The 144,179-nt window shown below is 38.8% G+C and overlaps 8 protein-coding genes, 4 long non-coding RNA genes and 1 pseudogene across 20 annotated transcripts; 7 read left to right on the forward strand and 6 right to left on the reverse strand.

Moving 5' to 3' along the window:
- Positions 1-6,533: 6,533 nt before the first annotated feature.
- On the reverse strand, positions 6,534-11,841 carry LOC121798738 (probable galactinol--sucrose galactosyltransferase 2). Its single transcript, XM_042197882.1, has 13 exons — positions 11,602-11,841; positions 10,488-10,710; positions 9,866-10,104; positions 9,453-9,543; positions 9,305-9,353; positions 9,105-9,196; positions 8,903-9,013; positions 8,473-8,595; positions 7,760-8,312; positions 7,618-7,685; positions 7,395-7,529; positions 7,017-7,323; positions 6,534-6,925 (listed from the first exon to the last, which is right to left on the reverse strand). The coding sequence occupies exons 2-13, from the start codon at positions 10,676-10,678 to the stop codon at positions 6,647-6,649; spliced, it is 2,238 nt and encodes a 745-aa protein (XP_042053816.1). The 5' UTR covers positions 10,679-10,710; positions 11,602-11,841; the 3' UTR covers positions 6,534-6,646.
- A 24,555-nt stretch (positions 11,842-36,396) lies between these two features.
- On the forward strand, positions 36,397-37,288 carry LOC121800510. Of its 2 annotated transcripts, none has more exons than XR_006050521.1 (3): positions 36,397-36,492; positions 36,700-36,870; positions 36,955-37,288. It is a non-coding gene; the product is annotated as an uncharacterized LOC121800510 (long non-coding RNA). The 2 variants fall into 2 exon arrangements; XR_006050522.1 differs by having other exon boundaries at positions 36,409-36,523.
- An 11,179-nt stretch (positions 37,289-48,467) lies between these two features.
- Positions 48,468-60,112, reverse strand: LOC121798742 (calcium-dependent protein kinase 32-like). 5 transcript variants are annotated; one of them, XM_042197889.1, is made up of 16 exons: positions 59,630-60,112; positions 58,888-59,010; positions 58,738-58,806; positions 55,568-55,685; positions 55,320-55,404; positions 55,134-55,216; positions 54,540-54,711; positions 54,214-54,413; positions 50,663-51,233; positions 50,166-50,289; positions 49,941-50,084; positions 49,663-49,815; positions 49,466-49,581; positions 49,222-49,389; positions 48,887-49,117; positions 48,468-48,798 (listed from the first exon to the last, which is right to left on the reverse strand). In XM_042197889.1, exons 9-16 carry the CDS (start codon positions 51,155-51,157, stop codon positions 48,643-48,645), a joined length of 1,587 nt encoding a protein of 528 aa, XP_042053823.1. In that variant the 5' UTR covers positions 51,158-51,233; positions 54,214-54,413; positions 54,540-54,711; positions 55,134-55,216; positions 55,320-55,404; positions 55,568-55,685; positions 58,738-58,806; positions 58,888-59,010; positions 59,630-60,112; the 3' UTR covers positions 48,468-48,642. The 5 variants fall into 5 exon arrangements, 4 of the variants coding, with proteins under 4 accessions (XP_042053823.1, XP_042053822.1, XP_042053824.1 ...); XM_042197888.1 differs by having other exon boundaries at positions 55,534-55,685; XM_042197890.1 differs by lacking the exon at positions 55,568-55,685.
- A 2,242-nt stretch (positions 60,113-62,354) lies between these two features.
- On the reverse strand, positions 62,355-67,210 carry LOC121800478. The gene is made up of 2 exons (XR_006050515.1): positions 67,074-67,210; positions 62,355-62,767 (listed from the first exon to the last, which is right to left on the reverse strand). It is a non-coding gene; the product is annotated as an uncharacterized LOC121800478 (long non-coding RNA).
- On the forward strand, positions 65,109-68,308 carry LOC121800477 (RING-H2 finger protein ATL79-like). Its single transcript, XM_042200047.1, has 2 exons — positions 65,109-67,633; positions 68,024-68,308. Exon 1 carries the CDS (start codon positions 67,061-67,063, stop codon positions 67,607-67,609), a length of 549 nt encoding a protein of 182 aa, XP_042055981.1. The 5' UTR covers positions 65,109-67,060; the 3' UTR covers positions 67,610-67,633; positions 68,024-68,308.
- Positions 68,309-78,187: 9,879 nt separating this feature from the next.
- Positions 78,188-83,008, forward strand: LOC121799249. 3 transcript variants are annotated; one of them, XR_006050225.1, is made up of 3 exons: positions 78,226-78,523; positions 80,817-82,493; positions 82,573-83,008. It is a non-coding gene; the product is annotated as an uncharacterized LOC121799249 (long non-coding RNA). The 3 variants fall into 3 exon arrangements; XR_006050226.1 differs by having other exon boundaries at positions 78,188-78,523; positions 80,792-83,008; XR_006050224.1 differs by having other exon boundaries at positions 78,188-78,523; positions 80,817-83,008.
- Positions 83,009-83,804: 796 nt separating this feature from the next.
- Positions 83,805-87,388, forward strand: LOC121798745 (probable glycosyltransferase STELLO1). Its single transcript, XM_042197894.1, has 4 exons — positions 83,805-84,557; positions 84,841-86,080; positions 86,432-86,558; positions 86,648-87,388. The coding sequence occupies exons 1-4, from the start codon at positions 84,101-84,103 to the stop codon at positions 87,113-87,115; spliced, it is 2,292 nt and encodes a 763-aa protein (XP_042053828.1). The 5' UTR covers positions 83,805-84,100; the 3' UTR covers positions 87,116-87,388.
- Positions 87,389-87,440: 52 nt separating this feature from the next.
- On the reverse strand, positions 87,441-92,471 carry LOC121798743 (magnesium-chelatase subunit ChlH, chloroplastic-like). The gene is made up of 4 exons (XM_042197892.1): positions 90,718-92,471; positions 88,640-90,442; positions 88,084-88,560; positions 87,441-87,996 (listed from the first exon to the last, which is right to left on the reverse strand). Exons 1-4 carry the CDS (start codon positions 92,197-92,199, stop codon positions 87,619-87,621), a joined length of 4,140 nt encoding a protein of 1,379 aa, XP_042053826.1. The 5' UTR covers positions 92,200-92,471; the 3' UTR covers positions 87,441-87,618.
- Positions 92,472-93,296: 825 nt separating this feature from the next.
- LOC121799564 (protein N-terminal glutamine amidohydrolase-like) lies at positions 93,297-95,457 on the reverse strand. Its single transcript, XM_042198971.1, has 6 exons — positions 95,320-95,457; positions 94,818-94,923; positions 94,624-94,701; positions 94,367-94,497; positions 93,953-94,077; positions 93,297-93,624 (listed from the first exon to the last, which is right to left on the reverse strand). Exons 1-6 carry the CDS (start codon positions 95,412-95,414, stop codon positions 93,464-93,466), a joined length of 696 nt encoding a protein of 231 aa, XP_042054905.1. The 5' UTR covers positions 95,415-95,457; the 3' UTR covers positions 93,297-93,463.
- Positions 95,458-95,539: 82 nt separating this feature from the next.
- On the forward strand, positions 95,540-96,872 carry LOC121799563 (annotated as a pseudogene).
- A 5,189-nt stretch (positions 96,873-102,061) lies between these two features.
- LOC121800523 lies at positions 102,062-103,272 on the forward strand. The gene is made up of 2 exons (XR_006050527.1): positions 102,062-102,191; positions 103,041-103,272. It is a non-coding gene; the product is annotated as an uncharacterized LOC121800523 (long non-coding RNA).
- Positions 103,273-110,583: 7,311 nt separating this feature from the next.
- On the forward strand, positions 110,584-120,737 carry LOC121798746 (villin-3-like). 2 transcript variants are annotated; one of them, XM_042197896.1, is made up of 23 exons: positions 110,584-110,743; positions 112,852-112,955; positions 113,092-113,191; positions 113,304-113,372; positions 113,454-113,690; positions 113,825-114,002; positions 114,092-114,224; positions 114,647-114,806; positions 114,883-115,033; positions 115,110-115,210; positions 115,286-115,444; positions 115,680-115,748; positions 115,824-115,892; positions 115,993-116,130; positions 116,550-116,678; positions 117,866-118,013; positions 118,129-118,139; positions 118,227-118,367; positions 118,442-118,567; positions 119,218-119,283; positions 119,514-119,781; positions 119,871-120,106; positions 120,186-120,737. In XM_042197896.1, exons 2-23 carry the CDS (start codon positions 112,900-112,902, stop codon positions 120,297-120,299), a joined length of 2,859 nt encoding a protein of 952 aa, XP_042053830.1. In that variant the 5' UTR covers positions 110,584-110,743; positions 112,852-112,899; the 3' UTR covers positions 120,300-120,737. The 2 variants fall into 2 exon arrangements, with proteins under 2 accessions (XP_042053830.1, XP_042053829.1); XM_042197895.1 differs by having other exon boundaries at positions 110,585-110,743; positions 119,865-120,106.
- Positions 120,738-127,188: 6,451 nt separating this feature from the next.
- On the reverse strand, positions 127,189-128,777 carry LOC121797649. The gene has a single exon (XM_042196286.1). It carries the CDS (start codon positions 128,612-128,614, stop codon positions 127,277-127,279), a length of 1,338 nt encoding a protein of 445 aa, XP_042052220.1. The 5' UTR covers positions 128,615-128,777; the 3' UTR covers positions 127,189-127,276.
- Positions 128,778-144,179: the final 15,402 nt, after the last annotated feature.

A 144,179-nucleotide genomic window follows, 5' to 3' on the forward strand; every position in this document is an offset into this window, starting at 1 on the left:
GTCGGGCTGCTCGAACTCGTGCGAGCCGCTTCCGCTGCTGTAGTCCCCGGCAAGGTTGTGCCTTGTACGCTTCGGCCCAGGACCTGTGTTGACCTCTTGAGCCGGGTGATTCATCGTCTCGACCGTGCATTTTTAGAGAGTGAAAGTGTAGAGAGTGAATGTAGGGATTGTGTGAAAATTGTGAAAAATAAGGGAGGCAGAGTTGTATTTATAGAGGTAAATTTTTTAAAAAAAATAAAAATCGTCGAAATACACAGCAGCCGCGCCGCTCGCCGCTCGCTATGGGAGGCGCGGCTATAGCCGCGGCGGACAGGGGAGCAGCCGCGTCCTCGCCCCCCCGTCGCCTATCCGTCGTCCGCCGCACCCTGCCCCAAAATCGTCGTCTGCCCCGTGGGCGGACACCTCCGCCACTATGGAACGCCCCGAGCTAGCCGCGCCTAACCATTGTGGTTACTCTAACTGAGCTATTCTTTTACACACCATATTTAAGAAATTAATATATTAAAATATAAAATTAAGAAATAAAATAAGAGAGTAAAAGTAAAAGAGAAAAAATATATGAAAGATGAAAAAGTTATTGGAGAGAAAAAAATGATTTAATTATCTTGAAACTGTTGAGAAGAGGAACTTTGAGTTCCTAGAAATATTAGAGTCACAAGATATTGGAATAGACAATGTAGAGTTTCAAAGAATATAGCATTAATAGTGTTATAGTTCCAATTGCTTAAGTTCCTAGGAGCATTTACTTTTCTATTCCTATAAATAGGAATGTACATTATATCACAAATCATTCAACTCAATACAACCTCTTGTCTTCTATTACTTTCCTCTCTAAATATGATGCATGTACCATTTGACATGGTATCAGAGCAGGTTAGGACTCAGATTAGGTATCATCACAGTCCATGATACCTTTCTCGGCCATCTTGTTCTTTTCTTTTATTTACCTTTCCACATCTTAAACCTGCGCAAGTAGCGTACAATGTCAGAAGAAAATATCTTAACCGAAACCACAAACACAGCCATGGCCGACGAATTTTCCCGGCAATTCGCCAATTTCATGCGCAATAGTTTTGCGATGAACTATTGAATGGGGGAAAAAGTCCACCAGAAATTGTTGTCGTGTCATACAAAATTGACACACAGCCCCTCGACATCGGGGGAAACAAATTGAATGGAGAAAATTACGCCCTTTGGTCCGTGCTCATGAAGACGGCGATAAGCGGTTGGTGAATGGCCTCTCACGTTACCGGAGTACCTCCTCCCCCAACGCGAACCGATCCAGCCTTCGAACAGTGGCAACAAGCCGACCACTGTGTTTTCACATGGCTAATTCAGAACATCGAGTCTCGACTGGTTAGTCGAATCTCACAACATCCGACAGCTAAGCACATCTGGGATGCTTTGGCTGTCACGTACGAGAGCGGAGGAGATAAAATTTAGGTGTATGATCTCCAGTTTAAAGCAAGCACACTGAGACAAGAGAGTAGTTCATTAGATGAGATATGGATCAGATTGCAAGAAATCTAGATCTCGATTGACCAAAAGCAGAAGAACCGAAGGAAATACCAAGAAGATATGGAGATTCACGATAAATTCATACAAGATCAGAGAGTGTGTCAATTTTTTCTATGCAATTGATAGTAAATGTGAATCAACCAAGTGAGAAATCCTGAAATTAGATCCACTTCCCTCAGTAGACTTCGCATATAATCTCGTCCATCAGGAGGAGACGCGCCTCCAAGTGCTACAGCCGGCGAACAACAATGGAGCAGTCACCACCGATAGTATCGGGACGGGTCTCGTCGTCCGTGGGTGGCAGAACAACACCGGCGGGTCTCGGGGTGGAGGACGCGGCGGCAATGGCATAAATCGACGGAGTGATGAAGAAGACAAGTCCAAATTAGTTTACTCCCACTGCAAATGGAAAAAACACACAAATGATTCATGCTTTGAGCTCATCGGCTATCCAGATTAGTGGGAAGAGAAACAGACAAGCCACCACCACCACCACCGCCGCGAGCACCCTGGAACCGCGGCGGGCACGCTGCCGTAATGGTCGGAGGAGGTGGAGGAGTCGCTGCCCATGTCGGTCAGGGAGCTGCACCGATCGGCGCCACTATCCAGCTGGCTAGCAAGGTCGGCGACGCTGCTATCCAGTCGGCGAGCATCACAGGGGCGGCGAATTTCGTCGGCGGAGGGAGTGTAGGCATTATCCATAACTAGAGTGATGAGTTATTGGGAGAAGAAGGAGGGGTGGCGCATCACGGTACATGTAAAATAGGGTTTGGGGGCTCTTTAATTAAAGACCCCCTAGTTTTTCAAAAATATCAAAATATATCCCAAAGTTTTCAATATATCCCAAAGTTTTCAAAAATGGCAGAATATACCCACCAAAATATTCAGCCACAATTAGCCCCTAAATCTCCTAAAAATTCCATAAATGCCCAGATTTTGTTGCAAAATAAATTTCAGCCCCTCGAGAAGCTTGGTTTTGCGTGTTCAGTGTCCAATAGTCATGAAAAAAATGATAAATGAATATTTGACTGTGAGGCAACCGATACAATAACATATGATGCCTCAGACCTCACTGATCTTTAGAAACTTTAGAAATCTCATATCCAGACTGCCAATGGAGAATTTACGGTAGTTGAGGGGGTCGGGACTGTCAACATATCACCCACTCTGCAATTATCAAATTGTCTCTATATCCCTTCGATGTCTCATAAACTTTTATCCATCAGTCATATCACTAAGGAGTTGAATTGTACATTACTAATGCAACCACAATTTTTTCTACTATAGGATATCCAAACCGGGGAGATAATTGGGCATGGCACTGAACGCGATGGACTCTACTACGTGGATGAGATAGCTCAAAAAGGACTGCCATGTTAACTCACGGGCCAGCCGAACAGAAAGCTTGGCTTTGGCATCGGCGTTTGGGACATCATTCTATCGATTACTTAAAAATGTTATTTCCGAATATTATTCCTAAGCATGACATGTATTGCGAAATTTGTTTTCTTTCCAAAAGCCATCGAAATTCTTATCCTTTAAATCAAACCCGGGTTGAATCCTTGTTTTCTTTGGTACACTCTGATGTTTGGGGGCCCGCACCAATTATTGGGGGGCAAGGTCTTAGATAATGTTTATTGTTTGTAGATGATTGCACTCACATGACTTGGGTATATTTCATGAAACATAAATCTGAAGTCTTTTCACACTTTACCCACTTTTATAATCTCATCCAAACTCAGTTTCAAAAAACCATTCAGATTCTTCGGTCAGATAATGGGGGGGTGGGGGTTTCGTAAATTCAAGTATGAAGCAATTCTTCCAAGAAAAAGGTCTTATACACCAAACTACTTGTCCTTATACTCCAGAGCAAAACGGTGTAGCCGAAAGAAAAAACCGATCTCTCTTTGAAATGACTCGTTCCATGCTTATAGAGTCAAAAGCCCCAGAACATTTTTGGCCCGATGATATTGCCACCTCAGCATACCTCTTAAACCGACTGCCCACAAGTATCCTTAAACACCAAACTCCTCTACAAGTCCTATCTACCCTCACTAAAATTCCTCCACCATTGACTCTCGAACCTCGTGTCTTTGGATGCTCTGTGTTTGTCCACATCCCTAAACACGAAAGAACCAAATTATCCCCATGTGCTATTAAATGTGTTTTTGTAGGATATGGGGTAAATCAAAAGGGGTATAGGTGATTTGATCCAAAATCCAACAACATGTTCACTACAATGAACTGTAATTTCCTTGAAACCGAGTATTTCTTTACCCACCTTAGCGGTCAGGGGGAGAATAATATTCAAAGTAACAGTAGTACAGACCCGCTAAGTTAAATCTCAGTGCCAATGCCAACGCCAAGCAATCCTGAGGTGGACCTAGCAGAGAAAGCAGTAAGCAATTCTGCTAAGCAAGTCTCTGATGTGGTAGAATCTATTGTGGAAGGTGACATCACTTCAAATATTTCTCCGTTAATGTTATCCAAAAAATGTAAGTACTCTTGTGGATACAGATAATTGTTTGGCTAACATTGTAAGTGCAGAAAAAAATTCAATTGAGGCTGAAGAAAGGGAAGTCGAGGAAGTCGAGGTCGAAGGAGTTGACCCTGACACTGGGAGATACATACTTCCACCAAGGCCAAACATGGGAGTTCCACCCAAAAGGTATACACCAGAAAGGATTGAAAGGAAAATGCGTTACTCTATTGTGAACCTAGCCAAAGGCCATTTGTCAGAGATGGCTCGGGCTTTCGAGAATGCACTATATGAGGAAGAAGAAATACCACAGACATGGTAAGAAGCTATGCAACACAAACATTGGAGGGAGACAATGAAAAAAGAGATTGATGCACTAATTCGAAACCACACATGGGAGAAATGTGCTCTACCAGGAGGGAAACGACCAGTTGGTTGTCGATGGGTCTTCACTATCAAAAGAAGACCTGATGGCTCGATAGAAAGGTACAAGGCGCGACAAGGGCTATACTCAGACATATGGAGTAGACTATTCTGAGACCTTCTCTCCAGTAGCCAAGATGAACACTGTTCGAGTATTGCTATCTGTTGTTGCTAATAGGGACTGGCCATTACATCAGTTTGATGTGACGAATGCCTTCTTGAATGGTGAGTTGAAGAAGGAAGAAGAAGTCTACATGGAGGCACCTCCAGGTTTTGCAACAGATTTTAAAGCAAGTGAAGAGTGCCGATTGAGGAAGACCTTGTATGGATTAAAGCAATCTCCAAGAGTATGGTTTGGGAAGTTTGTTGGGGCAATGATTAGCTATGGATATACACAGAGCAATTCAGACCATACTCTATTTCTGAAGAAGCGAGGTGATAAGATTACATGTTTAATCATATATGTTGATGATATGATTATTACAGGTAACGACCTAGAAGAGATTGAGGATTTAAAGAAGAATCTATTTCAGGAATTTGAGATGAAGGACTTGGGGAATCTCAAGTATTTTTTTGGGATTGAAGTGATAAGGTGATTTTTTTTGCGACAAGGGAAGTATATCTTGGACATCCTAGCAGAGACTGGCCTACAGGAAAGTAAACCAACAGACACTCCTATGGTAGTTAATCATGGATTACAAATCAGAGAAGGAGCCAAGTTGACTGATCGTAATCGGTATCAGTGACTAGTCAGAAAACTCATATATCTCTCGCACACTAGGCCAGATATTGCTTATGCAGTTGGGGTTGTAAGTCAGTTCATGCATAAGCCGCAGACGAATCATATGGAGGCAGCACTTAGGATTTGTCAGTATTTGAAGGAAACTCCAGGACATGGAGTGTTGTTCGCAAAAAATGGACATCTTGAGATTCACGGTTATATAGATGCTGACTGGGCAGGAAACCCGAATGATAGGAAGTCTACAGCAGGCTACTTTACCTTTGTTGGAGGTAACTTGGTAACGTGGAGAAGCAAGAAGCAGAAGATGGTAGCTCTTTCGAGTGCTGAAGCAGAATTTCGTGGGATCAAAAGTGGGTTGACTGAGATATTATGGCTAAGGAGGTTGATGAAAGAGATTAATTTCTCTCATAGCATGTGCAAGTTGTACTGTGATAACAAAGCTGCTATAAACATCTCACAAAATTCAGTTCAACATGATCGAACTAAACATGTGGAGGTAGACAGACACTTCATCAAAGAAAACATTGAGAAAGGGATTGTTGAGCTTCCTTTTGTTCGCTCAGAGAATCAGCTTGCTGACATACTGACAAAGACAGTTAATTCAAAGAGCTTTGAAGACGTGCTTTCCAAATTAAGTATTGGAGACCCCACCACTCAATTTAACGGGGAGTGTTGAGAAGAGGAAGTTTGAGTTCCTAGAAATATTTGAGTCACAAGATATTGGAATAGACAATGTAGGGTTTCAAGGAATATAACATTAATAATATCATAGTTCCAATTGTTTAAGTTCCTAGGAGCATTTACTTTTCTATTCCTATAAATAGGAATGTACATTGTATCACAAATCATTCAACTCAATACAACCTCTTGTCTTCTATGACTTTCCTCTCTAAATATGATGCATGTACCATTTAACAGAAACAATCCCAAAGGAATACGATTTAATTATCTTGGGAAGGAAGGAAGTACTATTACTTTTTTTTAAAAATTAAATTATTATATTTGTAATTTAATATAATTAGCACAATGTAAATATATACTAGAGAAATAAAAAAAACTGGTGGATCATGTAAATCTAGCTAATTTGTGGATGGAATATTGCGAGTAGCGTAACCATTATATCCATTAATAAAATTTATGTCATAATTGTATTACAATATTCTTTGTGGTCATTATCAACATATTATGATGAAAATTAAATTTTTGTTTCAAAATACTTTCAGCGTCTGCATCTGTAAATTGCGGTTGTAATGTTGATCACTGTGGAAAATTTGATCCTGTTTGATCGTCAATGTCATTTTGTTGGCAATGGCTGCAGCGTGGAAGATGCATTGAAATAAAGGAGAAAGAGGAGGAGTAGCTTTGTGTGAATGAAACCGCAAAGAAAGATGCATACATTAGTGAGATAATTGGCACAACAACACATTGCACTTATTCCTATAGAGTTACAATCTTAAGAAAACACTCGGTAGACCCACCCTCCCTCAGTATTGGATCTCAATAGCCCATCTGTACATTTCCTCCACTGGCACTGGGATCGACAGACTCACCAGCCCGGTGCCGCATTCATAGTCGAATCCAGTCTCACTGCCGCCCACAATGCACTTCAATGGCCTCTCGGAAGAGTAGATGCCTAAACGACCACATCCCCTCACTTTGAGTGTGACGGTGCTACCAGAGATGTCGCACTGCTCCACAGCGCCACCACTGTTGAACATGTCGAGCAAGCCAATTGGCGCCATGGAAATGCCTGATGTGATCTTCTGCTTTATGAGATTATTTAAAATAGGTTAGTTTTATCATTATGTAATGATGCATATAGTATATATGATCTCTTGTATGACAAAAGCTGACCTTGAGAGGGCATATGTGGTAAAGTTCGTATTCAAGAACCTTGAGCGTGACTGGTAGGGATGCGCCTTTAGGCAGGCGGACTACCTCGCCAGATTTATGCGCATACACAATGGCATCACCGTTCCAATCTGCTCCAGCAAGTTGGCCTATCCCATTAACGTCCATAGCTTGAACGGAGCCAGTGAGTGTGCCAGGGGAGGCATCATGAATGCGCGTCTTCTTCTCTATCTTGCACCACCCTGCACCTTGGCAATTGAAGACGCCAACTACTCCAGAACACTTGTTTGCATTCCAGATTTTGAGCAAGCTGCCATGGTGCTAGGCATTAGTTCCCCTTAAAAGAGAGGGTACAAAATGGAAATTTCGAGTCTCACAAACCTTGTCCCGTCTCTGGCAGGATCAACAAAGAGGCAGTCTACTGTTGGGCGTCCAGGAAGCTGTGCACGAAGAACTGATCCGTCAGGAAGAACCAGCTTTTTCAAGAGCTCAAAGTTGTGGTTACCGGGCTTGTCACTGTGTCGAAGAACAGGATGAGATATCACTAAACTAAATACTAGTGTAAACCCAAGTCAGATTAAGAGTGGAGAAATAGCAGGATTACCTCACATATATTGAGCATCCTCCTATAGCTCTAGCTGCAGCATGATAGTCAGCAGCAGGGTGCAGGCTCTGCAATAGCAGGAAAAAGTCAGTATTTTTTCCATGCAATATGTTAGTGAACAAGGTGCAAGAGAAATACTCACGTGAAACATATCCCAATCAGGCTGCATGAATTCCCCTAAGAAAATGGTGTTATAAGCTACTGAAGAAATGTGGATGGTGTGAGAAGCAGGATCACGAGGGTAGTAATCGTCAGAAGCTCTGACGACAGCAGTCTGTCTGGCGCTGTAAATTCCATCAGTGTTGTGGCACATGCAAGAGATGCATCCATTATCAGCAAAGTTGCGAGCAATGGAAGCTTCGAGGGCTTGATGGTAGCTACGAGTGAGAGAAACTCTGCCTCCATGGCCAGCTCCGAGAGTCTCAATGATGTTCTGCACATCAACTTTAACTCCATCTACTCCACAGGAAGCTAAATAGGCGTGAAGCTCGTTGTAGAAATTGAACACTTTCTTAGGAGGGACAAGGCCCAACCCATGCACAGCAAGACTATCCATGACAATGTCTGGTTGGTTCCCCATCACACCGGGAGATTGCACAGGATATGCCAAAGCAGTGTCATAGTGTTCCAGCCCCGGACCTGCAGGCTGCACTCCACCCCAGTAACCCGCAAGAGCATGCCAGACATAGACGAACCTGTAGTACAAGTAACAGAAAATTTACATTTATTCCACAGCTCATAAGTTAATTCTAAGAGTTCCTAATCCACTAGCAAATCTTAATTACCCATAACGACAATACGACATAGAAACATAACTACATATCTGCAGTAGAAAGACCAAGTTCAAGAACTTACTTGACATTGTGCTGTTCCTTGGCATCTTGCACAACATGTTTCAGACCTGAGTCATGTTCTTCAGTTTTTCCATTCTTTTGGAACTTTGCATTCTCTTTGATTCCTGTTAGCCGGTTCGCAAACCTAAGAATACAGCAGTTACATATATAGGTTAGGCTATGTTCTATTGTAAAAAGTGATGATAATTGCTATCGTGGATGTTAAAGCCAGCTTACACAACCAAATTTCATTACAAACATCCGGTTGTATTAACTTTCCTAATGCAAGCTCAATGACATACCTGACTAATCTTATCAATTTGTAACACATTTAGAACAGCCATAAGATCCGGACAGACAACAGCAATGTGATTGTGTCTCTTAAACTATATCTGATATGTTATTGATATGAGTTAAAATCTACTGAGAATTTGAGTTAGCAGTTATCTTACTGAGCTCCTTCTTGTACAACACAATTGGCATCATTCTTCGCCTCATTGCCAATCTGCTGCCAACCATCGTCTATGATCAAAAAGCGTGGTGGTGTACCTCCCTTAGACAAGCTGCAAGATTAAATATGATTCAGCAACATACACAGATAACCAATTCTTTTCAATTGATACCACTAAGGTCCAAGAAATGCAGCAACTGTACCTCTCGAGCCCTTCTTCAACACCCTCAGCAGTGACATCAGTGTAAAACGCATCCCATGTGCACCATCCAAACCAGTCCAGGAAAGCAGGCAACTTCATGGAATCCCAAATGCATTTATAAGTAGTATTAGCATAAACTTGGATATTATGTCTTTGGACTAGTCATTAAACATTACATATACTAAGCATTAACATTTCTACCTTCTTCTTCTCTCGGTGATGAAATGTTTGCATATGTTTCTCAACAGCTCTGTTTGGTAAGGTACAAATTTTAATATCAGTGAAAACCCATGTCAATACAAATTCATAGTAGAAACTGGAAGTTTGCAAAGAAGAAACAATGTTTTACTTGACAGCCTGATCAATGACTTCAAAGGGATTGAGCCCAGCATGCATGTAAACAAGGTGAAGTCCTTGGTCTGTCTCAACCGAATTATCTCCTGCAACCAACGACATAAAAAACAAGGTCGTTCCTATTCTCGAACTGTTTTGTTCAGGGTCATTCCCCTTGAACCCAGTGAACTCCATTATTATATGCATTTGATGAAAGATTAAGCTGATTTTCTCCAACGTAGTGGTGTATGCCTTGGATAACAACCTCAGCCCATCCTACAGACCCTTATATCTCCATGTATGATGAATAGTCAACAAGCTTAAAGTAAATGGCATAGCAGAATTTATATGGCCGGCAGGACGAATACCATCAATGATTCAATATGTATATACTTAACCCAAATGCTTTTGGGTGCCATGAACACTCACCACTCTCAAGGCAGATCTCCAGCTCGCTCTTGTCGTTTCCTTGAAGTGCTGCTCGGAATTGGCCTTCAAGAATAGGCAGAAGAACAGTGTAGATAGTCGGGGCATCTTCTCCTTCACTACTGTCCTTACTCTCGATGAGCATGAACTGAGTCTCCAGTGGAATATCTTTCCCACACGTCCCCATTCTCTGGGTCATCCACCAGAGCTTGAAACGGAATAAGCACATGAAGCGCACGTCCCTGTTACAGGGGAATTTAGATGACCATCACAGTAGTGAAGTTATGATAAATCATTGGCACATAAATTTCCTAAAGGGAGTCTAACAATAACTAGTGTTTTTTTTTCTGTAATTAACTCACTCTTCAGTTAGTTTTCTGTAAACCACCGTGAAAGGTAAAAGCGATCTGTTTTTACCATTACATAAACTTATAAAGAATAACAATATCAAAATGATTATTTCCAGTTGTTCTAACAAGATTCAAAGAACCATCTCTTCTGAAATGGATTTGGACAGATTAAACATGCTTTCGCCCAACATAAGTCCCTTTTCATTATAAACCTAAAGAATAAAGATTAAGCACTGGTAGAAACAAATTATAATATGAGATAGTCTAGTGCTTACTCCAAGACACCAACTGGAAAGACATGGAGACATTTGCTGTGAGAAGCTGTGGCACCAATGAAAGCACCTGCGACAAGGCCTATACCAGATCCTGGGGTAAGCACAATGTTTTCAGGAACCCCAGTGAGTATGGTTTTCCCATGAACCACAAGGTTCCCGTCGTTGACAGAGATCTTGGGTGTAACCGTCATCTTTGCGTGTTTAAGGAGTACTTTAGAATTTACTGCGCATAAAGAAAGAACAAGAAATCTTAGATATTGATCCCCAGCATCATCAAGCAGATCACACAAAAGAATTTCCGAGACTCTGTAGTACTAATATCAACAAAATAAGTATTTGCAACAAGGCAGAAAAAGTTTGAAAGAATGATACTTGAATTTCAAAAAAGAAATAGCATCTTTGGACCAGCATACAATATAGAGATCTGTTAGATCCGATTTTCAACTTTTACGGGCGACTTAGAAAAAATTGTCTTTTGCCTTCTCCATCCTCTTTTTCTCTACTTTTTCCCCCAAGATACCAACACAAACAAAATTACTCGTGCTGATCAGGTACATCAAGCAAGTAAAAAATTGTACTGTAGTCACTTTGTGAAATCATTTTTGTGAATCAAAATATTTGTTGATGGGAGTTCCTAAGCAAATCAAAGGGAAACACAATGAACAGGCTAATAATCCAAGAGCAGAACGGTTGATACAAAATATCAAAAGAGGCTGAACGTACAAACAAGAAAACTATTTTTTAACTTTCCAAAAAATAAAAAATAGATAAAAGAACATGCAGATAAAGTCCGATGTCAGTAGCTGCGTGAAATCACCTCCAAATAAATCCAATTCTTCCGGCCATTTAAACTACAGCACAACACAATACAGACTTACTATCTAACTCATCCACAAATGCAACGAGGAATCATACATGGGAAGGCAGGTAATACAATTGCGTGACACAATTTCTAAAGAATTAGTGCTAAAATTCCGTGAAAAAACAGGTCTAAGAAAATAAAAGCAAAAAACAATTCCAAACTCGAGGATATTTTACTTTAAGCTTACTCCAAAAAACAAATCTGCAAACAAAGTAAAAGCAAAAGACAATTCCAACAAACACCAAATTATACCTTTTCAGTCTCCTTTAAGCCGCCTCCAAAAGCAGCTCCGACCAGATCAAATTATCGCCGTCGAAGATGCGTTTCTAGAGAGAGAGAGAGAGAGAGGGAGAGAGGAGATTCCGAAATAGGAAACACACTCCACTGCTCAGCAGAAGCGCATTCCAGTATGGAAGCAAACTTCACGCTAGAGATCACGGAGGGAAAGTGAAATGCAGGGGCACGGAAATGCTCAAACAATGTGGTGCGAGTTTGAAGAAGGAGCTAGCTCAGGTTTTTATAGCACATACAGCGTTAACGCTCGAACAATTTCGCCCGAGCTTGGCTAATCCAAAGGAGACACGTGTCGGATCAGTTCGGTGTTTAATTCAGTGTCATATCGAGTACAGTGTGGGGCAGGGGTATTTAAGTCATCTAATCAAGTAGCCGAGATTGGAGAATGGGAGAGTTGGTTGTGATTTACCACCAAAATATTTCCCAAAATTTCTTTCTGAGGAAATTGAAAAATGACTTTCAACAAGTGTACATAAAGTTTTTGTTTATTCCTGGCTTTTGATAAATAGGGGTACTAAAAGTGTTGATGGATTTTGTACCATTTAATTTATTAAATTTTGCAGTAGTTAAATATTCGCCATCTCTGGAATTCGCCCCCAGGTAAATTCCGTTTTTTTAATTTATTAAATCACATCTTACTATTAAGTGGAACATTTCATTTCAGCACGAGATTTTATGTAGTACTCCTTCGGTTCTAAGGAAGATGTCCTCTTTATGTGAAGTGGAAATAGTGAATAAAGTAAAGACTAAAAGTGTTTCCATTTTAGTAATGAATAATTTTGGTTGAGATAAACTAAAAAGGAAAATGAGTTATCTTCGATGGGACGGAGGGAATATTATTTTGTGAGTTAAGTATAAAGTAACAGAGTGATAAAAAAATAGAGAAAGTGATGTTTTCAATTTTAGAAATTTATTATTTAAAGTGGACATTCCAAAAAATAAAATGTGTCACTTAAAATGGGACGGGGGAGTACACCAACATCATTAATTTAGAGATAGATAATAAAAGCAGAAATCATTTAATAATATATTTTTTAAATTTATTTTTTAAAAGGGGTGCAACATGAGAACTTTCCAAGGGCCATCCATCGTAGTACTATTAATCATTATTTTGAAAGTTAATAGATAAAAATTAAGTATGTCCATGATTTACATTTATGGTATATTCTAAAATTTGGCCATTATATGCAGTTACCTTAATTTTGCTGATTTTGCGATTACCACAATTCATTCTCATTTGTTATTTCTTGTATCACAATAATGATAACATCATAAATCTACAACGAGAAAACTCTAATACTCTAATGAGTACGTTTGTAACTTTAGACTAATTGATCGTATAGTTATGATGACATAATTATAATATTATGATTATATTGTAATATTGTGATGAGTATGCGATAACTTTATGATAAATAGATTTTTCTAATAACATGACAAAAAAATACGTACCCCATATTTAATTCTGTAATGAGTAACATGAAGCTTGATGATAAACTTGGAATAATACGATGTTTGCATACATAAACTTCGATATGTTATTTATAGCTAATTAGTAGTACTAACGATGTTAAATTGTGATTGAAAAAACTACTAACATTGTGACAATCAAATAGTATTAAGGTGTGTTCCTGAATTGAGGGAGAATTAGGCACATATATAATTCCAATTCTAATATTTCTAAGAATTGAGGGAGAATTAGACATCTATAATTCAAGACTCCATTGTTTAGTGTATAAGATTTGATTTCAAATACGGCCCAAATAATAACCCAAATGCTGACTTTAACCTAATCAAATTATGGATTGACAAATTTAATCCCCAAATGATGAGTGAGAGAGAAGGTAATGAGGTGGAAAGGTGGGACAAATGTATAAAATCAAGCCAATTTCTTGGTGGAGAGTCCAATGCACAAACAAATCTTACCTATTGTCCAAGATGTTAATTCTTGCCCATTTCTTGGAACAGGGCGGGCTTGTGCCCTATTCTAAGGCTTCCTCCAATTAATTAGTGAAAGTTGAACAATCATAATTTCCCTAATTGAACAAAAAATTGCCTAATTTTTGAAAAGTGAAGACACCCTTATTATAATTTATTGTGATTTAATGGATGGGTATTTATCACCTATTCCCACCTTAATTACTTTTGCTATCTTATTAGTTAATTAATACGATTTTGATATTAGTAACCTTTGTGAAGTTCTTATATCTACGGATGATGCGATATTCTAGTAATCATAACCATAAAAAATTTGATGAAATTATTTTATATATGGATCGATATATAGCTTTTCAAATATTCTTATTCCATTTTATTATCATAATAAGTAGAGGAAGCTATAATCAGACGTGCGGCCAAATTGATTCCAAAAGTTGGAAGTCCGTGGTTGTGATTATTATTTGCCACTGCCAAATGAGATACTAATGGAGCACCTAATTTCTCATATATTCTTATATTCCATTTATAATTTGATTAGATCCATTGGAGTAATTTTTATGGGGATGAAAAGTTCGTATAAGTGCATGTGATACACAATTGTTGTTATCCACATAATTTTGGATTTAAATGTGATTCACCCGACATATCATCTTATTCTTCTATATTAGTTTGACATTTGTTATGCGTTATGTACTTTAATCCTCGGGAAAATTTAACTAGATGATAATGATGTGTCAGTTTTTATGTTTAATTTAAATCAATCATAAAGGACAAAAAAAAAATTCATGATACAGTGTAAAATATTATTTCGGTGATATTATATCAAAGTTCAAATACGTATGGAGATATTTAAATTATGAAAGATTCGACCTTCATCTCAGAAGTTAAAAAATAGCTTAATTAGCATAAATCATATCACTGATCACTAATAATAAGCCACGAGAAAAAATTCCCTAATACAGGCATACCAAATGGCATAATGAGTTAGTATGTCCAACAAATAGTTATTTGACAAGTATATAAAAGTCACAATGGCATAATGAGTTAGTATGTCCAACAAATAGTTATTTGACAAGTATATAAAAGTCACATTCCAAGTATACATAACTATACATGGAAACTAATGTATATAAATCCTAAACTCATTCATTATTTTAAAATATGGAAATTTCTCAATAAATTTTGAACCTTCCTTACATACTGTCAAGTGCATTTGAATCTTATAGGAATAATATATACGTACAATTATATATGCCTATGCTACTTTCTTTTTATATTTTTTGAATATTTAAATGCTACAAAAATATAAAAGTTTGAAATTAATTAATCATATTAAAAAAATTTAAGTGAATGGCCACACTTCTTTATTTATATACTATAATTTACATTTATTTACTATATAATTTATATATATATATATATAATAACTTTAAAAAAAGGTACATCATGAAATTCCAATTTAGTGACAATACAAGGATGAATTTTGTGTATTGCCATGAAACAATGCGTAGAAGGAAGTTCTTATACATATATACATGAAATTATATATAAAAACGTATATTCTACATAAATGATAAAGTTTGGCTATTAATTTAAATTTTGTTGATGTAGCATTATACTATTATTAATTATTTCTAGTTTTTTTTGTACTATTTTTTATAACATGTAAAAGTTATAACTGTACGTTTATATTTTTCCCGTTAAATACAATATGCATGTCACGACCGCCCATGCTAGGGGTGTTACAAACGAGGCGATCATGACCAAAGGACAAACATTTAAGAATAACATTTAAGGATTTCAGTTCATAAGAAAGACTCAATTAGCTTAAAAGAATTTTAGTTCAAAATATATATAGCAGCGGAATTAAGGTTTCAAAGAGAGTCAAGGATGACGCCTATGTATGAAGACACAACGCATCCAAATTCCCTATGCCGACTCAACATCCACCGCAACATCCCGCTCAACCTGCACATAGGGAAAACACATGCAGGGCTGAGTACTTGTTGTACTCAATGGGCTCATGCCGAAAACATTTTCATAAAAACAGTTATGTCATCCATACCAGTGATCTCGAGTTTTATGAAGTTAAGAAATATCACGAGAACACAAAAATATTTCAAAGTCTGGCCAGACAATCAATCTCCCCACTTTCTCATCAATCATTCAATCACATTCTCTTTCCATAGTGCGACGAAAGTGTGGCCACACTATTCGCCCACGAGACCGGCCGACTAGCAAGGACGGCTCACGATCCCATCTGTGTACACTAGCCTGATAGGGTTTGCGGCCCTACTCAGACCCGAATTCGTTTCATTCATAGCCCTATAGCCTAATGGAGCGCACTCACAAACTAGGCATCAGGCACAATCTCATCATCAAAACAAACATGGCATGAAATAACACTTTAAAACCACCCTTATTACTCCATAATCATACTTTTGAAAGCGTAAAAGAGTTTAGTAAAAGAAAGCCCACCTCGTTTGCTTAAACCATTCAATATCCATTTAAGGCAACCCTCGTTCCTCGAGCTCACGTATACTCAATCACCCTTGACAACGACAAAACAGATCAGCCTTTCGTAAACTTATATTATCATGCATGTCCTATCGTTCCTTTTATCATTCTCTTACCCATATATAAATCATGTATATCACTTATAACATAACAATATAGTCATCTTGTAAAGATAAAATTTGGCAGAACTGCGCAACCATTTTGTAAAAATCATTAAAAATTCACCCGACTTCCGTTGGGGCTAAAACTTTACCAAAATGCAGTAGACTCATCAAATAACTTCCAGTTTAAATTTCATATCAAAATACCCCCTTTTGGTCGGTCAATTCGGAAACGTAACCTACTGGTCGAGAAAACATTTTCTGGCAGAATTGCACAGTCAACTTCAAAAATTCACCAAAAATTCATCCTTCCTCATATGACGCTAAAATTTGGTCACGACACATTAGACACATTCAAGTTCACCCAGTTAAAATTTCACACCGAATCATATCATTTGGTCAGTCAAAACATTTATGCAACTCTCTGATCGGAATATAAAATTCTAGCAGCACTGCGCAGTTCATTTGAAAAATTCACCGTAAATTCATACGATGTCCAATAAGGCTGAAATTTTCACAAGACTCAGAAGACACTTAAAATTTTCATCTAGTTCAAGAATCACATCAAACGGAGGTCATTTGGTCGGTCAAACAGATTTCGAAACATTCTGGCCGAGAGCACACGTTACTGGCAGAATTGCGCAGTCGACTTCAAACATTTTTCAAAAATTCATTTTTCGACAAAAAGGGCTGAAATTTATACGAGACACAGAAATCACCTTGAAATTTACTCAGTAAAATTTTCGTATCAAAATTCGACCGTTTGGTCAGTCAAATACACGTCGGAATCCAATGTCCGAACACCACAAATTTCATACTCAAAATTTCGAAATTTGAGTTTCTTCCCCAATCATCCAAACAAAATTTTCTCATGCTTATAACACACAATCATGCTTGATAAGACTCTCTTAACATGTTTGCACATAAACTTAGATCATTTACCAAGGATTCAAATCAAACTTCACACAACTTAATCAACAATCGCATAACTATCAAAGTTCTCAAGCAAACTCACTTTCCCACCGATTAACTTTGCGATCTATGATTCCTACACCCTCTATATGCATGTAGGATTCAAGAATAAAGTTTCAATGAAGGAGATGAGAAGAAAATCTTAGTTATACCTTCTTGAATCAAGAAAAACGAACGGTAGAACAAACGTTGACACGATTCGTCCCTCTCCCTTCACCGCTGCCACCGCTGCCACGAATCCGCAGTCGCGGTCCGCAGCGCCGCCGTCCACCGTCGCCGCCTCCGGCGGCGCTCTCTCTCTCTTCTAACTCTCGGTTTTCCTTCTCTCGTTTTCTCTCTCTCGGATTTCTAAATTGACGTCAAAGAAATGAAATGAAAGGAGGTGCTATTTATAGAAAAAATTTATCATAAAAGACAAAAATTCACGTCTTTTCGTTTCGATGTGACGCGTAATTAATGTGGCGTTGAAAAACGTGCCTGATGTGACGCGATTCTTATCTAATTGGAAAACGTGCCTGATGTGACGCGATTCTTATCCAATTGGAAAACGTGTCTGATGTGACGCGGTTCTTATCCAACTTTTCGTCTCGATTTGTTGTCGAAAGTGTATTTGATACGTGGTTTATTCTTTCGTGTAGGTAACGATTTAGCGGGTCGTTACATTCTACCCACCTTAACAGAAATTTCGTCCCGAAATTTGATCGTCTTACATAAACAACTCGGGGTACTTTTCTTTAATTCCATCTTCTAACTCCCACGTGGCTTCCTTGGAACCATGGTGTTTCCAACACTTTCACGAATGCTATCGACTTGTTTCGCAACTCTTGTATCTTCCGATCTAGGATTGCCTCTGGCCTTTCCTCGTAGCTCATGTCGGGTTTTAGGATCACTTCTTCTTGACGAATCACATGCTTAGGGTCAAACACGTACTTGCGCAACTGCGACACTTGGAACATGTTGTGCACATTCCCAAACTGGGAGGTAACGCCAAACGATACGCTACAGGACCTACTTCATCGATAAACTCGTACGGTCCTACAAAGCGCGATTTCAACTTTCCCTTCATTCCAAACCTCACAACTTCTTTCGTCGGGGATACTTTCAAGAACACTTTGTCACCAACGTCGAATTTGATTTCCGTTCGACGCACGTCAGCATACGACTTCTGCCTATCTTGAGCTTCCTTGATCCTTGCGCGGATTTGATGCACAATTTCGGTCATTTCCTTTATAGCGTTGGGTCTTAACATCTTCCTCTCGCCAACTTCATCCATATATAGTGGGGATTGACACTTCCTGCCGTATAAAGCTTCATACGGAGCCATATCGATCGTCGCTTGGTAGCTATTGTTGTAGGCGAATTCAACCAACGGTAGAACAGTTTCCCAACTTTTCCCTCGATCTAAGACAACTGCTCGTAGTATATCCTCAAGCGTTTGAATCGTCCTCTCTGACTGTCCGTCCGATTGCAGTTGATAAGCAGTGCTGAAGTTTTGTTGTGTGCCCAATTCCCATTGCAAACTCATCCAAAACTTTGATGTGAACTTCGTATCGCGGTCGGACACAAAAGTCTTTGGCACTCCATGCAAACGTACAATCTCACTCACGTAGATCTTAGCTAATTTGTCCGATCCATAGGAAATCGTTAATCGGTAAGAAGTGCGCGCTTTTAGTCAGTCGATCGATAATCACCCAAATCGCAGTGTTGCCCTTTTGTGACTTTGGCAAACTCATCACGAAGTCCATGGCTATATGCTCCCACTTCCATTCGGGAATATCGAGTGGTTGCAACTTCTCATATGGCCGCTGGTGTAAGGCATTCACTTGTTGGCACGCTAGACATCGTTCAACATGTGACGCTACGTCTCCTTTCATCCCATTCCACCAAAAACGTTGCTTCAAATCTCCATACATCTTCGTACTTCCAGGGTGAGCAGTGTAAGGTGTGTCATATGCTTCACTCAAAATCTCATCTTTCAGTGCCTCGTCTTTCGGCACACATAATCGTCCATCGAACGTCAAAGCATTGTTCGCCTCTTCACGAAAATGGTCATGTTTCTCGGTTCTCACCTTCACACGTAATTCTTCCAACTTCTCATCACGTCGTTGGGCTTCTATGAGCTTGGTTCTCAAATCTGACTCAATCACTAGCGTCGCTATTCTTTCTCCTACTGTCTCGGGCGCTTTTACTATTTCCAACTGCATCTTATCGAACTCACGGATAAATGCTTCCTCCTGAGTTAGCAACAAAGCCAATTGAGGCTGGTCCTTCTTACTCAAAGCATTTGCCACTACGTTCGCCTTGCTCGGATGATAGTGAATACCACAGTCATAGTCTTTCACGACTTCTAACCCATGTCGTTGTCGCATATTTAGCTCCTTTTGCTCGAAGTACTTGAGACTCTTATGATCCGTATATATCTCGCATCTCACTTCATAGAGATGGTGTCTCCAAATTTTCAGTGCGTACACTACTGCTGCTAGTTCCAAATCATGGGTCGGAAAATTCAGCTCATTCGGTCTCAACTGTCGGGAAGCATATGCTATCACCTTCCCATCTTGCAGTAACACGCATCCAAGTCATACTTTTGATGTATCAGTAGAGACGGTGAAGTCCTTGTTGGCTGCCGGCACCGTTAGAACAAGTGATGTGGTCAACTTTTATTTCAATCGTTGGAAACTCGCCTCGCATTCCGGCGTCCAAACCTCTTTGATTCCTTTCTTCAACAATTGTGTCATTGGTCTCGCGATTTTAGAGAATCCCTCGATGAAGCATCGGTAGTATCCCACCAATCCCAAGAAACTACGGATTTCACTCGGCGTTTTCGGCGATTTCTAATTTTGTACAGCCTCAACCTTTGCGGGGTCTACTTGAATCCCATTTGCCGTCACGATATGACCAAGAAAGTTCACTCGAGTCAACTAAAATTCACACTTACTAAACTTGGCATAAAGTTTCTCCCTTCGTAACGTTTCCAACACAGTTTGCAGATGCCCTCCATGTTCCTCCTCATTCTTCGAGTATACTAAAACATTGTCGATGAAGACTAACACGAACTTGTCAAGGTACTCGTGGAAAACTCGGTTCATCAAGTCCATGAAGACGACCGGGGCGTTGGTCAGCCCAAATGGCATCACGACGAATTCATAATGGCCATAACGAGTGCGAAAAGCAGTCCTAGGTACATCCTCTCGTAGGACCTTTAGTTGATGATATCCCGACCTCAAGTCCTTTTTTGAAAATACTCCAGCTCCTCGAAGTTGGTCAAATAAGTCATCGATTCTTGGCAGTGGGTACTTATTCTTCAAGGTCAACTTGTTGAGCTCACGGTAGTCGATGCACATCCTCATCGTTCCATCCTTCTTCTTCACGAATGACACAGGCGCTCCTCACGGTGACACACTAGGTCAAATGAATCCCAAATCTAGTAATTCTTGCAACTGAATCTTCAACTATGCCAACTCTTTAGGGGCCATTCGGTATGGCGCCTTCGATACTGGCGCAGATCCTGGTTCCAAATCAATAGTGAACTCTAATTGTCTGTCGGTTGGCGGTCCAGGCAAAGCTTCTGGAAAACACATCAAGAAAATCTCGTACTACTGACACTTCTTCCACTCTCAATTCCTTCCTTTCCTCTCCGTTCAAGTACACAAGATACGCCGGACGCCCTTTCCTTATCATCATGGTTGCTCGCAATGCGGAGATTATAGAGGTTTGTCGATTTAAAGAAATCCCATACAAAAAAGTCGGCTCGTCGCCAGGGGTTTGAAAAGAAATTTGCCTCTAGCTGGTGTATCACTTTTACGCATGTCTGAGTATAGAAACTTATTCCCCCGTGTACATTCGAAAAGCTCAACCCCACCCTTTTCTCCAAGTCTAGTATCAAGAACTCGAAAATTGATCATGCAGTCTTACTTGGATATGAACTGAATTCAAAATTGTAGCAACACTGCTGAAGGTGTCTTAATCAGAAAGGTTGTAGAATTAATCAAGAAAACAAGAACAACACTTCTAGTTCGACTCTTTTAGATCTCATCACCAACTTGCAGAAATTGGTTCGAAAAAAAAATATAGCAGGGTCTAAGTTTCATTGATCTTGATCATGTTCATTCTGGAAATTAAGGTTTCAAATAAACTCATAAAGATTGAGACTTTACTTCTGACGAGAGCTCGAAAGAATATGAGATAGGCCTTGAAAACAGGATGAAACTGAATCAGGTCTCAAATTCCATAGTAGGCTGCCAATTAAGATATTTCAATTGTCAAATTAAATTTGCAAAATTTTGGCATCAATGAATGATGGTTCAAACATGTCATGACATGAGATGGTCAATCGTGTAAGGATTTAGAAGCATAGACAATTTCATGAGGTAGCATTGATCATGGTTCGACGACATCATGTTACTGAATAATGATGTCACATCAATGGATTCACAGGGTTGCAACCAACGTGAAGTGAACTTTTTTTTAGGAAGATCGGCTAAATCAACCACATTAAGGAAAAAGAGACACAATAGTCTTAACTTGGTGTTGCAGAAAGAAAATCATTGAGCATGAAACAATATGTGTAGTGAAACTGAGCGAAAAATTTCACTTCTGCAAGGAAGAACTTGCCGCATGCATAGTTACGAAATAAAAAGGTGTACAAAAGTTCCAAGAAGAATATTCCATCCTTTGAAGAAACATGTTTGGGAATGGGATCGTACTGAAGGTCATAACTGCAAACAACTTTTAGAAATGAAGTTCAAAGGCGGAAGTTCATAAATTCAAAATATTGTCCTTACGAAAGATGAATCAAAGAAGACTACTAATCAAGATGTCCAAAAATGACGAAGGCAAACACAAATTTTCAAGAACTGAAAGTGAGTCATGATTCGATATAGGAAAAGAAATAACGTGCAATAATTGCGAATTGTGAGTCAAACAAGGTCGTAAATAGACAAGGGCTCACCGTTAATTGAAAGATTCCAAAAAGAATTTCTTATAATCCAAGTAAGTACTGCTGATTAAAATCATTCATTCTAGCCACGAGGGTCACACTCTCTCGTTCATCTTTCTGAGGCCGAACATGGTAACATCGTTCTACGAAACTGCGGATTCCAAGTTGAGATTCATCGTGTCGTTACAACTAATAACAGTAGTCGAAAGCCATATCTTCATATATTCCTTGCACATGATAATCGTCATTTTCTTAAAACGTTGTAGTTATACTCGCGCTCTCAACATGATATAACGGTCGTTTTCACCGCATCGCCACTTTTGACCGAAGATCGGATTTATCTATTAGATCGCAGGTATGATCTCTACATCCGTTGTAGGATCATTTCGCATCTCTTCTTGCTTCGAACATTTTCTCGTTTGGAACATCTCTTCAATTTGCACTTCTTCTTTTCTTAAACTCTTTATCATATGCTACGTCCTTTCGCATTCTCCTTGTTCTCGTCATTCAGGGAAAAACGATTCTGAATTTGTAATCATTCGATAAAGTTCGAGTTCACACCACATATTTCCATTTGTCCTATCACTCGGAAAAGTGATCTTGCAGTTGTCAACAACTAACTTCGATATCATTTAATATAACATACTTCTTAGGCACTCTATGTTCGCATACAAAGTTCATAGCGTCATTCCAAGAAATAGAAAAAGTTTCATGGTCCACCGGTCTCCATCCTCTATCTCGATAATTTAGAAATTTCTCCCCACTTTCCATTCTCGTTCGTTTGCATCGCTCGGGAAAGCAATAGGTGAGTTTTCAATTTAGAACTACGGTCCGCGTGGTCAACTAGTCTACATCTTCGGCACTCTAAGTTCACGACACATTTCATCATCTCGTAGAGAACAAAATATCACAACAAGTACTATAACACACAACATTTTCACATATCAAAGCAAAACACTTTCACACTTCACATTATCATTCAAAACTTTTGAAATAAAATTTTCTTCAGACTCTCACACTTTCCTCTAAATTTTCACATTTCAATTTCAACTTTAGAGTAAAAGTTTTTTTTTGACTCAAAACTCAAAACATACTTTCACATCAACTTTCATCACTCGTATAAAACACTCCATAGAATAACGCTTCATACTTCGCACCCCATAACATATATAACATCACACTTCCATGGCTAAATTTTCCAATCGAAAAGGTTTTTTTTTTTTAAAACTTAATATTTTCCATTGATCAATTAATTTTTCCCAAAAGAAAGAACTAACATGTTTTCATTTAAAGTTTTTTTTTTTTCAACAACCTTCCACAACATAAACATTTTTTCTCAATCAAACTCCACTAGAACAACGAGCCATTAATGTTACAAAACATCATAACACATTTGTATTCCAAACAAAACACTCATGCACTTCACATATATGTTTGAAACAACATTCTTAAATTACTCATTTATTTTCTAAATTTTTTTTTTACATTCTCAAAACAACTCATCAACTTTCGTCCTTCATGTAAAACACTCCATCATCCTATGTTCACATGCTCACGTCGTAGTACTTTCACACATATAAAACATACTTAGTCATCATACTAGTTTTGCTCATGCTCCATATAATCACATCATAACAATATCATGATCAACATACTTCAATCACGTCGTAGTACTTTCACACATATAAAACATACTTATGTCAATCATGCACATACTTCACATATATAACACGTGCTTACATTTTCATGTCAATCGTACTCATATTCCACATAATCATATCATCAAAATTCATCTTCACGTATAACATTCATTCACATGCGTACACTTGCCAAAACATCCTCATCATATCATCATCAATTTCATACATCGATCTCACATTCTTTCAACAACTTAAAACATACCTCACTTTCTTTGGTTGAGCGTGATGCTTTGGATGTTGAGCCTTCGTGACACTTCCAGTTTAAGGTTTACTATTCTAGACTTAAGGTGAAAGAAGACTCTCGGACCAGAGCAAAAGAACGAAGCTCTGATACCACTCTGTCACGACCGCCCATGCTAGGGGTGTTACAAACGAGGCGATCGTGACCAAGGGACAAACATTTAAGAATAACATTTAAGGATTTCAGTTCATAAGAAAGACTCAATTAGCTTAAAAGAATTTTAGTTCAAAATATATATAGCAGCGGAATTAAGGTTTCAAAGAGAGTCAAGGATGACGCCTATGTATGAAGACACAACGCATCCAAATTCCCTATGCCGACTCAACATCCACCGCAACATCCCGCTCAACCTGCACATAGGGAAAACACATGCAGGGCTGAGTACTTGTTGTACTCAATGGGCTCATGCCGAAAACATTTTCATAAAACAGTTATGTCATCCATACCAGTGATCTCGAGTTTTATGAAGTTAAGAAATATCACGAGAACACAAAAATATTTCAAAGTCTGGCCAGACAATCAATCTCCCCACTTTCTCATCAATCATTCAATCACATTCTCTTTCCATAGTGCGACGAAAGTGTGGCCACACTATTCGCCCACGAGACCGGCCGACTAGCAAGGACGGCTCACGATCCCATCTGTGTACACTAGCCTGATAGGGTTTGCGGCCCTACTCAGACCCGAATTCGTTTCATTCATAGCCCTATAGCCTAATGGAGCGCACTCACAAACTAGGCATCAGGCACAATCTCATCATCAAAACAAACATGGCATGAAATAACACTTTAAACCACCCTTATTACACCATAATCATACTTTTGAAAGCGTAAAAGAGTTTAGTAAAAGAAAGCCCACCTCGTTTGCTTAAACCATTCAATATCCATTTAAGGCAACCCTCGTTCCTCGAGCTCACGTATACTCAATCACCCTTGACAACGACAAAACAGATCAGCCTTTCGTAAACTTATATTATCATGCATGTCCTATCGTTCCTTTTATCATTCTCTTACCCATATATAAATCATGTATATCACTTATAACATAACAATATAGTCATCTTGTAAAGATAAAAATTTGGCAGAACTGCGCAACCATTTTGTAAAAATCATTAAAAATTCACCCGACTTCCGTTGGGGCTAAAACTTTACCAAAATGCAGTAGACTCATCAAATAACTTCCAGTTTAAATTTCATATCAAAATACCCCCTTTTGGTCGGTCAATTCGGAAACGTAACCTACTGGTCGAGAAAACATTTTCTGGCAGAATTGCACAGTCAACTTCAAAAATTCACCAAAAATTCATCCTTCCTCATATGACGCTAAAATTTGGTCACGACACATTAGACACATTCAAGTTCACCCAGTTAAAATTTCACACCGAATCATATCATTTGGTCAGTCAAAACATTTATGCAACTCTCTGATCGGAATATAAAATTCTAGCAGCACTGCGCAGTTCATTTGAAAAATTCACCGTAAATTCATACGATGTCCAATAAGGCTGAAATTTTCACAAGACTCAGAAGACACTTAAAATTTTCATCTAGTTCAAGAATCACATCAAACGGAGGTCATTTGGTCGGTCAAACAGATTTCGAAACATTCTGGCCGAGAGCACACGTTACTGGCAGAATTGCGCAGTCGACTTCAAACATTTTTCAAAAATTCATTTTTCGACAAAAAGGGCTGAAATTTATACGAGACACAGAAATCACCTTGAAATTTACTCAGTAAAATTTTCGTATCAAAATTCGACCGTTTGGTCAGTCAAATACACGTCGGAATCCAATGTCCGAACACCACAAATTTCATACTCAAAATTTCGAAATTTGAGTTTCTTCCCCAATCATCCAAACAAAATTTTCTCATGCTTATAACACACAATCATGCTTGATAAGACTCTCTTAACATGTTTGCACATAAACTTAGATCATTTACCAAGGATTCAAATCAAACTTCACACAACTTAATCAACAATCGCATAACTATCAAAGTTCTCAAGCAAACTCACTTTCCCACCGATTAACTTTGCGATCTATGATTCCTACACCCTCTATATGCATGTAGGATTCAAGAATAAAGTTTCAATGAAGGAGATGAGAAGAAAATCTTAGTTATACCTTCTTGAATCAAGAAAAACGAACGGTAGAACAAACGTTGACACGATTCGTCCCTCTCCCTTCACCGCTGCCACCGCTGCCACGAATCCGCAGTCGCGGTCCGCAGCGCCGCCGTCCACCGTCGCCGCCTCCGGCGGCGCTCTCTCTCTCTTCTAACTCTCGGTTTTCCTTCTCTCGTTTTCTCTCTCTCGGATTTCTAAATTGACGTCAAAGAAATGAAATGAAAGGAGGTGCTATTTATAGAAAAAATTTATCATAAAAGACAAAAATTCACGTCTTTTCGTTTCGATGTGACGCGTAATTAATGTGGCGTTGAAAAACGTGCCTGATGTGACGCGATTCTTATCTAATTGGAAAACGTGCCTGATGTGACGCGATTCTTATCCAATTGGAAAACGTGTCTGATGTGACGCGGTTCTTATCCAACTTTTCGTCTCGATTTGTTGTCGAAAGTGTATTTGATACGTGGTTTATTCTTTCGTGTAGGTAACGATTTAGCGGGTCGTTACATTCTACCCACCTTAACAGAAATTTCGTCCCGAAATTTGATCGTCTTACATAAACAACTCGGGGTACTTTTCTTTAATTCCATCTTCTAACTCCCACGTGGCTTCCTTGGAACCATGGTGTTTCCAACACTTTCACGAATGCTATCGACTTGTTTCGCAACTCTTGTATCTTCCGATCTAGGATTGCCTCTGGCCTTTCCTCGTAGCTCATGTCGGGTTTTAGGATCACTTCTTCTTGACGAATCACATGCTTAGGGTCAAACACGTACTTGCGCAACTGCGACACTTGGAACATGTTGTGCACATTCCCAAACTGGGAGGTAACGCCAAACGATACGCTACAGGACCTACTTCATCGATAAACTCGTACGGTCCTACAAAGCGCGATTTCAACTTTCCCTTCATTCCAAACCTCACAACTTCTTTCGTCGGGGATACTTTCAAGAACACTTTGTCACCAACGTCGAATTTGATTTCCGTTCGACGCACGTCAGCATACGACTTCTGCCTATCTTGAGCTTCCTTGATCCTTGCGCGGATTTGATGCACAATTTCGGTCATTTCCTTTATAGCGTTGGGTCTTAACATCTTCCTCTCGCCAACTTCATCCATATATAGTGGGGATTGACACTTCCTGCCGTATAAAGCTTCATACGGAGCCATATCGATCGTCGCTTGGTAGCTATGTAGAGTTACATATAGTTGGAATATAACATTTTTAGATTTCCACTTGTCAAATATCTATTTGTTGGACATACCACCTCATTATGCCATTTGGTATGTTCGGACTATTGAATTTTTTCTCATAAGCCAACTTCTACTAATTAATTTTTAATTATCTTAAATTATGTCGTTATGGGTGAAAATAGAAGTTTAATTAGAAATAAAAATATTAAATTGAATAAAAAATTCATAGAGGGAGCAATGTTCAGTTCGAATATTTACTTCAATTTAATCAGACTTAACAATTAATATATTAAAAAAATCTTATTTTGACATAATTATATCTTCAGCCCAAATTTCTTATCCCAAACTAACTACTACTCCTACTCCTACTATCTTGCTATATCATGGAGTATTCATCAAACAAAATAAGCCCTAAAATATGGATTTTATTTAACGAAAAAGTGCCCCCAAAAAATGAAATAGATGTACACACATATCAACTAAATTTGTTCTCATTCGAAAAATCAAAATATGAACTTAAAATAAGCCTTAAAAAGTAGTAACAAATGTAATGGGAATATTTCAAATTTCCTGAAATAGGCAGAACATTATTAACATTTAATTTTCGTTTGATGCTATTTTTAGTAATTTCTTTACGGTTTTCAGTGAAATTATGTCAAATTATGCCATCACAACTTACCAAAGTTTGCCACAGTCATCACTTCGCCACGTCAGCTGACAATATAGGAAAACTCTAAATTAGGTGAGGTGACTCTCCATAGTAGTAACGCAATTCGGTAAGTAAGTTACTAGTACTAATTTACAATGTATTATTTGAAAATTAGTAAATAAAATATTTTCACCCCAAAATATTATAGTATTTACTTTATTAAAAATTTAAGTCTAATTAAATAGTACGACTGTAGTTTGTATAGGATTTAACTGAAGAAGGAACCAAAGAGTTGTGATTAAATTTTAAATCTCATATCCATTTAATATTGAATAGTACGTTGGGTAAACTCATAGCCATCTTAACTTATTAAAAGTCGGCATGATTTTTTTTTTAATTTGGTTTGACAATATGTGTGCCGGATCTGCCTTTGGTGAAATCCGACTAATCATGTTCGATCTTTCAACGGATGGCGGAAGTAACCTCAAAGTCGTCACAGTTTTGTGCTGCCAACTGCGCTAAGACTCGTTAGTGATTAATTTTTCTTTTGAAAAGTAAATATGTAGAGTTTAGAATAGTCAAATCATCTTTTGTCTTGAATATGTGGAGAAAATCACTCTCTTTTAATGTAAACGTTATTTGGTTAGAGTTAAAAGTTAAAACTCGTGTGGTCATGTTGGATTCCTTCCTTTTGCCTAAACGGCTAAAAGTCTACAATTAATTTAGATATTTGAACGTTTCCATTACTATGACAATTCCAATTTTAATCACCGCAAAGTAGTTGCACATCAGATTTTAATTTCTTAGTCTTGATTTTAGAATTAAGCCACAACAGACGAAATAATCTTTTTTCTACTTATCATCAATGTTAGTCACTGAGCAAAATTTTGCTCATGTCAGCTCTGCCGCTAAAAATAACTTTATAATTAATTATACTGATTGGTCGTCTGAACCGACAAATATGCCGCTAAAAATAAAATTATTAGCAACCTTAATTTTTAAGAATGACTTCAGTTACATTATTTGTCTACTTTAAGCATTATAGTTAAACATTTTCTTATTATTTTATTTGTACAAAGTTTTATGTGTATATATTTATATATCTTACTTACATTTTATGCAAATAATTAACAATAATATGCTTAAAAATAATAAAACTAAAATTACACAATTGAAATAAAAATTACTACAGTACTATATAATTAAAATTGCACACAATCCGGATCCTTCAACGTAGGATGTATGTAAGACATGCACGCAGAGACATGTGTATCGTTTGGTGTTAGAAATGCTCTTAAAAGCTTATATATATATATATATTGTCAAACAGGGGAGGCATCAAAATAGCTTGGAAAAACTATTCTTAACATTTTTGGAAATGATAGTAAATATTAAAAAAAAAACATTGTGATAATAGACTAATAGCACGGCGTTGAAAAGATGCTGCCTTGATTTTCGGATTATGATAATGCAAATTAATGATGAAAAGCTCGACATGAAGCAGTGGGGATTTGATTCCAGATGGTGCAACAGAACAGACGCTTGTAGTAATTGGATTAAGTGCGTCCTTATCAATCATTGTTGCTGCGGAAAGCACTGGTCGATATCTGTTTCATTAAACAAATCAATTTTGACCACTTTTCGCATTAATGGTGGTGTACCTGTGCTTAATATTGACACCGTGTGATTATCGGATTCTCAATTTTAGTTTAGTTGAAGATACAAAAGGACTACAATCTCTTAAAGAGCTATCTATCATCTTTCAAGGATTTAAGCTATACCTATACTGATAACTTAAGAAGAAAAGACTTATGCCTCGATTTGCTAATGATTTGAGTGAGAATTGATGGGGATGTCAGCATGCGATGAACAACAAGATTTATAAGGCAATGATCCAGAATGCTTGCTGCACTTTGAAGCTGACCACCTGTTGGTGAATGTTGTGATCTCATATTTGTTTTGTTATCATAATCCCAAAAAATGACAAATGTTATGGGAGCCTAGTTATGTTATGTTATGTTATAATAGCTTGGAGCATCTCTCAATGTCTCACCACCAATTTCCATGTGCTTTAGTTCATTTTTATGTTGTAAAAATTATATACAAATCAAGATTCTTTTATTTTAATTTGATTCCTCAGATTGAAGTTAATACTCCGTATAAAAAAGGAATAATATAAACCGAAACCTTTATATAATAATAACAATAATCTAGTTTATAATATAAAAGACAATAAATAAAGCACATGAAAATAATACTATCAATTGATTAAAAGTGATGAATATCATTGGATAAAGTTTGAAAGTTTTTTTTTTAAATTAAGATAAATGCAAATATGGCATATGCATAATGGGGAAAATGAGATATCTTGAGAGGTTGAATGATATTGTGCATGAAATGGGATGGGACCATGTGATCATGGAACACGCAGCAGTTGCAGTGGAGTCGCACATGGTACTATCGTCTTATGCGTCTGTTGTGGGACCCTGGCTTAAGAGTACAACTACCGGCTGCATGACAATTGGTCGGTCCACGAACACCCTGCCTTATTCTGTTCCAAATACAGATATCACTAGGTGCACAATTTATAACTAAGAGACTTGAGTCATTTTTTATGAATTCAAAATTGTTCCTTAAATCAAAATGTAGAATTTGGTAATCTTAATCACCCTTGTAATGTCAATTGTAACGTATCAAGTTTTGAATAACACAAGTAATTAAGGATTAAAGTTGTGTATAGATTGTTTGTTGTGAGTCAGTAATCTTCACGCAATGTTGATATTTTTTCTTGCTTATAATAAGCTAACTAGTCAAATCTATTCCAAACTAAACAATATTCCCTGCAAATTTGCGTAGTTTCACTTAGTTTAGATGCTAATTGATCAAAATGGATAACTCATGATAGATTTAAGAAGTACGGATTATGATAGTAGTTTAAGCATATAGCTTTATACTCCCTCCTCCGTCCCACTTTAGGAGTCTCAGTTTATCATTTTTGTGTGTCCCATTTTAGGAGTCCCGGTTGTAATATACTAATATTCCATAAGTGGTAATAGGTCTCATATTCCACTAACCTTTTTCATTCACATTTTATTATAAAACTAATATATAAAAGTAGGACTCACATTCCACTATTTTTTTTCACTAACTTCCTTTTACATTTTTTAAAACGTGTGCCGAATTCAAATGAGACTCCTAAAGTGAAACGGAAGGAGTAATATGCATTTTATGCGAATCAATTCGATTTGAAAAGGTTTAGTTTTTTATAGTAGTATAATTTCTTGAAAACTCTCTTCAAACACCAGGCTTCAACTCTACCAGCTATGCCCCTTTGCTGAGTAAGTTCACCCAATCCCAATTAAAGAAGTCTATCAAAATAATGAAGTCATTCCTTGTTAATAATATAAGCTCTTAATCATGATGCAGTTCCTGCAATAAACTTTGGCGAGGCAAAAAACGTGCCAAAAACTTTTTGTCTCCGAATGGCTTGAAGTTTGCACGGTGCTTGTAAATCGAGCTTAGAATCAAAGCCATCGCAACGATGGAATAACTTGAAATTCGCACGGTGCTTGCGAATCGAGCTTAGAAATCAAAGTCATCGCGACATCTTCGCGATGCTGAACGATGGATTTTGGCCATCTGACATCGTTTAGTTTAGGGGGCGAAAAAGATAATTTACTGTTATTTGAGGTTTATTTTTAATTTTCTAGTTTTCGTTTTATTTTCTTTTTAGTTTTTGGAGTTTTCTAAACGCTTATAAATAATGGATATCTTTGTTTTAACTGCGGGTATTATTTTCGTTTAACGGAATTATGGTTTCTATTATAATCTCTCAGTCCAGTTATTCTTATACTCTTTTGTGTCAAATCACTTAATCTTACGATTTTTTGAAATTTACATTATACCAATAGTATTATAACTTTTTTCTTATACTTTCATTATACCAATATTAGTATACGATCAATTAATTTTAGCGTTAAATATATGTGGACTTCATATATACTCGTTCTTTTTAGACTTTTAATATTTCAATAATTGTACTAATTGGACGCATATTCGCATATTTAATTCCACATAGACTCCCCAACGGAAAGGGGGAAAAGGGAAAAGCTGGCCAATGATTGAAGGCATCCAACTTGTTGCGAGTAAATTCATTTGAATGTTACAAAAAAAACCTTACATTTAGTGCTAAATTCTCCATCAATATATTATGATTTCTTTACTTTAAATAGTAAAGTGTGATAGCTATTGTCCTATTTTCTCAGCGTTGGCTGCAGTCCACAATTGTTAAATATTAAGTCATCGATACATATAAACGCTTGGATTTTGTAGCATCTATAATATTATTCTCACTTGCTTACGATTTGTGCATATCTTGACATTGGACATTTCAGCTTTTCTTTATTCCATTTTAATACATCCAGCAAGAACTGACAAATGCACACGACCTATTTACAAGTGTTGACAATATTTGAATTCATAACCATATAATTGTGCAATCGTAACATCATCGATTATATATGGTGCCACAACTTGGTGATCATTGGAAAATTTAGCTTAATTAAGAGGATGACAAAATAACATACAACATGAATACACAAAGGTGAGCAAATTATAAGAGCTAATAGCCACAAAAATACATCAACTATATTGATCAATTTAGGTGTTTAATACGAACTTTAATTAATTGTGGTGAAAAAATACACCAACTTTATACTTGTAGTAGTAAATAATCCACGAATTAAAGTTTGTGTATTTTTTTTACAACATAATAAGTCCGTCATATAAACTAGTACATCATTTAAGGACACTGTCCTAATACGCTACCTATGATTAAATTTGGGAGAAATAGAATATTGTGGGAAATTTACTAGTACAGTACAAGTTAAAAACTGATATTTTTTTCATCATATTTAAAGTTCATGATAAAAATTTGAATCGACTAGAAGCCTTGTGTAATTTTTGGCTGTTAGCCCAATTAATATTTTATAATAATCCAATCTTAAACTAGCTATATACTTATAGTTTATAAAATTACCAACACCTAGTTATTTTGGCCATAATTTTATTCATTATAAAATTACCAACACCTAGTTTATCTTATTATCTGATTCGATAAGCCTGAAATGCCATTTGAGTTTAGATATTAATTCTTAAGTCGTGTTCGTATTTTTTTATCTCGAGAAGTTATGCATGGATTTCGTGATTGAATCGTGATTTTCATAGCTTAAATCTTATGTATACAGTATTATATATCTAATCATGATTTCGCTCAATGCTTCACTCGTCGGTCTTCTCGAGAATTGGGAAATTGGAACACCATCTTCTAATCCTCGACTGTAGATGTCCCTTAAAAATAGACCAATTCTTTTTAAGGAATTTTTTTTCTCTTTAATGAAATGAGTCTCATTCCCCGCTAACAATACTCCAATAATTTTTTCTTTCTATCTTTCTCTTACTTTACCATTTGTTGTCTATTAGTTAGAATAGTTTAATCAGTGGAGGTATGTGATTTAAAGATAGATCACTACTAAAAGCAAAGTTTAGAGAGAGATTTGTGTAATTGAGTTGAATGTACATGAATTAATTTGTTAGATCGTCTAATCATGACCAACCCTCAACGCTTACATACCCTTCCAGAGCAAAACAATAAGAAAAAAGAAACAAAAAAACAAAATGGTGACCCATGCTTGAGAATGGGGTTTACATACAAATGGCGAAAATATGTCTTCCTCTTGTTGTATTATTGGGGGAGGTTGATGGGACTGGTTAACATCAAGTTCAGTTTTAGTTATGCCAATCTTATACCATGTGAAAATAAAAACTCATTTTTAATCTCAGAATTTAATTGTTTTATTATAGTTAAATTAATACTAATTCATTCCAACTGAAATTGCATAAAGTCCATGTTAGTTTCATTTTTATCATTATTTTTATTTTTATTATTATTAGTCCCCATATTCAATCACAGTTATAAGTCGCGTGTGGAATTACTGCAATATTTTAGCACATTTAACCGAAAAATATAAACACAAAATAAATTCGATACTGTACTACATGTCGAATCTTAATTATATTTGTATACTTTTTGATAAAATTAAATGCTACGATATTCCAAGGCTCGTACATACAAAATTTTTAATAAAGGTTAAGCTTTTTTTAATACAATTACAAATATTAATTTGTGTTTTCATTTATATCATTAACGTTTTAAAAAAGGTGTCTTCATTTTTGGCATCTTAGGAGATTCAAATCCAAGTGTCCTTCAAAAGAAAAATATTAAGATAGTCTGTCATCAATTTAAGAACGCTTTCTTTTGCGTTCTAAATAATTTTAAATTTTTTCAAAATTTTGCAACAAAAATTAGGTCACAATTTTTATATTTTAAAAGATAAGGTTCTTATATTGATCACATGGTGCGTTATATTGCTAACCTTTTAAGTTGCTAACTCTATTAACTCATCAGCGCAGTGTGTTAAAAATGTCAACACAATTTATTGAAATGTCAACAAAATTATGCGTTAACATTTTAATGTCATCGTTCTGATATTTTTAATACACTGCGTTGATAAGTTAGCAACTTAAGAAAGTTAGTAGCCAAAGATCACATATTATGTTTGCCGACATAAGATTTTCTTTGTCTGAGTTCAAACTTATGGTAGTAGCCAAAGAAACTATTATCATCACTTCTACAATAATTGATCTCATACTCTATAAATGTACACAATATACATATTGATGCGTGATTAATTTGATTGAGATAGTCTCTCTGTTAATTGTTACTTACTTTGATCATATACCCACAAGAAACTTTGTATTCTTTTCAATCAAGACATATTTGTTGTCACTATATATCTAAAAAGTTATAGGTTCTACTCCCTAAACAAGAACTCCTAGAATCGTCATAGACTAATTCTTATGGTTCTAAATTTGTATGCTATTGAGATATTAATGTGATATGGAGTATTATTCAAAAATTATATTTTTAGATTGGGGTAGGTTGGGTGAAATTTTAAATCCGGTGGTTTTAAGCTCTGGCCAAACTTTTAACCATTTCATATGAGATTATCTTTTCGGTCAAAATAGTAGTATATAGTGCCAATATTTTGTTCCAAATAACATAATTATTAATATGTCACTATGAATTTTAGATTCAAGTAATAATCTGTAAAATAATCTTTTTTTTACTTACATAGGAAAAACGTCCGGATTAATGAATCCGATTTGGAAAGGAAAAAAAGTTAACCTCGATTTCACACACCAGTAAAAAATCTATTTATACATAAATAAAAGTTAGGAGAATAATTTGTCACAATCTTTGATTGGTATACTATTACACAGCTGGGAAAGATATAAATTTGATCCCCATTAATTCTACTTCATGATGATGCCTCATGTGTAAAAAATTGCAAGGTTGAAAGATTGAAATATTGTGTATGATGATGGAAAATAGTTTGTTCTTTTATGTGCAAATTGACAGATGGAATATTGAATAAGTGCACAAGCATAAGTACACAATTCAAGATATAGACAAATAACTAATGATCATTTTCATCTATTATTTCACTCCACTTGTTGTAAATACAGTGGTGTTAGGCTCTCTTTCATGGAATAATACATTTTGTTATAATAAATGATTTTACGTGGACATATAATACAATGGAATAATAGAAATATGATATGAAATCGGAAATGAGTCAGATTTAGATGGTAGTCCCTTGGATCCTCTATCCTAATTTTTGGTGTGTCAATTGTAACTTCTTCTTCTTTCTTTTTAGTTCAATTTCACAATTGTGCAATAGGGTTTATTAAACCCCAATTATGATATATACATAATTTAATTCTAGCATTAATTTAATGGATTTCATTTCCCCATCACCAACTGCAAAAAGCAACATGTGACCCGAAGAATAGATGCATTTTTAGGATGGTTTGTGATTTGTGACAAACCATACCTATAATAAATCACTGTCTCAATCGTGACGCATGTAGACGGCTAAATAATATTTGTGGGACCAGAGTTATAATGTCACAACTCTTTTATTTGATAGCATAAATTTATTAGGGTTAACTACATATAACGTTTCTGTTTGTGAAACTGCATCTCCATAACAAAAAAAATATCTCCGGAAGACTCTAACCTTAAACATAATCACATATCTTGTACTTGTAGTCAATTTTCGGACCAAACTACCCAAATGCCTTGAAGGGCATTTCAGTCATATTACCCGCAACTTGCAGGCCTACTCTGCACACACATACACGACTTGCAGACATTACCGAGAGACTTTTGTCAAATCATAGTTGATATTTCCCAAGCTGTGTATTTCCCTCTATATTTTAAGGGTTTGAAATTCATTTCTCTTCACTCACAATTCTTCATCCATTCCTTTTCTTTCGTCTAATGAGTGTGCTCCCTACCATCGTATACTCAGTCGTTCATCCTATAGCTGAGTTTGACATCGCAATTTAGGTAACTTGCACTCTGACCGGTGACGGGTAAGGTGAATTTGGGTCAATTTTGCAGCTGAATTTGGATGGATTTTGCAGCTGAATTTGGTTGTATTCAATTTAGGATTTATGTCTGTTAGGCTGTGTCGTGCAATTTTTTGGGGATTTCATTTCACAAATAATGGTGTATAAGTTTTTAATATGTTTTGGGTTTTGATTTTCAATTCAGGTGCTTGTTGCAATGTCTTCTTCTAGTTCTCAATCGTTCGGGTCAAGTTTCAATTGTGATTGGCCTCGTCCACAGATTGTGAACTATAATCATGATCTTGAGGCTGAGCTAGTGATATCTAGGACGGCTGCTAATCCTGGTCGACGTTACTATCGTTGTCCAATATGGAAGGTATGGTATGGTAGAACCATAAAGAAAATGTTCCATTTAACTTTTACGGATACGAAATGTAATGATTTTGAATGAATTATGCAGGAAGATGATTGCAGATTCTTTCACTGGGTTGATGCGGGTCTTTCCCCAAGCCAAGACACTTACTTTCAAAAAATCAAGCTCGAACGAGATAAGTTTGAAGAATAACTCCGATGCAAAGAAATTATGGACAGTGTTCTTGAAGATAAATTGTGTATGAAAACTGAAGAATGTGAAGAGCTAAAGTTAAAATTGAGCTTGAAAACTGAAGAGTGCGTAGGTCTTAAGTTACAAATTGATAAAACCATCAAAATGTCCTGAAATATGAAGATTGCAATATTTTTGTTATGCATTGTAATTTTTCTCCTTATGTAATGTTAACTCTTTCCTTTAATCATTACCAGTACCGGAGTGTTAAAGTTGTTTGTTCAGTTCAGTCAATTATATATCACAATTTTGTTGACGTTTTAATAAATCACGAATGAAGTGCCAGGCCTTTTAATAAATCACGAATGAAGTACCAGACGTTTTAATAAATATCCTTATGATCCTAAAATACACAATTTTATTTTGTCGACCTTTTAACTAAAAATCACGAATGAAGTACCATATCGTTGTATGAAGTTACACATTACGTACAATCATTGTGATTGAAGTTGTCAAAATATACATGTCGACTTTTATAATCACGACTAAAGTACTACAGTTTGTGCGGAATAACACACGATGTACAAGGTTAAATTACCATACCCAAACTAGTTCAAAATAGCTGAATATCATATCATACGCAGTGCACAACGGTTCCGAACCGCCGGTTCCGGTTCATGAACCAGCGGTTCACGGTTCAATATACGCATGAACCGGAACCGGCCCGCCAAGGGTCCCGGCGGTTCCGGTTCCGGTTCAAAAACTGTCGGTTCACCAGGCGGTTCAAAACCGCTGGTTTTTGGCCTGAACCACCGGTTCCGGTTCATGAACCGGCGGTTCAACCGAAATTATAAAAAAAATATTTTTATTTATAAAAATTGATTTTTATATTTAAAATCAATTTTTAAAACAAATGAATACAAGAAATTCGTAATAGCCCATATATATTTGATGGGCTTGCGAATTTAAGAAACCATTCTTGGTTGTTTCTCTTTTATAGAGACATTCTTGAATGTTTTATGTTCCACTTTCGATGTGGGACAAACTCATTCTTAGTTGTTTCTCTTTTATAGAGATATCCTTGAATGTTTTATGTTCCACTTTCGATGTGGGACAAAATCATTCTTAGTTGTTTCTCTTTTATAGAGACATCCTTGAATGTTTTATGTTTCACTTTCGATGTAGGACAAAATCATTCTTGGATGTTTCCCTTTTATAGAGACATCCTTGTATGTTTTATGTTCCACTTTCGATGTGGGACAAAATCATTCTTGGTTGTTTCTCTTTTATAGAGACATCCTTGAATGTTTTATGTTCCACTTTCGATGTGGGACAAAATCATTCTTGGTTGTTTCTCTTTTATAGAGACATCCTTGAATGTTTTATGTTTCACTTTCGATGTAGGACAAAATCATTCTTGGATGTTTCTCTTTTATAGAGGCATCCTTGAATGTTTTATGTTTCACTTTTGATGTAGGACAAAATATATTGAAGTATTTTCTTTTATAACTACATGTTTAGAGCATTCATTCATCTTTTTCCAATGTGGGATACAAAACTTTCTTTTGTCTTTTATTTTTCTTCATGTTTTGTATAATATATATAAACAAAATTATTATTCAAATATATTCTTGATTGATAAAAATAATGAATTATTGAGAAATATGATTTGTATATAGAAAATATTTATTTGTATAATATTATTGGCTAGGTTTATACAATTTGTATAAGAATTATTCTTTTAATGTGTATAATATTATTTATTAGTTAACATATACATAAATTTATAAACATAAGCAAATCATTAATGATAAATAACTAATGAATAATAATTTATGTAATAATATTTGTTATTATTACATGAACTATTATGTCCAATATTAAGTATTGATATTTTATAAACATATACATAAATAACTAATGAAATAGAATAATTTGCTTTGACCATAAATACATAAATTTATTATAGAATAATATTGGACATAATAGTTTATAAATACATAAATAATATTGGACATACCGCATATATACAAAGAAAAAATATATATAGTGATTCCCACTACAATGATCATAAAAATCCAAATGATTGATGTTCAAAGCAAATTATTCTATTCATAGGAATCGGTTGGCCCTTGATTGGAAGATAAAATATCAATACTTAATAGGACATAATAGTTTATGTAATAATAACAAATATTATTACATAAACTATTATTCATTAGTTATTTATCATTAATGATTTGCTTATGTTTATAAATTTATGTTTATGTTAACTAATAAATAATATTATACACATTGACAGAATAATTCTAATACAAATTGTATAAACCTAACAATAATTATTATACAAATAAATATCTTCTATATACAAATCATATTTCTCAATAATTCTTTATTTTTATCAATCAATAATATATTTGAATAATAACTTTGTTTATATATATCATACAAAACATGAAGAAAAGTAGAAGACAAAAGAAAGTTTTGTATCCCACATTAGAAAAAGATGAATGAATGCTCTAAACATGTAGTTATAAAAGAAAGTACCTCAACATATTTTGTCCCACATCGAAAGTGGAACATAAAACATTCAAGGATGTCTATATAAAATAGAAACAACCAAGAATGAGTTTGTCCCACATCGAAAGTGGAACATAAAACATTCAAGGGTGTCTCTATAAAATAGAAACAACCAAGAATGAGTTTGTCCCACATCGAAAGTGGAACATAAAACATTCAAGGATGTCTCTATAAAAGAGAAACAACTAAGAATGATTTTGTCTCACGTCGAAAGTGGAATATAAAACATTCAAGGATGTCTCTATAAAAGAGAAACAACCAAGAATGATTTTGTCCCACATCGAAAGTGGAACATAAAACATTCAAGGATATCTCTATAAAAGAGAAACAACTAAGAATGAGTTTGTCACACATCGAAAGTGGAACATAAAACATTCAAGAATGTCTCTATAAAAGAGAAACAACCAAGAATGGTTTCATAAATTCGCAAGCCCATCAAATATATATGGGCTATTACGAATTTCTTGTATTCATTTGTTTGTAAAAATTGATTTTAAATATAAAAATCAATTTTAATAAATAATTTTTTTTAAAAAATTCGGTTGAACCGGTGGTTCAAACCGCCGAACCGCCGGTTCACGGTTCACAATTCGCCGACCCTGAACCGGCCCGTGTTAATCGGCAACCCTCCGGACGGTTCAAACCGCCTGTTCCGGTTCATGAACCGGCGGGCCCAAACCGGTGGTTAACCGCTGGGCCGGTTCGGTTTGTGCATGTCTACGCAGAGCATAGACTAGTTCATAATAACATACGCAATACCCCATTGATATAGCTAACATACAACTCATCAAAACCCATCAAAATATTGTCTGAATATTCATACATACACAAACCTTAGTCATAATAGCATAATGTTTGACAAAAAAAGGCTTGAAGCCCCATAATAGAAACCAATACCATTGTTTAGACTTATACATCACCCAATCTTCCTAATCTTCATCCATGCGATTACTCAATCCTGATCCCCGCGACGGCCACAGCGCTGCGGATTAGCCCTAGTCCGACGTGTGCTAGGTCTCGGAGCAGTTGGATTGGTCTACAACAAACAACAAAGCATTCAAATTAACGCCCAACAGGTAGGATATGAAATACATATATTGATTGATATTCAATACTACCTCTTGGTTTTGCCACTAGTTGGAAGCCTTGTCCCTATTCCGCCTCGTCCTCGAGGAGTTGGATTGGTCTGCCCTGTTGGACGCCCAACGGGTAGGGCTCATATATTGGTAGAGAATAGTACCTCTTGGTTTTGAGGCACGTTGGACGACTCTTCCCTGTTACCGGTATCCGAAGTAGGTGGGTCACTAGCCTATGACGAACTCTGACCAACTTCAGTACGAGCATCTATACGGGGATCATTGGTGCATGTTATCATGTTATGACCCTCTTGTCCGCACCGACGACATCTGAGTACAAAGGTTCGCCTTAGTGACTCAGCTTCATTCTCATGATGGCGAACCTGGGCCTCTTCGCGCTTGAGTTTCTTCGGTCGTCCATGCTGTCGCTTTGTCCTCGGGGGCGCCAATTCAAATCCAACTGCAGAAGTCATTGGCCAATTATCCATCTCATTGATTGGGTAGAGGACATTCTCGGACAGAAGCGACATTGTGGACCTTAAATAATAACGGGAGACGTAGTCCGATACATCATGCACATTCTTGTTGATTGTAGCGATAGCATGAGTGCACGGGATCCCAGTCTGCTGCCATGATCTACACGAGCATGTAAATTCACGCATGTTCACTACATACTGGGCAGACGGTCCCGACACTTGGTACGAATCCTCTCCGTTCCATGTTGATCTCCAAGAAGAAGCCCTCACGTACAACTTGTCCACAATCTCTTTGATAACGTGCGGCAGTGCGTGATCGTAGGTCTTGATCCACTGGCCTCTAATCTGAATCCTCTCCATCTGACTCGTCTAAATCTCCTCCAACATGGTGATAATGGCCAACTCTCGAGCAATTTCTATCTTCGAATTGAAGGTCTCAGAGATTTTGTTGAGGATAACATCACAACAAACATGCGATGAGAAATAAGCCTTCACCCATTTTTCTTTTGGAGCAACACCGAGTAGATATTGATGTGCTTGGGGATATATAATCCGCAATGCATCCATCCGCTATACTGCTCGTGGGTTGTACTCGAGGCAAGCTCCCACAACATTTCTTTAAAATTCTCCCTGATGAATCTCTTCTTGAAGTTGTTATATATGTGTTGAACGCAGAAACGATGCTCGCTCTATAGGAAATTCTCAAGAATGGCTTTTGCAAGACCCTACAAATGAAACACATCACAACACCCATTAGCACATCAACTTGTAAAATATCTCTAATCACAGTCGAAGTATTAATGTATAAGTCAAATCACAAACAAAGTATAATTATTTCAAAAATCACATTTGAAGTATACACGTTATACTGAAATCACAAATCACATACCTTTTCTTGATCAGACATGAAGACGTATCTAGGGGCATTGTCATGAAACTGAAGGTCCTCGGCTAGGTGGGATAGAAACCATTTCCATTGAGCGTAGCTCTCTACCTCAGTCACAGCTCACACGATAGGCCACCAATCGTTGTTAGGATCAATTCCAATGGTCGTCGTCAATTGGCCTCTATACATACCGCGCAGAAAACAAGCATCTAGGAAGATAATTGGATGGCAAAAACGCATCCAACCCTTTATCAAAGGCCCCAAGCAACAATAAAACCTTAAGAGCATCTCCAATAGCGGCGAGCGCACCGTCTAGCCGATTCTTGGCGCTCGCCGGTCCGCTCGCCGAACCATTGCAGCCGACGAGCGCCAAATCGGCGAGAAAAACGGTGAGCGCAAGCCGATTCCCGAGCGCTCGGCGATGCGCTCGCCGATCTCCTGGCCGCCATTGCAGGATCCAGATCGGCGAGTGGGATTTTTTAATAATTTTTTATTTAATTTTCGAAACACTATATATACGCGATTTGGACGTCATTTTCAGTTGCACCACTTGTTTTAACGAGTACTCTCTCTATCTTAATTTCTGTACAAGAGCAACAACGCGAAATTATTTGTTTAATAATTTTTTTAAATAATTTTTTAATTAATGTACTTTATAAAAAAAATTAATAATTTTTTTTGTTAATGTACTTTTTTTAATTAATGTACTTTTTAAAATTTTAATATTATTATTGAATTTTCCCGTATATGTGTCGTAAATTTAATTCCGTATTTTGTGTGATTGTTAATTATTTGTTTTTAATAATTTTGTTTATTATGGCTGGGCTATTGCTTGTCCAGTTGCTTGTCCTGATGATGTGGCAGGAGGAGTTTTAGTGCTAATGATGTGGCAGGAGGAGTTTGTGGCTGAGCTATGGCTGGGCTATTCTTATTGGAGATGCTCTAAGAATCTCAGGCCTACAGTGTCAGGATCCCTGAAATTCTCATAGTGTATGTGCACACTTGAATCAGGGTGTGTCCGTTCCAATTCATCTTTGTAGTAGAACAGCCTCCGGTATTGGAGTCCCGCCTTCCCAAAGATGCCTTCTAATGCGCTGTCTCTGGCCCGATATGCCTGTTAGGTTTAGTATACTAAAAAGCATGTTTCGAGCAAGTTCGCACAAGTTCGCGCGAATAGAATCTTGTTTGTATACGGAAAAACTCTACAATCCACTTTTAACCTGATTCAATATTATTACATTGTGTTTACTGGTGCGTTTATAAGATGTTTTATAAATATTTAAATGCATAAGAAGTAAACAAAGCCTAAGTCTTTTGCTTAGTAGACTGGTAGTGGGCGTCGTCCACTTTAAGGTAACTACAGTCGGTTCTATGCAATGCTTTGTAAAAGAAAAAGAAGAATTTCACAACCTAGATAGGCTTTGGCTACCTATCGCGAAAGGTTGCAATGTCAGTCCGATTATTTCTAAGCTATATTGAAATAAGATGACGTTGGTGTGGTATAGCACTGAATGGATCTAACAGCAAGACATGTCTTTATGCTATCTACTGAAAGACTATGTATTGATAAAATACTATTTCTTAATCTACATACGTTAGCATTGAGCATACGATCTTGATTATGCACTACTTTGACTTATAAAAATGTGCAGATTTTTCGCAACCCAATAATCCTGATATATTGGGTAGTGGTGATTAATATCTAGCGGTGCTAGGATTGCTATTATGTTGAATCGTGCGCGAGGTGAGTCTCGTTTCATAATGTCCTTAAGAGGAGCTTGAACAAGGTTTTATTATTCGGAAACTGGCCAGTTGGAATTTAATTATTCCATGAATAATAAATAAGTGTTTCTTGCTAAGTCCACTCTTGGAATTAATAAGATGTTAATTAATTAATGGACATTTATATCTTAACCGCGAGAAATAAATAAAATGGAAACCCGGATTACTTGTAATTTCAGATTTGGATGGGGAGGTCAATATTACTTCTGTAGTGGCTGCTCGTAATATTCCAATATAAGCTTGTATTAAATTGTAGGTTCAATTTAATAAGTAAAAATCTAATTGGGGGAGCCCATATCCAAAACCTTCCATAAATCCCTGAGTAGGCCCAATATGTAACTATTATAAATAGGAGAATAAAGGAGACAGAAAAGACAATTAATTGTGAGAGAGAAAATTTCGTCCCTCTCCTCTCTGCAGTAGGGGACGAAAATTTCAGCTCTCCTCCGTGAGTTTTTCAGCTCCTCCTCCGTGAGAAAACTCTGTCTTCTTTATTCAAGTCCTAGTGTTTCGATAAGATCTGCCCACACTGATATCGGAATACAGTTCAGGAACCAGTCAGAAGATTCGTGGTCTAGTATTGAAGATCATCGTGGAGAAGACGCGAGCAATCGATGAATCTTTGGAGAATCAAATCGGTAACTCTAAACCGTAGAATTCATGCTTTAGGATTTATATTCTTTAAGCATGAATTATTTGCGTTCTAGCATGCGATTCTGTGTTAACATGTGAATAGATTAATCCCATAATCTGTCAAATAGATCCTACGTCTGATTTATATATTTTGCACAAGTCTTCCGCTGTGCAAGGGGCTCCAAACCCCAACAATGCCTTCATCCTACCAACTTTCAGACCGAACTCCTCGTCCACACACTGCAGAATAGCTGCCAATGGAATGTGAGGATTGGCTTTGATTTTCTCCATCTAACGCTCAGCCAACCACTTGGCCGTGAGCCATTTCTGATCCAACACTTGCGAGCAAGTGTGAGTATGATCCCTCTGCATATTCACCACCACATAATCGGTATTGTTGTGAGTTTCGATCTTTCTTGCATACACATATAAATCGCATGCCTTGCCTTTACAAATGGCACGAAGTCTCTTTCCATCATTTTTGTTCACATGCACAAATCATCTCGTCATTATCGCGTACTGCCGCATGACCTTGTAGAAGAAATCTTGATCCTTAAAAATATCACCCGGCTTCCAAACTGGAAGCTCATTGGTCAGCTTGAACGGAGTGTACTTGATACCCATTCTCCGCAACCCCTCCAAATCCTCTAGATCTTGTAGCTCATCCACTGTTTCTTGCTCGCATAGTGGGTTTGTATCCGACGAGTTCCTTTTTTTCACAATAGGGGAATACTTTCGCCTTTTCTTGGACCCTCCGCTGCCTTCACCAGTCTGCTGTCCAGACCCCTGTGGTTCGGTCTCTGGCTCCGCACTCCACTACTGTCCTGCTTCCTGTTCCGGTTGTTGTTGCCGACATAACGACTGTTCATCTCGACACATGTTGGCCAACGAGATAAAATGACCGACCCCATCATCATCATCTTCAGTCGTATATCCCTCATTATAAAGATGAAATCCATCGGGAACATACTCGAAAGAAGGACAATAAACATCATCTTGGACAACTTGTTGGGGTACTTCTCCTACAGTTGGTGTGGGTTCTTCAGACGCTGCTTCAGTTGGAGCTGACTCTTGCACATGGGTGTCACCTTTGGACATGAACAGTTCATGGGTAATGTCCTCAACGATCGGAAAGAAATCATTGTCTACCCGTATGTCCGGCTATGGTTGACACCCATCGTCCATGACCGGTTGGTACACGTCTTCATCTACAAAAGCTCTTGCCCTGTCCGAATCTGGTTAGTGAACTACAGATTCAGATTCAGTTGCAGGTTCGTCAACGTGGACACTTGGACTAATCGGATTGGAACGGTCAACACATGAAGGTCTAGGCACATCCTACAATACACAAATGTACACAAAATCACAAACGATGTACTAAATCAATTATATAAATCACAACTCATTACCTCTGGTACGTGTGCATGAGAGTCTCCTCCTCCAAATTCTCCAACATCTCCTCTTCCAACTTCTGCTATAGATTCAAATTGTAGTACTGGTACATCCTACAATACACAAATGTACACAAAATCACAAATGGGGTACTAAATCAATTATGTAAATCACAACTCATTACCTCTGGTACGTGCGCATGGGAGTCTCCTCCTCCGACTTCTCCAACATCTCATCTTCCAACTTCTGCTATAGATTCAAATTGTGGTACTGGTACTGGTACCTGTCCAACTTCTCCAAGTTCTTGTACTGGTTCTGGTACTGCAGCTTCCCTAACTTCCGGCATAACTTCAACCTCAGACACAGACAATGCAGCTTCGAATAAAACTGTTGGTATTGCATCTCCAACTTCTGTCGTAGCTTCAACCTCAGAGATCGGGGCTTCGGATGGTACTGATTCGGATGCTACCTCTTCAAATGTTTTCTCCAAATTTTGTCGAGCTGCCTCCTCATCCCTCTTCCACTGAGCACGAGCATCTTCTAAACTGTTTGTAAGATATTGCTCGAACTCAACATCCCTATCATACCAGTCAATTATCAAATGCTTACTCCGGTCCCCTTGCAACTGATCCCCCTGCCTCCTCCTTTTGGGTTTTTGCTTTGCCACATTTGGCTCGGTTTCTTTAATCTCTTCAATAATGACTCCTGTGGGTTTCGACGCTTTGAATCTGTGAAGCTCTTGCGATTCATCTTTTTCAGTAAAGCGGCAACCCGGGTTATCTCCACAACGTAAATGTGAACTAGCTTTGTCGTAGTAGCCGCCACTTTGAGGAAATCCTTTAGATGTGTATCCTCAAGAATGGGCATCAAAGGGCTGCCTATTAAAACCCCCTCGCAGCCAAGACTGTACTTTGGATCACAATAATAGAACTCACATATCATCTTCCTATCATACTTCAACTTTAACACCATACTCGAGAGGTCTATGAGCTCGAATTGGTTTATGATACAGAAATCGAAGAATGTCAAATACCCACCAACATACTTTTTCTCCTCTTTGGTAAAGAAGAATGGACCACCATGATGGAAAACAACTGAAAACTTTTCAGGTTCTTCCCCTGTTAAGGAATACAACAATCGGACAAACAAAAATCAAACCAAAACATCCAAAAAAAATTCACTATAAAATCAATGTCGGAGCCCTAAATCACAAACTGAGGATTAAAAATCAATTTCTATCATTGAAAGCCAAATGTACGGATGGAATTAAAAACATAACTTACTATATTCATCTTCGGGGACGAAAAAATCCAGACGAGGATCTCGGATATCCCAAGTTTCTTCATCCACCTCGATTACCTCCGGTGCATGTCTCGGTGGTCGCCGTGGTGGCGGCGATGGCGGTGGTGTGGGTTCTTTTTTACGACGAGACGAATTTCACGATGACGATGCACCTGAGGATCCAGTGCGCTTCCGTTTGGCGCCATTCATGCAAGAGAGATTTTACAGAGGACCAGAGAGAATGAGTTTAGGCGGGGTGGGAGAGTGAAGAGAGAAAATAAAGTTTGTGAAATTTTTGAAATTTGATAAATAACAAATGGAGTATTGTATATGTGGCATGTATATGTGGTATATATTGTAGCATACAAACCGACTCCTTACGGCTGACGCACATACGTCAAATCTCGACAGGGGAACAGTAATTAGCAGTACATGCAGTGCAGCATGCAGGCCGCCACTGCAGATTTCCATTTGATATGACCATAATGCCCTTTTAGGGCTGAAGGGTCTTTTAGTCACAAAAAAACATGATATGTGATTATGCTTAAGGTTAGAGTCTTGTGATGATATTTGTTTTTTGTTAGGGACCTATAGTGTCACAAACGGAAACGTTAAGGACTTTTTATGTAGTTCACTCAATTTATTATACTAATCATTTAAAAACAATTTATTTTATTTACGCCGACCACAAATTATTTTATTTTGTGAACAATATTAGAAGGGAAAAGGTTATACTCCCCCCGTCCACGAAAAATAGAGCACATTTGTCATTTTTGGTTGTCCACGAAAAATAGAGCACATTTAAAAAGGAAAGTTTTCAACTTATCTCTTACTAATAATATGGACCTCACATTCCACTAACACTACTACTTCTCTCTTACTTTTTTTCCTTTTCTCTTACTTTACCAATTCTATATTAAAACTCGGGCCATTCACAATGTGTCCTATTTTTCGTGGACAGAGGGAGTATTTATTAATCAATTAAAGTACTAGGAGTATTAATCAAAGCCCATCACTATTTACCAGCATATTTTGGCCCATAATGATCCTTACTTATTCTAGTAGAAACTAAAAATCAATTTGCATCATTCATCTATCATGAAACAAAATTATAAAATTACAAAAAGCATTATCAGTGCAGAAACAGTATAATTTTATGAGCAACATTGTAAGAAGAAAAATTGCACCATCCATTTTAGTCGAGATTCATGGACTAAATAGATTTCTCATTCTTAATTTAAATATATTTTTTTTATCTCGCATTTTCATCCCAAGCGACTGACGAAATAATCTTGTATTCACGGAAGAGAGAAATAACGGAAAAACATAAAAAAAAAACCTTGTATATATTAACCGAATATTTTGTAATAATTACAACTCATATTTTCTTGAAACAAAATCAAAACCTAAACCAACACTAACAACCTATATTTTCTAGTCTTGACCAAAACCAAGAGGAATTCATACAAAAACCATGTCCACACCAGTTATCTTCCTCCTAGCTAGGGACATTGGTCATCTGAAGAGATCCATCTTTCATCAGCTTTTGGCTGAGGCTGTTGTACCGCTCTCTCGAGTACTGCCTAGACGCCTTCCTCCAGTCCGTCCCCGCCTTCATCATGGCCGCAAACTCCTCATAACTTATGCGCCCGTCCTGTTCAAACATTGTTTATACGCATACTTCACTTTGATGAGGCGAAACATTAGAAAACACAAGAAAGCAACGGAAAAAAAAAACGGACCTTATCTGTGTCTACATCTTGGATAATGGCATTGATGACTTCTTCACTCAACGCCTCTGCCTCATCTGTGAGGGAGTCCCTCAGTTCTTCGATCTCTATATAGCCAGTCTCGTTTTTGTCGAAGAACTCAAAGGCCTTGCGTAGATGATCATCACTGCCCATCTTCCTCAGGTGCACAGATATTGCCACAAACTCACCATAGTCGAGGAAACCATCCTTATCCACATCACCCTGCACAGATTGGGAACAAGGACGAATGTGAGGCGACCGTCTCATTAAAATCTAAAGCCAGAAACAATAGAGATGAAGAAGAGACTATGAACAGGAACACTTACAGCTTCCATGAGAAACTGAACGTCAGTTTCTGGAATATGATGGCCAAGCTTGTGGAGACCGGCTCTCAACTCGTTCATGTCTATTTTCCCCCTCTTGCTAGTGTCCATCATCTGGAATCCATCTTTGATTCCGGCCACTTCCTCCACGGACAAATGCTGAGCAATGACCTGCGTTTGGGAAAGAGACTTAGCAAACGCGTATGCAACACAACCAGCTAATGCAAGTCCAGAGACATGAAGTTACCCTTAAAGCTCTCTTCTTGAGCTTGTTCATAGTGGAGAATTGTTTCAGTCTAGCTCTTACAGTTTCACCCAGAGAAACATTAGGAGCACTTTTTGCATTCTGCAACCAAGGATGATCTGCAACGGAGCAGCTACATTCGTTAGAAGATAGCTGGAAGATGAGCAAGGGGTTTGCACAATGCACCAATTTTACATTACCTAGAACTTCCTGTGCTGTAGGCCGCTGTTTTGGGTCTGGGTTGAGCATCTTCTTGACCAGGTCCTTGGCTTTATCGGAGACCTTAGGCCAAGGATCCCGTTTGAATTTCACATCCGAACGAATGATTGCTTGAGCCACGCCTTGTTCAGTTTCTGCAGTTAGACGTAAATTTTATGTCAGCGAATTGCAGCAAATTATATCAGTCTAAATCAAACTAGTTAACAAAAACAATATATGTGAAAGTATCTATCTCGAGAGATTGGGCAAGCTAACTAACCGGCCCAAAAAGGCGGGAAACCACACAACAAGATGTAGAGGATGACACCAGCACTCCAGACATCTACTTCTGGACCATAGTTTCTCTTTAGAACCTCCGGAGCCATATAGTAAGGACTTCCCACGATCTCGTTGAATCTTTGTCCTGTACAATGTTGAAACAGATTAATATATAGGACTGGGAGATCCAACAATTGAAGGAAAGAAATAATGAGCATCTTGTTACCGGGACTGAAGAAGACTGAAAGTCCAAAATCAATGGCCTTAAGTGGTGCTGTTTCCTTCATGTTGGCGAACAAGAAGTTTTCGGGCTTGAGATCACGGTGCATAACCCCATGCTGATGGCAGACCTGCAAACGGAGAGATCAACCTTTAAGAATATATTTTCTTCTTGTTGCTTCACATCATGCATTTCACAATCCACACTTAAACCTATAGACATGGCATAATGCAACAAAGAGAAACCAAACTATATCATGGATTTCACAATCAACATTGAACTAATAACCAGTTGGAATCACATAATTATCAAACATTTTGAGCAGCAACTGAATTGAGTAAAATCTAGTTCAACAAAGATTCAATAATTGGGCACCAATCAAACAAGAGCAAGAACATTCCAAATCTTGATCTGTAAACCTAGAAATCATCATCCACCAAAGCAACCAAGATAAAACAAACACATAAACCTCATCACAACACAAATCAGATGAGACCCTTCACCTGAATAACTTCCACGATGGTCCGAGTCACGGCCGCAGCAGCCCTCTCCGTGTAATGCCCTCTAGCAACAATCCTATCAAAGAGCTCACCACCCTCACAGAGCTCCATAACCAAGTGCACAGCATGATCATCCTCATAGGCATCCTTCAAGCTGACAATGTTGGGATGGTTAGGCAGTTTCCTCATGATCTCAACCTCCCTCCTAACATCATCAATATCCACCTTAGTCCTCAGCTTCTGCTTGGAGATGGATTTGCAAGCGAATTTCTCCCCTGTCGCCTTGTCAGTGCACATGTATGTCACCCCAAACTCCCCCCGCCCGAGCTCGCGGCCGAGCTCATAAACCTCCTCCAGATTGTGCCCTGTTGGATTGCTCAGCACATAGGATTTGCGGCCACCATTTGGCACACCGTAATCCGTTGCAAAGGGATTTCTTTTATGCTTTCCGTTCAACTTCTCATCGGATGTTTGTGGTGTTGCACAACAATTTCCCATCGTTTTACTGAATCAAACCCTTTGCCTTTCTCTTTTTGGTTTTCGGCCAATGAGAACTCTTAGAATCAATGGATCTCTGATCAATCAACGCAGATAAGTCAAAAAGAGGATAAAGTTTCAATCTTTGACCAACCGGCGCTACAATATTTGAAAATTCTCACTTTTCTTGATCAATAAGCCAAAGATTGAAGATAAAGCAGAGGAGTTGTGACAATCAAGGTATCAAGGAATGATAAAAAAACGTAAAAATAGAATGGTTTGTTACTCAATAATATGATTGGAAACTCAAACAGCAAAAGGAAACAGATCCTTGAAGATTGAAAATTTTGAGTGGGAAACAAACACCCAGAGAAAGTGCAAGTTTTTTCGCAAGAAAAAAAGATGAAGGTTTGAAAGAAACAAATTTCTGCAATATGTTAGTACGATTTTAGGCTACTTTATCTAAGGATTTTGGGAGGAAATTTCTTGGAGGGAAAGGGGTTTGGGATTGAAGAAAATGTTGAAACAGAATATTTCGAGAGTCAACTGAATTGAAGACAAATTGTCCAAACAGAGCTCAAACTAACAAAATAACTATAACTATTCAAAGATATGGTAATGACCACTAAATTATGGCAATTACCATCTCAAGGAATATTATTTTGTTCTCCTCCTATTACTTTGATTGTCCACATGTTTCATAAAATTTTAGCATGATCTTTAAGATGACATTATAATCAATATTCTAAATTTAGAGAAATATTAGTAAAACTGTAATGATTTTTGTTATCTTACCCTATAAAACCTCTCTCTATTAATTCCTCAAAAGATAAATGAGGTGCAACATAGTAATCACAAACAATAATAAATTCGTAATTTAAATGCGGTTAAATAGGTGCCAGTAGGGCGACTTTCTAGAAGCCCACCATCCTTGCGCAAACTCATAAAATTAAAATCAGAGAAATCACATTTCTTACGAAAATAAATGTCATATCGCCCTCTCAAGTCCTTAGCCATAGGTTTGAATTTAATTGTTTTTTAACTTTTGGTCGGACAAGTCATAGATTGGGCTAGTATCATAGATTACAATTCAAAACGTAAATTAGATCCAATTATTCAATGTATTGTACATCATACAATACAAATTATAGTACTCCGTATTAACCCATTATGCAAACATGTACTCCTATTAATAGCAATTTTATTGTTACGGCCATTTATTTGACACATTCTAGAAAATATCATTCTAAAAATATTAAACTAATTTTTTTAAGCGTTGAATATAGTAAAATGACTCCTTCAAAATAATAATCAAATCATCCTTGCTGTCCTAAGAGAGGTACCTTGGTCAATCCGAATCATGTGATACACAAAAGTTTCTATTACAAAACAATCAATATTCTGAAATATTTGTATGCTTGTTACAGTATTTCATAAAACCTTCTAGATGGTGAAAGTCAATAGATTGTTTATTCACTATAAACTACTCTATCTCCGTTAATAAAAATGGTCATATTTTCCCATTATTTATTCCACTATAAATGGCTCAAATTCAAAAAAACAATTAGGATTCATTATTAATCAATCCATTAAACACTCGATCACTAATTACCCCATTTCATCTTCTACTAAAATTACTACATTTAAATAAAATATCATTTCACTATTTTCTGCTGTCAAAGAAACTTCTACAAATCATTATGTTAGTTGCTTAGACAAATAGTATTTTCTAATCAATAGATTGTTCAACGTGTGATTCGGTAGTTGGGACTTGGTGTACAAGTGCCAAACCAATGGATCAACCAATTCATAAAAATCACACACATGCATTACAATACGGGTCAATGTATAACATTGTAAATTCATAATTAGATTACATCAATCAAATAATTACACGTTGTCGAATTAATCCAACTGTCAAAGAATATTTTTGAAAAGAACTAAATAGCACTCCTTCGAGTTGTATTGTTTTTAGTTGATTCGTTTAATTTATGGCAATGAGCAACACTATTATTCAACGGACTTTACCCATTTTTCATGATTTTTTTTAATCCCAATACCATGTATTTACACTTTGATACATTTTCACACATATCATCTTTGTCTTCATCTTCAATAGTTTCCTTTCAATTTCTAACAATTAGAACAGTTCATTGACGAGGATGTTAACAATCTTATTACTTTGGTACATGGGAGAATTGAGAATCAACATACGTCAATACCCTGAGATGACAAGTATATGAATTATGCATTAAGATAAATAAATACAACATAAAAGAAAGATTTAAAAAATAAATAAAAAGATAATCCAAGAATAGATAATAGAAAAAGTGATGAGTTGTGAATGTTGTTTCTCAAATAAGGAATGAGGTAAAAGTATTGTGAGACTCATGAAAAATGAACGAAATGAACTATTTAAGGAATGTGATTAAAGACGACTTAACACTTTCAATATATCTTAGCTCGCACACGGTGTACCATGCATTAAACAAAGAACATGAGATACTTCAAAAAGAATAAAATGCCCTTTTCATGTGAATATTTAATAGTATTACAATTTGGAAGATTGGACTAGATACTAATTGGAAGGAACACGTTTTCTTCTTCATATTAATCGTCTCATTTTTTTAAGAAGCTTCTTCAAATTAGTGGCTAACAAATAAGGAATAGAATTTTCAGCTTTACAACCATTTTCTTGACCTTGAACATGTCTACATCTTTTTCATCTTGACTTGGAATATAAACCAAGAGTCTGGCATCTTAGACTATAGGAGTATATAGTTTTGAGACATTCCACCAAACACATGCAATCAAAATTAACAATAATTAGAACAAACATGAATTAACAGATAATTTGTTTCTTTTAAGCACTCAATCTCCTCAAATAATCCTAACAGTACAAGACAGAAACACTAAAATTATACAAGTAAAATTGACAGCTCTATACTGCTATTGCTATACATTTAATCCACCTTTACACACGATGAAGGTTAAAAAAAGATTGCCTACCTTGTTCAGACTAGAATTTCAACCCTCAAAGTATCAAGATCTTAGCTAGAAGGTGAGGGTAAACATACCAGGATGATAGTTGCATTCGCATACTGATGCGCATATTAGGCTAGCTCTCTTTCCTCATGACATTTTCAACGCAATTTCTTTGCCGTCTTAGGATTCTTGCTCATCTGGATGCTCGAGGGAGTGACTTCAACAAGTTCATCTTCTTGACTGTATTCTATGCAGTCGTCCAGACTGTATTCCATGGGCGAATCCAGAACAACTACGAGCACCAGCAATGGATTTAGAGTGCGTAATGGAATTTGTGCCTACTTGTATGATTGCATTCGTAACAAATGAAAGAGAATAAACAGGATAGATAATGCGAGAAGTAGTAGGTAGTTGTCACCTGTTTATTCTTTGTTGGAACGGACATTTGTGGCAGCTTTCTTCTTGCAGACATTCAAGGACAAAGCCCCCAGGCCTTAGTACACATCAACTCCTGGTCCAATGAACATCAGGCCTTGGTCTTGTGAACTTGCAAGAGCGTAGGTTGTACTTGTTCTATCCTCAAAAGCAACCTTAAGTTGAAGATTTCATTCAAGCAAGAAAAGAACCATGAGATAATGATGATTGAAAATTACCAAATAACCCAGATCACGGGTACTGATATCACCGGCCCAAGGACCATATTCGTCAACTATTGTGTTCAGAACTGCTGTGCCTCGAGTTACAGTAAGAATTGAATTTCTTATATTTCATGAAGGTCGTGCATTCTGACCTACTTAGAATACAGTCATTGGTTTTGAGTAGAAGACTAAGAAGAAATCATCTTCAAATCAAGATTCTTCCTCTTCACTAAGATTCCATAATTTATGTATGGGAGAGAATTTATTTCACATGCAACGAAAATCTATTTGGTTTGTCCGAAAGGCACGACGTTCACCAGAAGCAAGCGATTTTGACATGAAGAAAAAGCAAAGAAGAGGACACAGGTCAGTACCCAGTTCCTTGCATTGCATATTGATCATATGTCCACGCCGTCCACCATGAAGTTCCACTACGGCCCCTCTACGATAGCAATCTCTGCAGAAACCATCCATGCAAGACTCTCTCTTTAAAGTACGAGAAAAAAAGAAAATATTTGTATTCATTAGTATTTTTTAGCTCTTCTTGGTAATGGCATTACCTCAAAAGGTTCCAATAACTTGTCATTCACTCTTTTTTTGATAACCTTGGGTGGACCCACCATGAACTCGTACCCTTCTCCACGCCTGGTGAAATTACATATATATATATATATATATATATATATATATATATATATATATATATATATATATATGTATCAGAAATGCCTAAAAGATTTAAAACACTGATTGTGGTTTGGACCCAATTCTCACATGTTGTCTATCAATATTGTGATATGCAGAGTACCGTGCCAGCTGACATTGAACGTATCAGAAGTTTCACCGTCCTCAACTTTCATTGCCAAATTTCGCTCAAGTTCACAGTAGAGCCTGTCTCGTAGGTTTCTACTGGTGACATACTTCCCCTACAGTCCACCAAAAGAAGACATTTACCCTTAAATATATTTGTAAATACCGTTTCTTACTCATATCGGATACGTATCGCGTATCGGATACGTATCCGATACTGATACGCGACGGATACACCGACGATACGTATCCTGGGCGTATCCGCGAGGTGGGCCGTATTGGGCCGGGAAACCTCAGATTCGATACGTATCTTCGGTGGATACGGCCCAGTTTAAAGCCCATCTAAAGGAGCCCTGTTGAAAGGAGTATATAAGCAGCGGCTAATGTGTTGCCCTACCCCAGCTCGTCCCCACGCCCGACTCGCGCCTGCGCCGCCACTGCGACGACGACGACCCACGCCCGCGCGGCTGCAGCAAGGTTCTTGACATCGTTCTCTCCCTTCCCCTGTTAGAGCTTTCAATTTCAGCAGTATGGCATCTCCAAATCTGAGTGCTACTGCTGCTAGTTCTAGTGCTAGTTCTGCTGCTAGTTCTAGTGTTGGATCTGGGTCCAGACAAATAACTGATATCAGGGCTCCATTGTGGGATCATGTCACCATTCTAGAGAAGCCTAAACCTGGTGGAGGAAATATATTATGGAGATGCAACTATTGTCCATTTTCAAAAAGCACTAGCTATACAAGAGTTGAAGCTCATTTGCTGCAAAAATTAAGACACGGGATTAAGACATGTCCAAATGTTTCATTTGAAATGCTGAGTGACATGAGGAGGGAAGTGGAAAAGTGTAAGGAGCTATTGGAAAGATCAAAGGCACGCACTGTTTCTTTGCCTGTAGCTCCTTCAGACAACAGCAAGAGGACCAAGAGGGGGCCTGTTTCTCAATTGGAAAAATCATGGGCATTGCAAGACCGCAAGCACTTGGATGCTTTAATTGTTAGAGCAATGTTTTCTGGAGGGATTTCTTTCAACTTTCTGAGAAACCCATATTTTAGAGAAGCTTTTGCATTTGCTTGCAGCCGCAATTTGCCAAGTTACACAATACCTGGGTATAACAGGGCAAGGGAATCACTGCTCAAGCAAGAAAGAAGGCACATAGAGACTCTATTGGAGAGTACAAAGAGCACATGGCCAGAGAAAGGGTCACAATCTGCTCTGATGGTTGGTCAGATCCTCAGAGGAGGCCAATCATCAACTTCACCGCTGTTTCTGAGAAAGCACCAATGTTTTTGAGGGCTGACAATTGAGAAGGAGAATACAAGTCAAAAGAATTTATTGCTGAGAAGTTGAGGGCTATCATTGATGAAGTAGGTCGACAAAATGTGGTACAAATCATCACAGATAATGCTGCAAATTGCAAAGGTGCGGGTCTTTTAATTGAAGCTGAAAATGATCACATATTTTGGACACCTTGTGTAGTGCATACTCTCAACCTTGCTATGAAAAATATATGTGAACCTAAACTGCCAAGGACACCTACTGATGAGGATATGCAGGTTTGGAGTCAATTAGAATTTATAAACAATGTCAAAGTTGAGGCTACTATGATCAAGAATTTCATAATGAATCATGGCATGCGTCTTTCCATGTTTAATGAGTTCAGCCATTTGAAGTTGCTCTCTATTGCTGAAACAAGATTTGCATCGGTTGTGTGTATGCTAAAACGGTTTGTTGAGGTAAAAGCAGCTCTCCAACACATGGTGATTAGTGACAAATGGAGCATCTACAAAGAGGATGCTTCAACTGCCCAACATGTAAAGGAAAAAATACTAAGTGATGTCTGGTGGGGCAATGTAGAATACATTCTTAGGTTCACTAGTCCTATCTATGATATGATACGCTTTGCAGACACCGACACCCCGTGTCTTCACTTAATCTATGAGATGTGGGATTCAATGATTGAGAAAGTGAAGAAAGAAATATATTTGTATGAAGGGAAGGAACCAAATGAGGAGTCAGACCTCTACTCTGTTATTCATGATATATTGATTGCTAGGTGGACAAAAGGCAATAATCCACTTCATTGTTTGGCTCATTCACTCAATCCAAGGTAATATGCACTGTGCAATTAAAATTCAGATTCTTTGCTCTTCATTTTTTCATTTTAACTTCATGATCTAAATTGCTGCCAATTCCAGATTTTACAGCAACATGTGGCTTCAAGAAGGTGCTGGCCGACTACCCCCCCACAAGGACAAGGAAATATCACAAATGAGGATGACTTGCTTCAAGAAATTCTTTCGCATACCGCAAGAGTTGGCTGCAGTAAAGGAAGAATATGCAAGGTTTTCTAGTTGTTCAGAAGAATTCAATGACCCTGATTCTATACATGATAGATGGGCTGTTTCCCCAATGACATGGTGGACAAATCATGGACAATCTATCCCTCTTTTGATGAGTTTGGCCATGAAACTGCTCAGCCAACCGGCCTCTTCTTCTTGCTGTGAAAGAAATTGGAGCACATATAGCTTCATCCATAGTGTCAAGAGAAATGCCTTAACTCCTGAGCGGGCTGAAGATTTGGTCTTTGTGCACTCAAATCTGAGACATTTGTCAAGAAGAACTGATGCATACAAGAAAGGAGAGACAAGGATGTGGGATGTTGGGGGAGATTCTTTTGATTCCCTTAGTGGTGTAGGTCTTCTTGAAGTTGCTGACCTCTCCATTGATGAACCTGAGTTGCAGGCTGTATCATTTGGATTGGGTGATGCCGAGGATGAAGGTGTGGAGCTGGAGGAGACGGGGAATGAGGAAGAAGCTTGATGTTGATGGCTTGATGCTAGTTTGCTACTACCTTTTAATTATTTCCTAATTTAGAACCTGCTGCTATCATGTTATTTTGAGTGTAATAGACCTTTAATGTCTCTATGTTGAATTAGAATATCAATTTTGTAATTTATTATGCACTATTATTATTTATTAAAAAAAATAGTTAAAACGTATCCGCGTATTGGGTTGTTTGGGAAAGAGCCGTACCCGCGTATCCGTATCCGAAGGATACGGATACACGTATCCGTATCGGTGCCGCATAGCTCATAACTGTAGTAAATGTTCAGCCATATACCTCATGGCCCACGAATGATGAAATGTTGATTGAGAAAGCAATTCTCACCGAATGTTCTTCGACCTTAATGGAGGGCAATGGCTTCCCCGTGGTTTTGTCTGCAATCGTCTCCCCAGTCTGAATGTATATTAGCATTGTGAATTTATGAGAAGCAAAAAATAGGCATCATGTGTCAGAAAGAGGCAATACTGATCCTACCTGAATATCATCAATGGCGTAAACAGTACAAATGTCACCAGCCTCTACTAGTTGTGTAGTAACTCGTAAGAAGCTTTCACACTTAGTCAGACCAAACCTGCATTGATCTTCAGAGGTACAAATCTGAACAAAATATGGATTTATGTTACTAAGGTTTCATTAAATAACCGGAGCGAAGTAGTGCAATGCTCCATAATACATTTTGCAATCAAGTAAATTAAGAGAGAAACTAGAATCTTTTAAGCTTAACCGCACATCTATTCCTTTGCACAACATCAACATCCCAGCATCAAGCAGACAACCAATAGTACATATTCAATATTTGTAGCTTGAAAAGGGTAGAAATGCAAGCTATGTTACAACCACATCATTACCATTATACATTTGAGAAGTGTTGTGTAATAATAGCTGTTGTATCTAGGATTTCATTATTTATCATTTGTTATTTTAGGAGTAGATGTAACCCTAGCTTTCTGCTCCCTACATATATGAGAGTCTGCTCTACAGGAAGAAACACAACAATGCACAAGTGTAGAATTTGATGCTATACGGCTTCTATGTAACTCTAAGGCCCTTCTTGGTATGATGAAATGGAATATGATTCATACTTCCATTCCATTAATTAGAGAATGAAATGGAACTGCAAAGGAAGTATCATCTCATTCAGTCTAATTATGACATGATCTGGACGAGTAGAGAGGTATTAAGGAGCAAATGATTATAAGCAAAAGTAGTAGAGTACCTGTGGCAGGCTTCAGAAACAGAGCATTTCACACAAAAAATTGCCTTTTCAGCCAACAACGGCCACTAATAGAGTAGAGATTCGTTTTACAGAGTGGAAGCTCCTAGACGATACACACCAATTGCCATATCCATTGCTCTCTAAACCGGTGTGGATTTACGGAGAGAGACAAGAGGATGGGGCTATGGTGTGCGTGAAGGTCAAGCGAGAGCCTGTCATTCACAAACGCATCCGTCTTTAATAAAGGCGGTTTGTGAAGAACTAAGCTTAATTGGTATGGACAAATCACAAAGTTATTCAATTCAATTCAAGTATGGATGGAAAATAGCAAAGCATCACCGTCTTGATGGGAAATCATGGTTTTTTGGGATAATCTTGATTGATTGAGTAGAGAATTTGTTTGGCGAATCTGGTGATTGCTATAGATTGTTTTCTACAACTCCACTACCTAATTATGACTGTTTTTCTGCTAATTAGGTTAGAGTTTCAATTTTATTTTCCTGTTTTAGTCCCATTGCTTTGTTGGAAAAAGGAGAATTAAAAGTTAGTATCATACTATTTCAGTACATGTTTAGATGCATATTGGCCATCAGTGAACATATGAAGTTGGAATGAAACTCGACCTCTACTATTATTATATTTCAAGCTTGATTGAGTCATCATGTTGCAAGCTTGTTTGAATACTATAAAACTGGTTTCTTACTTGTTGATTCTGAGCATCGATGACATATTCTCAAGCTTGTTAGTCAAGTTCATCGAAAATGTGTTTGATTGTCAAGACCCTAATTTTCTTTTATTTGTAACAAATTAGTTGTCATTTCTTAAATTTTACTTGTGCATGAAAAATGACACGACTGGATTTCTTGTTTTTCAGCGTTCATAACTTGACATCGGTTTTCATTCATTATTTGGAGCACCAATCTATTGAACATTAAATTTGATCGAAATGCATATATTAAAGAAGCATCACGTATACATACATCCATCTCCCTTAATTTCAACACAAGCAGAGGAAGCTAGAAGATAATAGAGCAAAAGCAGAAGAAAAAATGCAGAATGAAAATGCAAAAGCACACAGAAAAGCAGAGGAAAGAAGAGCTTCTTCTGCTGAAGTCAATCAAGAAAGGCACCAAAGTAGCCAGAATTCATTCTTGAAATAGCTAACTTGATGAGGGCCCTCAGCCGTCAAGGACTCCTTCTGAAGCGGTGACAGCAGCACCCTGCACCTATATAGTAGTAGTACTATGTAATACTCCATGTAAAAATAGTTTGCATAGTACATGTCATAACTTGCATGTGGTAATAAACATGTTAAAGTAGGAAATTAAACCGCCTCAGTTTTGAACCTTAAACGGGTGTTTAAATCCTTTTTATTAGGTTTTAAAGAGATTTGATTGGTATGTTTTTTTTTTGTTGCCAAAAATTTCTCTAAATTTGCTCTTAGCTAGATGGTTGATTATCGGATTCAATACCACTTTTCACACTGTTTTGTAATTTCCACATACATTAGTAAACATCACATTAGTAAATTCCGACAAATTTCACGCCATTTTGAGTTTTTACCCTATACTAAAAAGGATGATTAGTCAAATGTGCGTTTGCAGATTTAAAATTGCAGTTTTTATATCTTATTCCATTATTTAGTAAGTACTATGAAAATATTAAGATTTACAATTGAATTATAATTCTAAATCTTCTAAATTCTATAATCTAAAATCTATATATTTGGAATTGCTATTATAAAATTGAGCATCTCTAAAACACACACGGTACACAAACACCGCAAAGCGCACATAACACACACACATCGCACACACAATACATAGACTGCCACTCAACACACACACTATATACACAATACACATGTTGCACACAACATGCACACGAACAAACCAAAAATATAAGTAGAAAATTAATATAGAGATACATCTATTCTGGATGGATGGGATGGGGGTAGTTTCTTATGAAATGGTAAATCTTCAATTGAGAGTATGTTGTTGAATGAAATCAGTGGCTGAGATTGCGATTATATTATATTGTTGTGATTCTTTAAGAGGATGAGGCAGTGAATGTACGAGCATTCATTCCTCTTCACCGGTCAACATAGACCGGAATACCCTTTTTCTGCTAAATTTCCCTTAAATAAATGATAGTAATACTTAGTAGTACTTTTTTATTTGTGTTATAATCATTGAAAAAATGGTTATATCACTTATCACAGTCCTCACCTAATCCATAGCCTCATCCTTAAATACCTCTCTCTCTGTTCAATTCCCTATCCTTGAGGGCATGCAAACTCATTTTTGTGAAGCAACCATAGTCATGAATTAATAAATAAATTGACGCAGGCTTTGGTCCCTTTCAGAGATTTGGATTGTCGTGGGATTGTAACAACACAATCTACCGGACTCATCATCCTTGTATCATCCTATTCCTATCTATATCTATATCTATATCTATATAATACTCACATAACCAATTGGATCAGATCAAAATTTCTCACAGGAGAAGGAAAAACAAGTGACAACTCAAATAATTAGAGAATATACATATATAATCGCAATCGCCAAAACAGAATCCATGCCACACAAAAAATCAAACTTTGTATAGTAGACAGAATGTTAGCACACCGAGTTTATTCTTATTTTAAAATTCTAATTTGACGTCTACATTTATTAAATACTACTAGTAGGAGTACTAATAAAAAAAACCAGCAAAAAGAAGATGATAGAATTTTCCCAACATTAAATGATGTTTGAACTCTAGTGCAAGTGAGAGATGATAATTCATTTTAATCATACAAAAATGAAGGGTGGAACACAATAATAGTTTAGCTGCAGCACTCTCTCTAATGTTCCAGAACTTCGCTCTATTATTTTTTCTTCATCTTTCCAAATAAAACACGCTCGCATACAAACTGCAATCGCCAAGCCACTCCGCCTATCATTCGAGCTTATAACATTTTAGTCACGATCCATTCTAGCACACCTTCATGAATGCTGTTTTCATTTAATTCTCGAGGGCAAAAGAAAGTGACCACTCTCCTCAGGCCATCCACAATAGAAATAGCTCAGCAATAGCTCAGTCATAGTCTAGCCACAAACTCCTCCTGCCACATCATCAACACTAAAAATCCTCCTGCCACATCATCAAAACAAGCAAATAGCTCAGCCATAGCCTAGCCACATCACTAGCCACATCACTAATAACAATTATATAAAAATGAAATAATTAACAATCACACAATATACAGAATTTAATTTACGAGACATATACGGGAAACATTAATAATACTATTAAAATTTTAAAAAGTACAATAATTTAAAAAAATTACAATAATTAAAAAAAAGTACAATAATTCACTCCTCGTCTCCGTCGGCGTCTCCTCCGTCGCTGTCGCCACCATCGCCTCCGCCTCTACTCCCGCCGGTCTCCCTCCGTGCCGCCTCCAAATCCTCCTACATGCTCAGGAGCAATGTTTGAAGCAAACTCTTCTCCACGGGGTCCACCGCCGCCCGCCATTCGACCATCGTCTTGACCATCTGATTGCGCGTTTGTTGACGCGCGAAAAATTTGAGATCTACTGTGGATTGGCTAAGGGAGGATGCCGACTGGACCTCCTGTGAACCCCGACTGCCCCTCTCGCCTCCCGTTGAGCCCGCTTGTGCCCAACCGGGCGAGTTCGGCGAGCGAACGAACGAGGGGTCGGGACCTCCTGGGCCGTCTCGGGGAAATCGTGGGAACCACCGCTGCTGCCGCTGAAATCACTGGTATAGTTCAGTCGTTGCTTCTTCGGCCCAGTGTTGTTAGGGTCGCGGGGCGCATCGGGTCGATGAGGTAAAAATTCAGGTCGCGGGTCGACGAGTCGACTGGGTCAAGAGACCCACAAATCTAGGCTAATTGTTTTGCCTTTTAATATTAAATAAAATAAATATATTGCTATAATGTTTATAATATATCAAATAATATAAATGTAGACGCAATTCATGTGAATAGAGATAAAGTGAAAAATAGAAATAATCAAAATATCAAAACAATTCATAAGTCATAACACAATAAATAATTGATACCATTGTCTGAAAATATCAAAACAAAGGAATATATGAAGGGTGGCAGCAAAAGATCTTTGAATTGTTTATTTGTTTAGGAGTGAAGAAGCCGAATTCTAAAGTGTAGAAAGTAGGTTTGAAAAGTTTGATGTGGTGCATGCATATATATAGAGAATTGTGATTCAGAGAGTCAGAAAACATGTGAGAGATTTGAGAAAATCAGAGATAGCATACGTTTAGGGCGACCCAGGCGACCCACTCGACCCAACGGCGACCCAGGCGACCCACTCGACCTAACGGCGACCCTGTATCTCGATCAACCCACCCATGTTGGGGCGGTGATGGTCTCTACCCAGGCGAGCCGAGCGACCCGAACTACATTTTGACAACACTGCTTCGGCCAGCCAGCGTCGACACCTACTCGGAACTTCTCGGAGTCGTTCAGCACAAGATAGCAGTTACTGTAGGTGAAGTCCTTATACAACCCGGGCTGGGGGAAGGCTTTCTCCGCTATTCTCCTGCAGTCTTCCTCTGTTTGGCCACTGCTCTGCATGCGGAGGGCGTTGGCGTACAAACCAGAAAATCGGGAGACGGCAGCCCTGATTCGGTCCCACCCCTTCCGGCAATCCTGCACGGTTGCGTCGCCTCCCCTCCGGGCAAAATCTCTAGTAGACTGCTGCTATCTTGCCCCATAAGTTGACGATCCTCTGGTTGTTAGAAACGAGAGGATCGTCGCAAACACTCACCCACGCCTTGGACAGCGCGACGTTCTCCGCATCCGTCCACCTTCGTACCGAGCCGTCGTCCTCACCCGGCTGCGACGACTCTCCGACCTTCTTCCCCTTGCCCTTCTTCTTTGGGGCGCCACGACCCTGCACTGCTCCCCCCGTTTGAATGGGATTATCCGGAAATCCGAGAATATCAAACCCCAACTCCTCTAAGGAAAAAGCATCAAATTGTGTAAGCTGCGCATCCGTTGGGGTCGATGTGTGCGAAGAAGCAGTCGAAAAATCAAAATTGGGGCTTTAAACGTCCCCCTCCCCCGGCGTCCCCTGCGTCGCCGGTACCCCCCTGTCGGGGGCTGCATCGTCGTCCCCTCTCCCCCCGGCATCATCTGCATCCTGGGCGCCCCCCCCCCCCCCCGCATCATCTGCATCCTGGGCGCCCCCCCCCCCCCCCCCCCCCCCCCCCCCCCCCCGCATCATCTACATACCGGGTTGCATCCCCGGTACCCCCTGCCATGCCGGCATACTCCCCCCAGCTGCCATCCCGGGCATCATCCCCTGCCACGGGTACATGTTGTAGTACCCTGGCATCGGACCCCATCCACCTCCCACGGGTACCGCGGGAGTTTGAGACCCGCTCGTCACTGGACTACCATCGTTGGTGTTCTCCATTTCTCGGTGTTGATCTTGTACAGAAATTAAGATAGAGAGAGTACTCGTTAAAACAAGTGGTGCGAATGAAAATGACGTGCAAACCGCGTATATATAGTATTTTGAAAATAATAAAAAATTTCGCTCGGCTGTGCGCTAGGCGATTCGGGCGCTGCAATAGCGCCAAGCGGATCGCCTAGCGCACCGCCTAGCGCCGCGAAACCGCCGAGTGCTCGGCGGTTTTTAATTCCGAAATCCGCTGGGCGGTTGCAGCGGACCGCCTAGCACCGGCGCTCGGCTAGGCGGTGCGCTAGGCGCAATTGCGGATGGCCTTAGCCTATTCTGGTTTTGTCTTAGCTCATCTCATTTGTCACCACTACCAAACGAACACGTCGCCCATTTTTTTCTATGATTGGACATAGATGCTACACATTGAAATACTTATGAGCATTTAGTATACTTACTATTTGCACATATAAAATAAACCATTTTTTAAGAAAAATAAATGATGAATAATGCAGTTGATAATTAAGTTTGACAGAGCATTTAACATCAATGCAACTATGCATAGAAAATTGCACATTATTCCCAATTTGCAGAATTATTCACCAGTTCTAAACATATAGTAGTACTAGTACTACAGAAAAATGATAAGCATTAGATGGAACAAATGTATAGGCCTAATTAGGATAAGAATTATCTTTGGCAATTCATAATTGCAAAATGTAAAGTGCAGTTTAATGATGATTAAAAGCAAGAAAAAGCACACTTGCTAATCATACACATAAATATCTTTCTTTGTTCCAATAAACCAAATCAACGGGCATTAAGAAAAGCACCCCACTCAACAAGGTTACAGTAAAAATAAAAAATAAAAAAATATCAGTGGATGGTTCTTGCATTCAGGGATTCCTAGGTTGAATCTGTTTCATGTTAGTAATTTATTCGTACCAGCTCCCATAAATCATGGATCAAGAAATTATGTTGACTGGTTAAAAAAAGGCAGACGGTGGTGCTATAAAAGCTTGTCTGGGGAGGAATCTGAGAAAAGGAAGCAAACCACAATTTTATTCTTCTTTTTACTGTTTTAGCAACACTTTCTCAAAGTGCGAGGATGGCCTGACCTGATTTCACCGCCCTGAATAATTTCTGAAATCTATGTAGTACAGTATATAATATTGTTGATTTGTACTCATATCTCAGGTCTCATTTAACAAAATTTAACCTACATGCCTACTTATGACACTTACTAAACAAATTCATGATCTTCACTTCCAAATAAGTTAGTACTACTAGTCTAGTTGTTAGCAAATGTTGTGATCAATACACCCCTTTCATATAACCTATCTTCCCACTTCACAGTCACCTAAAGATATATTTTTTTCTCTCATTCCCATCATCTCTTCATTGGGTGCAATCGATGTTTCACTAAAGAAACATACAATTACAAGCATAGAAAAGCATCGTATGGGATAGGCCAATGCCATCAAACATCATTTGAAGTAAAAGAAATTTGACTGCTGGACTACCCAAATCCACTACATACGTGGCACAACTATTATGCAAAAACCATCAACGCAAGTGAGATGACCCACCAAATTCAGCTACAAGACAGATAGCAGTTTATATAACACAGAAGCCTCTGCAGCAGCCACCTATCTTTGTTACCAATAAATTTAAGCTGCGTACTTAACTCTCTCTCTTTCTCTCTATTATTTTATTATCATCGTCATCTCATTCCCCAATTCTCCAGCACCCTCTTTTATCACCACACTCCTCTGCTTCACTCAAACCTTCCATAAACCTCTACTTCACCAAAAAATTCTAACATTTTCTTTTGCATCACTGCAAATCCCTAAGTTGTTGCTCAATATGCTGGTTTTATTTGGGGAGTTATAATAGCAGAGCTTTTTCATAGGGAAATTTAAGCACATTTTCAATCACTACTAAATTGAAGTATTGATAATTTTCAGAAAAAATAGAAATTGAGCTATTAAATCGAGAAGATGAGGAAGGTACCTTCTTTAGGAGCACGAGTAGCAACGGCGATGGCGGAATTCAATTCACACTTATCCCCACCACCATCTTTACCCGCCTCCAAGGTGGCAGCGGCGCCTGAATCGCATCCGGTGAGGTGCGACGCCCAAACATGCCCGTGGTGGCCGTACTCTAGCTCGAAGGATTTCAAGGCGAACACGGCGTTGATCATCGTGGTGCTCCTGTGCGCTCTGACCTGCGCGCTGGCGTTCAACGCCGGAATCCGCTACATCGTGCGGCTGCATTGCAGGCGGAGGCGGCGCGAGGAAGGCGAGATCGAGAAGGGGGAGGCGAGCGGGGTTCCAGTTCCAGGTCTGATTTACGCGGAGGGGATGAAGCTGGCAGGGGAGGAGACGGAGTGCATAATCTGTTTGGCGGATTTCGCGGTGGGGGAGAAGATCAGAGTTCTGGAAAAATGCAACCATGGATTCCACCTCAATTGCATTCAGAAATGGCTTATTTCACACTCGTCATGCCCTACTTGCAGAACCAATTGCTCAACCCCTTCGCCTCCATGAAAACCATTTCCCTCACGGTTATTGGTATGGAACTATTTTCTATTTTCTATTTTCTATTTTCTATTTTCTATTTTCTATTTCTATTTTCTATTTTCTATTTTCTATTTTCTATTTTCTATTTTCTATTTTCTATTTTCTATTTTCTATTTTCTATTTTCTATTTTCTATTTTCTATTTCTATTTTCTATTTTTGGTCACTTTGTACTGTATCATGTAGACTCTAACAAGAATTTTGTTTTCGAATGCATTTTCTATTACGTTTGCTGCACACCTTAAATTCTATTTTATGTTTATGCTTTGCATACTAGTCTAGTCTTCTTATCTACAAATAAGAATTGCTCTGTATTTTCGTATTGTTTTATGTGATCACATCACAATTCATAGGTGTAATCGTTTTTTCGCATACCGTTTCAGGCCCCGTTTCAGGCCACCCGCAGCGCGTCACGCGGGTGACCCGGAACCCGTCACGCAGGGAAGGGACGGCAGCGCGACGCGTTGCGGCGCCCCGTCTCGTCCCAAGCCCATCACGAAACCCGTTCTGCCGGGACGTAACGCGGGACAGCTCGTCACGCGCCGGCCCGCAAGAGGGCGTCGTCACGCTGACGCAATAATTAAATTTTTTAAAAAAAAATCGAATTAAATAAAAAAATTAAAAAAAAAAAAGTGAAACGGTAATGTTACCGTTTAAAAGAGCAGTTTTCAATTTTTTTATTATTTTTTTTATTTTTTTACTCTATAAATACTCTTAATTCACCCTTATTTCACACACAACTCCACATCTATTCTTCCAAATTCATCTTCATTTCCTCTCCAATTTTCATCTAACATCTAATCACAAAATGTCCGGCGACGGAAATTCCGACGGTGGCGGCTCCGGCGCGTGGGATCTCAACGCGTTCGGCGACTGGGGAGCATGTACAACACATTGGGTGGTTCCGGTTCGTTGACGCCGGGCACCCAGGGTTCAGGCACGCCGGGGGGTACCAACCAACCAATTTTGATGTTGATGCATACGCCCGTCCCTCTGCCCCGCTGTATTCGCAGGGATTATCCCAAATTCGGGAGGATTATCCTGTTCAACCCACTCCGGAAGAAGGCCGAGGCGGGGGAGGCTCCAGGGCGGAGGCGGGGGCGGATGAGGAGGATGATCTAGGTCGGCATCCGTACGACCCCAAAGAAACGCTGGCGGTGTACAACGTCTGGATCAGCGTCTCGTACGATCCCATCGTCGGGAATCAACAACCCCGGAAGTGCTTCTGGGAAAAGGTCACCGAGGCCTACCACGAGATTAAGCCGAAAAAGACCCGCCGCCGCACATATAAGATGCTTCGCCCTCACTTTGACCGAGTCGACAGAGAGGTCAAACGATTTTGCGGCATCTACAAGAATGAAGCGGCTCAGTACCAAAGGGAGCCACGGGAGCCGACATTCTGAGGTCGGCTTTGCGGGTCTACTACGAAGACACCGGCAAACAATTCGAATATGCCGATGTTTGGAAGGTCGTCAGGGACAAGGAAAGGTGGGCCAGCGGTGTGCGGTCCAGCTCGGGCTCGACCTCGAAGCGCACGAAGCACACGGCGAGTGGCCAATACTCGTCTGGTGAGGGCGGTTCGGGCATCGGGCCACAAGAGTTTGCCTCGCAGGAGGAGGAGACCCCGGCAGACGATGTCGGGTCCTCCCGTGGGCGCCGTCGGCCGCAAGGGAGAAATGCGGCGAAGGCGGCTAGAGAGAGGAGGGGCTGAGCCGAATCAAGCCAGGCAGGCTCGGGCTCGGGGGGACCCTCGAACTCCCTTATGTCCATGTACATGACCGCCAAAATGGCGGACACTTCTCGCTTTACGCCCACCCAATACGAAGTCTGGCTTAACGGGGTCCTATTTATGGCGGCACAACTTGGTATCCCGCCTCCAAGTGGCCTCAGGGCACCTCCACCGCCTTCAGGGGATGATTCGTCGGCGGAGTAGTTTTTTTTATTTTCTATAAAATTGTATTTTAAATTATGTCATTTTTATTTTTTTAGGATTTTAATTATGTCTTTTTTTTTTAATTTTAAGTTGTATTTTTATTTTATGTTGTAATGTTATTTTATTTTTAATGAAGTGTGTTTTTTATTAATTGAATTTGGTGGTAAAAAATAAAAAAATGAAATTGAATGAATAGTAATTTAAGGGACGGAGGGTTGCAGGTTCAGTCCCTTAGTTAAGGGATGGAGTAAAAAAGTACAGTGAAGCTTGCAAATAGTGTTTTAAGCAACGATATAATGACAGCGATGTGGATGGTCTCACATTACAAAATAACCTACACATACCAAGAGAATAGACAAATATGGAGTATCAATTTTTACTATCAATACCTAAAAATATGACAAATACTCAAATTAATTTCTCCAATTCTAGAATATTCGGGTATTTTTCAAATTGTACCAATTGGGAAATTTTATTTTTTTAAAGGGATCAATAGAACTGAACAAACGAGTTTTTTTCTATTTTTTTACGTCTTCATCTTAGGTAAATAGATTTCATATCACACAAGTATAGTTTCGCATTTAGGTCACGTTTGATTGACGGGAAAGTAAAGTTGGCAAGGAAAATGATTACTGAGAAAATGAATCCCGGGAATATGATTCCTAGTAACTTTACTTTCATGTGTTTGGAAAATATTAAGATTTTAAATTTTATATTTGATTTAAACACCAAACTCAAATTATACTCCTACTTAGTATTATTCTTATTTATAAAAAAGAATAATAATAGTATAAAATTTTTAATAAATTATTAATTACAAATGATAATAGTTATATTATTATACTTATTATTAGTTTATCCATCATTAATATATAATAATATAATTATAATTAAAGTTATATGGAGTATTATAATCATAAATGATTATAATTATAAATATGATTATTATAATTATATTTATAATATTTAGGGATATTATAATTGAATAATTTTTATAATCTGAAATTTCACTATGACTTTATTTATTAATTGTTAATTTATAAAATAATAATGGTTATTTATTATTATATAATTTATATCATAATTATATTTTAATTATTTTATAAATTATTAATTATTATGATGATAATAACAAATATATATAAATATTATAATAATAATAATAATAATAATAATAATAATAATAATATAGTTATAATTATGATAATTTTAATTATAGTTATTTATTGTACCATAATTAAGTATGGTTTATAATTTTAAATTATTTTTAGTACATTGTAATTATTAATAATAATAATAGTAATAGTAATAATAAAACTATATTTATATTATATTAAATATGTAAGAATCCTAATACTTGGAAAAAGAATACCTAAGAAAAGTTAGGATTTAGAATCCTGGAAAGTTGTTCTAACTTTCTTTGTCTCAGGATTCTGATTACTTTCCCAGTTTGATTGAAAACCGAAACAAACACAGGATTTTTAAATTTAAGTAATCAGATTACTTTTCCAGATAGAATCCTGACAACCAAACATGTCCTTAATATTAAGATAAATAAAATATTGCAAATTTTGATTTTAGATAGGAAATAAAAATACTAAAGTAATAGTAGTATAAGTAAAATAGTACTAGTACATGTTTACACCTTATAAAGGATTTTAATCGTTCATTTTTAGAATAAAATGCACTCTGAATCAGTAAAATTCAGTATTTTATGATAAATAAAAACATAAGTAAAATAGTATATTAAAAACTAATTTTTACTAAAAATAAAAATATAAAACAATGTAAATAAAGTAGTGAAAGTTCAAATGTCATAAAGTTATGTAAAGGTTTATTTTGGTACAAATGGAATTAATATGTAATTCTATGAATTAACAAAATAGTGAACATGTAATATATATAAAAATGATCTTTAACTAATAATACTATAAGTAAAGTGGTTCAGGTTTCAATCATAATGTGAATCAAAAATTCTATCTTCCCCCTCTTATTTTCTTGCAATTCGACGTTCATAATGTGAATCAAAAATTCTATATTCCCCCTCTTATTTTCGTGCAATTCGACGTATTCTTAGACTTATAAGAGCATCTACAACGCGCGCCGCCCGCATTCCGCGTTTCGTGCAGGAGGAACGAAACGGGCGCGCGACGCGTTGCGGACATGCGTTCCGTGCCCAGGCCGTGCCCATGACGTGTCGTGTGCCGTCGTCGCGAGACGCGGCACGGCCTGCGTCGCCACGCGCTTCGGCGACGTGGCGCGCCCCTGCGTCGTGCGTGACGCCCACTCGCCGGCCAGCGAGTGGGCGTCGTCATTTATGACGCAATAAATCTTTTTTTTTTAAATTTAAATTTATAAAAAAAGATTTAAAATGTGTTAACGGTAATATTACCGTTTTATATCCGTTTTTTCTTTTTTTTTTAATTTTTTTTACTCTATAAATACTCATAATTCATCCTCATTTCACACACAACTACACATCTATTCTTCCTAAAATCAACTTCATTTCCTCTCCAATTTTCATCTAACATCTCATCAAAAAATGTCCGGCGACGGCAACTCTGCGGTGACGGCTCCGGCGGGTGGGATCTCAACACGTTTACCGATTGGGGTACCATGTACAACACACTTGGTGGTTCCGGTTCGTCGACGCCGGGCACGGCGGGTTCGGCGACGCCAGGTGGGTACCAACCACCCACTTTCGACGTGGATGCATACGCTCGACCCTCCGCCCCGCGGTATTCGCAGGGATTATCCCAGATTCGGGAGGATTTCCCCGTTGAACCCACTCTGGGAGGAGGCCGAGGCGGGCGAGGAGGAGGCCAAGGCGATGGAAGCTCCAGGGCGGAGTCGGAGGTGGGCGAGGAGGAGGAAGAAGAGGAGGATCTAGGCCGACATTCGTACAGCAACAACGAAACGATGGCGGTGTACCACGCCTGGATCACCGTCTCGTACGATCCCATCGTCGGTAATCAACAAGCCCACAAGCGCTTCTGGGAAAAGGTCACTGAGATCTACCACCAGATTTAGCCGAAAGGCTCCCAGAAGCGCACATATACAATGTTCCGCTCTCACTTTGGCCGAGTCGACAAACAGGTCAAAAAGTTCTGCTGCATCTACTCGACCGAAGCGGCGCACTACCAAAGCGGAGCTTCGGGAGCCGACATTCTGAGGGCGGCTTTGCGCGTTTACAACCAGGACACCGGCAAACAATTCAGATTTGTTGATGTTTGGCAGGCTGTCAAGGACGAGGAACGGTGGGCCGGTGGTGTCCGCTCCAGCTCGGGCTCAACCTCAAAGCGCACGAAGCACACGACGAGTGGCCAATACTCGTCTGGTGACACCGGTGAGGGCAGCGGCGGAGAAGAGGGTGCACCGCAGGAGTTTGCGGGTACGGCCGGGGATGACGGGGGATCCAGCCGTGCGCGCCGTCGGCCGCAAGGGACGAAGGCAGCGAAGGCGGCTAGAGTGAGGAAGGGCCGAGACGAATCAAGCCAGGCGGGCTCGGGGGGAGGCTCGAACACCCTTATGGCTGTGTACATGACCGCCACAATGGCGGACACTTCCCGCTTCTCGCCCTCCCAATACGCGGCCTGGTGGAACGAAATTGTGCATATGGCAGCACAACTTGGCCTTCCGACTCCCCCTCCACCTCGACCGCCTTCGGGGGATGATTCGCCGGCAGAGTAGTTTTTTTTATTTTCTTTAAATTTGTATTTTAAATTATGCAACGTTTAATTTTTTAGGATTTTAATTGTGTGTTTTTTATTTTTAAGAATTTTAAGTTGTAATTTTTTTATGTTGTGTGTTTTTTAATTAAGTGTGTTTGTTTTAATTGAATTGGGTTGGAAATAAAAATAAAAAATGAAATTGAATGAATAGTAATTTAAGGAACGGTTAAGAAACGGATAAGGAACGAAGGGTTGCAGGTTCCGTTCCTTAGTTAAGGAATGGAGTTAAAAAGTACAGTGGGGCCCGCAAATAGTAGTTTAAGGAACGGTGGGGGAACAGCGTAGTGGATGGCATAAATATCTTCTTCTTCTTTTTTGCAATCAAGGTGAGAATGAGTTTGGATAACGCTAAGGATGGATGAAGTGAATGCTGAGACACAAGAAGGAACAATGCGAAGGATTTGTGTTTCCAACAACAAGTCGTCGTTGGGGGACGACCAATGCCGAAGTTCAAATAAAGGTGTGACCCGTGTGACTTACGTGAGCCACTTCCGCTCGCCCAACAACAATAGTCTGGGTCAACATAGTATATTTAAATTTTATTTTTGCATATTACTCCTTCCGTTCCCAAAGAATATGCACTTTGAGTTCAGCACAAGTTTTAATGCAAAATTGTGTAAGTAAAAGAGAGGTAGAGAGAAAAAGTAATTAAAGTATTGTTAGTGGAGAATGGACCTCGCCTTATTAGAGTGAAAAGAGTTTTCAAAATTGGAAAGTGCATATTCTTGTGGGATAGACTAAAAAGGAAATAGTGCATATTCTTGTGGGGCGGAGGGAATATATATTTAGCATATCTTTAAAATACATAAGCAAAAAATTTTAACAAAGCCCAGCCCAGCCAAGCCATGGGAACTGCGACTACGGATTAAACCAAAATTTCACTTAGATATCAAAGGAAAAACAATTTCATAATAACTCTTGATCACCAGAACTTTGAATGAAAATCTTACTCATCAATAAAGATTTATCAAAGTATAGATAAACAGGTGATATTGTCCAAAAAATAGTACGCGGCAAAAATAAACACAGTTACATGTAGAGTCTTTACTTATAATAAATGGGTGAATCATCAAACTTTGCTCAACATCCTCAACCATCACCGATCAATCTGCAAATTATGAAGGTACTTAGTGAACACATTGACGAAATATACACATATACATACACTGCAAATATTGTCAAGTCATCTCAGTAACACTCGAGAGTTTTCTCTTAAAATGTCCGAGCTTACCAAATTCTTTATGCAATTGTACAATCTAAGCTCTCTCTATACTTGTTGCAATATCTGAACACCAAGTGTCGTGAAGATGGTGCTCTCCTAAACTCCTACGACAACCTACATCTTTCTCCAACCGGGGAGGTGGCCACCTCCTAGCGGCCTCTACTATATCACCTTTGTTCTGTGGAAGGTCACCTTTCACGGTCACACGTGTACACTAAACCGAGTAGGGACACCACCAGCATTCCAACTCGAATTCGATTCTTAAAGAATAATTTTTTATTCTTAGAGCATCCACAATAGTAGCCGAGCCGGCGGACGAGCGACCGACGAGCTGCTCGTCTGTCGCGCTCGTCCATTATTGTGACCAGCGAGCGGTCGATGGACAACCCCTCGTCCGTCGGATAAGGCGCTCGTCCGTCGCGCTGTCAGTCGGCTCGTCCGCTATTGTGGGCACCCGACGGACGAGCGCACGGACAACCGAATTTTTCAATTATTTTTTTGAAAACAACTCTATATATACGGCTAGTTCTAGTTCATTTTCATCTGCACCACTTGTATTAACGAGTTTCTCTTCTTTCTCTCTACATTTCTCGACATCCCTAAATGGCTAGTGGTAGTGGTAGTGGTGCGGGTGACAGTGGTTGGGATGATGAAGTATAGCTGCGAATCCGCGAAGAGATATGAGCCTATGCGTTCGCTGAGATAAATCGCCTGATGAGGGAGGCCTTGCAGTAGCCGCAGCCAGGGGTACCTCGCCCCATCCAGCATCGAGTTGTAGTATACCGCGACCACGTCGCTGCACACCAACGGTTGTTTGACGACTATATCACTGAGCAGCCGCGGTTTGGGGACAACTTCTTCCAGCAGTGTTTTAGGATGCACCGGGATCTATTTATGCGTATCGTGAACGCTTTAGAGCGTCGGTACAAGTACTTCCGATTCAGGGAGGATGCGAGTGGCAAACCCAGTCACTCGCCTATACAGAAGTGCATTGCTGCAATTAGGCAGTTGGCTTACGGAGGCGCGGCCGACATGTTCGACGAGTACCTCCATATCGGCGAGACGACTGTCAGTGAATGTCTTAAGTATTTTTGTCAGGGCATCATTTAAATATTCGGGGAGAGGTACCTGCGGAAGCCTACCCCTCAAGACTGTCAGGATCTGATGCATATGCACGGGACGGTGCATGGGTTTCCCAGAATGTTGGGCAGTATAGATTGCATGCATTGGGAGTGGAAGAACTGCCCCACCGCCTGGAAGGGGCACTACACGACCGACTTCAAAGGCAAGAATCCCAAAATGATCCTCGAAGCCGTAGCTGACTATCGGCTGTGGATTTGGCATGCATATATTGGGGTAGCCGGGTCGAACAAAGACATCAACGTCCTCAAGTCGTCGCTCCTTTTCAACGAGCAGTGCATGGGCGTCAGTCCGACCATCAGTTTTTGTCGCGCAACGGCAACCAGCATGATATGAGCTACTATTTGGCAGATGGGATATACCCTAGGTGACCCATCTTAGTGAAGACGATCAGATGTCCAATCGAAGAAAATAAGGTCTACTTTGCGAGCCGACAGGAGGCAGCGCGCAAGGATGGGGAGCGGACATTTAGTGTGCTCCAGGCTTGATGGGCGGCGGTGAAGGTCCAACCCGTTTGTGGTATGACGACTGCATTGCTGATGTCATGTGCGCATATATTATCATGCACAACATGATCGTCGAACAAGAAGGTCCAGAACTGACTGATTGGACCAATGAAGATGACGACGGGCCAAGCCACGGCGTGGCCACCGCCAGTTTACGAATGTGGATACCTCATGATGACGCTGGACGGCTCCAAGCACATGCCGACATGCGCCAACAAGAAGCCCATATTCTACTCCAGCAGGATATAATTGAAGAGTTGTGGGCGCGAAGGAGTGCACGTTGATATTTATAATGTAATTTGTTGAAATTGTGTTTTTTTAATTGTACTTTTTTAATGTTTTAAATTAATGAAATTATGATTGCAATTTGTCCGTATTCGTGTCGAAATTTTAATTCCGTATTACTAAAATGTGAATTTGTTTGTTGGGATGTCCTAGTGCTTGTCCACTATTGTGCAGTGGGATGTCCTAGTGATGTGGCAGTGGAGTGGGAAGTCCTAGTGACGGGACATAAGGTGTTTTTGGGAAGTTCTAGTGCTAGTCCGTGGGGAAATCCTTCCTATTATGGATGCTCTTAGATATATGTATAATTTTAAATTTTGAAATGAAAGGAATAAATATAAATATATAATATTATAACATATTAGGAGTATTAATAATAAAAGAGAAATCTAGTATAAAAAAGCAACAAATCTGCGCTGAAGATCTAACTCTTGCGAACTCTAGAGAATTTTGAACACTAGATGATAGACGGACGAAAGAACCAACTGAGCTACAAACGTATTTGAATATTGTTATATGCATACTGTCTCAATTGTAGTTGAGTCATTTTTTTTACTTTGTTTTGAAAAGCCCAAGAGCTCTTGATTTCAGCATGATTGATTACAACCATAAAATTATCCTTAAAGAAGACTCCTCACCATTGGTCCCCGCATGATTGATCACAACCATAAAATTATCCTTAAAGAAGACTCCTCACCAATAAGCACAACATTACCATTACAGAAGAATATCCTATACTACTAATTCAGGAGCTATTAGAAGTTGTGTTATTCTCAAAAATAGAACTACGGGCTGGATACCACTAGATAAGATGAAGCCTGGTGATATCAAGAAGACTACTTTAAGGACACACAACAATCATTACGAGTTTAATGTGATGCCAATCGGGCCCACTAATGCACCAGCCACCTTTCCAAAGCATCATGAACTATATTTTTAGATTATTTTTTAGGAAGTTTGTATTAGTTTTCTTCGACAATATATGGTATGAAAAAACTTTCTTTCTCAATTTCTTTGCAAAATAAATTCATAAAATCGTCTCTCTTTTAAAAAATGCTACAACATGGGTTGTTACTATTATAGCACTTTTTTACTTAGGGATAAATTTGAATTTATTTTTACTGTATGTATATATATTAATTTTTTATGAAGTAAATATAATTTAATTTAAAAATTTGAAAATACACTGACCGATAAACAAAACTAAAAAATTAAATTAAATCAATATGCATGGGTCTATTTATAGTTCACTATTGCAAACTTTGTTATGTTTAGGATCCTAACTTAATCATATTGATCGATATAATTCCAATCATCGTGGTTAAAATATAAAGTATGTTTCTCAAAGTTTCTTCCTCTATAATCTAGGACAATTATTGTGGAAAGTTTCTTCCTCTATACTCTAGGACAATTATTATGGATAAAATATGAAGCATGTTTACTATGGATAAAATATGAAGTACGTTTCTCAAAGTTTCTTTTAACTTGATGATTGAAAATAGAGAGAATAATAATGGGTTGTAGTAAAGAGAATTAGTAATTAAATTTTTTTTATGGATAAAATATAAATTTAAAGGTGCGCTAAGCATGATTCGAATTCTTGTTTGGTCAATTCATATGCATAAGTAATTAAAATATGAATGGAGAGGTGAGAGAAAGTAATTATTTATGTAGTTTAATTTCCATTTATCGGTTATAATTGGTTGACCAATCAGCCATAATATTTAAAAAAGTTTAATAGGATAGATAATAGTATTTATATTGGAGTTATATAAGATAATTAAATGATGTTGTTACGATTTGTTATGTTGAACAAAAAATTGAAAAATAACGAAATCACTGAACCGGGCCGCCGGTGTAACCGCGGAACTGGTGGATTGTTGAACCACGGCGTCCCTAAAGACTAAACTCAGTGATCGCAATAGACTGAAGTGGAGAAGTAAAAGCATGGCGTTGGGAGTATCGATATTCAAGCCGCGCAATGATAAAAGAGAGTATCAAATTCGAAGGATTGTGTTCTGCAAAACAATCTGCAAGTTCTCATCATTAGCGATGCAGAAATTGACAAGGTCTGTAATTTATGGTTGAGAGTTTTCGTTTGTATTGTAGGTTTCGCGGGAATCTGAAATTGATTAGGCTATTTCTGAATTTTGTTGTTTGGCTTGGATTTTCCTTTTTATTGTGTGCTGCTTCGATGGATGTTGGTGTCAATTCTTTCAGTGGGGCTCGAAGGCCTCGCTAATGCTTCTGTTACTCTAATGCGATTCTATTACAGAGACAAATAAAAGCAGTTGATTCTGGTCAGCATTTTATCTTGAAGTTTCTCGATTAATCCCCTTTGATGCTCTCTCAGAGCATCTCCAATGGTCGGCGTCACCACCGGAGCGCCGATTTTTCGCCCACGCCGGTTTGACGCCGAACCATTGGAACTGGCGTGGGCGAAATCGGCGTCAAAATCGGCGTCGCCATGCCGATTCCCGCGCTGACGCCGGTTCCCACGCCGATCCTCACGGGCGCCATTGTGGCTCCCGGATCGGCGCCAAACCGGCGTCGGATTTAAATATTTTTTTTTTTTTTTCGCAAAACACAATATATACGCGCGTTGAACCTCATTTTCATTCGCACCACTTGTTTTAACGAGTACTCTCTCTCTACCTTACTTTCTGTACAAGATCAATAACGAGCAATGGAGAACAACTACGAAGGTACTCCAGTTAATCCCGGGGGATGGTCTCAGACTCCCCCGCCTCCCGGTGTAGGGTCTCAGACGGCCCCGACTCCCGGGGCAAGGTCCCATACTTCCCCGGCTCCTGGGGGAGGTGGTTGGCCTCCAATGAGCGGGTACTACAACGTGTACCCGTGGCAGCAGATGATTCCGGGGTGGGCACCCGGCATGCAGCCCCCTATGCAGATGATGCCGGGGTGGGCACCCGGCATGCAGCCACCGGCGCAGCAGATGATGCCACCGGCGCAACATATGATTCCACAGTCGCAGGCGACGCACGGGGGGGACAACGCCTATCGGCCGACTTTTGATTTTTCCACCGGTTCTTCGCACACATCGACCCCAACGGATGCACAGTATTCGGAGACCTTCTCCTTAGCGGACTTGGGTTTTGATATTAACGACGTTTCTGAAACTCTCATTCAAAGCCAGGGAGTAGGGCGGGGTAAGAAGAAGGGCAAGGCGAAGAAGGTCGGCGAGTCGTCGCAGCCCCGCGCCGAAATCCGGGGCCGGAGGAAGTGGACGGACGCGGAGAACGTTGCGGTTGCCAAGGCGTGGGTGAGTGTTTGCGACGATCCTCTCGTTTCAAACAACCAGAGGATCGTCAACTTGTGGGCGAAGATAGCTGCAGCCTACAGGGCATTTTGCCCTGAAGGGAGACCGTGCACCGGGGAGGAGGTCCGGAAGTGCTGGGACCGAATCAGGGCTGGCGTCTCTCGATTTTCGGGTTTGTACGCCAACGCCCTCCGCATGCAGACCAGTGGCCAAACAGAGGAAGACTGCAGGAGGATTGCGGAAAGAGCCTACCCCGATCCGGATAAGAAGTACTATGAGTTCACCTACTGGAACTGCTACGTTGTGCTCAACGAGTCGGAGAAATTCCGGGCAGGCGTCGACGCTGGCTGGCCGAAGAGGCAGAGACTGAACTATACCGGAGATTATAGCGGCAGCAGCGGTGGTTCGTCAGACCTCCCCGAGACGGCCCAGGAGGTCCCGACTCCTCGGTCGTTCGGTCGCCGACCTCGCCCGGTTGGGCAAAGGCGGGCGCAGCAGGTTGCGAGGGGGGGCACACCGAGTTCCCAGGATGTCCATTCGGCATCCCCCCTCGGCAGGTCTACCGAGGAGCTCAAATTCTTCGCGCGCCAACAAACGCGCGCTCAAATGGTGAAGACCTTAGCCGACTTCCAAGCGGCGGTGGACCCCGAGGTGAAGGATTTTCTTCGCGTATTGCTCCAGAGCCAGCGTGAAGAACTGGAGGCGATGAGGAGGGACACCGACGGGAATAGCCGCGGCGTAGGTGGCGACGGAGGCGGCGGCGACGGCAGTGAAGAAGCGTTGGGCGACGACGGAGACGAGGACGGCGGCGATGAGTGATTTTGTTTTACTTTTTTAAATTAATGTACTTTTTACTTTTTGTAATTTTTTTAAATTGTTGTACTTTTTTTTAAAAGTAATGTACTTTTTAAATTTTAATATTATTATTCGAATTTTCCGTATTTGTCTCGTAAATTAAATTATGTATGTTGATACAATTGTAAATTAAATTATATAATTGTTATTAGTGATGTGGATAGGTAGTGTGAAGGCTATTTGATGGCTATTTGATGTCCAGTTGATGTGGCAAGCTGATGTGGCAGGAGAATTGTAGTGCTGATGATGTGGCAGTGTGAAGGCTATTTGACGGCTATTTGACGTCCGCCAGCATTGGAGATGCTCTCATGGCCTCCCTTCCCCCTTATCCATTTCATCTTAGAGAACCACAAAATTTTGCTATCTGATGTAATCAGGTACTTCATATCAAGTCTTTATAGGTTAATCGCAGGGATGCATTTATAAATAATTTAATTGCGGCAATCAGGTGCTGAAGAGAACTAATCCACTATTTACATTTGTTTCTTATAAATACAGCTTCAGAAACATTTACTAACTGTGAAAGACCAGTTCAGTACAGGTTGGTATTGTTAGCTTCATGTTAAATGTTTTTCACCACCAAGCTTCATCACCTTATTTATTTGTTGTAAACAGAGATAATTATGCTCTAGTACGTAACAGTATCTATCATTTATCTTGGTCCTTGATGCACCCTCTTATTATCTATGGTCTTTTGCAATGCACATGCCGGAAATTGGGATATTTTGGAAGTCTGGCCAAAAGAAAGAGGATTGGATACTAGAAAGGATCTTCTGCAGTTCTATAAGGAAAATTATTCAGCCAATCTTATGCGTCTTGTGATATATGCAAAGGGTAGTAGATTGATAACTGACTGTCACCTGGTTTATATGGTCTTGCTTGGCATGTTTAATATATGAACTTTTGTAGTTGGATTGGTTTAGATGTGAAAGCCTTGTCCGGAGCTATTTAGAGTATATCCGAAATACAAATAGAAGCTTTATCAGTTTCCGTGGCCAGCCTTGTGACTCAGAAAGCCTTCAGGTAGTGTTGGAGCATCATTACTCAGTATCTTTAACCTACCGAGTGGCAATATTTATTTTTTTCTTTATATGATGATTAACTGTGAGTATAAACCTCTGTGGGAATATTATTTGGAATGTTTCAATGTTTTGCTCCTTTTAAAACTAAACTTTTGAGTGAGATCCTCATTTATTTCCTTCATTATTTCTTGATAATAAATGCCTCACTTGTTATCATTACCATCAAATTGCTACAATGAACAGTTCCATATTTCAGCGCCTCTTGGGCATCTGCCTTGGTTACTGTTGCAGTATAGAGTCATGAAATGACATCAACGAGTCATTTGTCAATTATTAATGCACCATTTAAAAACTTTTAGCCATTGAGATGACAGAGCTTGAAATGTTACCGTGCCACCTTTGCATGGTTATGTATTAAAGACTAATGTCATAATCTTTTCCTCTGAAATTCTTTTGTTGAAATGCAATGTTTAATTGCTAAAACTAAGTTTTGTGCAATGTCTCTACTTTGTAAGAAAATAGATTATATCTCCATGGTCTATTTCTCAGATTCTTGTGAATGCAGTCTCAATCAACTAATCTAGGAAGGTCATAATTAAGTTGAAATTTGTATGGCCAATAACACCGGGAATTCGTCATTACAATGAAGGACCAAGCAGTTATCTGAGTCACTTAATTGGCCATGAAGGAGAAGGATCTTTGTTTTACATCTTGTAAAACTGGGTGGGTGTTGAGCTTCCTTTCCATGCATGCCCCCACTCCCCCTCACTGACTTGCTGGTAGGAAAAAATGTCAGAAGATTTTGTTCTGTGCTTACACCCTCCCATCTCAGCCCCAACCATGTCAAAAGAATTTTTTAATGATAAACTGGCACTCTTATCAGTTAAGTTTTCTGGCTTATGGTAGTAGTTTGAATCTTATCTATTTTGTATTGGGCTATATGTTGGGATTATTTCTGCAGAACTCATGTGTCATATACTTGAGCTGCCACTACTACTGACTACTAGGCATTGATTCTTGGCATTGGTTGTGGTGGTTGAGCTGCCGCTGCTGTTGCTCACCAGTAGTGGCGGATCGTGGTAAGTGCTGCTGGTGTTGGCTGTTGAAGTCGGCATCAGAGGGAGGGTGCCGGTCCATCCGAGTGGTTTGAAGGTAGTGAGAATGAAACCTGCTGCTATTCTCATTCCAATATCCAACATTTCAAAAGACTAAAAAATTGGCCTCTTCACCCAATACATGAGTGCATATATATATGCATAGATAGTACTGGTTTCTTGAGCTCATGTTTTTGGCCAAATATAGGGAAGGGTTGGTTAATGACTTTGTGAAATACGTTTTTTTAATGGAACTAGACGTACAGTTATATCGATTTTGGGGATTAAGTAATTAAACTTAAATTATCATTTGTTAGTCTTGTCTAAATATTATGCTAGCTAGTGTCCTTTTCTTCTTTCACTTCTTAATGAAGCAGGATATATTATCAGAAGTAGTAGTATTATTACAAATAAAAGACTGTTTATTATTTTCTAGCAGATAATAATTAGAAACTTAAAATTGTCAAAGTTGCTACCCGATTATTTACGTTTTTTGTTTTTTGTTTTTTGCTCGCTTTCTTTGCACGATACATGGTGATGGTGCCTTCTATTCTATTTCTACGAAATTTTTCTGTAAATTTTTTGGACAGTGGCACCATTCTTTAATAATCTTTGTAAGTAAAATTGCTAACATTAAATTGAGGATTTAAGAACAAAATTTCGTATTCAAGTAAAATCTCAAACTATTACCATTATAACAAGTTTAGTTCAATCACTAATAGTAACTATCTATACGAGAATTTTGAACTCTAATTTCCAAAATTGAAAAACATTAATGCAACCCAACTAACTACAAAAAAAACATCCTTCTTCAGATCTTTTTAACAATCCCCGCCCCACCCAAATCTCACTGCTTAAATGATTCATAAAAAAGGTATTGGTTTGGTTGAAAATTGAAATACCACCATTAATCATTTACGTGAAAAACAATTGATACTAGTAGAGTATTTTTGAGCAATAGCCCTTCGTCAAATAATTAGTTGATACATCACCATCCCACATCACCATCCATCAAAGCAAAACCAATTAAAATTAATCCAAAAAGTTAATATTAAAAAGAATAAAAATGAAACTTAGCAAGTGACGATACCCCCCAGCCTGTACTTTATCATTGCTTCTTACCAAACTGTAGTTACAACTGCTCGTCTTAGATTCAATCTTAAGGCAAAACCAGCTCCACTATCCCCTTTTCTGTCGGCAGCTCTCCCCACCCCCCTTAACGAGATTCAGACCAAACAACAAGTAGTCAATGCTACACTGAATTTCCCAAGACTCAAACTTTTTCTTTCCTTTCCGCGCCTCCACCATTATTTCCCTTCTTGCTAGTGTCTGCTTTCTTGGTGGGGGTTTCAAAACTCAACTCTTTACACTCGAATTGATTGAACCCCCGAAAATATGCTAGTCCAAGATCGCATTTTGCCCACTTCTGATTCGCCAAAACTCCACAATCATCGCAAACCCTTTTCCATCACGTCCAAGAATCTCGATCTATCCACGTGGACCTCCGAGAATCTCTACAAGATCGTCACGATTCTCCTCCTCATCGCCACCGTCGCCGCCCTCTTCTTCCTCCGCAACTACTCCACCGCCGGCGGTGACGCCGCGGCGCTGCTCTGCCTCCAGTCCACGCAGTCCCGCACGATTCATCCCAAGTTTCCGAATATTAATTGGAACTCTATCGACCGCATTGTTGACAAATCCACGCCGTTTGCTAACTTTCGATCGGAGAAATGGATCGTCGTCTCTGTAGCGGATTACCCTTCTGATTCTTTGAAGAGGATGGCTAGGATTAAAGGATGGCAAATTCTTGCCATCGGGAATTCTAGGACTCCCAAAGATTGGGAATTGAAAGGTATTGCATTTATTTCTCAGCTTATGTTAGCAATTGATTTGAGCTGGATTTGCTATTTCAGTTTTAGATGGCATTGATCCTTTTCCTCTCTGTGTATGTGCTATAATTCTCAGCTTAAGTTAGTAGTTGAAATTGAGCTAGTTGGATTTGCTTTGTTAAGTTCTAGATGTATATCATTGATGCTTTCTATCTGTGTGAATGTGTGTTATGATTTAGATTTGTAAGTTAATATCGCTAGATCGATTCTTTTAGGATATTGAGTTGTATTCTGTTGCTTCAACAGGGGCGATTTATTTATCATTGGAAACACAAGCTCAATTGGGGTTCAGAGTGGTTGATTACCTGCCTTACGATTCATATGTTCGTAAAAGTGTGGGTTACTTATTTGCCATCCAACACGGTGCTCAAAAGATCTATGATGTTGATGATAGAGGCAACGTGATAGGTGATGATATAGGAAAGCATTTTGATGTCGAGTTGGTTGGTGAGGGTGCTAGACAAGAGGTTATTTTGCAGTATAGTCATGAGAATCCCAATAGGACTGTTGTGAACCCTTACATACATTTTGGGCAGCGGTCTGTTTGGCCGAGGGGATTGCCATTGGAAAATGTGGGTGATATTGGCCACGAGGAGTTCTACACAGAGGTCTTCGGGGGGAAACAGTTTATACAACAGGGTATTTCCAATGGGCTACCTGATGTCGATTCTGTATTTTACTTCACTAGGAAGGCTTCATTGGAGGCGTTTGACATTAGGTTTGATGACCGTGCCCCTAAAGTGGCATTACCTCAGGGCACAATGGTGCCTGTCAATTCATTTAACACGATATTCCATTCGTCTGCATTTTGGGGTTTGATGCTTCCTGTGTCGGTTAGCACAATGGCCTCTGATGTCTTGAGGGGGTATTGGGCGCAGAGACTTTTGTGGGAGCTCGGTGGATACGTTGTGGTATATCCACCCACCGCTCATCGGTATGACAAAGTTGAAGCATACCCTTTTTCAGAGGAGAAAGATCTTCATGTGAACGTGGGCCGTCTGATCAATTTCTTGGTGGCGTGGAGATCTAGTAAGCATAGGTTGTTTGAGAAAATCTTGGAGTTGAGTTACGTTATGGCCGAGGAAGGGTTCTGGACGGAAAAGGACCTGCATTTCACTGCTGCTTGGCTTCAGGATCTTCTTGCTGTCGGTTACCAGCAGCCTCGTCTGATGACACTTGAATTAGACCGGCCAAGGGCAACCATTGGTCATGGCGACCGGAAGGAGTTTGTTCCTCAAAAGTTAGCATCTGTGCATCTTGGAGTTGAGGAGATCGGAACAGTGAATTATGAAATCGGGAACTTGATTCATTGGAGGAAGCATTTTGGGAATGTGGTGCTTGTAATGTTCTGCAGCGGACCTGTTGAACGTACTGCATTGGAATGGAGGTTACTATATGGCAGGATATTCAAAACAGTTATTATATTATCTAAGGAGAAAAATACAGATCTTGCCGTGGAAGAAGGCCAATTGGACTATGTTTACAAGTATGTGATTCTTAACTCTGATTTCCTCTCTATGCGCTCCACTTTTGTTACTCTTTTACCCCTTAATTTGTAGTATGTAAAGGGCCGCAACTTAGTTAAGAAACAGCTCGTCTATAACTAAGTCTTGTCAAATTTCTCACTGTAGGCTACGAGGCTTTCTTTTGTCGACTTTTTCTTTGCTGAAGCTGAGGGCAAAAAATCTTTAGCTCACTAAACTCAGTAGAAAGCAACATTTTGCAACATTCTGACAATTTTTTTAGCTTACATTTTGTACGCTTTTAGTTATTGGTGAATGAGGGAAGCTTGTGATCTTCTTCGTTCTCATTTAGATCATCTCTCTATTGTTTTCAGGTATTTGCCAAAGGTTTTTGACAGATACTCCAGTGCAGACGGCTTTCTGTTTCTCCACGATGATACCATTCTTAATTACTGGAACTTGCTCCAAGCTGACAAGTCAAAGCTCTGGATCACAAACAAGGTAAATATTGGATTTTTCACTTAAGTATACATGATTGACTTTGAAAAACTGGTGATCTCGCCCCATCTTATAATAATGGATGTGTTTAGGTGTCCAAGTCATGGACAACTGTCTCGGTTTCTGGCAACTCGGATTGGTTTGTGAAGCAAGCTGATATGGTGAAGAAAGTGGTTGCTGCAATGCCTGCTCATCTTCAAGTCAATTATAAAGATAGTGTAAAAGATCACAAAGACCTTGTAATCTGCAATTCGGAAGTATTCTACATCCCTCGACGTTTTGTTGCTGACTTCACTGATCTTGTCTATCTCGTGGACGAGATGGACGTCCATCACAAAGTTGCTATACCAATGTTCTTTTCAGCAATGGATACGCCTGAAAACTTTGACTCGGTGCTCAACTCAATGAAGTATAAGCAGAAGCTACAGAGCAACTCGACGTTGTTCTACTCTCCCGAAGCCCCTGCCATTCACCCCTGGAGTGTGACGAGCGAGCACGACTTCATCAAGCTGATCAGAATCATGGCAGCCGGGGATCCTCTGTTGATGGAGCTCGTCTGATGTCAAAAATAAAGTTAGACTTTTTTCCTGCAATTATGTATTCACTTTCATGGACAAATAAATACATACTACACAAAAGATTTTGTTTGTACTAATATTCTTTCAGGAGGAAGAAGGCTTCCTTTGTAGATCTTTTATTTTGGAAGCATTGCTTAGGTGTAGATCTTGCCTAGAAACAGTTAGTTTTGCTTTGGTATGTTTTCTTGGAAATGTAATGTGTACATTCGATTTAATGTTCATTCTTACAACATATTACATGTTGCTTCCATCAAATTCATTCAATTTTGGTGTCTCCAAATGATTAGAATCATATAGCAAATGCTTGTTTGATAAAGTTGAAAATTTATGTGAAATCAGTATCTTGACATTGCTACAAAAGAAGCAAACCAACAACCCTGTGGAAAATCAATACAATGCGGGCAATTGGCAAAAGAATTCAAGCAGACAGAAGAGCCTAATGTTATTTGCAGTGGAGAGTAACAGTTTTGTTTTCAATGTGAATCTCAACGATCAATTCCTTCAATCTTGTCTTCAACTTCAGAGTAAAGCTGCCTTAACCTCTCAATGTTCTCTTCAGAGGTTTCCCAGTATCCTCTCCCATTGGCCTCCAAGAAAGTCTGCAGCAGCTTCCTGAAGGAGTTGGGGTTGGTGCTCATCAGCCTGTTCAGCATCTCCTCGTCTTGGATGAACGTCGTGTTCGCCTCCTCGTACACCCAGTTGTCTACCTGCCCCGACGTTGCGCTCCACCCTACAGTGTTGGTCAGCCGCTTCTCAATCTCCCGGACCCCCTCATACCCGCTCGACAGCATCCCCTCGTACCACTTGGGGTTCAGCAGTTTCGTCCTCGCGTCCAGCCTCACTGTCTCGGACAGTGTACGCACCTGCACCATCACCACACAAAGCCAGCTCAGCCAAAACAGAGACAGTTTTCATGGTTATGGTTAGATCATATGGAAACTAGCTATTACCTGTGCATTGGCTGTGGTGGTGTCAGCAATGTATGCACTCGGCTTCTTTCCGTCTTTCCGGAGGTTCTGCACGAGGTTCGTGGGGTCCGAATCAAAGTAGTGGCTAACGTCGGTGAGGGAGATCTCCGAGGAGTCGAGGTTCTGGAAGGTGGCGTCGGCCGTGCTGAGAGCCATCTCAAAGATCTTACGCTTCTCGGTCATGCCTACACCGGGGGCGTCGCTGTCAAAGGCGAACGACTTCCGGCTCAGGTACATATCCTGCAGCTGCTTCTCGTCATTCCACGAGGAGTTCTCGACAGCAAGGTTGATGTTGGAGGAGTAGGAGCCGGAGGCGTTTGAGAAGATACGCGACGCAGCCTCCCTCACCTCAACTCCCAGCTCCTTGGCCTGCTCCAGGGCGTGCTTCCTCACGTAGTTCTGCTCCACCGGCTCATCCAGCTCCGCCACCATCTTCACTGCCCGGTCGAGAAGATTCATCTACAAAATGTAAAGCCTTGTTAGCAAATTAGGTCATGTAGTGTGATCGATTACACCGCAAATTTAGACTCTTGGATACCTGGTTGATGAAGAGGTCTCTGAAGACACCGGAACAGTTGACGACGACATCAACCCTAGGCCTCCCAAGCTCCTCGAGGCTCACTATCTCCACGCGGTTCACACGTCCGAGCCCATCAGTCACCGGTGTGACTCCAATCATCCAAAGAACCTGAGCCAGAGATTCACCATATGTCTTGATGTTATCAGTCCCCCAAAGCACCAAAGCAACCGTTTCCGGATACTTCCCTCCGTTGTCAATCTTCTGCCTCTCGAGCAGCCTCTCCACGACGACCTTAGCGCTCTGCATAGCCGCAGTGGTTGGGATGGACTGTGGGTCCAAGGCGTGGATATTCTTCCCTGTAGGCAACACCTTCGGGTTTCTGATGGGGTCCCCACCTGGCCCTGGCTCCACGTACTTCCCTTCCAGTGCTTGCTTCAAGCTCCCAACCTCGTTGTCCGCCACAATCAGCCTCAAGCATTCTCCCAAGAACTGGAATAACACTCTCAGCTTCTCTCTGTCTGCCCTGTAAAACTTGGTGTTTGATAGGTATTGAATCCATGGCTCATTCACACCAAAGCCAAGGATTGACGTCAACTTATCAGCTACCTCAACAACCTGGCCTTTGCTGTTGGTGGATCTCTCCACAAACGTGGTGATTGCCCCACGTGATGTCTCAGTGATCTGCCGGAGGAGCTCTACATCTCGTAGGACTCCCTTGTCGCTCCCTCTGTAGATATCTTCGATATCTCTTCCCACAGTCTGAGCCAATATAGACGGGAGAGATGTAATCTCCTCCTCTGCTCGGTCCAACGAAGCAATGTTAACTAGTGTTGCCACTGCCTCCATTGCAGTTGGAGGCTCACCAATGACATGAAGGCCACAGGGTAGCAGCCTTGATTCAATCTCCATGATCTTTGCATACACCTTTCCTACGACAAGATCACGCTCTTTCTGAGCAAGCTCGACTCCCTCCTCAGGTAGATCCACGTCCTTGTCAAGATTGCACTGCTTGGCAGTGCTGATGATGGAGCTCACAATCTGCTGGCCACGGCCTGAATCCTTAAGAGACTGGTACGAGGAGATCAGCTCACTGAGCTGCTTGAGCCCTTTGTAGAGGCCAGCATTTTCGGCAGGAGGGGTCAGGTAACTGATGGTGTTTGCATAACTACGCCTCTTGGCCACTGTAGCCTCAGATGGGTTGTTGGCAGCGTAGTAGTAGATGTTAGGGATGTTCCCGATGAGGCTGTCCGGGTAGCAGGCATCACTCATGCCTACTTGCTTCCCGGGCATGAACTCAAGGGACCCGTGGGTGCCAAAGTGGAGGACCGCGTCCGCCTTGAAGATCCTCTCCACATACGAATAGTATGCAGCGAATCCATGGTGAGGGCTGGCGGATTTGGAGAAGAGGAGACGCATGGGGTCTCCCTCATAGCCGAAGGTTGGCTGCACACCGATGAAGACGTTTCCGTACTGCTTTCCATAGACAAGGAGGTTCTCCCCGTCTGAGTTTAGGTTACCGGGGGGCTTCCCCCAGTTCTCCTCAAGGGCAGTGGCATACGGAGTCAGCTTCTGGTACTCACGGATGCCCATCTTGTAGACCACGTTGAGGTTGGGGCTGTTGAACTGAGCCTCCTTGTCGTGGATGATCTCCTCAATCAAGGCTTCGGAAGTTTCTGGAAGGCCATCGACATTGTAGCCGTCTCTCTTGAGCTCTTTGAGCACAGAGTAGATGGAAGTGAAGACATTCAAGTAGGCTGCAGTTCCTACATTGCCTTTGTCTGGTGGGAAGCTGAATACAGTGATTGCTAGCCTCTTCTCTGCCTACAACACAGATATCATGATCATATATTATGATAAGTACATCTTAAACTCAATGATAGAGCCAGCATCTCTATCTCTCTCTCTCCAAACTACTCAAGAAAGAGATAAGTAAACTATGATGATAGATACACAAGGCCTAATTTGTTGAGGTTCTATACACAAACAACTTGGATCACCTTATTCTACTAGTATTGCATATGACAGCAAGCAATACAAAATTTTTTAAGAGCATGTGATCCATAGTAAGTAGCATATAAAATAGAATCAGTTGGTACCTTTGTTTTCCTCTTGAGTTCAGCCCATCTGATAGCTCTGGTGCAGAGCTGCTCCACTCTCTTGTGAAGAGCATGAGATTTCCCTGTCCTCGGATCCCGGCCCGAGAAAACGATAGGCTCCATGCCACCATCAAGCTCAGGGAGAGCTACCTGCAGAGCCACCTGAATAGGGTGCAGCCCCAGGGTGCTGTTGAGCCACTCCTCCGTCGTCTGGAACACCAATGGCAACGCCACAATGTAAGGCACATTGAGCTTCATCAAGGCCTCCACGGCCCTCGGGTGGTCCTGCCTGGCAGGCCCCCCAACAAGAGCAAACCCAGTAAGTGACACAACCGAGTTGACCATTGGCTTCTTGGTCACCGGATCAATGAAGTACCTCTCCACAGGCCCAGAGAAGTCGAGCCCCCCAGCGAAGATCGGTATCACCTTGGCTCCCCTAGCCTCAAGCTCCATGATCACAGCCACATAGTGGCTCTCATCACCAGTCACAATGTGACTCCTCTGTAAAACCAGCCCAATCACAGGTGCATTCTTGCTCTTGAGCTGCTCATTAGCATCTCTTCTCGTTGCATACCAATTCAAATACTCCTTCACATCATCATACATACAAGGAGCCAATGGGTGCCAAATCCCACTATCCAAGTACAGAACAGGATCCGAATACCCGATGTTCGCCCCCTTCAAGGCCGGCACATATGAGCCCGAGATCATCTTCAAGAAGTTCACCAAATTATCAGGTGATCCCCCGAGCCAAAACTGCAGGCTGAGAATATACAGCCTTGCATCTTGAGCCTTATCACTAGGCAGATACTTCAAGACCTTAGGCAGAGTTCTGACAAGCTTCAACATGCTATCAGCAAAGCCTGCATTCGATTTGCCCTTCTTCTTGAAGAGCTGGAAAAAGGGGCTTTTCGATTGGCCGAGCTGAGACATGCTGAAAGATCCGAGCTTGTTGAGCCTCATGACCTCAGGCATTGATGGGAAGACAAGCACAGCATCAAGCCGGTCTCTCTCCTTCTCCACGGCAGTCTTCACCTTCAATGCGAGCTCCTCCACGAAGATGAGTGATCCGATGAAGATGTTGGCATCTTCGAGGTCCTTGCAGAAGCTGTTGTAGTTGTTCACGTCTCTGAGCTCCTCCACGAGGTAGCCCACGAGCTCGAAGGAGGCGTACTGGTTGCTCTTGTTGAGGGATTGCACTGCTGCTGTGAGGGAGGATTGGTACTGGGCCTCGAGGACGACATACACGACCTTGACGGTGGTGAGGTTCGATTTCTCAGGCACGATTCTGCGGACTTCCTGCGTGGTCTGCGTGAAGAGGCCGTTGCCAATGGCGGCACATTTGAATTTCTGGTTGGTTTTGGCGGCGCTTCTCTTGGGGAGGAAGGAGTGGAGGAGGTAGTGCTTTTGTAAGAGGGATGGGACCTTTACTTCTCTGGAGTTTGGGAGTGTGAATGGCGATGAAACCAAAGAAGACGCCATTGCTGCAGGAAACAGAGCACTGTGTTTCTTGATTGAAGAGACTGATAAAAATGGAGTCTTGAATGTATAAACAGTTGGAGAAAAACAAGGGGAAAATTGTATATGTATATATGTTGGTTGTCCGTGTAGAGAAAGATTGAAGGAGGAGAATTGATTGGAAAAAACAGAGAAATTTTTGAAGGAAATTCAAGAATTTGTTTCTCAAACTCTCCCCTTTTCTGGGGGGAGGGAGTGTGGTTAGCTTTTTATAAAATTGTGGTGGTTTTTGAGTTGATGGTGAGAAGAGGGACACGTTTAGAGAAGGGGTGGGGTTGGCTTACTTGTACTTTTGGTTATCTAGTAGAGCATTTATGATGAAGCTCCTCGAGCTCTGATTGGTTGAGCTGGATTTCATCGAATTGCAGATGCAAGAAAGTGTGGATGAGAGAGGGACTGTGGGTGCTTATTCTTGTGATCCTCCTTCAACAACAGGCTTCATATCTTCTGGGTCCCAGAATACTTTTTTATCTTTTGTTTTTACATGTAAATCAGCAAATGTTTGATGAATGCATGATTTATTTTCCACCATAACTTGATACCTTTGGTGAAATCTTTTTCTAGTGAGTCGAACAAGTAAAGATAGTTGTTCAATGAACAAATGCACTTGGCTCAGTTTCAGTTTCACGAGTTGTTTATAAAACAAGTTTAATTTTAATTTAGCTACTTGCTATATTGTCAATTTTATTTCAGGCCACTTGTTAGAAATATCTGCAACGGGGGATGAATTATAGCAGTAACATTTTTTGAGTATGTAATAATCTTGATTAACCACCCATAATCACCATCATAATTTTACAAAATAACCACCTAAAATTGCTCGACTTAAATCCACACTAGGAAAAACAAGACGTAAAATTTAATTCCTAATACCAATCCAATATCCAAAAGTAGAAGATCAGCTTCTATATATTGGGCCGAAGCCATGATTTAGAATTGCAGGCAATGGGCCGCTGCCGGTCCAATCAGTCACCAAAAAATAGGCTGATTTGTTGAGGAAACAATGTGTTTTCATCCTCAACTTATGTAAAGCAGTATTAACAATTTTTCAAATTTGGACGAAAACAAAGCAATTTTCAATTCTTCATACAAAACTTAATATAGAAACATTTGCTGGTTGTTGCTACAGGCATCCAACAGTGTCTCAAATTTCACCTCACCGTTAGGTATTGACACCATACAAGTTACACAACAATCTACTTCACACAGTCTCAAATGATTTCACCAATTACAATGGAATCTGAGAAAAAAATTCCTCGAGTTTACTCTCCCCAACTAGCACTCCAAGTTTTTGGGTCAAAGCTGTGTCCACTGCATCAGCTCCTATGCTCTTTACGACATCAAGAGAGGACATTGCCATGTACTCGTTCAAGTTATGGTCCGTTCCATCTGAGATCAAGACAGTTAAGGATACTATTGCAGAAGAATAAAGCATGTTCACTACAAGAAACTACCCTTACTCAGGGTAGGAAATACAAGCATTGAATTGCTTCGACTCTGGTTAAGTTCGGGGGGAAGGTCTTGTTTCCCATGGGATTATGTTAATTTTCAACAATTTTGAATATGATTACAGTTATTCACTTGTTCTTGGACAATTAGAAAACAGAATAGGGTCAATAAGCAACTTCTTCAGTTAATCACATTTAGATAACGGTGCCATCTTATGTCCATGGTTATAAATAATTGACTCTGTAAGCAAAACGCAATGGACTTCTACCTTCAGCAGTGATTACGTCATATGAAGGTGGCGTGGCAGTCCAGTTTCCAGAAGGATCTTTCATGTGTCGTCTGTCTGATGCGAATGACTTCAAGAAAATCGAAGCATGTACAATCCGGAAAACCCTGAAATTATTATCAAAGCAGCATTCTCAATCAATCACAGATCCACTGAGGACCCCCAACATGCAAATGAGGCTAGGATCTTCCAAGGCATATTAGTTATAATTATAACCAATGCATCAATATGGAGAAACAGTAGAAAGAATTTTTGTGGATACAACAGGCCTCAGTTTGTGTTGTATTTGCGACTATACCAGCAGTGATTTGAAGAAAAATGACACCCAGTTATGCTGTTATTCTGTACTTTCTATTCACTCGATAGAGTTACAGATTCAAACCTACTATAACTCACCTCTGGAACTCAGAAAACAGCTGAAATGAAGGCCGAATAGTTTCTGCTACGTACGTGGGTAGTGGAGATGGAATAGGAAGGTTAGAATCTAAATCCCACACCAGATCAGGCAAGCTGGTTTCTTTCCTTCTCTGCAACAGACACCATGAAACAAGAAGTGACAGCAATTATTCTTCTAGCTATCCATACAAAGACCTACATTGTTCGTCATACAGTTTGTCCATCCTCAGCAAGATAACACGAATCAAGACTCTTACTTGTACACATATAACATGATAATCCCACAGAATCACCCCATCTGCTCTGTGGCTTGCCCTCTGATGCCATAAAGGAATCTGATAAAGAACTCTCCCATTAAGCAATGCAAAGATCTCAAACAAAGTGTGCACTTCCATAATTTCACTAGTCCACCATTCCAGACAATGTGTAAGATCAAACAACATTTACTTGCCTGATTCTTTTCATTGGAAATGAAAACTACGAACAGGTCTGAACCATCGGGTTTAGCTGTCCCATCCTCACTCAGCTTCTTACAAAGCAAGTATATATTCTCTTCACTGACAAAAGAAAATAAAAATAAAGAAAACTCACGAAATTCGTTTTTTAGCTCTTAGAAAAATCTGATGAATTCCAAGCTGACTGACATGAATAAAAAATAAAGTCTGATCAACACAGTTTATTGGCATTTTCTTACTGATTAAATTTACACATACATATATTGAATAATGCAATATTGCAATCAACAATTTTTTAAAATGTCATAGTGGAAATCATTTCAAGAGACAAAAAAAAGGAAACTGCAACAACTGCGAATCACAAATTAAAACTACTAACGATAATGATAATCCAGAACTCCATAAACGAAGTAAATTCGCACAAGCGAGTATTCAGAGAGTAGTAGAAGCGTAAACCCCCCCAAAAAAATTAAAAATAATGTCGTAATCAAAATTTACCAGTAATAAGGAGTGTGCTGGAAACGAGCAATTCCCAAAGGGGCAGCAACTGGTGTTGAAGAAGACGACGACGATTCCAAACTCAAAGTCGTCATCTTAAGCTTCTCGGAGTATTTTTCCCCAATTTTATATCACAAGTAAATGGGCTTTTGTTTCGAGTAAACAGCCCAATCATTTCTTTTAACAACATATCGCTGGTTCGTATCTGTAGACTAGCCCAATGGACTCGCCTGAAGAAACCTCCTCCTCAGCCGGCGACGGCGGAGATGTTCACCGGCGAAGGACGTGCACAGACGGATGCGGCCGCCCTATAAACGTGTGCCTCTGCCACGCCCTCCCTTCAGCTCCCGTCCCCACGGCCACGCAGGTTGTCATCCTCCACCACCCCCACGAGCGCCGCCACAAGCTTGCCACCGTCCCCATCCTTTCCAAATGCCTCCGGAACTGTGAGATCATCGTCGGACGCAAGCTGAAATACGGGCAATCGGAGCTTCTGGATTCTCTCCACGATCAAGCAAAAGAAAACCCTAATCTGGCTCTTCGTCGAGCTGTTTATCTCTTCCCTGGTATGGTAGCTACAGCCAAACTGAAAAAGCTTTTTCCTTTATTTTTTTTGCTCTGTTGTTTCAGCTGCTGCAGTTGAATGTTGTATGTACCTTGTGCTTCATGGTTGTACATTGTTTTGTTCGATCTTATTAAGCCTAAATCAATCTTATCAGCTGCTCTTTGTGTTTTTTTTCCATAACTAATTGGATTTGTATATATGTAATAATGTAGCATTTGATTAATTTAGTATGGCAAAAAAAGAGCAAAACTGGTGGTCTTGATTCTTGAATTTGTTTTTATGTTTAACCAGACTTATGTTTGTGTGGACCCTCCACCATCTGCTTATTATTTTTAGCTCCTGCTGATTAAGAGTTTGAAAATTTTCATGCAAGATTATAGCTTGAATGATATAAACCATATTGCTTGAATTTTGGGGAAATTTTTTTTTTTTACTGCTTTTCTATGCTATGCACATAATATGTATTAGTGTTTTCTGATTTGACGGGAGTGTTGTGCAGGTCCAGATGCTCTGCCATTTGGCGAAATCAGTCGTATGCATTCCTCTCTCGATGATGCAGGCAGGGAGGGTCTCGTTCTAATCGTTTTCGATGGAACTTGGAAGCACACCAAGGAAATGCTGGTTGCAAGTCTATCGTTTATATCCAAGTTTGCTGTGCAAGTTTGTTTTGATTTTGATGCCACAGCAGATGGTGGCACTATTTTTGACTCGGAGTTGATTCTAAGGAAAGAGCCGTTTGCTGGGTGTGTGAGCACAATGGAGGCTGTTGCCATTACATGTACTTGAGCCTGATGGCCCTGATATTGCGTCGAGGATCATTGAAGTTTTAAGAGCTATGGTTAGTTTCCAAGCTTGTTACTTGAAGCCCTTGAGGCCTAGAACTAAGTTACTATGCAAGGCAAAACGAGATAAATGAGAATGCTAAAAATTCTCTGTTCCCATAATGTCACAATTATATTTATGTGGCAATGATGAATTTGCATCTTAAGTCTCTGTTTCATTGCTCCTTTTTCTTGGTAATTGTAGTTTCATTGTTGTATGTTTCCACACATTTATATGGATAGCATTCACTAATTAAGATATCAAGTATGGAAATAAAATGTTGGGCAATAATCTAATGTTTGCTCAAGAAATACATATAGTAGTATTTGCTAAACATTTCACATCAGTCCCTTGATTCCTGCTTCAAAAAAAACACTCTTAATTGCTTACTGTATAATTGCACTATCGTGTCTTAATCGGTGCTGGATATCATGTGATATGTGGGCATATAATAAGCTTCATGCCAACTTACCCTTTTGATGAAAGGTTTCGAATATCTTTCTGCTGCCACCTACCTTTGCAGTCTAATTTGCTGATTAGGCAGCATTATGAATTCGAAAGCATGTATCTTTCACTCCCGTTATACATGGTTGACATTTCGTACATACGTTACATAAATTCGCATGTTTGCTTGGCTGGACCTTTCATGTGGTATGGTTGTGAATTGTGACTGATTAATAGTTAAAACATCTTCCTTTATTGAAGTTGAGGGCCTGCATTGGATAGGTGGTGGTGGTGGTCCTTGTTTTGCTTTTATCTTTTTCTTTATCTCATGATAAGTGTGTCTCTTCTTCGAAGTTCTGGTCTAGCCATCTTTGTTGTCTCCATGCTCTGGTACACTGCCTCAGCAGCTAGCCACTGCTGCCAGCACGAGGAGGTCAAGAAAACGAGCTGAGATGGCTCGTTTTAGGAAGTCCTGTTGCATTCCAGACTTGGGTTTGTGTCGGAGTTCTTGTAATACTGGCGGTTGGAGGAAATGTATATCAGTAGATGGATTGGGTTTGGGTGGAGATGATATTTCTTGAATTGGTGCAATAAAGCAAAAACATTTGGCGAAGATTTAATGCACTAGATAGTAAATTTCTAAATTGTCTGACCATGTTTCTTATCTGTTTTATGTAGGAGTAGTATTTTTCTTGTATTAGATACCCCACAACTCAAACGATCATAAGCACTCAATTAGATGTTTCGAAAGGTGATGTTTTTGGTTATTTAACATTTACTAATGCATGTAGCAAATAATGGAGTAAGTAGTATACTAGCCAGCTTGTAATGACCTGACCTGACCCACCACGCCTCTCCTGTCGCCAATATCCAGTTAAATGTGATTACACACTCAATAATGTGAGTCTACTTATAGAAATACTATGGCCTAAAGCTAAATTCAGATAACGGTAATTTTACAATAAATCAAATTTTAGTACTAATAGTTTCATAAAAACGCGATAATCGCCAATCAAAAGATATACGTACATCAATTAGTAAAAAAACAAATTTGATTTAGTATTCATATATATGCTACATAGAGTGATAAAACTTGAGAAAATAGTGTGGTCAAAAGAGAAGCATGAATCCGCAGTTTTTGTTGTTGAGTCGATGTCCATAGGAGAGGTCATTTTCGGACTGCTAAAGCCGCCGACCAAACCGTCCAACCTATCTCTTTCATCTTTCCACCATTGGAAACTTCGATTCATTAAATTATATTTATAAAATAATACTATTCATAAATATAAATGAAAATTGTCAAGTTTACAGATTATTATGAATGTGCAATGAATTACAGAAAAAGAAACAATAATTCTTGTAATAATAATTTGTGTACTTAGTCATTACTATTTTTTCCAATAGAACAATAGACGTGTTTTGTTCAGTTCTAGGTCGGATCTACCTGATATGAATATCCTATCATTTTAAATATTCAAAAATAAATCAAATAATCTGCATTTCACCAAAACTTAGTTATATGGACACAATTTGTGGTTGTCACTCATAAAAGTAAATTTGAAGCCAAGAAAATTAACTTAAATTGGAAACCACTTGCATAGTTAATGGAAATAGTAGCATTTTTTTTAATACGACTATTGAATATTTTAACCCGTTAATAATAATTGTATAATAAAGCAATTAAGTATTATACAAATTTAAAAGCGCCTATTAACAAATAAAATAAATTTCAAATTTACTTTTAAATTATTTTTTCCCTAATTTGAGTTCTCCGATTTATTTGTTGAAGGGTGAAACTGAGAGCAGAAAAAATCTTATTATGTTCGCCCCATTTAAATTTTAATTATAAAAATTATTTTTTAGCATAAAATGAGTTTTATTTTTAATAATAGTACAGATGAAACGACTTCCCCCGGAAAAAAAAACTTGGAACACTATAAACTTTAGAGCACCCACAACCGTGCTCTTGCCAGCGAGCACGGTTGTGGGTCTGGCCCCACTTTTTCTGTCTGCTCTCTGGCAAGAGCACAACACCCACAGATGTGCTCTTCCGCAAGGACGAGCACAATTCAAATTAAAATTCAATTAAACAAAAACATTTCCATAATATTAAAATTCATTAAAAAACCTAAATAATATTACAAATGACAAATAAAATAAAAACGAAATAATTAAAATCCTAAAAATTTAAAAGTACATAATTAAAATCCTAAAAATTAAAAATTACATAATTAAACTCTTAATAATTTAAAATTACATAATTAAAAGCTAAAAATTCCCCGTGGAAGACTACTCATCCGGCGGCACTACCCTCAATTGTCTTTGGAGGCCCAATATCATGGCCTCATGCGATCAAAGTTGCGAGGGGGTCATAGTTGACCTATCGGCCATATTGAGTTGGGCCAAGAGGGTCCACAACGAGTTGGTGGGGGGTGGAGGTGGCGCTTATGGAATGGGAACGAGAGCGGGTTCGGGAGCATTGGCCTGCGCGACGGCGGTTGGCCGCCGCCTTCTTCCTTCCTTGCAGTCGGCGTTGGGAACCGCTCGGACCGGCGTCGGGGCTACCCAAGTTAGCTCCGGCGAGTTGGCTAGCCACTTCTTCGGAGCCGGCGTCAGATAGGGATACCGACCTTGACCGTTTGGAGGAGCCGCTAGAGGAGGATGTTATGCCTCCCCTATACTTCGGGTGCGTCCGCGTCTCCTGCCAAACGTTGAGGTACTTGAATGGCTTGTAGTTCATGGATTGGTAGGTGCTCATCGCGGCAATGGTGATGTCGACCTCACTCCGGTCGTTCCCCGCCGACCGCTCTTCCTGGAGGAAATAGCCATTGAACTTGCCAATTTCTTCGTTGGCTCGGTAGATGGCGTTGCGCACCATACTCTCGTTGCGCTCGATTGTTCCCGGCTGCCAGTTTTCATTGTACCAGTGAGCGATGCGCCACCAAAAGTGAACGCCGGATTGGTTCGTGCCAACCACCGAATCTTCGGAGATTTCTAAGTACGCCGCGAACAATTTATCTATCTCCGCCGGAGTGTATGGTGTGCGGACACCGCGAGTAGGAGGAGTCGGAGTTTGGGGAGGGGGCGGCCTAGGCTCGGGTGTCCACCTGTATTGCCCTTCGGGGGTATCTTGGCCGTCGATTGGGTATGGCCGGTAGCCACCCGGAACGCCTGAACTTTGGGTTTGAGCAGGGGCGAATATTCCGTTTCCGGACTAGGAAACGGTTGTGAGAACCATTCGGGGTTCCAACCGTGGGAGCCCGGGAGGTTATTGCCTTGGCCGGACATTGTTATGTTGTAGGAGTGGAAGAAATATTGAGAATGGATATGAGAGAATGAATATGTGAGAATGAAGATGAGAATTGTGTAGTGTGGTGTGAATTTTTGGGCGTGAAAGTGAGGGTATTTATAGATGAAAATGTGTAGGGGAAAAAATTAAAAAAAATTAAAAAGTGGTAAAAAACGGTAAAAAATGGATATATTTTTTTGGGAAGTGGAAAAATATTTTTTTCTTATTTTTAATCGGTTTTTTAATTAAAAATTGATTTTTAATTAAAAAAATCAAAGCCGTTGCCCAATCGCTGCGCGCCACATCAGCTGCTCACTGGCACGGACGTGCTCGATACATCGAGCAGCACCGTGACAGCGGCGACGGGGCTCGTGCTTGCCAGCGGCACGGACGGACGCCGTCCGTCCACCGTTGTAGATGCTCTTAGGGTGTCCACTATGGTTAATCGGAACGAGTAATACAGATTCTAGAAGATATGTTGAGAAGTTGTGTCATCAACTTTGAAGGTAGTTGGGAAAAATACTTGTCGTTGGTAGAATTTGCATATAACAACAGTTACCAGTCGAGTATTCGGATGGCTCCGTATGAAGCACTCTATGGCTGTAAATCTCGTACACCGCTATGTTGGACAGAACTGAGTGAGAACAAGATTGTGGGTCCTGAAATTATACAAGAGATGGAAGATAAGGTCCGATTGATAAAGAATCGATTGAAGGAAGCGTCTGACAAACAGAAATCTTATGCAGATTTGAAGAGGAAACACATTGAGTTTTGTGTTGGTGATAAAGTATTTTTAAAAGTGTCTCCTTGGAAGAAAGTGCTCAGATTTGGCAAGAAAGGAAAGTTGAGTCCGAGATTTGTTAGCCTTATGAGATTTTAGAACGTGTTGGTCCAGTAGCATATCGACTCGCGTTACCACCTGATTTAGAAAAGATACATAATGTGTTCCATGTTTCAATGTTGAGAAGATATAGATCAGATCCTTCTCATGTTATCCAGGCTGAATCGATTGAAATACAACCAGACTTGACATACGAGGAAGAGCCGGTTCAGATTTTAGCAAGAGAGATGAAAGAGCTTAGAAACAAAAGAATAGCGCTTGTTAAAGTATTGTGGCAAAGTCATAAAATAGAAGAAGCTACATGGGAGCCGGAAGATACGATGAGACAGCAATACCCCTACCTTTTTGAATCAGGTATCAATTTCGAGGACGAAATTTCCTAAGTGGGGGAGAGTTGTAATATCCCAACCTTAGAAGAATTAGGAATTAGATATTAGAATTTATAGTTTAGTTAGTGGCTTTATATGTATATGTTTTTGTTAGGAATAGAAGAGATAAATATAGAATTTTTTTTGGAAATTTAGAAAAAAAGAATGAAATAAAGAAAAAGAAGAAAGAAAAAGAATATGAAGTTGATGAGTAAGTTAGTAGGAAAGAAAACGTGTCATGTGGAGAAAATTAGGAAAAAAATAAGGAAAGGAAAATAGGAAAATAATACCCATCCTCTTCTTTCTTCTCTCTCTCTTTTTTTTCATTCTCCATCTGCCCATGCCAACTTCATCTATGTGTAAATTTTCAATAGCCCTCTACTCCTTCCGATCAGCCACCGTGACAGCTTCGATCACTCCATCGTGTAACATGTAACACACTTCATCAATTCAAGCTATCAATTCCCCCTTTTTCCTCTCAATTTTAGAGCTTAGGTTGCAAACCCACATCCACTTATCTTTGGAAAATAGTTGAAATTAGAGGTGAACACGGTGCAAGCACAAGCAATAAGGGAAAAGAGCACCTCCATGGTTGACTAAGCCAGTAATAGCTTTTTTTTACGTGTACAGGTAGTGTACGCGTGTTCTAGAATTTAATTCCTTTAACTTCGATAAATATTACTATTTGTTTGTGTGATTCGTATACTTATGCCATAGAGCTTAAAATGATTGTGTGGATTTTGTATACTTCAAAGTGATGCAAATAGCTATATGTGTTGAATAATGTGAAAGTTGATGTGAAATAGTTGCGTTACGCCCCATTGCTTGAGTGAATCACAGGGTATAGTTGGCATGCCATAGGACAGCAGTACTGCACACATGTTGATCACTCGTCTTCTGGATAACCAAAGCGATGATCTATATGATATATCGATTGTTGAAAGGTACCCTATAGGGGTAATATATGACAGTTGCCTTGCATAGGCCATATGGAAGATTACAGTGTCCGATACGGACTTACATGATAGACGTCTTCATAGGGCTACAGATAGTGTCCGTGTACCCGTGTCCATCACTAAGCATAACTTGGGGGTTGAATGTGACTTTCTATTTTTAAAATAATATGGTTGTGTTTTGAATTCTTTAAACAGTTATGTTTTCCTCGGGTAAAAGTATGTTGTATTGTGTTATATAGTTCTGATTGATATGTGATAGATGGCTATTATTGAAAGTATTACATGATTAAATTGAATATGTGTTGTACGACATTCCAGGTAATAAAGTGTTTACTTGTGATAGTGATATGGATTGAAGTTGTAGAGGTTTTATTCTGGAATGCGATTACACTACGAGCTTTTAGAAGACCACCTCCTTTTCTTCTCCCTCTTGCAGAGTATAGAAGCGAGTGAACTCGCTAGTTGGCAGCAGCACGTGTCAAGTCACCACCTCCTTTTTTTGCTGGTACAGTCGGAGTTTACACGTGGCATGCTTAGGTTATCTTTTGTTGTAAATAGTTGGGTTACAAACGTAAGGTTATAACCTTCTTTTTGCTAGTGGAGTTGTATATATCTATCTAAACAGGTTAATGTTATTTTGTTATGTATAGTTGTAATCAGTTGTGTTATCAGGTTTAGTTACTTATATGATAGTGTTGTTATGATGAGTGTTTGCAAAATGATTAAAAAAAAATAGGTAGGTTTTATTTATCGATCGTACCGAAAGGTAACATCACTTATTTGGTTAAAACTAACCGAGTAAGGGGTGTTAGTTACATGTTTGGTATCAGAGCCCAGATTTAGGTGATTCTCGGGCTTTAGTTGAGTCTTTAGTATGTATGGAAGCATGCCACATAAGTTTGAAATGTTTGTGACTTGACATCGCTGCCATTTTAATCAGGATCGAGATGTCAGGTGAAGAAGCCTCTAGTCCTTTTTATATTTCTTCTGATTCTGAGTCTGAAGGGGTTCCTTTAGCCGATGTTGCTGCTCCTATGGCGGGGCAAGATGATATATTACGCACCATGGCAACTACAATGCAACAGATTGCTAGGAATGTGCCACCAAGTCAATCTTCCATCCTTAAACAGATGCATGAATATCACGCTGAAGAATTCAGAGGTAAACTAGATGATAATCCAACCAAGGCTGAGTACTGGTTGGAACAGTTAGAGCGAATATTCGGCTGCATGACTTGTACATCAGATGAAAAGTTACAGGGCGCAACTGCACTTTTGAAAGAAGAGGCTCACAGGTGGTGGGCCAGTGTGGCTCGTGCTACTCTTCCAGACATGTTGACGTGGGATTTCTTTCTGAGTAAATTTCGTGAATGCTATGTTGGGGAGCAGTACATAGAAGACCGACGACAAGAATTTCTACAGTTAGTTCAAGGTAGAAGAACTGTTCAAGAGTACGAGATTGAGTTCCGACGTCTTTCGCGATATGCACCAGAGATAAATTATTCAGATGTGGATATGTGTCGGAAGTTCAGGAGGGGTTTGATGAGTATTATCCAGGCTGGACTAGTTGGATTGGAGACATCAGATTTGACAAGGTTATCACACGCTGCCCGGACTCTTGAACAACTTAAAGTTACTGAGAAAGTTGAAGAGGGCTCTATGAATCAAGAGAAACGACCTGCAGAATCATCTCACTCGGCTTCTCGATTCTCGGGGAAAAGATTCAGAGACTATAGAGGTAACAGGAGTTCACCGCCTAGTCGATTCCAAGGCCAAAGACCAAGCCAAATATCAGAGTTTAGGCCAAGGCAACAGGCAACTTCAATGGTTAGTACTGGAGGATCAGACAGAGTACCGATGTGCCAACATTGTGGAAGACCTCACCATGGTGAATGTCGAAAATTGCTAGGGACGTGATATAAGGATCATTACTACAGAGAGTGTCCGAGGGGACAAGTATCTTCTGAGACTAGATCGGCGCCAGGGGTGCAACAAGGTCATGGAATCGGAAGGGGTTTTGGAGCAGCACGAGGACAGAGGGCAACATCTGAGCCCATTCAAAGGCCAACACCGAGAGCTCCTTCACGTGCTTATGCTATGCGGACTCGCGAGGATTCTGATGCTCCTGATGTTATACTTGGTACTTTTACATTATTTGATGTGTCTGTTATTGCTTTAATTGATCCCGGTTCTACTCATTCATATATTTGTGATAAACTCATAGAAGAACATAGTTTACCCTTAGAAAAGACTAAATATGATATCTTAGTGTCAAATCCCCTGGGTATGAGTGTGGTAGTGAATCGAGTTTATAGAAATTGTCCTCTAAATGTTCAAGGATGTCTCTTTTTAGCCAACCTGATGAAGTTACCGTTTCGCGAATTTGACATCATTCTGGGAATGGATTGGTTGTATGTTCACCGTGCTTTAGTTGATTGTGGTAAGAAGAGAATAATATTGTATACATTAGATGGCCATGAGGTGATAGTGGTTGGTGAGAGATCAGACTACCTTGATAATGTGATTTCTGCTACTACGGCTCGTAGACTGGTGAGAAAGGGTTGTGAGGCATATTTAGCCTATATTCTAGATACACGAGCAGAGGATCCAAAGTTAACTGATATACCTATATTGTCAGAATATCCTGATGTGTTTCCTGAAGAGTTACCAGGTTTGCCACCAGAACGCGAGGTTGAATTTGCTATTGAGGTTATACCAGGCACCACACCGATATCAATGGCTTCTTATAGAATGGCTCCGACAGAATTGAAAGAGTTAAAAGCTCAGCTTCAAGAATTACTTGATCGAGGGTTTATACAGCCGAGTGTATCACCTTGGGGAGGGCCAGTGTTGTTTGTGAAAAATAAAGATGGATCATTCAGACTATGTATCGATTATCGACAGTTGAACAAGGTAACTGTTAAAAACAAATATCCTTTGCCTAGAATTGATGATTTATTTGATCAACTGAAGGGAACAAGCATATTTTCGAAGATTGATCTGCGATCAGGCTATTACCAATTGAAGGTGAAAGATGATGATGTGTTTAAAACGGCTTTCAGAACTCGTTATGGCCATTATGAATTCAAAGTTATGCCTTTTGGGTTGACGAATGCCCCAGCTGCTTTTATGGATTTGATGAATCGGGTATTTCAATCCTATCTTGATCAGTTTGTAATTGTGTTTATTGATGACATACTTGTATATTCTAAAACTAGAGATGAGCATGAACAACATCTGAGGAATGTCTTACAAGTTTTGAGAGATAAGCAGTTGTACGCAAAGCTTAGTAAGTGTGAGTTCTGGCTGACGAAAGTAGCTTTTCTGGGTCATGTTATATCAGCAGAGGGAATTCGAGTGGATCCGAAGAAGATTGAAGCAGTGGTACAGTGGAAACCTCCTAAAAATGTTTCAGAAGTTCGCAGTTTTCTGGGCTTAGCGGGTTATTATCGTAGGTTTGTGAAGGGATTTTCTGTTATAGAAAGCCAATAACTACTCTACTTCAGAAGAAGGTGTCATTTAACTGGAGTGATGAATGCCAGGTAAGTTTTGAAAAACTAAAGATGATTTTGACAGAAGCACCAGTGCTAATTCAACCTGAATCGGGAAAGGAGTACACTGTATTTAGTGATGCATCACATAATGGTTTAGGCTGTGTATTGATGCAAGAAGGCAAGGTAGTTGCTTATGCTTCCTAGCAGTTGAAAATACATGAGAGAAATTATCCTACACATGATCTAGAGCTGGCAGCCGTTGTATTTGCCTTGAAGATTTGGAGACACTACTTATACGGTGAAAGATGTTATATCTATACAGATCATAAGAGTCTTAAGTATCTACTTACACAAAAAGAACTTAATTTGAGGCAGAGAAGATGGGTAGAGTTACTTAAAGATTATGATTGTGTGATTGATTATCATCCAGGTAAAGCGAATGTTGTGGCAGACGCACTCAGCAGGAAATCAATTGCAGCTTTGAGATCGATGAATGCACGGCTGGAAATGTCAGATGATGGAAATCTTGTGGCAGAACTAAGAGTGAGATCGACACTGATTCAGCGAGTTAAAGATTCTCAAAAGAATGATGATAAAGTGAAGATTAAGTTGGCTCAGATCTCTCAAGGAAAGACACATGGATTCGATCAAAGTCTCGATGGATACTTATATTTTAAAGGAAGATTATGTGTATCAGAAGACAAAGAGTTGAAGAATGACATACTCCAAGAAGCTCACAACAGCTTGTATTCTATGCATCCGGGAGGCAATAAAATGTATCTTGACTTGAGGGAATTCTATTGGTGGCATTGTATGAAGAGAGATATTACAGAATATGTGGCAAGGTGCTTAACATGTCAACAAGTCAAAGCTGAACATCAAGTTCCGTCCGGTTTATTACAATCAATCACTATACCAGAGTGGAAGTGGGATCGAATTACGATGGATTTTGTTGTAGGATTGCCTTTATCACCTCGGAAGAAAGATTCAGTTTGGGTAATTGTTGATCGGTTGACCAAATCAGCTCATTTTTTTGCGGTAAAAACTGATTATTCACTAGAAAATTTGGCTGAGTTGTATATTTGTGAAATTGTGAGATTACATGGAGTGCCTAGCTCGATAATATCTGACAGGGATCCACGATTCACTTCGAGATTCTGGAATAAATTTCAAGAAGCCTTGGGTTCTCGACTACACCTTAGTACAACTTTTCATCCACAGACAGATGGTCAATCGGAACGAGTAATACAGATTCTAGAAGATATGTTGAGAAGTTGTGTCATCAACTTTGAAGGTAGTTGGGAAAAATACTTGTCGTTGGTAGAATTTGCATATAACAACAGTTACCAGTCGAGTATTCGGATGGCTCTGTATGAAGCACTCTATGGCCGTAAATGTCGTACACCGCTATGTTGGACAGAACTGAGTGAGAACAAGATTGTGGGTCCTGAAATTATACAAGAGACGGAAGATAAGGTCCGATTGATAAAGAATCGATTGAAGGAAGCGTCTGACAGACAGAAATCTTATGCAGATTTGAAGAGGAAACACATTGAGTTTAGTGTTGGTGATAAAGTATTTTTAAAAGTGTCTCCTTGGAAGAAAGTGCTCAGATTTGGCAAGAAATGAAAGTTGAGTCCGAGATTTATTGGCCCTTATGAGATTTTAGAACGTGTTGGTCCAGTAGCATATCGACTCGCGTTACCACCTGATTTAGAAAAGATACATAATGTGTTCCATGTTTCAATGTTGAGAAGATATAGATCAGATCCTTCTCATGTTATCCAGGCTGAATCGATTGAAATACAACCAGACTTGACATACGAGGAAGAGCCGGTTCAGATTTTAGCAAGAGAGATGAAAGAGCTTAGAAACAAAAGAATAGCGCTTGTTAAAGTATTGTGACGAAGTCATAAAATAGAAGAAGCTACATGGGAGCCGGAAGATACGATGAGACAGCAATACCCCTACCTTTTTGAATCAGGTATCAATTTCGAGGACGAAATTTCCTAAGTGGGGGAGAGCTGTAATATCTCAGCCTTAGAAGAATTAGGAATTAGAGATTAGAATTTATAGTTTAGTTAGTGGCTTTATATGTATATGTTTTTGTTAGGAATAGAAGAGATAAATATAGAATTTTTTTTGGAAATTTAGAAAAAAAGAATGAAATAAAGAAAAAGAAGAAAGAAAAAGAATATGAAGTTGATGAGTAAGTTAGTAGGAAAGAAAACGTGTCATGTGGAGAAAATTAGGAAAAAAAAATAAGGAAAGGAAAATAGGAAAATAATACCCATCCTCTTCTTTCTTCTCTTTTTTTTTTTCATTCTCCATCTGCCCATGCCAACTTCATCTCTGTGTAAATTTTCAATAGCCCTCTACTCCCTCCGATCAGCCACCGTGACAGCTCCGATCACTCCATCGTGTAACATGTAACACACTTCATCAATTCAAGCTATCAATTCCCCCTTTTTCCTCTCAATTTTAGAGCTTAGGTTGCAAACCCACATCCACTTATCTTTGGAAAATAGTTGAAATTAGAGGTGAACACGGTGCAAGCACAAGCAATAAGGGAAATGAGCACCTCCATGGTTGACTAAGCCAGTAATAGCGTTTTTTTGACGTGTACAGGTAGTGTACGCGTGTTCTAGAATTTAATTCCTTTAACTTCGATAAATATTACTATTTGTTTGTGTGATTCGTATACTTATGCCATAGAGCTTAAAATGATTGTGTGGATTTTGTATTCTTCAAAGTGATGCAAATAGCTATATGTGTTGAATAATGTGAAAGTTGATGTGAAATAGTTGCGTTACGCCCCCATTGCTTGAGTGAATCACAGGGTATAGTTGGCATGCCATAGGACAGCAGTACTGCACACATGTTGATCACTCGTCTTCTGGATAACCAAAGCGATGATCTATATGATATATCGATTGTTGAAAGGTACCCTATAGGGGTAATATATGACAGTTGCCTTGCATAGGCCATATGGAAGATTACAGTGTCCGATACGGACTTACATGATAGACGCCCTCATAGGGCTACAGATAGTGTCCGTGTACCCGTGTCCATCACTAAGCATAACTTGGGGGTTGAATGTGACTTTCTATTTTTGAAATAATATGGTTGTGTTTTGAATTCTTTAAACAGTTATGTTTTCCTCAGGTAAAAGTATGTTGTATTGTGTTATATAGTTCTGATTGATATGTGATAGATGGCTATTATTGAAAGTATTACATGATTAAATTGAATATGTGTTGTACGACATTCCAGGTAATAAAGTGTTTACTTGTGATAGTGATATGGATTGAAGTTGTAGAGGTTTTATTCTGGAATGCGATTACACTACGAGCTTTTAGAAGCTCACCCCATTTTCTTCTCCCTCTTGCAGAGTATAGAAGCGAGTGAACTCGCTAGTTGGCAGCAGCACGTGTCAAGTCACCACCTCTTTTTTTGCTGGTACAGTCGGAGTTTACACGTGGCATGCTTAGGTTATCTTTTGTTGTAAATAGTTGGGTTACAAACGTAAGGTTGTAACCTTCTTTTTTGCTAGTGGAGTTGTATATATCTATCTAAACAGGTTAATGTTATTTTGTTATGTATAGTTGTAATCAGTTGTGTAATCAGGTTTAGTTACTTATATGATAGTGTTGTTATGATGAGTGTTTGCAAAATGATTAAAAAAAATAGGCAGGTTTTATTTATCGATCGTACCGAAAGGTAACATCACTTATTTGGTTAAAACTAACTGAGTAAGGGGTGTTACAGTTTTTTTGTTAATTATGTAATTTTTTTTAATTAATGTACTTTTTAAATTTTAATAATATTATTGATTTTTCTCGTATATGTCTCGTAAATTAAATTGTGTATTTTGTGTGATTGTTAATTATTTGTTTTATATAATTTTGAGTGATGTGGCTATTGATGTGGTTGGGCTATTTATGATGTGGCTAGGCTATGACTGAGCTATTTATGATGTGGCAGGAGGATTTTTAGTGTTGATGATGTGATAGGAGGAGTTTGTGGCTAGGTTATGGCTGGGTTATGGCTGAACTATTGCCGGGCTATTCCTATTTGGATGCTCTAACATGGTACTAGTACTATATAATTACATAAATAAAATGAGATACTATTTTTTATGATACAAGTTAAAAAAAATAATGGATTAGTATGTAACGAAGAATTGAATGGATGAACATTGAAAACCATATCTTCTTTGCTGGGAAATGTGTGTGCTCTGGGGTTTTTTTTTCCTCAATTCTCTCCATATACTATCTTTCTGATAATAATGGTATAATTGCATATACTGTCTGTCTGAATAAATTCACAGCAGCAAAATCTCAAAAGCCCCACAAAGTTACTAAAGTGAGAAATTAAATCCAGATTCATAGTAAAAAGAATAAAAAAGTGAAAATTTATAGTCCTACAACAGAGCAATTATTAATTTCCCCGTTTTTGTTTTAAAATAAACTTTTCGCTCAATCTCTCTCTACTTTTTCCCCATTTTGCCAGCTCTCCATTCTCATATCCCCACCTATAAACCTTTCTCTTTTCATACACTTTCTCTCTCTAAAAACTCCGGTCATCAGTATTTCATAGAGACCGACAGAGCTGAAGTGTGATACAATTGAAGAGATCTCTCAAAGGTTTGCGCTTTGCTTATTGAAGTTGGACCAGACACCTTCCGTTTTTAGATCCATTTTGTTGTATTTCTGTTTGGTTTCGTGAACTGTTTGCTAACTTTTATACTAGTATGTGACTAGCTCGGCGATTTTCGGATTTGATTTGTTTTGATCCGAGTTTTAGGGTCTTGTGAGATGAGTTATTTGCTTAATTTAATTCTTGCTCATCGTTTATTAGTTAATCGAATTAGAAAATTAATGTGAAAAGATTTACTCTTGCTGTAACCTCTAGTGCCAACTGTTGCTGGATAGATTACTTGCAATTCGATTCATTGGGAACTCAAATAGTTTGTTATGATTTCTTAATTTTAAGACGCGATGTGATACTGCGTTAAGCTTGAGATTTTTTGTTGTCTCAAGATAATAACTTGAGGGATTGTTTGATCGTTGTGTGATGGATAGTTTGAAATTTTAGTGAATTGTCAATGCTGTTGATCGGCATTGCTGTGAGTACTAGGCCGAAAACATCTGAGATGGGTGATTTTATTTTACAATTGCTTTATATGTTGCCTCATTCTCGGGGTTATGCTGTTCAATCGAAAGAGAAATTACACACCAAAATGGAGCAATTTTGGTGTAATGATTTGGGGGAACCGGAAAAAGAATAATTTTTTCTTGTTCTCCCTTTTGATTGAATCTACCTATGCAAATCTAGGAACGTGACAGGGAAATGGCGTGCAAGGTCTCATGTTAGTATACCTTAATAAAAGTTGATTACTTTGTATCTTATTTATATTCATACACAAGTCAATAAAGAAGCAGGATGTTAGGATATACTGACCTATATCGAATGCAAATTACAGTCTGGTGTAAGTGGGATTTTTGCCTCATGAGTTGAATGATAATTGTTTTCAGAATGGCATGTGACCATTTTGCCCATGTCTTATGAATTTTTCCCTTTTCTTCTGCCTTTCTGATATTGAAATATGTGAACATGCTGTAGTCAATTCTATACTAGAAATCACAATATAATAATACAGAAAATTTTCCCAACTCTGCCGCCTGTTTAAACTTTTAGTGGATAGAGATTCATGCATTAATACTGCTTGCATCCATACCTGTACGGATTTAGTCCATTTCATATAAAATGCTGAACTGCTAGACGAGGACTCCATTCCTACCTCGTTCAGAAATTTTTTTATTTGAGTGATAGTGTGATACTGATTGGCCAGTTTCTGTAAACTTATTTTTCTGGTATCCATTTGCCAAAGATCATTATCTGAGCTAAAAGCCTACAAGCAATAGGGATTTTATGTCCTGGTGAATTCATTCCTTCCTGATTCAGTGAACTGGTTTATAGAGAATATTGAGAAATGTATCACTGGCTGGAAGTCTTAAACAATTGGATGCTAGCGATGTAATCTTTCTATGAAAGTGTAATGAGGAGGCTCTGATCACTGGCTCAAATTTATTATTTAGCTTGGCGTTTCAAAGAAAAACTCCCCCTTAATTAGTCAATAAAATGTACAAGCCTGAAGTGATGCACGTTGATCACCCTGCTGCTGTTAATATGGTTGGTCAAGGGAGTTTATTATGTACTACCTCCATCCACAAAAAATAGACTAGTTTTACCATTTTTGGTCGTCCACCAAAATTAGACTAATTTCTAAATATATAAAGTTTAAATTGATTAAATACTACTAATAATATGGACCCCATAATCCACTAACACTACTTCGACCACCTTTTCCCTCTCCCTCTCTTACTTTACCAATTATGCATTAAAACCCGTGACATTTACAACTTAGTCTATTTTTAGTGGACGGAGGTAGTAAAACTCATGAATTAGTAGTAGTTGCGCTATATTTTATTACTTGTGTGCCATTGTTGGGAAAAATTGGTCTTCTATATATCATTACTCAAACCAGCATAACATACTGATGTCTTAACTCTTTTCTTGATCTTAAAAGGGTTAGTGAATTTTTTCTTGCTTGCTTTATGTAAATTTTCATTCTTCTCTTCTCTATCTTTTGAATGATTGAAGAGGCTATGATAGGAGAATTTAGAGTTTACACGTCATGGTTTTGCATCCAGCCTAATCTCTTTGTTCTGGTTACTGCTTTCATCATTAGGAGCTTGAAGATATTATCCCCTGTTTTGGATCAGAAGGATATCATACAATGTCTAGCTCAGCAAAAGCTCTGGAGCCTGCTTTTCAAGGAACGGGTCAGAGAGTGTATCCTTACATATGGAAGCTAACTAACATGTCCAGCTTGATTGTATATTTAAATATATAATTGGAGACTTCTACATATTAGCCATTTCACACTTTAGTTCACTCAGTTTGATTTGTTAGACTTAATACCACACAGAGGGACTGAGATCTGGAGGATCGAGAACTTCCAACCTGTTCCTTTGCCAAAGTCCGACTATGGTAAATTCTGCTGTGGAGATTCGTATATTATTCTTCAGGTGTGCTTGTCTGTTCCCTCTATCTTATCAAGAAGACTACTTCGTTAAATCTTATGTGTTCATTTTATTTTTAAGTGATTTATGTTCTGGATCAACCTGCTTCTTTATGCAGACTAGTTCTGGTAAGGGCGGTTCTTATCTTTATGACATTCACTTCTGGCTTGGGAAGGACACTAGCCAGGTATTGATCTTGTTCACATTTGTATTCATTGTATAGTTTCTTGTTATCTGCTTTGGAACTCAAATATTTGCAATGCTTTAGGATGAAGCTGGGACTGCTGCAATTAAAACTGTCGAACTTGATGCTGCTCTAGGAGGCCGAGCTGTGCAGTACAGAGAACTACAAGGGCATGAGTCTGACAAATTCTTGTCTTACTTTAAACCATGCATCATTCCACTGGAAGGCGGTGTTGCCACTGGTTTTAGGAAAACTGAAGAAGAAGAATTTGAAACCCGATTATATATTTGTCGAGGAAAAAGAGTTGTTAGACTAAAGCAGGTAGGATTGGAGCATTCTTCTACTACAACATCATAGCGACATGACTAATCTTCCATGTAGTGAGCATCAACATATAGGAGTATCATGTAGAAAATTTCCAAATAGATAATCAATTGGTTTTCCTTCAACTGCAGGTCCCATTTTCAAGGTCCTCGCTGAACCATGATGATGTTTTTATTCTTGATACCAAGGATAAGATATATCAGTTCAATGGTGCAAACTCTAATATTCAAGAAAGGGCCAAAGCACTAGAAGTGATTCAGTTTTTAAAGGATAAGTATCATGAGGGGACGTGTGATGTTGCAATTGTTGGTGAGTGCAGTCATAATATCTAGTATATTATTTTTCTACGATTTTGTATTCATTTACTAATATTATGCAATTGCCATTCCAAACTTTAGATGATGGGAAATTGCAAGCTGAGACAGATTCTGGTGAATTTTGGGTACTCTTTGGTGGTTTTGCTCCAATTGGTAAGAAGGTTGCTACTGAAGATGATATCATACCAGAAAAGACCCCTGCCAAGCTTTTTAGGTAATTAGTTGTGCTTAATGGCAGTATCAAATCTAAATATTTTAGCATTCAACACATATAGCTCTTTTGGTCGTAACATTCTATGTGGATGTTGAGCTATAAAATACTTGCTTACTAACAATATATCAGTATCAGCTGTGTTCCTTGGAGGTTCACCTCACATGGCACATGAACCTAACGTAATCATAATCATCAATCCTGTAATGTGGTGCTTGGATTGGTTACATATGGAACAATTTTTTCTAGCATAAGGAATTGTTTTTTTTGTTAGTTTGCTCACTTTTCACACGTGTCAAGCTTTAAAGTGTTTGTATGTGCTTTCTTATGTTACTATTGTTCACTGTTTAAATGTCTTCTTATTGTATGATAATACAGCTCCAGAAAGTAAATGCTCATCACATCTTTCATTTGCCTCTTGACAGTATTGTTGATGGTCAAGTTAAGATCGTGGATGGCGAACTTTCCAAGTCACTTTTGGAAAATAACAAATGCTACATGTTGGATTGTGGTTCTGATGTATTTGTTTGGGTTGGCCGGGTTACTCAAGTTGATGAGAGGAAAGCCGCCATTCAAGTTGCAGAGGTAGGGGACTGTAATCTCAACCTCACATGCTGGTATTGCAACTAGTACTTGTAAACTCATGCAAATCTTATCTCAGGATTTTGTGGCTAGCCAAAATAGGCCTAAGTCAACCCATATAACTCGGCTAATTCAAGGTTATGAGACTCATTCATTCAAGTCCAACTTTGATTCCTGGCCATCAGGATCTGCGGCACCAGTTGCTGAGGAAGGAAGGGGAAAAGTAGCAGGTATATCCTGAGGGGTTCAGTCACATGCTACTGCAAAATATCTTCCAGTATTTCACATTTCTAAGATATTTTGCAGCCTTACTAAAGCAGCAAGGTGGTGTCATGAAGGGAGCCAGTAAAAGTGCCCCTGTAAATGAGGAAGTCCCTCCCTTGCTTGAAGGAGGTGGAAAGACAGAGGTCTAACTTTGCTCTGGTTGGCTTAGTAGTTTGTTTCTTACATGGAAACATGTGACATTTATTGTACATTTCCAGGTTTGGCGCATCAATGGTAGTGCCAAAACTCCTGTGCCTACTGAAGATATTGGCAAATTTTACAGCGGGGATTGCTATATTGTCCTCTACACATACCATTCTCACGAAAGAAAGGACGACTACTACTTGTGTTGTTGGATAGGAAGAGACAGCATTGAGGTATTATAAATTGCCCTTACAGTGAAAGTAATGCAAATTAGTATTTGAGAATGTCAAGAATTTACATGTGTTTATGCGAAAAACTTGTGAGTGATTTATTGATGAGGCGGAACGCGGAATACAAATTCAGCGCGGTTGCTATGTTATGATCCAGATGTGGCTAAGAGTTCTTATGTCAATGTTCTGCATGATTGCTTACAAAGCTGAGATAACAGTTGGTTACCAAATTTTTCAGGAGGACGAAAAGATGGCTACAAAACTATCCAACACAATGTATAACTCACTGAAGGGGAGGCCAGTGCTGGTAATATTAAACTTCATGTTTGTGATCAAAGCAATTAGACATAGGAAATTAAGCTACAAACCATGCATTGTGCAGGGTATGATATATCAAGGGAAAGAGCCACCACAGTTTGTTGCAATCTTTCAGCATATGGTGGTCTTAAAGGTGAGTTTACTTCATTGAAGAAAAGAAACATTTTGTAATAAATGCAAAGAAACCTTATATGGTTATCATTTTCCCCATCATTCTTAAATTGTTTTGTTAGGGTGGAATGAGTTCGGGGTACAAGAATTATATTGCTGACAAAGGTCTAAATGATGAATCATACACTTCTGATGGTGTGGCTCTCATCCGCATATCTGGGACTTCACCGCATAACAAAAAGGCTGTTCAAGTTGAAGCAGTAAGATTCCTTGTTTGACCTCTAGTTATTTCTGTCTGATTTCTCTGTACCTTGAACTCTGATTATTCACTTGTCTACAAATTCTTTGACATGCTTAGATCATTCTTCATCAGTAGTTGGACTGTGCTCTCGTTTCTGGATAGTTTTTAGCTGAAGCTTGATTTGATGCTAACATAAACTTAAACCCTTGCACATGGTAGGCAAGAAAGAAAGATAGGACAATGTTCATGGACTTGAGAAAGTTATAGCTTTATCAAAGATTTTATGTTAAGGATCAAAAGTAAACAGTGGTCAGATAACAACTTACCGGCTTCAATTTAATGTCAAAACTAACTGTGAAGAGTTTATGAGTTGTCCTATGTGTTTATCCTGCTTGCCTGTACTGATTCTGCTTTTCTCAATTTATCTCATCTTCTTAGACGGCAACATCTTTAAACACAAATGAATGTTTTCTTCTGCAATCTGGATCTTCAACTTTCAGCTGGCAAGGTAATCAATGCACCTTTGAACAGCAACAGCTGGCAACCCAAATTGCTGAATTTTTGAAGGTAAGCATTTTCTTGCAGTAAACTTCAAGATCTCAGGATCTTGTTCAAAATTGATTTGCACATTTGTATAATATCATGTCTGCTTGGTTTTTTGAAACAATGTGGTAGAAATATATATCTTGCTCATACTGTTGTTTTAGTATGGATTTTTGCTTTAGTGTGGTTATACTCCCCCCGTACTACTTTAGCAGTCCCAGTCAGTTTAGTCCGTCCCACATTAGGAGTCCCAATTAGAATCTTCCACAAATAGTAATGGGCCCTACATTCCACTAACATTTTACTATAAAGCTAATACTCCCTCCGTCCCACAAGAATATGCACTCTTTCCTTTTTAGCCCGTCCCATAAGAATATGCACTTTCTAAACTTGCAAAGTTTTTTTCTCTCTAATGAGGTGGGACCCATTCTCCACTAACAATACTTTAATTACTTATTTTTTCTACTTCTCTCTTACTTTACCAATTGCGCCCAACCAAAAGTGCATATTCTTGTGGGACGAAGGGAGTACCGGAGTAGTATATAAAAATGAGATCCACATTCCACCAATGTTATCAATCTCGTATGGCGGCTTATGGCGGTTCGCCTAAAAACCGCCACGGGGATATGGCGTATTAGTATGGCGGATATGGCGGTCAATAATTAAAATTATTAAATAAATAAAATATTACTTATATATTTATATATAATTCAGAAATTAGAAAATAATTAAAATATAACATCTAAAACACTTTAAACAATTAATAAAGTATAAATTACAACTCTAACCTCCATGTTTCTTGCATAATGCCCCATTCCTAAATACAATACACACGCAAAGTTGTCAAATGTCGGATATGGCGGTGCTATGGCAACGACATGGTGCTATGACGTTTCCACCACTGAACGCCATGCCATAGCGCCATGGCCCCGTCATATCCGCTATTTGATAACATTGCATTCCACTATCTTTTTTCATCAACTTTTTCTTTACATTTCTTAAAACTCGCGCACAACTCAACTGGGACTGCTAAAGTGGGACGGAGGGAGTATTATCTTAAGAATTAGTTTCTCAGTAGTTGATGATATATTTTTCTGAAAACATTGAATTCCCATATTCTATTAGAATCAACGTCTGGATGCTTAACATGAATCTTAAGTCAGCTCTTTGGCTTTATCATTTAAAATATCGTATAATGTTCATGACCTCAGCCGGGATTAACCATTAAACACACCAAAGAAGGAACTGAAAGCTCATCCTTTTGGTTTCCTCTTGGAGGAAAGCAAAGCTACACCAGCAAGAAGGTTTCATCTGAGGTTGTCAGAGATCCCCACTTGTTCGCGTTCTCCTTCAATAAAGGTATCAAGTTTCTTAGTGATAATATTTTGGACTAATGGCATCCTGAAGGCAATAATTTTCGTCTGGTTCTAACCTTTTTCCATTTTGATGCACACGCTGCCACATGTACTCCCAGGAAAGTTTGAGGTATAACACCAGATGTAATTGAAGAAGTTTGTTTTAGCTGTTTATACACTACAACTATGTATTCTGACATAACATATAATTTCGCAGGTGGAAGAAATATACAACTTCTCTCAAGATGACCTTTTAACTGAAGATATATTGATACTTGACACAAATGCGGAAGTGTTTGTTTGGGTTGGCCAATCAGTTGACTCTAAAGAGAAGCAAAATGCTTTTGAAATTGGCCAGGTAGTAGAAAGTCTTACATTTCAGTTAATTGTTATTTTCTGTTTGTGGTTCATTGACCAGCGAAGCTTATGCAGAAATATATTGAACTGGCTGCTTCCTTGGAGGGGTTGCCCCCAAAGGTTCCATTATACAAAGTGACAGAAGGAAATGAGCCAAGCTTCTTCACCTCCTATTTTTCGTGGGACCCCGCCAAAGCTAGTGTATGGCATCTCTCTCTCTCTCTCTCTTTGGAGTGCTATATGATTATCTTGTGTTCTATTTCTTTTTGTAAACCAAATTTGTGACAAACTTTCACACCTCACAAATTCTTAAAATTAAAGGTACAATTTTGTTTATGAAGATATTGATTTTGATAGATGGTTACTCCTAGTTGGGCTCATGCCCATTACGTTTCAACACTAAAAACCACCATTGTAGAGCTGAAATATGGATTAGTTGGATGAGCAGTCTGATTCTTATAAGAGTGGTGGCACACCTCCCCCCTCTCCCCCCAATATTTTTTATTTTTACACTAGTAAATCTCATGATTACTCGGAAATTTGCATTACAGTCCCTGGCGTGGCTAGAATACGTCTCTCATTCATGCAAGCGCCACTTTATCACTTTATCACACAACAATAAGACCCCCTCATAAAAAATTTCCTGCACCCTCCACTTTATAAGCATAAATGCGATTTGCATGCCATTGTAAGAATGTAAACCAAAGAATTCACTATTCTGTTTCAGCATTAACTAGACCAACAGAGTTTGCCTATGTGAATGTGTTTTACAATGAGTGTCTGTTGGCTTTGTCTGATGGTTTTACATAGGTGCCGGTTTTAACCAATGCTCTCTTTTTCGTTGATAACAGGCACATGGAAATTCGTTTCAGAAGAAGATCATGCTACTCTTTGGGGGTGGTGGTCATGCTGCAGAGGTAAAATCGAATAGTGTGCTGTTATGTGAATGGATGTTGAATTTCATCCTTGTGCAAATTTTCTCCTTGAATAACTGTTTCATTTGATTTTGGATTTATTTTTGCCTACATGCTATTCTAAAACATAAAATACCATTTTTTATGCGTACTACTGATTGTTATTTGATTGGAGAATGACCATGGCTTTGTTTGAACTATGATTGACTTGGTTTAAGTTATCTGCTAATCAGGAGAGATCCAATAGTTCGAACAATGGGGGACCAACTCAGAGAGCATCTGCTTTAGCAGCTTTGAACTCTGCCTTCATTTCAACTTCAAGTTCAACTTCGTCTCCAAAAGCTACTTCAGCCCCTCGGTCAGGGGGGAAAAGTACAGCTTCTCAGAGAGCAGCTGCAGTGGCTGCTTTATCAAATGTTCTGACTGCCGAAAAGAAAGGACCACCAGACGTCTCTCCTTCCCAACCAAGTAGAAGTCCACCACGAGAATCTCGCCCTTCTGGTATTATAGGATGTCTTTTCATGCATCTTACTCTCTTTCCCGGCCAATCTAAAGTCCTATAGCTTACACTTTTAAAATTTTAGTTTCAGCTCCAGTGAAGAGTGAAGATGAAAATGAGACTGAAGAGCTCTTAGAGGACGTGAAAGTCAAGGAAAATGAGACAGTTGAGACTGCGCCAGAAACCAACGGGGAGGACTCAGGATCAAAGCCAGAGGCTGCCCAGGAGGAGAACGGCTCTGAAAGTGGTCAGAGTATATTCAGCTACGACCAATTGAAAGCCAAATCTGACAACCCTGTGACCGGGATTGATTTCAAACAAAGAGAGGTTTGTTTGTTCTTGAACAGACATTTATCCACCTCATATCCACAGGCACTGATTCTTTCTTCCAACTTGTGGTGTTCAGGCTTATCTTTCGGATGAGGAATTCATGTCAGTAATGGGAATGACCAAAGATGCTTTTTACAAGCTGCCCAAGTGGAAGCAGGACATGAACAAAAAGAAAGTGGATCTCTTCTAGAAAACAGAGATGCAATTCAGAAAACGTATTCCTGCTTCGCCTCAGAGCTTTTGGTTTGTCTCTCTCTACAACTATCATGATGCCTGGATCTGGACACATCTATATTTTTAAGTGTTCTTCCTTACAAATCATCAAGTTTTCTTCCGGTTTTTGGTTTTGATTATGTGATGTCTGCGCTGAAGAGTGATTTCTTTTTTCATGTCTTGTCTTCAATATACGTTTCATGACTCCGGTTGTAGTCTGAAAAACAGGAAGCAGATTTAAATTCTTTGATTTGGTTGGTATGTTCATCGGAGTTCCTCATTCCCTTCATCCTTTTAATCATCTTTTATTTGTCGAGTTAGAAGGGTGTATATGTATTTTACTTTGTACATTGATCAATGAATGTAGATGAAGTTGTTTGTCATCACTTTGTATGAAATATTGCACGTTACGTTATGAACTCTCTATCTTTCCGCTTTCTTTCCTTTTTTCTTATGAGAATTTGAGTGAAAAAAACCATGATTTTGATCATTAGATTTATATTTTGCCACGCTTTCTTTTGTAGCAATAGCTGATAAATCATTTTGTGCTTCGTTCATTTGTATTTGTTTACCAGACCAATTTGTGTTTTGGATATTATAAATTACTGTTTTCATTCCCCTTTTTGTTACTTTATTTTCGTGTAGAATATTTTGCTCATATTATGTCAAAGTGTAACTATTAACCTTTAATCACGAAAAAAATGAGGTGCCCCAGCAATCGGCATCAATATTTGGAGATATCTTAATTTTTGGTCCAAAAATCTTAAATACTATTGTTTGCAAAATGTCAATTGAAATTTAAGTGGTTTTTGATTTATTGCAATTAAACGTATATGTGGTGATTCGTGACTTGTTTTATTTTGGATTTTAAAGTTGAAGGCTTATCCACAGCCAAACACCAACCATCATTTCATATAATTAAGAGTGACGCCATCGTAAATTCGTAATTATTCTTTGCTAATCATTCATTATCCTACATGTTGGTTTGCCATTATTGCTTCCTTTATTTGCATCATTCATCTTTCTTGATTCTCCATTATCTATAATTGTCTTGTTCGGACAAAATAGGAAATAGTTTAATCATAATTTGGAAAAAATTGTCTGCAGTTGGACCGTATAAAGAATAAAAGCAATCTCAAGTAGGGGTACATTACATATAATATTTGAAAATCAAATAATCAATCTTAATTAAATTAAAATATCAAACTTAGGCAAATCAATTTCTCACAACTTGTGTTTGAGTGGTCGAACTAGTGACCCAATCAAAATCCAGTCAAATAATTGGAATAGAAATTGCAGGAGTCATCTTAAATAATTGGAAAAGATTAAAGTCCAAAACTTTCAAATTAACCTAGATATACATTAATCTCATTCATGTGCAGTATTAAAATATTAGCAGTAAGCAATGGGTGGTGGTGCCGTGGGGCGTGGTGGTGGTGGTGTGGTCACGGGGGAAATTTAACAGAAAAATGTATAGAAATCACGTGAATTCTACACAAATCACAACCCAAAATTAATGGATTCTATTTTATAAAGCACGTATTTCAGTTTCTTTCCTACATTTGTCTCAATAGTTATGAATGCCGCATGCATTTTTATCTGTATTTTATTATTTGCATTATTTTTGGGGAAGTTTCCGAATATTATTTCTGCATCTGCCATTTCACAACACGTCATTTCAAACTATATAATTCTTCTTTCAACTGATTAGATAGAGTATATATATACTACTTTTGAATCGAATATGTAAATATTCTTCTCACACCAGTGCTGTATTTATATGCAACTTGTCCAGCACTGAAACTCATGTGAGGCGGTCCCATGGAAGATAGATGCATTTAGCCCCATCATGATTTTCTATATTTTCAAATTTATAATGTAGTAGTAGTAGTATTTAATCATCAACTCCATTGCTTTCAATCGATTATATATGCAGATATCCAGATTAGTTTTTGAAGACAAAACATATGTACAACTACAAGTTTGATTTTATTTGTATTGAAAACTTAAATGTATGTACTGTCTGAGCAAGAGTAGGAGTTAACACCGGTGGTGCAAAGACACAGATAAGGAACTACTCTTATATATGAAGTACAAAGGATATAGATGAATCGAAACACATTCGAAAAAGAGAGATTATGAGGATATGTAGATTTGGGATTGCATATTCACCTCAGATGCTTTTTTTTGGCGGTGTGCGTCTCATAAGATTTTTAATGTTAAAAGTGTTTGGCTTTGGGAAATTACGAAACGAGTGACTCTATGTGCATGGGGAGCGTGTGAATGAGGACAAAACACACTGGAAAGATTTGTGTTGGTTTTGTAGGCATGGCCATCAATCTGGAAGTCGGATCGTTACAAGTTTAGGTATCAGAAATGACAGAATTCCATGTGGTTCCATCTTAAAACCAATTTGATTATAGGAGGAGTGATCCATTAGACTTATATAATGGTTTCAGTGTTCTCATTACATCGATGTGGAATATTGTTATATTTATTTATGTTTCAATTGCCAACACCCTCCTTCAAATCCTTCAAGGCTAATCTTGGACGGGTTGGACTTTTTTCTAATTGGATTGGACAAATTAAACCCTCCATCGAACTGATCCAAATTTAAAATTAGCCCACGGTCGGTGATGATCTGAAACTATGAAAGAAATACATAGGATTCTATCCTAAAACTAACTAATTACTGGAAGAATGACTCATTAGAGTTATATAAGTATTTTAGTATTTTATTTATATCGATATGAAATACTATATAATAAATTTATGTTTCAATCGCCAACATGAAGAAGCACGTTTCGATTAGCCTTGAACATCACATAAGTTGGATTCTAATTAAATTTTTACGTTAGTATGTTTTGTCTTATATAAAAGCTATATCTATTTTTGGGAAAGCATGGAGTTAAAAAATAAGGATGTCAACGTGTGAGACAGATACAAGACCAAAGTGTGGCTGTAGCTATTTCAATGATGGAGCGAGAGATTGGTACCATTTACTTACTAATTAGCTAAACAATTTTGACTTCTCTTCCAACATCTCTGTCTCTCTCTCTCTCATCTACACCTACAAGTCCCAAATCCCATTAATCATTTTATAATTAACTTGGATTTCTTGTAAAAATATTATTGATGAGAATTTGAGATATGTGTATATGATTTTGCTCATCTAAATACAATGATTTATTATTGCAGTTTCTTTGTCAAAGGTGGCAACTTTTTGTTTAGTTTAGTTTAGTTGTTCTCATCCAATAACAACATATGTGGCTTCTTCAAAAAGCTTTGGATCCTATGTTTGTCCCCCACAATGTGAGGATATATATTTCGACTCAGTTTTTTCCAATTATCACTAATTGTGCGCCGAAAAAGAAAAATAATGAAAATTGGAGGGCAAGTGGAATTCATTATTTTTATCGGTGGCCTTTTATGTTTTTAAATGGTAGTAGTTGATTTTTCGTAATGGAAATGCGATCATCATGATTCATGCACTCGCTTTGCTAGTCTTCAGCTTGTATCAATTACTACAATATTTTTCTAAAGACCCTCAATAATAATTTTCTATTCACAATTAATGCAATAACTTTACATGTTTATTATTACTACATTATTATTAGTTCTCACTATAGAGTATAGAGTATGACTTTTACATTAACTCGCGCGTATAAGATATTGATTTTTATTCATCCTATTCTTATTATTGTATTTCACTACAGTATAACTTATTGAACTTAAAAATCGCCACCTCCAAGATTCAAATCTATGTCAATTTTTTTAATTTAGTAAATTATACATCAGATTTAGTTATTTTATATAACATATGTTATAATAAAAGAGGGAATTGCGGATTCATGATAAGAAGGTGATTTATTCGATACCCTTAAAAGAGAAACAATTTTGTATAAATTCTATCGATCTATCATAATATGTGTGGTGGCGTATGCATGTGTCTGCTCTTGATTGGATATTAATTTGTCGAATTATGCTATGCCACCGATGCCAGATTTTCTATATTTTGTATCCCTTTTCTCATATAGTGAGTATGTATTTAATTATTATTATTATTATTATTATTGTATGAGTGTATTGAGATTTGAGTATCCACTTGGAGGGTTCTCTTCTAATGTTTATAACACCATAATTCAAAACTAAGACTAAATCTTCACCCTTGGATTTTGAAATGAGTGGATGAGATTAAAGCTCACAAATTTCAATAAATAGTAGACAAAATATCAACAAAATGGTAATACCGTCATTATGTTATCATATGATAATTTTCGTGGGTGTCTTTTTATATCAACATAGTGTATTACAAATATCAACAATATGACATGGGAATATCAAAACAAGTACCAGAAAATATCAATGCAGTTTTATTGATATTTTACCTATGCTATATTGATTTTTTTTGCATTTATTGATAAAATTTGCTTATTAACATGTGTGAAAATTAAAATATAATTTATCAAATTTCATCACCCGAACATCGTCGAAACATATGCAATTGAGCTCTCGTTGGAATCCTTATAAAATTATTTTTAATTTGATATATTTTTTGTGAAAAAATAACTTAAATCGAGAGAGTAACGCAAATTTAAAGTTTTGAGATGATTTTGATGATAGAATTGATATTAATACCATTTAAGTTTATTTAATAATTATTTTAATTTAAAATATAATCCATGTGTCGTTATTTCAACCACTAGATAATGTCAAATCTAATAGCTAAGATTTGATCTTAATTTGTGATGGCTAATTAGTTAGCAATTGATCACTCTCCTCCGGTTGGATACCTACTTATTAAGTATATACATTTCAATTTCGACCTTGGTTAAAATTTATATTTATACTGTATCAAATATAATTAAAAATAAATAAATTTATCATCCAAATTCGTATAGTTACGCCTAATCGCCTATAGTTACTCACATAAATTCATTCAAATTTATGGAGTTTTAAACATAACTTGTTACAATAAAATATTTAATACAGTATCAACCAAGAATCTATTGTATCTAAAATCATTAAAATTGTAGTAAAAGATTTGTCTATTGGAAATATCAATATACAAATTTATCATCTACTACGTAAATTAATTTAGCGACCCATTTTCAATAATTAGTGTCAGAATACGACTGTGGATTAGCCCCCACCTCTCATAATATTATAGAGTACTACATTAATGCTGTGATGTTAATAGGCATAATATAGAATCATCAAACAAAAATCGAATTCTGCATTGAAATGTAAAATTTGAATATTACAGCTATACCATTCTCATGTGATATTAATAACAATTTAATACAAGATTTATACTATATATCATATAGTAGTATTTTTAATATATTCAATAGATAAAAGGTAGTATAGTATATATTATTACAAATTTATAATCAACAGTCACGTTTTAATTTTATATTATTAGCATGGTATATCTATATTTCATGATAATTTACGAAGTTAATTTGGAGTTTTCTGTACTAGGTTGTCAGTACTCAGTATATTGCATCATTTTTTTTCAACAGAAGATATAGGTTCTAAATCAACCCACCGACAAATTTGGCATTAGATTTACTTGGAATATGCTATATATACTCTAGTACATTGCATTTAAGTTAAATTTGATAACATTTTGAACGGATTAAATGAGATATTAATGTTTAGAAAATAGGAAATCCGGAACACGATGTTTGATTAACTATGCCAATCTTGAACGTAATCAGGAATAAAATTTTGTGGACTAGATCCTAAATTACTGCTAAAAAACTGTAACACTACATTCAAAACAAATAAAATACGTAGGATATTGGAATTAATAATAGTAGTATATTTTTGGGTGCTAATTCCTTACACTAATCTCCATACGGCCTTTGTCTCTAATTATTAAACAGGCGTAGCATGGAAATTAATCGAAATTAGTGAAAGGTTAAAAATCATAAGCTAAAACGAGATGGTCATAATAATAATAAATAAATAAATAAATAAATAAATAAATAGGGGATTATTAAATTGGGAAAGCACGCGGAAGAAAGGTGTGAGCACGTGCTAACAATAAATGTACGCATAGCTTAGTTGCTTCACATTCAATCCGTGATTTTTCCGCCCTCCAACGCTTAATTAATTCCATTTCTATTTTGTCTAAACAAAAATATTTAAATGTTAAGTAGATTTTACAAATAAGATACGGAGTATAAGAATGTTGTTGATTCTCACGTTAATTCATACACCAACCACTCCAAGTTGAAGACATATCCATTAAATAAATTCACAATTTGTGAGAAGTTCTTTTTTAAATTTAGTTTTAATTAGTAGTCATCGAAAATACTCTACAGTAGGTTGAATATGAGGACCGGAGATCGATTACTTAATTGCCTTCAAAAGTGTTCATAAAAAATTCAACGCTTTTGCTTTTATAAATGCTTCATTATTACTATACGATTTACGAGATTTTCCATGTTATCCTAATTCAATGTTGCTATCTAATAACTCAATATTTGTGGTCAAATTTATTAAAATTTAATGTAAATTAGATTTATTAATGCGGTGATGAATAAGCATTAATTTGACCAGATACTACTAATCTAATCGCGGACCTAATTTGACTGTTACTGACACAGGTCACACAACCATATTTATCTCTTATTTCCTCACTCTGTTTTTTCAGTCAAAATAAGTTTTAATGTTATTTTAAGCAGTTAAACAAATTAGTTAAATAAATGTCGAAATCAATTAAAGCTGTAAATTAAAAGCCACCAGAAAAAAAATAAACGAATCTTTTCAAGAATTTAACTAACCGACATTGAAAAAACATCTAGAAGCAAAAAAAAAACAAGAAACAGTTCAGTGCAGTTGTTAGCCCATGCAAATTAAACCCACCCAAACAAAATTAATTTTCTAAATCATCACTGTATTATCAACAAGTTGTATAAAGTATATTTAAAAGAAAAAACAAATTTAGTAGCGACATTCACTATAAACTGTAGAATCTATTGGAAAGGAGCATAAATGGGTGATTAACGCGGAATTAACATCCAAAGTGGTATTCTTCCCACGCCTAATCAACCCATGCTTACTCAACAAATTATGTGAACCCGACCCGCTGAGTGAACTCACCTCGCCCAGCGACTCAGTTGACACGATCAAGTTCACTTCCTTCAAAACGTAGTCGTTTCCAACGAGTTGGTTGAAAAGACCCAACTCGCTCACCGGATTCTTCTTCTTGACTTGTTGATGCATGGTGGCCCTCACAATATCAGTCAACATTTTGCTGCATACTCTCCGAATCCCTCTCGACCCGCCCATTAACACGCCCGAGTCGACCCGGGAGTTTCTCTTCCCATGTCTGGTCACAAGGACCGACTCGAGGCTCTGAGTCCTGACTCGGCCGAGTGGGTCACCGAGTATTAAAAACTCCTTCACGTCCACTAACATTACATGCTTGAAATTTCTCCTGACCCGACCCAATAGCATCGGGTAGCAAGCCCATCTCCTTAAGCTCATTGGAACATGATCCAAAAACCCGGATAGCGAGTTCTCCGGGTCGAGTTCCTCCACGTCGAAACCCGCTACCGAGCCGTAACTCACCCGGGCCGACTCGTTTCCGGTGGAATTGTTTCGAATTCTCCGACCCCAGATTGGTTCGCCACTTTTTCTCTCTCTCTTGCTGAGTTTCGTGAAATGGGTTACATCGAAACTCGCTGACGAGTGAGAAACGTTGCTCGATTTGTAGCGAGTTAGGAGCTTGAGGAACGAGTCGTTCTCTTCGAGAATGGCGGCGTCGAAGGCGGCGGTTTTGGAGGGGAATAGGATCAAAAGATCGGATTTTGAGGCGAGGGGGGAGCGGTGGAAGAGGCGGAGGAATGATTTCAGGTCGTCCCGAGTTAGAGAGTCGAGGGCATGAGCGACGACGAGTTCGGTCATTGCTCTGGTGCCTCGTCGGTAGAGAGTGCCCATTCCTTGCAGTGCATGCGAGATGTTGGAGGATAATTGGGGGGATTTGGAGATTAGGTGGCGGCGGCGGGCGGCGGTGGTGGCGGAGGGGAGGGTGGAAATGGTGAAGAGGAGGAGAGTGGTGAAGAGGAGGAGGAGGCAGATTGAGATTGTGGACTGGGCTTTGTGGATTAGATGTGATGAATTTGTGCGCTTGAATGAGGCAGAGGTTGAGAATTGATTGAGATTGTTGGATTTTCTGGTGTTGGATTCTTGATTTTGATCTTCTTCGGGGAACAAAACTAGGAGGAATCCCATTCCCCAACCTTCGCCATTGCTCCTGCTCTTGCTCGTCATTCCCATCTCTCTCTCTCTCTCTAAACCACACAGACGAACAAAAGTTTCGATCTTTACCTCATTTTCTCTTTTGCTCACTCTCTCTCTTATTTCTGGGGAGATGGGTTTGTTAAATGCTTTAGACCATCCACAACGGGTCTCGCCGGCGTCTCGCGAGACCCCGGCGAGACGCGTTGCAGCCTCCATCTCGTCCCGTCTCGTCGCGCGTCTCGCCTCGGCGAGCCACGAGACGAGCTGTCTCGCCACGCGCCTAGGCGACGTGGCGCAGCCCGGCGTCGTGCGTGACGCCCACTCGCCGGCCCGCGAGTGGGCGTCGTCACGTGCTGACGCAATAAATATTTTTTTTAAAAAAAAATTCGAATTTAAATTAAAAAAAAAAATTTTGTAACGGTATTATTACCGTTTTTTTGTTTTTTTTTATATTTTTTTTGTTTTTTATTAAATTTTTTACTCTATAAATACTCCTAAACCCATCCTCATTTACACACAACTACACATCTATTCTTCCTATCATCTAAATTTTCTCTCAAATTTTCGCTGAAATTTTCATAAACCAACTCAAGATGTCCGGCGACGGCGAGGGCAACTAAACCCATGACCGCCACAATGGCGGACACTTCCCGCTTCTCGCACTCCCAATTCGCGGCCTGGTGGAACGGAATTGTGCATATGGCAGCACAACTTGGCCTTCCGACTCCCCCTCAACCTCGACCGCCTCCGGAGGATGATTAGCCCTTCCGATTAGTTTTTTTTTTATTTTGTGTGTTTTTTTAAAATTTTTTTTTTGTGTGTTTTTTTTATTTTGTGTGTTTTTTTTGTTTTAATTTTAATAAAGTGTGTTTGTTTAAATTGAATTGGGTTTTAAAAAAAAATTATAAATTAAATTGAATGAATAGTAATTAAGAGACGGTATAGAGACGGTTAAGAGACGGAGCGTTGCAGGTTCCGTCTCTTAGTTAAGAGATGGAGGAAAAAAGGACAGTGGGGCCCTCAAATAGTGCTCAAATAGTAGTTAAGAGACGGTTTAAGAGACGGTATAGAGACAGCGTTGTGGATGGCCTTAAAGTTCAAACAAAAGGATTAATATGCGTGTTAGTAAGATTTAAGAAAAGGTGGGAACTTTCTTAAAGAGTGAAAAACAAAGAGGGGAATATGGAGCTTTTAATGAGTAGACTTTAGGGAAGAATTTCATTTTCCATTAGTATTTTAATACTTTTACCAAATTTCCCCCAACTTTGTTGTAGTAGTAGATTATTAAGGTCGTGGTTTAAATAAATGGGATTTAATTGATGGGTAAAATTACGCTGCGCTGGTCATGAACTTATCTAATAAAAAACTAATAAACGTTCGTATCAAAATTTCAATCCACGTTTGTTCCCTATCAATCTATCATCCAGTCATGCACGATTAGCAACAATTTATCTTATGTTCTCTTACCATGTACTACTAGGGTGGACGCAGAAAATTTGATTAGTAGAGGCTACATTGTAAATGATATCTGTTCTGTCATTCATGGTTTTGAGGGTATTTTTATCCTCTAAAATTTCGAAATGGTGAAAAGTAATTTAAATGATATTAAGTCAAAGTTGACGGATCTCAAAAGATATTTTCAAAGTTTACAGTTCAAAAATAATAGTTTGGCAAAGTTCGCGGACTAAAAAAATATTCCCTCTATTAAATTACAACAAGTAAACACTCTGAATTGGTTCTAAATAAAAAAAATCTATAAATTAAACTTTCTTATTATTAATTTCACCTAATAAAGTAAATATGAATAATTTTAGACATACAAACTTATGTATAATTAAATTTTTAAAAAAACAAGAAAAATACTAAAATTACCGAGCAAAGTCAGCTATGGATAAGCTGAATAATCAATTCTGGAGTATTTGCATAGTTCTAGCCTTCTAGGCAGAAAATTTTTAAAATTAAAGATGAATTCGTTTGGATTATAGTTAAAAGCTAATTCTCCTAACACAAAGCACTCTACAAGAAATTCTGAATATTTTAATCTCAGAATATACACATTAAAAGAGGCCAGAAGAAGTCTGTATCTTTTAAGTATAGTATATCGTTATTATAGTATTATTTAATTAATTGTCCTCTTCTTCCTCAAATCATTACCAACATTTACCAACATTGTTGCTTTTCTTAGAGCATCCACAGTGGTGCGGATGTCCCGACGGACATTCCCGTGGACATCCCAAAAACACCTCCTGCCACGTCATAAGGACTTCCCACTGCACTGTCACGTCATAAGGACTTCCCACTGCACAGTGGCGGACATCCCGACGGACTTCCCACAATAATAAAAATTCACAAATTCACCAAATTAAACAATTTACGGAATTAAACAATTTACGGAATTAAAATTTCACCATGATTACAGAATAAAAATTTCATTAAATAAAAAAAAGAAAGGTACATTTCAACAAAAAAAAACTAAAAAAATACACTTCAATAAATAAAAATTCCATCAACGACGACCCCTCCGCTGGCATACTTCTTCAATTATATCGTTATGGAGTCGAATATGAGCTTCTTCAATTATATCGTTGATCGACCCGGCTACTCCAAAATAGGCATGCCAAATCCACAGCCGGTAGTCAGCTACCGCTTCAAGGATCATCGTGGGATTCTTACCCTTGAAACTCGTAGTGTACACCCCTTTCCTGGCAGCGGGGCAGTTCTTCCACTCCCAATGCATACAATCTATGCTGCCTAGCATCCCCGTAAACCCGTGTTGAGTCCCGTGCATATCCAGCAGAGCCTGACAATCTTCAGGGGTAGGCTTCCGAAGATACCTATCCCCGAATATCTCCCTAACGCCCTGACAAAAATACTTTTGGCAATCGCGGGCAATCGTCTCACCGATGTGGAGGTACTCATCGAACATGTCAGTCGCGCCTCCGTATGCCAGCTGCCTAATTGCGGCAGTGCACTTCTGAATCGGAGTGTGGTCGGGTTTACCAGCCGCATCCTACCGCACCCTGAAATACCCGTATCGACGCTCTAAAGCGGCCACGATGTGCAAAAAGAGCGGACGATGCATCCTAAAACGTCGCCGGAACATGTTATCCCCAAATCGTGGCTCCGGAGTGAAGTAATCCTCGTACAACCGACGGTGTGCAGCGAGGTGGTCCCGAGGTACTATAGATCGGCGATGAATGGGTCGAGGTACCGCCGGCGCTAAGGCCGCCTGTATCTCCCTCTCCGCTGCCTCCCGCACACGTGTATGAATTCGCCTCATTATGTCATCATACCCCCCACCACTACCACCGGCACGGCTGCACCGCTACCGCCCGCACCAAAGTCACTACTACTACCACTACCAGTCATTCTGGATATATAAAAGAAACGTAGAGAGAGATGGATACTCGTTAATACAAGTGGTGCGAATGAAATAAAGTTCAACGAGCCGTATTTATAGAATTTTTGAAAAAAATATAAAATAATCGGGACGTCCGTGGGGTCAATGCAATGGCGGACGTCCGCAAGGAGGTCGCGACGGACGTCCCGGGAACGCCGCAGAACTCCGGTGTCCGCAGCGGACGTTCGTATCCGCGTCACCGCTGCGCATTGGCGGACGTCCCGCGCGGAACTCCTGCACGCCGACCGGACGTCCGCCGGGACGGGCGCTATTATGGACGCTCTTAACTATTTCAAAATTTCAAATTCAGCCTCATTCATCAATCAATTTCCAATAATTTTGCCTTTAGAGATACTGGTTTTGTAAGGGCTAAGTAGATGTTTTCAAAAATTTCAAAAACATTACAAACTAAATGCAAAAAAAAATATTGGGTAAGCCCCCACCCTCTTTATACGTGTGTCCCCTCCTGTGTACTACATCCATATCAATGAGACGTTTTCTCATAAATACACAACTCATAAGTTTATGTGAATTTAAACATGTCATCTCATGGCCTAAGAAAATCCGCTAATGCATCCGGATGGTGTCTGCTGGGGTTTGGTGCCCCTTGCACAGCGGAAGTCATGCATTCACAAATAAATCATGCATATGGATCTATTTGACCGATTATGGGATTAATTGATTCACATGTTAAACATTGAATTGCATACAAGAACGCACAAAAATCATGCTTAAGGAATTAAAATCCTAATTCATGCTATTCTACGGTTTAGGATTACCGATCTGATTCTCCAAAGAATCGACGATTGCTTGCGCCTTCTCCACGTGATGATCTTTGTACTCAACCACGAATCTTCTAATTTGTATCCCGAACTCAGATAATGACCTTTGGGTGGGCAAAGCTTGTCAGAATCGAAAAGGACTTGATTAGAAAGGAGACAGAATATCAGTTTTGTCAAAAACCGATTTTTTCGTCCACTCCCAGAGGGGAGCACGAAAATTAACTCTTAATTATCCTTGAATCTCCTTTCTAATCACCTTTTATATAGAGTTATGATGGGCCAGATTAGGGATCCATGGAGGTTGGACTTGGGCCAAACCTGTTGGACTTTTACTAATTAAATTGAGTCACAATTTAATACAAGTCCAATAGAATATTATTACCATTCACTATAGTATAATAATATTGACTGCCCGTCCAATCCCAAATTACGAGTAATCCAGACTTTACCTCTTTAATTTATTATTTCCCGTGTTTAAGATATAAATATCCATTAATTAATTTAAGTCTGCTATTTGACTTTAATTAATTACTATCTTTTTCCAAGAGTTGTCTAGTTCAAAATCTTTATTTATTATTCTGGAATAAATTCCAACCGGTCGGGTTTCTGAATAATAAAACCTTTTTCGAACACCTCTTGAGGATATTATCAAACTGGACTCACCCAGCACACGATTCATTGCAATAACAATACTAGCACCTCTAGACATTGATCACCACTACCCAAGATACCAGGATTCTTGGATTGCGAAAAATCCGCACCATTTGATAAATCAAAGTAGTGCATAATCAATATCGTATGCTCAATGTTATGTCAACAATGATTAAGAAATAACAATCACCGAGACCTCGTCTTTCAGTAAATAGCAAGAAAGACTTATCTCAACTGTTAGATCCTTTAGTGCTATACCACACCAGTGTCGTTTATTTCCTAAGGTAAGGAAACATGCAGACTGACACTGCAACCTTTCACGATAGGTAGCCAAAGCCTATCTGGGTTGTGAAATTCTATTTCTCTTCTACAAAGGACCGACTGCGTCACCTTCTGTGAACGTCGTTTACGACCAGTCTACTATGCAGAAGAATTAGACTTATTTGCTTCTTATACATTTAAATGTTTGAGAAACATCTTATAAATGCATAAGCAAACACCAATGCGATAAAATTAATTCTTCTCGCCTTCAGTTAAAAGTGGATTGTAGAGTTTATTGTATATAAGCAATTCTATCCGTGCAACTTGCTCGAAATATGCTTTTCAGTATACCAATCCTAACAGTGTCATCCCAGAGGAACGAGACAAGGGGATCGTCTCTTCACTCCCCGGTTTGGAGCAATAAGCATAGTCGAATCCTTGCGAGTTGTTTTTTTTTAAATGAAAATTATTATTTTAATTTAAAATTTACCTAATATTCAAAATATATAGTACAATAGATTTCTAACTTTTTTTTTATTTTATTCATTTTTTACACTCGTTTATAAATAATTTATTCAATTGATAATTTTTTTCACATTCATTTAATCTCTCCTACATTTGCTCAAATCCAATTTTTCTTTCAATTGGGGTGCATGGGTATCTTGAGCAAGATTAAGATAAAAAATAGTGAGTCCATAAATAGTGTAGTGAAAGACGGCCTTACACATACGGAGTACTTTTCTATTCTCGTCACATAAAAATACCCTTAAATTTTCCCACCCTTATTAATTATTATTACTATTTATATATAAATCTTACTATCACTTCTTTTTAATATTTTATTAACATATCCTAATTAAGTTGATGTATGAATAATAAAAATACGAATGTTATTTACATTTAAGAAATATATTATGAAAATAATAAAATACATAATTAAAATGAAAATTTACAAATAAAAAAAATTACACAATTGATACTTAAAAAAAAAACTACAACTACATAGTTTCAATTCTGCTCCAGGACCTTGAAAAAAATGGTGGCGTTTTTGCTCTTCATCGTTCATTTAAAATGTGTCGTTTTGTAAGAGTTTTTCATACAAATTACACAAAGTGTTCTTATTTGTTTTTTCAAATCATGTCGTTATCAACTAAACATCCTCCCTTGTTGCAGTGTTTGTTGCATGTTATCCAATCGGCCGACTCCTACTTGACTCCAAACTAAAAGAGAAAGCAAAATAATAACGCAAACACCAAAACCCAAGAGAACAAGATCAACATATTACTAAGAGAGCAGACAAGCAGATCAAAGCAACCAAGTCCTTACCCTCTAGCCCAATTTCTGAGGTTGCTCAAGTCGTCGGTGAAGGACTCCGTGGGGATTGTGAAAAACTTGGACACTAACTTTTAATCCACGATCTAAGGCGCAATAGTCTTTCATAATTTTTTTCAATTAATCTAGTAATTTTTGTCTACTGATATATCTTAAATGTCATTTACCCTATTGATCTCCAAATTTGTCAAATTATGGTAGATACTACTATTATCCATCTAATATGCCAGAATCGTTGTGGGAATATGTTAAAAAATACATACAATAAAATCTACATATGGAGAAGCTTATAAAATCATTCAATCTTAGATACAAACAGAAGGTTGATTTCTTAATTAAAATTAACCGTTATTTTTATATAGTAGTATTTATTAATTTTGTAATATATGATTTTTTATGCATTTTAAAAATATATAGATGCACAATAAATTTTGATTTCTAATACGAATTAGATTAATTAATAGTAACCAAATTTAATTGTACACGTGTTTAATATATATGCATGATATGATTTTATCCAATGTTTTAAAAACCGGACCGGCCGGTTCGGCCGCGAACCGGTAAGTGGTCCAGTCCGGTTAGCCCTATAAAACCAGTGACATGTTTTACCGCGATGAACCGCCGAAACCGGCCGGCCGGACCGGTCTGACCGGAAACCGGTTCAAATGCTTTTCAAATTTTTTTAAAAAATTTCGGCCTTGATAGGAATCGAACTCAAGATCTCCCAGTGAACTTACTAACAATTCTACCACTACACCCAAGGACTTCTTGGTAATAACATGAACATAAGTTATTTTTATATGTTAAACACGAAATATTTTATCTATATAAACTAATAATTCGTGTTTAATAGTAAAGTAATTAGTAATACTAATTATGATATTTAATTATCATCCACTTTATTTATGTATCGCTTACTACTGCTAGTTTTATTATTATTTGTATAATACGTATATATGTATATTATGAATATGTGATTAATTATACTTAAAGTTTACTACTATTTGATTATATACTAGGAGTATTTACTAAATGTATGTTTTTAATTTATGTTTATTCATATATCTTTGTGTATAATATTATTTTGCCACATTACTTTTTGAAAATAATACTATGAAATTATTTATTTTTATACATAAATATTAAATTTTTTATTTACAATAACTTACTACTAGTATAATTTATATATTTAATCATATTTATTAATAAAAAATTAATAAAATTCAATCATTCACTAAACTTTTATAGGTGGAGGTGTAATGTTTTTGGGATATACTATTAATATATTATATATTCTATCATTCACTTAATTAAAAATATTTGGTATATTATATAATTATATATATACGCATTTATAACAGTATAACGGTTCGACCAGTGACTAAATCAGTTGGACCGGTTGAACCATGAACCAGTGGCTTTGCCGGTTCACTCACCGGTCCGGTTTTTAAAACATTGATTTGATCCCATATTATCATTCCAACAAAGCTTTAAAACCACAAACATGTATAGAATGACAAAAATCATGATTTCAGTTAAACGTGAATAAAAATTGAAGAAACAACAAAGATCGACCGAATTAAAAATGAGTTGAACTAATGCAAAACTTCATAGAATTGAACTATACAATAGTAGTGGTGGCATCTTCAATTACAATCAACACACCGTCACTAGACATGCCCACCGGTTCCGGTTCCGGCGGTTAACCGCCGAACCGGAACCGGCGGTTCCGGAACCGGAACCGGAACCGGCGCAATATTCCCGAACCGGAACCGGCGCAATTCGGTCCGCGGTCCGGTTCAGGTTCAAGATATTTCGAACCGGAACCGTCACCGAACCGGCGGTTCGGGACGGTTCGGAACCGGCGGTTAACCGTGGAACCGCCGGTTTCCGGCGCTTAAATCGAGGCAGGGGGATGAGGGCCGGTGGTGATCTTCAAAAACGGTCGAAACCGCCGGTTTTTCGGCGGTTAACCGGCGGTTAACCGGAAAAACCGGCGGTTAACCGCCGGTTTAGTGACTTTCGAGGCGGCGCGGAGCACGAGGCGACAATGGAGCAGCTTTTGCAGACGGTTCGTTGACCGAACCGGCGGTTTTATTTCGGAAACCGGTGGTTTTGGCCCGGAAACCGGCGGTTCCGCCGGTTCCGGCGGTTTTCCGCCAAAACCGCCGGTTTTGTGAAAATTCAAATTTTTTTTTTTTTTTTTAAATTTCAAATTCGAATTCTTCCATTTTCCCCCTCATTTTTTTCTATAAATACCCCCCTCTATCCTCATTTACATTCACCCCACTCTTGTGTTAATAAGAGTTTCTCTCTTCAATCTCTCAATTCTCTCTCTTTGTCTCCAATTTCTCATTTGTGCTATTGTGCTTCCATTTAATTACGCAATTGCTACTCTTATTACGCATTGTTATACACTTATACAGTTATACTTGTTCCCGTAGTTCTATAAGTTGTCTTTCTTTCTCAATTACTAAAACAAAAAAAAATATATTATTCCATATTTCTACATTTCTACATACCATTCCAATATGTCTTCATCCCGAGAAGGTCGTGTTGATAAGGGAAAGGGAAAGGCCAAGAGGCCATCTCGGAGATCCGTTATTGATGAAATTTCTCAAATGAACATGGATGAGTGGCAGGTTAATATTTATTATCTACTAATTTCATTAATTTTGAATTACATTTCATTATTGTTCATAATTTTATTTTGTAATTACAATACAAATATTATTTTGTAGGCTCGAGAAGAGCAAGATGTGGCACATGCTATTGCTCTCTCTCGCTCTCAATACCAAGGCGATGCTTATGTTGGTACCGGTAGTGGTGCTCCCGGTCGCGGTGCCTATTCCCAACAAAGTCCAACCCCCGTGAATGTTGATGAAGACGATGATGATGATGATGATGACGACGAGGAGGAGGGGGAGGAGGTAGAAGAGGTTCAAGAAATGCCACCCCCACCACCACCAAGGAGTCGGCGTGGTCGTGGTGGTCGTGGACGTGGACAACCTCCTCAACCTCCTAGACCAGCTGAAAGGTCTTTAACCTCAAACATCTTCGTGAAACATTTCAAGAGGGTACAAGATAGTAACGATCCAAACACTTATAATGTGTATTGCAACTATTGCGAAAACGTATACACATTCCGAAAGGGTGGAGGGTACGGTACATTTACCCGTCACCTGGAGAAAGCGCATCCGGTCGAGTTTGGTATCGCTCCAACCCAAACTCAACTCAACTTTCAACATGGAGTCGGAAGTGGGACGACGGGTTCATCCCAAACATCAGGTATGTGTAGCAATACTCTTTTGAAATATGATCACAAAAATGCTCTTAATGTGATGTCTAGATTTGCCGTTATGAAACATTTTCCATTCAATGCTTTTGATAACGATGCTTTTGAGTCGAGTATGCGGCAAGTATATAATGCCGCTGCAAGAAAATTGAGTCGAACTTCAATGACGCGAGCCGTTGTTCGACAATGCATGGAAAAGAAGGCGCAATTAGGTACGTTTATTATTAACTTAGGGCATAAAGTTTCTATTTGTTCTGATGTGTGGACTGATTGTTTTTGTAAAAATTCGTATATGGGCATCACGGTGCATTTCGTTGATCACAGTTGGACTTTGAACAAACGTTTGATTGCATTTCGGGAATTTCCCGCACCACACACTGCACAAGCAATTGCTCAATTGATCATTCAAGTTTTGAATGAATTTCAATTGATCAATAAAATTTTTTCTATTGGTTTTGACAATGCTAGCGCTAACACTGCTAGCATAGATGATTTAATCAGTGCATGTTCTCCTGTTATTGATGGTAAATATTTCCATGTGCGATGTATTGCCCATATTTTGAATTTGTGTGTTCAAGATGCCATCGATTTGTGGCAAAAGTATGTTGATCCTATTAGAACTGCTGTGAAGTTGATTCATAACAAAGCTCCTATTGGTAGAGCTTGGAAGAGATATTGTCATGGTAAGCAATGCAGGTACACCAACTTTCGTTTGGATGTTTCAACTCGGTGGAACTCGACATATGATATGTTGGAGTCGACTTTGAACCACATTGAGTATTTATGTGATTTTTTTAGAAGTTGTCCTCATGTTCCTTCTGATTTGATTTTGATACCCGCTTGTTGGGACCACAGCATGGATTTATTTCGATTATTCCGCGCTTTCAAAAATGCCACTGTTGAGTTATCCGGTGTTTATTATCCTACTTCTGTGCGCGTTTTGGAGCATTGCATGTATGTGGCAATTGGTTTTAAAACTTGTGTGAAAAATACTCAATTCGTTGAGTTGAAGGCTATTTTGTTTTACATGGTTGAAAAATGGTTAAAATATTTTTCACGTATTCCAAATGTGTTTTTGATTGCAAAATGCTTGGATCCAAAGTGGAAGTTGCATGGTGTTTATAAAATTTTAGACATGTACTATGGTTGTTTGCACGCTTTGGATTTTTCTCAACTCCGCGAAATGGGCTTGACAAGAGGAGAATGCTTCGAACTAAGTATTCCGGATGTTGATGAAATCAAACATAGGTTAGATAGTGCACTTCGTTCTCTCTACGCGGAATATGAAATGCGGTATAACACCGCTCACCAGGTACGTGCTCCTCCTAGTCCTTCTACATTTGATTTTGGTGGAGGGGATTTTTCCAATGTCATGATCGATCCCGACGTAGTATCACAATTGCAAGATCTATACGGTACTACAACCAATAGGACTAGAGCGACTAGTGAATTAGATATATATTTGGAATCGCGCTCTATTTTTCAAGATGCAGGTCCTCCTACTCAACAAATTGACGTCCTTAATTGGTGGGGAACACATGACAAAGAGTTTCCGATACTCTCCATCATGGCTAAGGAGATATTCGCCGTTCCCGCTTCCACCGTCGCCGTTGAACAAGCTTTTAGTGTCGGCGGTTGTGTCCTAGACGACAAAAGGAGCAATCTCTCCGCCAAGAACATGGAAGCCACTATGTTACTTGACGATTGGGCAAAGGCGGACATGAGAGCACAAGAGCCGGATTTCGACTTCCGTGTAGAGAGTGATGGTGAAGAATTTTCTTCCGATGGCGATGACGAGGTCAGAAGCGATAGCACTCAACATTAGCAATGAGTCGACGGGGGCGGTGAACGGCGAGCACTTCCGACCAAAAAGGTAAGCAAGGTAAGAGAACTACGTGGGCTTTGATTCCTCAATAAAATTGTGGATACGTAGGCACCTCAACTTAAATTTGAAAAGTTTAACTTCGAAAGTTTAAGTTGAGCTCAAGCCCTTTTCAATTTTTTTTTTCCCCCTATTTCATAGATCATTCAGGATGCGGCTATGTTGTACTTGAAGATCATTAAAATATATTCCCCATTTGATAAATATCAAATGCGGAATATATTTTAATGATCTTCAAGTACAACTTAGCCGCATCCTGAATGATCTATGAAATCTTACCTTGGAATCAACCTTTTTTTCTTGCAAAATGTTGCCCATTTTCTAAGCAAACACATATCAGCACGCTATATACACATTGCTGCATTGATTGCTTTGGAAGATCAAATTGCCCCTATTAGAAATGTAGCAATGTGTATATAGCGTGTTGATATGTGTTTGCTTAGAAAATGGGCAACATTTTGCAAGAAAAAAGGGTTGATCCCAAGGTAAGAGAACTACGTGGGCTTTGATTCCTCAATAAAATTGTGGATACGTAGGCAACTCAACTTAAATTTGAAAAGTTTAACTTTGAAAGTTTAAGTTGATCTCAAGCCCTTTTCAATTTTTCCTTTTTCCCCCCCATTTCATTTTTTTTTAAATTTACCTTCCGAGTCCGACGAGGCGACGAGCCGACGCCCGACGACACTTGTAAATTATATTACATTGTTGTATGTTGTTGTATTGTATACTTATGTATTGTAAATTGTAATGTATCGTTGTCCGTTACAACTCAAAATCAATAAAATTTATTTCATTTTCTCCTTATTCGTCTTATTTGTGCTTGAATTATGCATTGTCTTGTTCCGATTTGTTGTATAAAGCCAAATTTCAAATTTAAAAAAAAAAAAAAAAAAAAAAATTGAACCGGCGAAACCGCCGGTTCAAAAACCGGAACCGCCAAAACCGCCGGAAAACCGGCGGTTCCGAACCGGAACCGGAACCGCCCGGTTTTCGAACCGGAACCGGAACCGTGAAATAGCCTCACGGTCCGGTTCCGGTTCCGCTTCCGCCAAAACCGGAACCGGCGGTTCCGAACCGGAACCGCCGGTTTTCGAACCGTGGGCATCTCTAACCGTCACTCTCTTCAACCTATCCATCCTCTTCTTCTTCCACTGCAAAGGAAACAACAATCAATAATCAGTCTCACAAAATAGAGTGAATTAATCTAATTCCAATCTATTATATTCAAAAAATTTACTATTCCTTTACAAAAATGGCAAAATCTAACCGATTTTAGTGGAGGAATCATGCTTCATCCAGCAAACAAAATTGATTTACTTGTCAAACAAAAATCAAAAGAACATAAATTTTAAGTTATTCATCCAGCAAAAAATGAAACAACGCCCCCACAAATGATAGGGCGGTGGGAGACTAAATTCAGACTGGTCATTGTACTCCCAATTCAAGGTACAACTCTTTTATGAGCGTGGAAGAAATAATACTAGTAGTAGTAGTACTAATAATTGTCCATACTTTCATAATTTTTCTGATTTATGTTTGGTTGGAAGGAGAAAATTCACATGCCATCATCACCAAAATATGGTTAATAAATTATTTGATTTCATACTCCAAGCTGTAATTTTACGACAAGATAGTTTTAGTGGCTAAAGATAATATTATTTGATTGTTGCGTGAAAATCAGCGCGGTAGGAATAAGGTATGAACTTGTACATATAAAATTAATCAGTTTTAGTGACTTTATTTCGCTTGAATTAATGTTTGTAGATTTTTTGAGTTATGCATAGTACTACTACACTGATACGGTCCCAAGTCAGCCGGCTCCAGCCTCCAGTAGAGTCGGGGAAGCGTCGCCGGGAACAGAGGAAGAAGCATCGCCGGAAGAGGAGGCCGTCCAGGAGGATGAACGTCTGCAGCAGCCATCTATTGCAATGTCGAGGCCGAAGAGGAAAGTGAAGCAACCGGATAAGTTTGGTGACTTCGTCACCACGTAGGAGTCGTGTTATTTATTTCCTTGCTATTTATTTTTTATATGTTTTTGAGTCATTAATATTCTATTTTATTTATTTTTGGTAATTTAGCGTCTCGGGTTTTCTTTGTTGGTTCTTTCCCGAGATAAATTAGGATTAGGCGTCGAACCAACCCTAGGGTCCTTAGTCTATAAATAGGGCTATGTTCATCAAACTTTATTATGAATAAAAATTAGCATTTTGCCCACAACACGTGAATAACTCTAAAATCTAGTTCACAGCTGCCCGACGGAGGAATTCCGCGCACAGCGAGAAGCTAGAATTTCCGACGATCCTACGACTGGACGCCGGAAGCCTTCTTGGATCGACGAGCAGATTGCCGCCGACCACCGATGAGGAATCAAGTCCTTAACATCTGGTGCTTTCATCCAGTACTCATGAAGCGTTACAACACAAACAACGAGAAATCAGTATGGGGCATGAGTCACCCCGATTCGTACCCAATTAATAGGTTTGGGGGTCGACCACCGTTCGGGAGCCGCCGCGATGGGGTAGGATTAAATCGCCCCTCAGGGGACGACGGGGACACCGAGGGTCGCGCAACGGACGATCGCCATCCGGACGACCATGTCAGCAACAAACTTGATCAAGTTTTGGAGAAACTGGAAAAATTCGACGTATGGAGGGAGGACGCCGATCGGAGGTTCGAACTGCTTGAACCTTCGAACACGCGTGATCTGGACATGCCATCCGCATTCGACGAGGGTGAAGATCCACCGTGGTACGTTAATCGAAGGAACAGACCGATGGAAAAAGGGTTTCCGACCCGAAACCCTACTTGTGGTGTTCGCGACGGGCCGCCAGAGGAGAGGGGGCGTCGCGAGGGGAGAAACCGAACGGACCCAGGCTGGGATTTGCATGGGGACAAATCACAGTGTTTCAACCGCCCTGCATCGTGTTGGGACCCCCCGCAGCGTTACCAATCTAGCGTCTCCGGCTATGAGAAGCCACAGAGGGTTAAGATGCATCCCCCACGATTCAATGGCTCCGACGCAACTAATTGGGTGTCTAGGGTACAGTACTACTTCAATCACGTCATGATGCCCGACGCTCAACGTTTACACTACGCTGTAATGTTGTTCGACCCGCCGGCGGCAGAGTGGGTTTTCAATTATTGTGCGAACAATGATTTCGTAACATGGCAGGATTTCTTGGAGGATGTACGTCATCGGTTTGACAGGCAGAGTTTCAAGAACTATTATGGCCTTCTCGCCAAGCTTACACAAACAGGCTCGGTGTTGGAATATCATGATACATTCGAGAAGTACCTCAATCGGGTGCAAGGGGTCCCGGAATCGGACTTATTTACCCTATTTGTCGCTGGCCTCAAAACGGACATGCAAGAGCGCCTTCAGTTGCACCATCCATCGTCGCTTGCGGCCGCGATGGCCCTGATATTGGAGTTGGCGGACATCCAGGCGGATCGTGGCCAACAGTCGGGTACAACCACAGGTTCGCGCAGACCATGGCAGAATCGGGAGCCCCGAGGGCAGCCAGGGTTTCCCTCAGCGCAACCCACGTCTCAGGCTCCCTCGGCACCGCCCCCCACATCGAGCCAGCCCAATCGGGGCCAAGAGCTTCCGCGCTTACCTTTTGTGCGGGTATCTCAAGCGGAGAAGTCGGAACGATCCAGATTGGGTCTGTGTTGGCACTGTCCCGAGAAGTGGGTAATGGGTCATGTGTGCAGACAACGCATTCTCTGTTATGCGGACGATGGGGACGAGGCTGAGGAGTCCCCGTTGGAGGAACCGGTCGGGGCGGATGTTTCACACATACACGCTATGAATGGGGGTCGCAGATCTCGCCCGCTACGAGTGGTGGGGTTAGTACAGGACCAGGAAGTTAGCATCCTCATTGACACGGGGAGCGACAGGGATTTTATGCATCCGAGGATCGCGGAGAAACTGCACCTACCTTTGTCCACAATTCGGCCCTTCCGAGTCTATGTTGGGAATGGCGAGGCATTGTTGT

Source organism: Salvia splendens, chromosome 4 (assembly GCF_004379255.2).
Source record: "Salvia splendens isolate huo1 chromosome 4, SspV2, whole genome shotgun sequence".
NCBI classification, from domain to species: domain Eukaryota; kingdom Viridiplantae; phylum Streptophyta; class Magnoliopsida; order Lamiales; family Lamiaceae; genus Salvia; species Salvia splendens.

Excerpts from the sequence above, each read along its gene's own strand:
- LOC121798738 (XM_042197882.1), bottom strand. The coding sequence starts at position 10,678 with ATGACGGTTACACCCAAGATCTCTGTCAACGACGGGAACCTTGTGGTT. Across the intron at positions 9,544-9,865 it reads GGAGATCTGCCTTGAGAGTG|GAGATAATTCGGTTGAGACA; the intron begins GTGAGTGTTCAT and ends CGTTGGTTGCAG. Across the intron at positions 8,313-8,472 it reads AAGGAACAGCACAATGTCAA|GTTCGTCTATGTCTGGCATG; the intron begins GTAAGTTCTTGA and ends CTTGTACTACAG.
- LOC121798742 (XM_042197891.1), bottom strand. The coding sequence starts at position 51,157 with ATGGGAAATTGTTGTGCAACACCACAAACATCCGATGAGAAGTTGAAC. Across the intron at positions 49,582-49,662 it reads TACAGCACAGGAAGTTCTAG|ATCATCCTTGGTTGCAGAAT; the intron begins GTAATGTAAAAT and ends GCTCCGTTGCAG. Across the intron at positions 48,799-48,886 it reads AAGATGTAGACACAGATAAG|GACGGGCGCATAAGTTATGA; the intron begins GTCCGTTTTTTT and ends ATGTTTGAACAG.
- LOC121800477 (XM_042200047.1), top strand. The coding sequence starts at position 67,061 with ATGAGGAAGGTACCTTCTTTAGGAGCACGAGTAGCAACGGCGATGGCG.
- LOC121798745 (XM_042197894.1), top strand. The coding sequence starts at position 84,101 with ATGCTAGTCCAAGATCGCATTTTGCCCACTTCTGATTCGCCAAAACTC. Across the intron at positions 86,081-86,431 it reads CAATTGGACTATGTTTACAA|GTATTTGCCAAAGGTTTTTG; the intron begins GTATGTGATTCT and ends TATTGTTTTCAG. Across the intron at positions 86,559-86,647 it reads AGCTCTGGATCACAAACAAG|GTGTCCAAGTCATGGACAAC; the intron begins GTAAATATTGGA and ends GGATGTGTTTAG.
- LOC121798743 (XM_042197892.1), bottom strand. The coding sequence starts at position 92,199 with ATGGCGTCTTCTTTGGTTTCATCGCCATTCACACTCCCAAACTCCAGA. Across the intron at positions 90,443-90,717 it reads AACTCAAGAGGAAAACAAAG|GCAGAGAAGAGGCTAGCAAT; the intron begins GTACCAACTGAT and ends TCTGTGTTGTAG. Across the intron at positions 87,997-88,083 it reads CCACCACAGCCAATGCACAG|GTGCGTACACTGTCCGAGAC; the intron begins GTAATAGCTAGT and ends GTGATGGTGCAG.
- LOC121799564 (XM_042198971.1), bottom strand. The coding sequence starts at position 95,414 with ATGACGACTTTGAGTTTGGAATCGTCGTCGTCTTCTTCAACACCAGTT. Across the intron at positions 94,924-95,319 it reads CAGCACACTCCTTATTACTG|TGAAGAGAATATATACTTGC; the intron begins GTAAATTTTGAT and ends TTCTTTTGTCAG. Across the intron at positions 93,625-93,952 it reads TGACGTAATCACTGCTGAAG|ATGGAACGGACCATAACTTG; the intron begins GTAGAAGTCCAT and ends TCTTGATCTCAG.
- LOC121798746 (XM_042197895.1), top strand. The coding sequence starts at position 112,900 with ATGTCTAGCTCAGCAAAAGCTCTGGAGCCTGCTTTTCAAGGAACGGGT. Across the intron at positions 113,192-113,303 it reads ATTCGTATATTATTCTTCAG|ACTAGTTCTGGTAAGGGCGG; the intron begins GTGTGCTTGTCT and ends TTCTTTATGCAG. Across the intron at positions 116,679-117,865 it reads AAATTGCTGAATTTTTGAAG|CCGGGATTAACCATTAAACA; the intron begins GTAAGCATTTTC and ends TCATGACCTCAG.
- LOC121797649 (XM_042196286.1), bottom strand. The coding sequence starts at position 128,614 with ATGGGAATGACGAGCAAGAGCAGGAGCAATGGCGAAGGTTGGGGAATG.